This window comes from Polypterus senegalus, chromosome 15 (assembly GCF_016835505.1).
Source record: "Polypterus senegalus isolate Bchr_013 chromosome 15, ASM1683550v1, whole genome shotgun sequence".
NCBI classification, from domain to species: Eukaryota; Metazoa; Chordata; class Cladistia; order Polypteriformes; family Polypteridae; genus Polypterus; species Polypterus senegalus.
The window spans coordinates 54,850,919-54,995,097 of NC_053168.1; the positions used below are offsets into that span (position 1 = coordinate 54,850,919).

The 144,179-nt window shown below is 36.3% G+C and overlaps 1 protein-coding gene across 2 annotated transcripts; it reads right to left on the minus strand.

Annotated features, from left to right (window-relative positions):
• Positions 1-35,372: 35,372 nt before the first annotated feature.
• On the minus strand, positions 35,373-95,963 carry itgb8 (integrin, beta 8). Of its 2 annotated transcripts, XM_039736690.1 has the most exons (15): positions 95,496-95,963; positions 78,690-78,775; positions 73,253-73,424; positions 70,938-71,184; positions 70,346-70,511; positions 64,555-64,713; positions 60,123-60,218; positions 59,935-60,024; positions 57,991-58,125; positions 50,204-50,624; positions 44,246-44,468; positions 40,339-40,442; positions 40,024-40,146; positions 36,474-36,637; positions 35,373-36,380 (listed from the first exon to the last, which is right to left on the minus strand). In XM_039736690.1, the coding sequence occupies exons 1-15, from the start codon at positions 95,587-95,589 to the stop codon at positions 36,279-36,281; spliced, it is 2,382 nt and encodes a 793-aa protein (XP_039592624.1). In that variant the 5' UTR covers positions 95,590-95,963; the 3' UTR covers positions 35,373-36,278. The 2 variants fall into 2 exon arrangements, with proteins under 2 accessions (XP_039592624.1, XP_039592625.1); XM_039736691.1 differs by lacking the exon at positions 35,373-36,380 and having other exon boundaries at positions 36,491-36,637; positions 40,024-40,172.
• Positions 95,964-144,179: the final 48,216 nt, after the last annotated feature.

Below are 144,179 nucleotides of genomic sequence, written 5' to 3' on the forward strand. Positions count from 1 at the left end.
AGTTTGGAATGTAAAAAACTCGGAGAAAAACTTGGAGACAGACTGGCTGCTTTAGAAGATGGGAATAGAAGGTATAATGTCAGAATTGAAGGCTTGCCGGAGAATCGAGAAAGTTTAAACCCGGTGAAATTCGCAACTGAACTTTTTTCTAAAATAATCGGGGGCGACTTTAAAGCAGAATCTGAGATAGCAGCGCTTACAGCGTCGCTGATCAAACACCGTCAGACCCGACCAAGATCTTTTATAGTCCGTTTTGAACGATTATCATTTAAGTTATAGGTGATGGAACTCCTCAGGAAAAAAAAGGAAGATATTAAATATGAAGATTGCCAAATTCGCGTCTTCCCTGACTTCTCTCCAGCAACAGCTATCAAACGCGCCTTCTATAATATTAAACAGCGGCTACGGCAAGCCAATGTCAAATCGGCCTCCTGTATCCGCAAAACTGAAAGTGGAATGGCAGGGTCATTTCTATGTTTTCGCTAGCAAGGAGGAGGCAGAAAATGAGTTAAGAAAGCTGATCCGGACTATTCTGATACATAATTGTGAGTCATGGCGGTAAATGATAAAGCTAGGATTAATAATCTACTGTCTGATCTATTTGTTTTAAAATACGGGTTTTTATCAGCATATATTCTCATATTCTTATATTATTATTACTTACTTATTACTTATCATTACTTAGTATTACTAGGGCTAAATGTTTGTGTTTTATTGTGCTTAATTACGTTTTCCTCCTCTTTTTTTTTTTCTTTTCTAATTATTTCATGTGTACCCTAAATGAGACTGTTCAATATCATACCCTTGGTTTGCTGTTATTGCTATTACTGCATTAAGACTTGTTATGCTTGTTTTGGACACATCTTTAACACCATCACCTGGGTTTATTATCTGGGGATATCATCTTAATGCACTAAAATTGATGAAGATTATATGTATGTATGTATGTATATATATATATGTATATGTGTATATGTATATATATATATATATATATTAAGTGCAAAATTCTTTTCTTTTTTTTTTTTTTTCCTCTTTTAAAGACTATATTGGTAACAGATATCTCTATCTTTTAACCTTAAAGCGCCACTGCATGGGGGCTTGATGTGCTTTGGACGTGCTCTGTCTCTGGGTATGTCAGAGGACTGGGACTGCATGAAGTGGGTTTTAGCCTCACCTGGGGAGGCAAAAAGGGAGGGTGGGGGTTAAGGGGAAGAGAAAGAGAGCAGGCTTGATCTATATCTAATCTATCATCTCAATCTTTATAATTATAACTATCAACGTAATAATAAGCTGCATGGCAACAACTCTTGGGGGAATAGGAAATTAAGACCTAAACTATTTCACTTCCAGTTAAGACTATAATATGACACCAAAAACTCAGAATCAGTGTCTCCATGATGGGACAGTTAACTTCGTAAGCTGGAATGTTAAAGGCCTGAATCACGAATTAAAGAGAAAGAAAGTACTTTCTCACCTAACAGGTCTAAATGCTAAAATAGTATTTTTACAGGAAACCCACTTACTAAGTAAGGATCAGTTCCGCTGCAAAAGACTGGACTGGCCAAATGTTCCATTCTAGTTTTACAAAGAAAACTAGAGGGGTGGGAATTCTCATACATAGAACAGTACCATTTGTAGCATCAGATGTAGTATTGGATCCTGAAGGGAGATATGTGATGGTCATGGGAGACTTATCTAACTGTAAAATGATTTTGATAAATGTTTATGCACCTAATGTTGATGATAAGGAATTTATACAAAATTTATTTGCATCCATTCCCAATCTGAACACTCATAAACTTATAATGGCTGGGGACTTTAATTGTGTTCTAAATCCACTTTTAGATAAGACTTCCTCCACAGGGGAACGCAACTAACACCGCAAAGATAATTACAAAGTTTATAACTGATCACAACTTATCAGATCCCTGGAGGTTTTAAACCCAAATTCAAGAACATATTCTTTCTACTCACCAGTACATCATTGCTACTCAAGGATTGATTACTTCTTTATAGATAATAACTTCTTGCCTAAGATTAAATCTTGTAAATACGATGCTATTGTTATTTCAGACCATGCTCCGATGATCTTGGAGCTGAAATTACTAAGCCCCATACACTCACCCCGCAGATGGCGTCTCAATCCGCTTCTATTAGCTGACGAGAATTGTACTGAATTTATATCCAAACAAATTGAATTCTTTCTAGAGACAAATACATCCCCTGAGATCTCTGCAGGAACACTCTGGGAAACTCTTAAGGCCTTCTTAAGAGGACAGATTATCTCATATCTTTCCCACAGAAATAAATCCGCGAAGAAAGTAGCAGAGATAAAAGCGAAATTACTAAAATAGATGAAGAACATGCCAGACTACCAAGCGAGACTCTACATAAGAGGAGGCAGGCTCTACATTCAGAATTAAACCTCTTGACAACTAAAGAAACCGAACAACTAATTTACAAATCCAGACATCATTATTATGAACATGGAGAGAAAGCTAATAAGCTTTTAGCGCAACAAATTCACAAGCAAGAAGTGCGCAACGCAATCTCGGTAATTACTAACACGAATGGAGATAAAATCATCGAACACAAAAATATAATGTGCACTTTTAGAGACTACTATAAATCCCTATATACTACTGAGTTTAAAGAAGACAATATACAATCTAATGCATTTCTGGATAAATTACAGATACCACAAATTGACGCTATTAGTGTGGAGGAGCTCGATAAACCTCTGTCATTATCAGAATTACTGGATGCTATAAAGTCACTCCAAGGTGGAAAAGCAGCAGGCCCTGATGGCTACCCTGCAGAGTTTTACAAGAAATTCTCCGCTCAGCTAGCTCCCTCCTATTAGCAACATTTACAGAAGCCAGAGATAACCAATCTCTTCCACAAACCTTTCGCCAAGCACTAATCACTGTCTTTCCAAAACAAAATAAGGACTTATTACAATGTGCATCATACAGACCAATTTCACTTCTGAATAACGACGTTAAAATACTCTCTAAAATCATAGCTAGAAGGATGGAGAAAGTGCTCCCTCAATAATATCACAAGACCAAACTGGATTTATTAGGGGCCGACACTTATCTTCAAATCTTCGACGCCTGTTTAATGTAATATACTCACCAACTAAATCAAACACCCCAGAAATATTATTATCATTGGATGCAGAAAAAGCATTCGACATGATTGAATGGAAATACCTTTTACTATTTTGGAGAAGTTTGGGTTTGGCCCAACATTTGTGCATGGATTAAATTACTGTATACTAACCCAGAAGCTTCAGTTTGCATCAATAACATTTGCTCAGACTACTTTAAACTAGAACGTGGCACAAGACAAGGATGCCCTTTGTCACCACTGCTGTTTGCAATTGCCATTGAACCACTGGCAATACATTGTCGAAATACTGATCAGATAAAGGGGATTAGCAGAGAAGGACTGGAACAGAAAATCTCATTATATGCAGATGACATGGTACTGTATATATCGGACCCAGAAAATTCTGTGCCTGCAGTCTTAGCAGCACTCACAGAATTTCAAAAGCTCTCTGGTCTCAGAATTAATCTGAATAAAAGTGTACTCTTTCCGTGAATTCGCAAGCATATAATATTAGATTAGACACCCTTCCTTTTATCATTGCAGAACAGTTTAAATACCTCGGGGTAAACATCACAAGTAAACATAAAGCTCTTTATCAAAAAATTTCGTCGTCTGTATGGAAAAAATTAAACAAGACTTGCATAGATGGTCAACCCTTCATCTCACACTAGCTGGAAGAATTAACACTGTTAAGATGAATATTCTTCCTAAGCTCCTTTTTATTTCAAAACATACCAATATACATTAATAAATCGTTCTTTAAGCAATTAGATTCAACAATAACCTCATTTATTTGGAATTCTAAACATCCACGCATCAAAAGAGCGACCCTACAAAGACAAAAGGCAGAAGGCGGCATGGCTCTACCTAACTTCCAGTTTTATTACTGGGCGCAAATATACAGTCGATAAGAACCTGGACACAAATAGAAGAACATACACAGGCATGGACCGCAATAGAAGTAAAATCCTGCAGTACTTCTTTGTATTCCTTGCTTTGTGCTCCAATAAACACACGTTATCGGCAATACACTAATAACCCAATTGTGCTCCACTCACTTAGAATCTGGAACCAATGTAGAAAGCATTTTAAGACGGAGAAGCTTCTTTCTGTGGCACCCTGCAAAAGAACCACCTCTTTCAACCCTCACAAACATATGCAGTTTTAATATCTGGAAAAATTTGGAATTAACTTGCTTAGAGACCTTTATATAGACAACGTCTTTGCATCCTATGAACAATTACGTTCCAAATTTAACATTCCAGCTACAAATTTCTTTCACTATCTTCAAATCAGGAACTTTGTTAAACAGAACCTTCCAGATTTTCCTCATCTTGCACCCTCATCCACGCTGGAAAAATTATTGCTCAATTTCAAGGAGTTAGACTCCATCTCTACAATATATAAAATCCTTTTACAATCCCTTCCTTTCAAAGATCCAAGAGGACACTGGGAAAATGACCTCTCAATTAATATATCAGAAAAGGAGTGGAAAGTAGCAATGCAGAGAATTCACTCAAGCTGCATATGCAAAGCATACAATTATACAACTCAAAATTATATATCGAGCACATCTGTCTCGACTAAAACTCTCCAAAATGTTTCCAGGGCATGATCCAACCTGCGAACGTTGCAACCAAGCCCCAGCCTCACTAGGTCACATGTTCTGGGCCTGCTCCAAATTAACATTATTCTGGACAAAAATTTTTAATTACCTCTCAGACAGTCTTGGACTCACAATCCCTCCTAACCCATTAACAGCTGTGTTTGGGGTTCTTCCAGAGGGTCTTAAAGTGGAGAAAGACAAACAAACTGTGATTGCATTCACTACACTGTTGGCACAGACTTATTCTGATAAACTGGAAGAACCCAAACTCTCCTCTTTTAAGTCAGTGGGAAACTGATGTGTTATATTATTTAAAATTGGAAAAAATCAAATACTCAGTTAGAGGATCTGTGCAGACTTTTTTCAAAACATGGCAGGATCTAATCAGTAATATTTTGAAATGATTTTATAAAGCACAGAGAATTTGTTGATTTAGGTATTTTTAAAAGCCTTAAATTTTACACCGTTTGGCTTGCTCTCTCTCTCAAGGGTGGGGATCGATCTGTTCTTAGCATAATTCTTTTTTTTTTGTAAAACTTGATTGCTATGTATTGATTGTAATAAAATTAATAAATAATAAAAAAAAACGAGTTTTTCGATTCTGACATTACGACCGCGTCCACTATAGCAAACTGTTTTACATGCTACATACAGCAATTCGCATTCGTGACAAACATGCGTCTTCTTAGATACTCCTGCACTTTGTACACACCTCCCTCCCATCATGGTCGGGTGTCTTGGTGGATTATATATAGAAAGGCAGCCAAAACCGCACAGAGCAATGAAAATTCTACGTGAGTCACAGGTGCATCTGGACTGTACAAAGACGACAACGACTCGAGTGACGAGTTGGAGGTGGGCACATGAGCAGGCAGTGTATACTGAACGAGAAATCAGCAGACTAGCATGACGGAGGGAGCGGAGTGGATGTCCTTCTCTCCTCCCGTTCCACCCTAAGCGCCGCACAGACGATTGTGTGTTGGTTCGTTCCGTGCATTGGTTAAAACCCAATGAAGGAAGCAGTCTTTAAAAACCAATAAGCCCTGTGCCTCTGTTTCATTACCGTCTCACCTGCTTCACCAATGCAGGCCCCGCAACAGGCGATCAAGCCAACCGGGTAACCAAAGTCTTTGGGTTTAGGGGGGAGTATGGTTACAAAGCTGAAACTTAAAGGAATTGACGGAAGGGCACCACCAGGTGTGGAGCCTTTCGCTTCATTTGACTCAACACAGGAAACCTCACCCGGCCCGGACACGGACAGGACTGACAGATTGATAGCTCTTTCTCAATTCTGTGGGTGGTGGTGCATGGCAGTTCTTAGTTGGTGGAGTGATTTGGCTGGTTATTTCTGAAAACGAACGAGACTCCCGCCTGCTAAATAGTTACACGACCCAACAGCGGTCGGCGTCCAAATTCTTAGAGGAACAAGTGGCTTTCAGCCACGTGAGATTGAGCATTAACAGGTCTGTGATGCACTTGTATGTCCGGTACTGCATGCGCGCTACACTGAATGGATCAACGTGTGTCTACCTGGCGCGGGGAGGCGTGGGTAATCCATTGAACCCCATTCGTGATGGAGACCGTGGCTTCCAATTGTTCCCCACGAATGAGAAATTCCCAGTACGTGCGGGTCATACACTCGCACTGATTACGTCCCTGCCCTTTGTAAAGTCCCCCATGGTTGGGTGACTTGGTGGACTATATATAAAAAAAAAGCAGCCGGAACCGCAAAGAACAATGAAAAATCAACGTGGAAACCGACTGAGGCGGTGTTTGGAAAATTAACAGTCAACGTGACTTACAGGTGCGTGTGGACTGTACACAGACGAAAGCGACTCAGGTAGGGAGTTGGGGCGGCACATAAGCGGGCAGTGCGTACTGAACGGCCGTTCAACCCCGTCCTTCGCTTTGGAAGGAGAAAGCGCAACGGCGCTCCTCCGGTTTTCAGTCACGGACAATTATATGTTGGTTCGTAGCGTGCATTGTTGCAATGTTACTTTTCTTGGTGGTTTATTAAATTATAGATTTTTCAAATGTTTATTTTTTCCTCTGTGCTTAAAAATCATTTAAAAAGCGGCCTGATTATGCGGCGTATGCTACGCCGCAGGTTGGCTAGTGTGCTATAATTTTCCCTGGGCTTGTACACAATTTTTACTTTAAAGGTCAGAAGTAAAAACTGCTATGACATAGTAGGCCAAAGGCTAGTGTTATGTATTCGCCAGGGTTTATTCCCTGGCTAATGCTTATTTTTTGTTTTTGTTGTAATATTTGTAATTTATTATTATTGTTCATTTCTGTTAGAGTTGTTTACTATTTGTTATTTGTATTTTGTCCCTATAAATGGGTGTCCATTCTTTCCCCCAAAGGATGCACTGTAGGCCTCGTGTATGAACAGTGCATATGCACACAAATGTTGCATACAGCCATTTCCATGCTCCCTTCGAGATGTATAGAAACTAAACTTGGCATAAAGCTATGCACATTTTCATGGCAGCCTCACAACATACAAATGCAAGTTTCTGCTCAGTTTTGCAAATGGGCGGCACCTAGTGTTAAATCGATGCTATTGTTTTTGTGTCATTTCATTTCTACTTCTTTTTCATATTTGCATCCATTATGCAGGCTTTATCAAATACACCAAAACTAATTGCATATCATTTACAAATTTAATTCACTTGATTGCAATCAATCTGTAACAATATAATGGTGCACAGAATGCCCAAACTATTCTCAATACCATAGCTGCTTTAGTGTTTTTAGAAAAGATTGCAAATGGAAGACTTACAAGAGAGTGCATATTTAAAGATTTTGATCTCCAAGATTTATCCTCTTGGAGCTGTATTCTGAACTGGCGCCAGCTTTAAAAAGGATGAGTTTGAGAAATTGTGCTCTTCCTGCTCCTCTGCAAGTTTGTTGACTGTTGGGTTTTTGTCACAGGAGCTTTTCAAATTGAACTTACTGATCGATTGGGTATTTCACAATCATAACTGTGTCATGCCATGCCACCTGTATTGGATAGTATTATCCGCTTGTCATCCAGATATATAGGATTTCCATACACTGTGGTTGAACTGGCAAACATAAAAGCACAATTTGCAGCAACATCCAGTTTTCCAAATGTAATCAAAGCGGTCAACTGCACGCACATTGCTAATGTAATGGCACTGGACAAGTTACATCAGCCTGGGATGAATTATCAAAAGAATTAGCTGACATTACATCATATATAGCAGGACAGCCTTTAAAAATGGCAGCTCCACACAGTCGCAGGTACTTTTTGCAACTAATGAGGCAAAAGGCAAGCAGTCCTTTAAGGATAGTGAGTTACCTCAAAGAGCAGAGAATCTATCTGTTGTGGCATGCTGCGCTGACGCTACACTATAAAGGCACCTTCAAAGAATTAATTTGCTTATTTAAATAAAAGCATTTCCATTCTATTAATGAGCTGTTCTGTAGTCCACAGAAAGCGAGTCGCATTGTGCCCATACCTGAAGAGATTTGGTATGATGAACTTGACCCTGACTCTCTAAATGATCAGCCAAAACACACGGCATTACAACTTCGTTTGGATGTAATTAGCAGAGTGTAAAAAGGGGTAATCAGATGCAGCATTTATTTTTTTAACCAATTCATTTAATTTGTGGTGACTATCACATAGTACAGCTCCTATATTCCTTAATTCATGTGCCACATCTCTTACAGCATCTACTATTGCATTTTATGACTCCAGAATAGCGTCCGTCAGCACACAGCCAGATGGTCGCCCAGTGGTTTCCAAGGCAGAGGTATGTGTGAAGCCAGCATCTGAAGATGTGCTGGGCACAGCAGAACCATCACCACCTGGAGTCATGTCCTTGGTATGGTGTCCAGCTTTTGTAATATTATCTCAACCAGAATAAACAGACGGTGGGCTGTGAGTCACTTTTTCATGTTGACTTTGATATCTGACCACTTTTTTTCAGGCACTGTACAACTTTCTGAAGTTGAACTTTCGAGCATTTCTGCCACACTGTATCACTCCATCAGTATCTTTTTGTTGCTTATACCACTGCTTTGCATTAACTGAAATTCTTCTTTTTTCCACGTGCTTTTGCCATTGTCTCTTAATAAAACACTAAACAGAAAGAGCTATTTATATTGATTTGCATATTCAAATATGAGAAATTTGGGGAGGAGTCAGGGTGGGGCTGTAGGTGCGTGCATGTGTGTTAAAATTCATGCTGATTTGGGTTTATAAAGGCAAAGTGCGTGGAACTTTGCTTACACACAGTTTTATGCATCTGAATATTTTTGTGTGTACGCACATTTCCAGTTTTGTCCATATGCCATTGTTTAGTGTGAATTCTATGCATGCATTCTATACATGCGGCCCTGTGTTACTGAAATAAAATTCAAATAAAATGCATTTTTAAGGTCACATTTAATATGAATAAGTTATTAATTAACAAATTACGCTCACAGTGACATAGTGGTGGAGCCACTGTCTCAAAGTAAGGAGCATGGAGGATCGTGCCCAGGAAGTCCATATTTGAATTTTTCATGTGTTGGTTTGCTTCAGTTTCCTCCAGCAGTCCAAAGACATGCATGTTAGGTTAATTGGCAATGCTAAATTGGTTCCTAATGTATGTGTGTCTGTGTGTGTGTTCACCCATGAGATGGAGTAGTGCCCTGTTCAGGGGTCACTCCTACCTGCGTTCATTGCTTGCTAGAATCCAGCTGCCCCATGCCCTGGATAGATCAATGAATACTATAATCCATCCTGAAAAATCAACTCTCACTTGCACTTTGCATGTATTTAAAGCACTCTGAGAAATATTCTATACATTTTTAATTACAGTTTAGTTTACTGTTTCAGATTTAGCTTGAGAGAGGTCACTTCGACTTGTAGATTTTACATTCAGTATTTTCCTCTTTTACATTTCATATTGCTGCACTTATCAGCAAACAGATCCTCATTAAGCAGTACAAGCGATTAAAACGGTGTCAGGCAATAATGGTGCCTATCTGCACTAACAGCAGTGTGCTGGTCTTAGCAATTTTTATCATTTGTCACACTCACCTCTATTTAGAAAATATTTAAAAAACAAAAATATGATATGTGTCTCTTTGAGGATGCAAATAAATAACAGAAAATCCTATAACTTTCAAAATCAGTTAACTTAGTCCCCAGACACACCCAAATATTAAGCTATGTCTAGATTTTCTATCTTGTTAAAAGTAAGAAAGTGCTTATTTTGTCATAATTAAAATATGTAGAAAAGAAAACCTAAAAAACAGTGTCTTCAAATGTCAACGGCATTTGTGTGTCCTTTTTCATTCTTTTATAATAAACTTTTAAGTTTTAAATTTATTAACATGAGACTTGATATTGTGAGTTTATGTACTGAACAAGTTACCTTATTTGACATGGGAGGTGATATAAATATGTAGCAGTGCAGTTGAAAATAGTTATTTTTTACCCCAAGCCTAAATTTCAGACTTTGCTCATGCAGCTGATATGTCCCTCTTGCTATATATACTGTGTCAGAGAAGATTATCTCAGCAGAGATGCATTGAGTTTGTGGATGGTATTGTAAGTATTTACTTTTTCTTTTAAAATTCCTGGCTTTGCTGTTTTATTTTTTGGTTATGTTCTGGGATTCTGCTTGTTTGATTATATATTGTGACTCGTTTACCTTAGGATTAGCTTTTATGGCAACTACTTTTTTAACCTAGTGCTATTTTTATTGTTTTCCTTTTCCTTGAGAGACACTTTAAGATTGTTTGGAACATTTAAAGTAATTTGAACCTTTAAATCAGTTTCTCTTTATTGGGTCTACCAGTAATAACTGGAGTGAGGCTATTCTTTGACAGTCCAGTGTTGGTCCTGGCCTGCTTTTGTGGCTTATTTCTGAGACCTCACACCATTTTCGTTATGGTCTTGACTCTAAATCATAACAGTTAGTGCTGTTGCATCACAACATCAAATATGTGGGTGAGGCTCTGGCCTGGCCGTTTTCTTTGTTGAGTTTGGATACTCCTCAGATCTGTGCCGTGTTTTCTCTTGCATTTTGTTTTCCTCCTACATCCCAATAGCAAATTGGAAACTCCAAATAGCCTATGTGTAAATCTGGTGTATTCTCCTGCAACACATTTCTGTCCTTGTTTTGTCATGACCTGTGCTACAATTGTAAGGATGGGGGGCACTATATATTGTCTTTTTTTTCTTTCACTGGCAGGGGGCACCTAAATGCCCAACTTCCCTGAACTCCCCCTCCACTCTATACCCAAGAATTGACTGACTGACTATGCCACCCAGTAAGGGAAGGGAACTGAGACCCAAAATTAGCTGAACTCCAAAGTGCTGCTAACCACAGGTTCTTTTATATACAGAGATGAGCAACCACCACATTAGATAGACAATCTTTTTAAATAAAATTATAATTTTTAATTTAAAAAAATCAACACAATCATCACCAACATCTAAACAAAATAAATCAAAGTCCAATGCAACACTTGCACAGATACTTGCGAGTTCCCGTTTCTGTCAATTATCTTTGCATCTGTGTAAGACCCTGGAAGTTAATAGTTCTGCAGACTTTACTCATTCTGCTCGATACTGCATCCACCAGGGGTACTCCACATGAGCTTGTCTCAAGGGGCGGCTTTTCACACTGCTCCATTAGCCTCTAAAATGACACACAGATAGTGCCAGACAGACCTCTCCTCTCTGATCAACTTGAGTGAACACAAGTAGTCTGAATTACCCCAGATAAAGACAACATTTAAGGTACTCACATCTTGCACGCTTCGAATACGTTGAAACCTGGACAGCATGAAGTCAATTGGAAACACCAGTCAGATGGGGTTCCCCTGATCTCTTCTCACTTGCTGCGCCTCTCTCCTTCATGCTGGTCATTCCGTCCATCCTGGATTCTGTCAATTTAAGGCAATGCACCTGCTGCACGTATCTGGCGTAAAGCAATCTCTTCCAGCTGTCTGCACTCCTTTGGAGTGGCCAAAAGCAGCACTCACTCTCAGGGTACCGCACACAAAACCCCACTCGCCACGTTCAAACCAGAGTCCCAACTCCTCAAAACATTGCTGGCCGATCCTTTAAAGTAGCAGTCCTGCCTCCTAATTAGTCCCAATTCGGAACACATGACACAGGCTAGATTAAATCCCATAGTGATAGTGGTGAACGTCACTCCAAAAAAAAAAAAAACACAAGAAGCACACTAACCCCATAATTAGTAATAAAACCAAAAAACATTTGAAATAATTCCTCCTTAACATCCATAATATAGTGACAGATATTGCAAAACATTTTTAAATAATCATCACACAATGTCAATTAAAAAAACTCTAAATAAAGAAAAATACCACATAAATCCCTCTCATCTTCCCAGGGTCACACAATATTTATGTGATTCTTTTGGCAAGGTTAAAAGAGGAGGAAATCTTTTTATATTTTTTCTGCAGGACAAAGATCAGCCAAAAAGTGTTAATATTAGAGCAGGAAATTAAAATTATTAGTAAAGAATGAACTAACAACTCAGCCACTGGGGATGCGCAAACCAGTGTGTTTCTTTGTGCCAGTCCCAAGTCCAGATAAATGGGGAGGGTTTTGTCAGGAAGGGCATCCGGTGTAAAATTTTGCAAATTCAATATGCGGAAGATGATCCTATATGGCGACCCCTAATGGGAGCAGCCAGAAGAAGAAGATGAAATAAAGTAGGAACTAAGAACAGATATAAAACAAACACAAAAACCACAAAATGTTATCCAAGAACTCAAAGTTAAAAATCTTCAGTCAATATCTTTTATAGACAGAAGATTATAACACAAGCTGACACATGGCCTCCATGTCATGTGACTGCTAATGAGACTAGTGCTTGTAAAACAATATGGGTCTGGCCATGATGAAGTACCCACAAAATGGCAACAACCATCAAACGAACAGAACACAGAAGGGATTTTCAGAACTAGAACAAAATAGTTTAAATAATCACAAAAATATGTAAAATGTTACATAAAGTCCAAGGAAGTGATTCAATAACTATGTGTCATGATGAGAGTTGTATTTTAATTATTTTCAGTCATTCCTTGGCCTTTAAAAGTAACCTGGTTGTTGTTATGAGGGTTTAGGGTCAATTTATTTTTGTAAACACATTCTGAATAATGTGTAAAAGTAAATATGATATGGCCAATGCCAATGCCAATTTTGTGCACTCTGTTTGGCCTGGTTGCAAAGCAGTTGCTTGGAAATGTCAATTGGAAGTGTGTAGCACAAAGCATCACCAGGCCAAGGGTATAAAGGTTGGTGATGTGTACTTCCTGGTTTGTCCATGTTTATGGATACACCAAAGAAAAGACTAGTGATGTCATTAATGTTACAGCCTAATTGCAACAGTCTCTTTTGTTAATTGACTATGACTTCTTTCTTAAATTTTGGCTTTATTCAACAGGAAACAGGTTTTCAACTTTTATGCCACTTCTTTAATTTACAATTTATGTTTTAATAGTGTATTATCTTGGTAGTATTGACCTTTGCCTGCTAATAAAACCACATTCTGTCTCATGATTCCATTCGTTTTAAATATTGTTCATGTGCAGTGGAGTCAGTATACCATAACTGCAACATTATATTTGTTAGCTTTTCATGATTTACTCTTAAAGTCATGGCAGCACAGACAGGATTTGGAGAGGAATTTAATGTACTTGAAAAATAAGGTGTAAAGGATGAATATAAATAGTATAATAAAATTAATTTTTGACTTCCATGTAAAAAAGAGATAATGATGTTCTGCCACCTGGAATGAACATGGTGGACGTGAAAGGCTTTCCAATTATACAGTAAATCCGTGTATGCATCAAAGTATAAAAACTGCAACAATGAAACAATAACTAGAATAGCATTTAAAGAGAAGCAAAACTTCTGATTTAATATGTAAATTAAAGGTTTCTAAGGTTATGTTTTATCTAATGATATTTATTGTGTCATCTCTGCTATATCATTATTTATTGCTGTTCCAGACATGATGTTAGCTTTTGTGTATTTTGCTGGCTGGTTTATATCAGTACTGTTATGTTTATGGCTGTGACATCAAGACACATTTCTAGTGATTATATAAACATGTCAATAAACTATAACTATTCATTACAATCTCTTCTTTTAATTGTTGTATTTGTTTAAATAGTCTAACATATTCAAAAACACAGAAGTTTGAACAATAAACTACCTTGATACTCTATGTTAACACAATATTTAATCAGCTTTAATATGAAATATTAAATAATATTTAATTAAATAATAACATGTCCATTCCTTCATCCATTTCCCAAGACTGTTTACTCCAGCATGTGTCATCTTGCCAGTGTGGGCGTCAAAAATGAAACATTCCCAGATGGGAACACCAGTCCATAGAAAGGCACACTCATACACACCATGCCAATTTGGAATCACTCAAATTTCATAACAGATACATTACAGTTTGCATATATTACAAACTCAAGGGACTGTGTAATTTTTCCACGTTCAGCAGTCATATATTTTCTTGAAATCTGTGGAAAACCGACATTGTTGTGAATCACCATTTTTTACCTTCAACTGTGCACTTATTTTGTGTATAGGTATAGATATATATATATATATATATATATATATTTAATGTGTTATTATTTCTATCATTATATTTATGATTTTACCATAACATCATTTTGTACTATCACAGTTGCCACCATTTTGAGTTTTCTCATGTACCTTGTAAGCATTTTGTTGTCGGCAAACTTGCACACTGTGCGTAGACATTTCAAAAAGAGTTCAGATTTTTGCTTATTTATTTGACTTTTTTGGTTAACTTCTTTGTTTTCACAGTTTTTGGTTACATTTGGACTTTAGGCTTTTGACCCATTTTTACATGTGTTTTAGACCACGCTCTTGTCTCCTTGGCCTACCTATCTACATTTGTTTTGACCCTTCAGGCAGAACACACATATTATGACTACATACACTGTATATATTCTGGTATGTACACATTAATAAGGTATGCTGGTAGGTCTGAAAATGTTGTTATACTGAATCATATTTTGAAACTCATCTTATTTCTCATGTATTTTAATTAACTTTTGTTTCTGTTTTATTTTTACTACATTGTCAATAACCTCAAGGTTTAATTTGGCTTTTATTGATTCTTTAAACTTTGTCTTCATGTAATTTATCACATACAGGCTGATCTTTTATTATTTCATTATTAAATGTACTATTGTTTACTGTGTAGAACATCTTATGATGGTGTGCTGTATAAAATAGTGAATAATGGATTGTTTTGATATTTATAACATGTTGTCCCAAAGTACCCAAAGCAGAGATGGGGACAAGTCGCATATGATCAAGTCCAAGCAAGTTTCAAGTGTTAACCATCAAGTCTCGAGTCAAGTCTCAAGTCACAGTTAAGACAAATCAAGCAAGTCAAGTCAAGTCAAGGGTTCACCCTAAGCAAGTCAAGTCGAGTCCTGATAAGTTTCAAGCCAAGTCAAGTCAAGTTGCAGTACTAAAACAAACAGAGGTTAAATTTTCGATACGTTTATTTTTGCACAGAAAAACTTTTACAGAAAAGATGAACTTATATACATATATTATGTATCTTATTTGCATTGCTATATTTAAATTATATGCATATCTGTACTACATTAATATCTGAAAATAAAATTGTGTTGCTTACACAAAATGTTTAAAACTAAGAAATCCAGTCTAAAATGTATAATGCAATTCAATCTGAAAGGATTAGTTTACTTTGACAACAACAATGTACAGATAATGTACTCACCCCCTTGTCATCCAATATGTTCATGTCTTTCTTTCCTCAGTCATAAAGAAATTGTTTTGTTTTTTGTTTTGAGGAAAACATTTCAGGATTTCTGTCTATATATAATGGATATGTATGGCGCCCCGAAGTTTGAACTTCCAAAATGCAGTTTAAATGCAGCTTCAGAAAGCCCGAAATGATTGATTATTTTCCAAACAAATTGACAATGTATATACTTTTTAGCCTCAAATGCTGGTCTTGTCTCCTCTCTGTGCAGTCTGTGTGATTTGGGTAAATACAGTTAATAGATGTCAAAAAAACAACAATCTCTTTTATATCTTTAATGTCAAAAACATTCTGCAATGCTGTTTTACCTTTTTTGTAAAGGGCATTTGAGCTTCTATACATGTTAACTGTGTAAACACTGTGTCTGCACTTTTGCTGCAATCTAAGACTGTATTTACCCGAATCACACAGACTGCGCAGAGACAACACAAGACCAGCGTTTGAGGTTAAAAAGTATATAAATTGTCCATTTGTTTAGAAAATAACCGATTGTTTCGCTAGATAAAACTCCTCCTCCTTGGCTGGAATCGTTTAGAGTCTTCTGAAGCTGCATTTAAACTGCATTTTGGAAATTCAAACTTCGGGGTGCCATACATGTCCATTATATAGAGAGAAATCCTGAAATGTTTTCCTCAAAAAAACAATTTCTTAATGATATGTACTATATGTACTGACAGAATGTAAGACTTAAGTATTTATACAGGCTATGAACCTTATAAATTAAAGTATTGTGACTGAAGATTTATCTAGTATGTTTTATATATGATGCTTTAATACTTATGCTGTCCATTATAAGGCACAGTAGGGGATTTATCCACTCTTTTTAATGTAACGTTAGTGATGAATCTCGTTAATTAAAATGAACGGATCTTTTTCATTTCAGCAGAATATAAATATAATGTACAAAGTATGTTAATATAGCCCAGTGATGAAGTTATGAAGCTTAATCGTCATCTCTACGTGGGGCCCGCGCAATATACACGTTTCATACATAATATATAATCTGATATATTTGTTTTCTATTTGAACTGGTTTCATTGTTATACAGCACACAACATTTTGTTGTTATTGTGAGTGTACACAAAAAAATTATAGACACTTAACATAACCGATTCGAACGATGAAATTATTCTTGTCTGTATGACCAAAAAGTTTTGAACGAGTTATTGAAGGAGAAGTGATTGCACCGACGCTTTCATCTTAGATTTTCATGCAGTATAACGTTACACGAGCTGCCATTCAACTAACCACACGCAGTCAGTCCATACAAACACTTGAAAATGCGCACATTTAATATAGACATTATAGTTTACATGTAATATCGAGAAGCCCTTTCATTTCAAGTTGCACTCAACATTAAAATGTGGCTATGCCACTGGTAACATTATAGCGTTTTATTTATGAGATGATTATCACATTTCTGATAAAAAAACATGCAACCAAGGCTAAATTATGACAAACAGAAAAGATTAATTTAATTAATTAGTAATCATTTTATTAAATTGACTATAAAGAATTCGACTTTCTTACCTTTCCTTGTGGTTTTTGAAGTGCCGGATGAAATTTGATGTTGTGGTTGTCGTGTCTGATACTCTCGCGTTGCATTCTCTGCATCTGGCAAATCTTTTTTTGTTAGTACGGTCTAGTTCAAAGTCCTTATAGCCAAACGTGACTATATGAGGAGCTCGACTATTGTCTGCCATGTTTGGCGAGGTTTGAGTTGTGCAGCGTTCTTCTTCTTCTTCTTGGTAACGTTAAGAGTTGTGCAGCGTTAACCCCTTGTTGCCTGAATTGTATAATAAATTGAATTGTATAAAAAAATTAATTATTTGTGTTTTTGCTGTCAAATAGGTGCTAAATTAAGTGGAGATTGTTAATTTGAATGTAGCACATATATTAGATATAAATTTAGGTATGATACAAATTAGCGACATTAGGCATAATTGGGAATAATAGTAATTACACAAATTTTTCACTCTCAGGTATGTAGATTATTTTATTGATGCTGTTATTGATCAGTTCCTCCAGTCAACAATCCAAATTACAAAGATTTTCCAAAAATCAGTAGAATGTCATGAAATTAACAAAAAGTCACATGAGGAGGAACAGTCTTACTCATGGAATTCTCTAAAGCAGTTGTTGTTCTTGTTGAGGCACAGGCGAACATTGCACTTTGAACATTTTATTACAGTCTGGCCCTTACAATTTGGGCGTTTGCAGCATTGCCGTCCACTTTCAACCACTGGCCAGTGACCCACAGCATCTGAACGGACTTCCATTGATGGAATAGCCTTAGCTGGACCTCGATGTTTCTTCTTTTCAAAATCCCTTTCAACATCAGATGAAGGCCGCCCCCTATTCTTCCTTGACATAACCTTGCCTTGCATGCAGAGTGCCTGTGCAATTGATGTTCTAAAAGCAAGCAAATCCTTCTGCTTCTTTCTTGGAATATCTAGTGAATCACAATCACGTTGATACAACAACCAGCTGTTTACAATGGCCATATCAACAAAATGAAAAAAGAACCTATGATAGTACTTTTTTCACCTTATGTGGATGCAATAATATGCAATTAGTGCATCAAGAGCATCAACACCACCCATGAACTTGTTGTACAGGCTGATGATGTTTGGACATTCTATCGACACTTTTTCGACTTTCTATCCCATCTTTCTACATTAGAAACAGGCTGGGCACTGGCAAAAGTGCTGGCAACAATCACCCCTGTATTTTCAAACCATTTTACTGCTCTTATTTCTACATTGACTACAACAACCTTTTTCTCTTCAAATGTCCCTCTTCCCTTCTTCTTCATATCGGTGTCTACGCTGAAATTGCACCCTTGCAGGCGACTTTACTGCACAGTCCCAAGGGCTGGTATTCCCTTGTTTGCAAGGGCAACAAACAAGTCCAAGGAAGAAAACCAGTTGTCAAAATACAGTAAGTGATTGAGAGCACCACGAATAACTTGTGCAAGCTTTAGCACAATGTTTCCACTTGCACCAATGTTAGGTTCTCCAGGCACAGGATCTATTTTCCCTGCAAATATATCAAATGAATGCACCAGTCCTTTTGTGTCACAAAGCACAAAGATTTTGTATCCCCATTTGTATGGCTTCTTGGGGATATATTGCTTTAGACTAGATCTACCTTTGAATGGCACCATTTGCTCATCAATAGACAACATTTGATCTTGTGGGAGACCCTGAAATTTTGGGAGAAGTGAATCAATAATTGGCCTGATTTTGAAAAGCTTATCGTAATTTCCATCATTGTTGGCTGGCATGTTGCTGTTGTCATTGAAATGAATGATTTTTTTAAATTTGTTTCCCATCTGTCTCTGGATATCACATCGGCCACCTGTGCTACTCGACATTCACTGGACCAGTACATTCTTGACCTTGGTAAATGTACAACACTCATGTACACTACAGTACCAATAAACTGCTCCAATTCATTTCGATCCAATTCGAGGGCACTATTTGGATTTTTTTGTGTGCAATACAGATTACTTTGTTGTGCAATACTATCCAAAAGATCAGCATCAAAAAAGTCTCGGAAGTACTGAATTGGCAGTCTGATTTCATCGGCATCTGGAAGAGCAGCTTGCCAAATTGGAATGTCTTTTGCAGAATTCTGTTGTGGCACCGTCTTCCACACTACCTTTTGTTGTGTTGTCCTTGCAGTAGCAGATGGTCGCCTTCTTGCACTAGTAGCACTGGTGCTAGCAGGTGCATCATGATTGCTGTAAGAGTCTTCATTACTGCTGCTTTCTTTGTCAGTACTCTCATTACTGCTGCTTTCATCTTCAGAAACATCAAATTGTGATAATGGTGTAGGTATGTAGTCTTCATCGCTCTCCTCACTGTCACTGAGACAGCTGTCATCACTTTCAACTGGTGGAACCCTGATTTGAAGTCCACCAGCTTGCTTTCCATAGAAAGTTGATGTGTTCATTTCGTTCTGCCTCAAAATAAACGGCAGAAATCACATTTATATCTCAGTATGCTATTTTTACATTAATTCTAGAAATAAACTAGGATCAAAATGCAAAGCATTTGAAATCTATGCACAGGAATTCGAATTTCTTTGATATTGCACCTAAATACAATTATTTTTCATATGCAGCCATTATTGCCGAATGTAGCGAAAAAGCGACATAGCGAAAACGGCGTCTAACTTCCGAAATTTTCGTCACATGTAGTCTATTCTGAAATATCAGCAATAGAAGAAAACTATAAGCTTATATGTATTTTTATCTTAGCGCAATTTACCTCAGATATGGAGAATTTCGCGAAGTGAGCTGCCAAAATCCACGTGCATGGAAACGCCAACACCTCGCTTCAATCAGGTGGTTGTAGTTTCCACTAAGACCGCTAGATGGGAGCAGAAGCACTTTCAATTCAATCCTTGGAACGTATCGAATACGCAGCAACCGGCATTAGCGGGATACGCATGCCACCTCGGCTGCATTCAGCCTGCAAGCGGTTTGATGCGAATTGGCGACAATCGTCTACAAGGGGTTAAGGGCGCAGGCGCCAATTATGGTGCTGCTGAGTCATAATTATTTTATTAAATTATTTTATTTTATTAAACAAATTATATTTAATTATATTTAAAAGTTCAAGTCATTGTCGAGTCTTCCACTTTAAGTCAAGTCAAGTCTCAAGTCACTTACTCTCAAGTCAAAGTCAAGTCAAGTCATTTTCTTGCTTCAATCAAGCAAGTCTTAAGTCCTGAAAATTGTGACTCGAGTCAAGTCATGTGACTCGAGTCCCCCATCTCTGACCCAAAGTGAGAGGCATCATGGTGATTATATTGCTAAGTTAATGTCTAGTGGCTTTAGAATTGTTTAAGACCTGGGGCCTCATGTATAAACAGTGCGTACGCACAAAAATGTTGCATACTCCCATTTCCACGCTCAAATCACGATGTATAAAACCTAAACTTGGCATAAAGAATTGCACATTTTCATGCTAGCTAAAACCCTGGTGTATGCAAGTTCTCCGCTCGGTTTTGCAAACTGGCAGCACCCAGCATCAAAGCAGTGCTTTTGTTCAAGTGTGGTTTCCCTTTCTTTTTTAGATCTACATCCCTGACACAGCTTAATCATATACAATGAAATTAACTGCATATTGTTTATTAGTTAATGGCATCCATCCATCCATCCATTATCCAACCCGCTATATCCTAACTACAGGGTCACTGGGGTCTGCTGGAGCCAATCCCAGCCAACACAGGGCACAAGGCAGGAAACAAACCCCGGGCAGGGCACCAGCCTACCACAGGGTGCACACACACATCGACACACCAAGCACACACTAGGGACAATTTAGAATCACCAATGCGCCTAACCTGCATGTCTTTGGACTGTGGGAGGAAACCGGAGTACCTGGAGGAAATCCATGCAGACAAAGGGAGAACATGCAAACTCCACGCAGGGAGGACCCAGGAAGTGAACCCCCGTTTCCTAACTGCGAGGCAGCACCGCTTCCACTGAACCAAGGATATCACGTATTAGTCGAGGTATAGCTGAAATTCTTGAGAGACGATCTACCAGAAATTATTGCAGGGACCTGAGTTCGAATTCCTGCTAATGGCCCATTGCTGAAAGAAAGAATATATCTCTAAAATAAATAATAAAAAAAAAACTTTCTCTTCAACGAACGGTGCTTTGAATCCTACATTGCAGATGTAGTTGTTTATTTTTCTTTTTTGATTAAACAAAAACTGTTTAATGAATGATTTGTCAAGGAACACTCGGACGACACGCATAGTTAAAAATCACACTTAAACAAACTGCCTGCCCATTCTATTGAATCATAATTATAACAAATAATAATGCATTTCACTTTCTTAAATAGTGCCTTTACCATGGTCTGAGACGGCTGCACAGATAACCAAGAGGGATACAATAAAAAAGAAAGCACAATAAGAATGAATAAATAGTGCACAGCCTTGTGTTTGTATGTATTTATAAAATTTGGGAAGTAATATATTTTAGTTGATGCTGACATTTAATTAATTTGAAGTAGGTAAAAATAAATATTTGGAAATATTAAGGAAAATGTTTATATACTTAGCGCAAAATAACTATATGTGCTCTAGTAAACGGTATACACATCACTTAGTTAATTATATATATATATATATATATATATATATATATATATATATATATATATATATATATATATATATATATATACTGCTCAAAAGAATTAAAGGAACACTTTTTAATCAGAGTATAGCATAAAGTCAATGAAACTTATGGGATATTAATCTGGTCAGTTAAGTAGCAGAGGGGTTTGTTAATCAGTTTCAGCTGCTGTGGTGTTAATGAAATTAACAACAGATGCACTAGAGGGGCAACAATGAGATGACCCCAAAACAGGAATGGTTCAACAGGTGGAGGCCACTGACATTTTTCCCTCCTCATCTTTTCTGACTGTTTCTTCACTAGTTTTGCATTTGGCTACAGTCAGTGTCACTACTGGTAGCATGAGGCGATACCTGGACCCTACAGAGGTTGCACAGGTAGTCCAACTTCTCCAGGATGGCACATCAATACTGTACGTGTCATTGCCAGAAGGTTTGCTGTGTCTCCCTGCACAGTCTCAAGGGCATGGAGGAGATTCTAGGAGACAAGCAGTTACTCTAGGAGAGCTGGAGAGGGCCATAGAAGGTCCATAACCCATCAGCAGGACCAGTATCTGCTCCTTTGGGCAAGGAGGAACAGGATGAGCACTGCCAGAGCCCTACAAAATGACCTCCAGCAGGCCACTGGTGTGAATGTCTCTGACCAAACAACCAGAAAGACTTCATGAGGGTGACCCAAGGTCCCATGTCCTCTAATGGGCCCTGAGCTCACTGCCCAGCAGCATGCAGCTCGATTGGCATTCGCCATAGAATACCAGAATTGGCATATGCACCACTGGTGCCCTGTGCTTTTTACAAATGAGAGCAGGTTCACCCTGAGCGCGTGACAGAAGTGAAAGGGTCTGGAAAAGCCATGGAGAACATTATGCTGCCTGTAAAATCATTCAGCATGAGCAGTTTGGTGGTGGGTTAATGATTGTCTGGGGAGGCATATCCATGGAGGGTCACACAGACCGCTACAGGCTTGAGAAAGGCACCTTGGCTGCCATTAGGTATCAGGATGAAATCCTTGGACCCATTGTCAGACCCTATGCTGGTACAGTGGCTCCTGGTGCACGACAATTCCTGGCCTCATGTGGTGAGAGTATGCAGGCAGTTCCTGGAGGATGAAGGAATTGATACCATTGACTGGCCACCACACTTTCCTGACATAAATCCAGTAGAACACCTCTGGGACATTATGTTTTGGTCCATCCAATGCCACCAGGTTTCACCTCAGACTGTCCAGGAGCTCAGTGATGCCCTGGTCCAGATCTGGGAGGAGATCCCCACAACACCATCTGTCATCTCATTAGAAGCATGCACCGATGTTGTCAGGCATGTATACAAGAACACAGGGGCCATACAAAGTGCTGCGTACAATTTTGAGTTGCTGCAATTAAATTTTGTCAAAATGGACTAGCCTGCCACATATTTTTTTCACTCTGATTTTTGGGGCGTCTTTGAATTCAGGGCTCTGTAGGCTAATCATTTTCATTTCCATCAAACGATGTGGCATCCTTTCGTTCCTAACACATTACCCAGTCTATATCAGTATAGATATCCAGGAGGATTTCTTTTTCCCATTGAGATCTGATGTGTTTTCAAAGTGTTCCTTTAATTTTTTTGAGCAGTTTATATATATATATATATATATATATATATATATATATATATATATATATATATGCTATTCTACAGCATGATTAGAATCGTCTGAGTATTAAAGGTGTAGGTCTGTTTTATAAGCATATTTTATAACATCAATGTTAATATTGAGTATAGCTATAATTATTATTATTCTATATTGGCATTGATATGAACGATTTGTGAAATTAGTGTCAAGTATTAAAAAAAAAGCATACCAGTCTCTTGTTTTTACAGGTACATACTGTATATATACAGTATATTTATAATTTTTACTGCAGTAATTCATTAACAATTATTGGTCTTTATATACCTGGAAGACTTTCCTAGGGTCTTTTGTAGGAAATATGTACACATAGTTCATTTATCTTTTCAGATAAAAAGGAACTCGTCCAAACAATGAATTTAAAAAAAAAGTTTTTAAATTGGCAAAGATGAAGTCAAGAAAAAAAACTTTTCACTTTCTATGATTTGTATTTTTGTAATTATAGAGCATTTCATATTATTATTTTTAAAGCTCATTCTGTAAAATTAAACTATGATTATACAATTCAATGTTTATTATATTTATACATTATTATATCTGTCTAAAACGTGTTGCACACATATTTAATACATGTAATAAACTTAACCAAGAATGTTTAAAAAAAGCATTCAAAAAATGTGTAGGTGAAATATATCTGCACAAACCGACACTCGTGAGTAACATTTTTAGACAGTTCAAAAAGAAACGTAAATCGCAAAGTGCCTGTGTGCTGACTTGAACAAGCTTTTGCAGAATACATTAACTGACAAGAGGCTGGCCCGCCCTTTCCGAGTTTTGGTAGCCAACTCGAGCCGTGATTCGTCAGTTCTTGGTAGCCGAGTGAGTCGTCATTGTCCAATTCTTGGTAGCCGAAATGGGTTGTGATTGGTCAATTCTTGGTAGCCGATACGGGCTGCGATTGGCTCGACCTTTTAATTCTTGGTAGAATCTTGGTAGCAGAAAGCGATCTGATTGGTTTTCGCTACCAAGAATTACCTCGACTCATGGCTGCTCGGGGGCGCCACCGTGCCACCCTAGTTTAAAGCATCTGATTGTAATTAACCTGTAACAATATACTGGTCCACGGAATAGCCAAATTATTCTAAATACCATAGCTGCTTTAGCGTTGTTACTCTCACTGCACCTTCTTCTTCTTTCAGCTGCTCCCGTTAGGGGTTGCCACAGCAGATCATCTTTTTCTATATTACTCTCACTGCACTACTCGGAGTATTTATATCACTGTATCTGAGTGTGGAATCACAGATCTCCAGCAGCTGTTTGGAAAGAGAATTATCAGTATACAGCATCAAGCACATGCTGCCTATGTGAACTGCTCTCATGCGGCAAACGCTTCAAAACCTTTCCTGTACGGACCTCGCCGTTCAAAAACAGTTTCATTCCAAGAATTTTAAATGCACTCAATCAGTCCATCAAGTGCTCCTTGTAGAACTGTTTGTACTTATTAGTACAATTACCTCACTGTAAACTTGCGATACAATTATAATATTGCACAACCTGAGGCACTATATAAAGCGTGTATTTACATATAATGACAATATCATTTTTAAGATGAAATGCAGCAAAATATGTTTATTATATTATACAGATAAAACTTTAACTTCATTTAAATAATCTGTATTGTTGATAATAAAACATGTGAGGACACAGTGTCGCAGCACTAGCAAGGAGCTGACGATCCGTTCACAGATTATTCCTGCCTCACTATGTATGCTTGCTGGCAGGCGTGACACTGGAAGAATAGATGGATAGAATAATTAAACACGTACTACGAAGATGTTTCAATGTTCCTTAAAAGTTTTGAACAATCGGCGTTCTCAGCTTACAGATGGCTTAACGTCTATTACAGAGTTGATTGTGTGGCTATTGGGTATTTGGTGAAAGAAAAGGAAAGACAGGAATTGGGGGTTAGTACATTTGAAAGAGACACTGCTGCAATAAATTATTTCATTGAAGGTTGTGCACGGCATAGCAAGCATCTTGCGTGAGACATGAGCAGTCACTGCACCACCGTGTTCCCATGTTTAATACATGCTTTAATTCCTATCATCATGAAAATGATATCATGTATACTGTACATCTCAGTATTTTAATTATTCAGAGAGCTGTATTCTGTGTCCTGTCGGAGGAAGAGAAAGCCCGTTTAAGAAGCACGTAGTGATTCACACACATAGAGCACATAGAAGAACATATACAAAACAGAGCATTTAATGTGCTACTTTAGTTTCGATGGGATTTGAGAAACTAGTAAATTAAACGATTTTACAATGATGTTCATGATGTTCTACTTTAATGACAAAATAAATTACGTGATTAAAGTGGAAATTTCGAGATTAAAGTTGACATTTCGTGCTTTTTTCCCCACTGTGTCCTTATTTTTTTTTCTTTTCTCTGTACCCTAATAAGCTTACATATGACACTCAGACGGTGGGTTACGACTCGCCTTTTCACGGCAACTTTGATATCTGACAACTCCTTTTTTATTTCGGGCACTGTGCAACTTTGTGAACTTGAGCTTTCGAGTTTCTCTGACACTCTATGTCATTCGATCAACTTCCTTTTGTTGATTATACCACTTTTTAAACAGTATTTTAAAATAGTACATTTTTCCTTGCCTCCACTTGGTATTCATTGAAATTCTTCTATTTCCCCCCATGCTTTTGCCATTGTCTTTTCACAGAACACTGAGCTTAAGGGCTATTTACATTTATTTGCATATACAAAGAGGCGTAATTCTTGGAGGAGATGGGGCGGGACAGCAGGCACGTGCACATGCGTTACTTTTCACGCTCACCGGGCTTTATGGAATGGAGGAACGTGGAAATTGGGGAACGCACAGATTGGTGCATCTGGATTTTTTTGTATGTCTGCACATTTCCATTTTTGTCCTTACGCCATGTTTTAGTGTGAATTCTATGCACAGCGTTATGCATGAGGCCCCTGGTTAGTGGTGGGAATATACAGTAAATGGATTTTACAAATCAAAAAAGTTTAAAATGGGTAATGATATTTAACAGTTTCTTTCTTGAGTTGCATAGTTGCTAATTCTACAGATAAAATGCTTAATAGTGTTTTTCCTGGATCTGTGTCCCAACACTGTGGCATAGGCCTTCCCAAAGTTGCTAAGGAGTGTGATCTCTTGGTAAATAGAGCACACTTTCTTGTCACCATGTTTAATAGCCCTGAGGCACCTTCTGTATTTTCCACAAAACCTTGAAAAGGTTTATAATCCAAAACACCTGCACTATATATCTAATGCTTTCAATATTTTTGTCAGGTCCCATCCACCCCTGTGTACCTTGCCACTGTGAAGGTTTTGAATCACTGCAGGACCCAACCTCATTCAATGCTCCTCATGTTGCCTGATCCTTCAAGAGCATGTCTACCTGGCTTAGAAGTTCTTCAAATTGCTTCTATCACTTATTGAAAATATATATAGATAAGATCAACGTTTTCCCACCCATGTTGACACCCCACCTTCCCATCCTGAGTCATAAAATGGTTTGTGACAACTTCTTCGGAGCCATTTTAATGTCAATCTCAATTCTCAAAGGCCTCAACAAACTTGCTCTTACCTCTCCTTTTTGATCTGTTGATACCTCTCAGTCAAATCTGTAGACCCTCCTGTCAGTACTGCACAGGAGACTGCTTTCTTCAACTTGACTGCTTCCTTTCTGCTGATTTCCTTGATGATTCTTCTATTATTGTTGAAACTCAAAATGTAACTTTAAAGCACTGTGGCAAAGGTGCATAGCTATAGGCAGCTGTTTAAGTAAGGAATAAGAGAACCCAAGTAACCTTCTAAAAAGATCAAAATACCATTTAAAGTTATTTAGAGAGTCAAAGGCAACAACTGAAGGGCACAGGGTAACATACTTTGAGATTTTATTTCTTGGTTTAGAGAGGTCATACAAGTTTACATGTACATAATAGAAAATATGTATCTGTAGTTATGCACCTTTGCCACAGTGTTTTAAAATTATGTTTCCAGTTCATACAAGTCACAGTAGATTTACATTCTTCTGAACCTGTTCCACTGGATTAGAATGCTTGTGTTTCCTGGCTGTGCAGGGTCAAGTAGGTTTGACATTTTGTACATATGTAGGTTGTACTGTCACTAAGTTTATTTTATTATTGTTTGTACATTTTCAGTTTTTGTGCTTGTGTTGTAATAAGAGATGAGAGATAATGTCATGGTGTAGGAACTCCATTGTGGTTAATCCATTATTTAATAAGCTGCAGTTCTTTTTCAAAAAACAAGTAATCAGGAAGAAAATAAAGAAAGGAGCATCAGTCTGCCAACTGTTACTCATCTTTGCCAACTTTTAGGGGAGTTCTGTCCTCAGAGACATTAAGGTGCAGAATGAAATGAGGCTCACCAGCAATGTCTTCCTCCACTGTAAGGAGAAAAGAGGTAGCAGCGGTTAGTGGCTGCATTTCATCACCATCCTTCCCTGTTTTTCTTACCTAACCTACCTTTAAGGTTCTGCCAAGGCTTGCAAGTGAGACAATGTCTATTTGCAAAATTATCAAAATAAATTACTTACAGCATCATTATGTGAATTTCCCCTTGGGATTAATAAAGTATCTATCTATCTATCTATCTATCTATCTATCTATCTATCTATCTATCTATCTATCTATCTATCTATCTATCTATCTATCTATCTATCAATTTAAACATGTAATACAAAATTATTTTCTATGTTTCCCTAATCACTACATAAATAAATACCTGGGGCTTCATGTACAAAACCTTGTTTGGATTCCATACTAAATTTTTGCTTGTGCTTAAAAGGCAAAAATGGCATCTACACAAAAAATTGGATTTATAAAATCATACATATATCACATGTCATTCAAAGTTCCTGTATAAATCTTAATTCAACTTAAAACTATTTGCTCATGCACACGCTTATAAAAACTTCAAAACACTGTCTGCCAATAATCAAATATGATTTTAAAAAAAGCCTTTTTGAATATTCATTAACTAATCACCAAATAAATTTCATGACGTTCCTAAATGATATCTTTAGGTAGTAATGGACCACAGAGAGTAAAAACTCCCAAGTTGAAGAAGAAGAAGTGATTGTTTTACTAAAAACCATAAGAAATGCAGAAAATGAAAATTCAGTAAATGGGAACTTCAGGTACTACTGACTAAAGTAGAAATTGCAAAAGCATTCTTTTTCATGGTCTTCCAACAGCAATCTGAAATTACAGAAAAAGTGAGTGTGAGAGCAAATTACAACAGCTAAGTGGAATGAGAAAAATAATGTGCTATCACTGAGTATTGCTGCCAGCACTCATTGTAAATTGAGATAGCTGTATGCGCCAAACTGTGAGATATTAAGAACATTTGTGCTGGGAGTGCCTTTCATTACATCTCCTCTCATGTAGTGTTTCCACTATCACTATAAAGAAAGATTTACACAAATTGCACTAAACTTAATTGTGGTAAAGTGCCTAAGGGGTCCATGGTGGTGTGTGAATTTTTGAAAACAAAAAACCATTGTGGCTCAGGCTTGGTGGGTGTCTCAGAAAAGCCATGCGGCTCCAGAGCAATTATTGCAGGATGTAGCTGATTGCTAGTTAAAGTGTAAGTATGATTAGCACAGCCATTTCCCATTGATACTTCATGGGTTAGAATGAAAGAGAGAAATGAAAAAGAAAGGTAGAAAGATTGTTGGGAGTGATGGTAGAAAAATAAAAGGATAGGATAGGTCAGGATAGACTTCACCCAAAAGTATGTTTGAAAATAATCAATAATAGAGTGAAGGACTCTGTTAGCTAGAAGTTAAGGGCTACTTCTGTGCTGAAAAGGAAAAGATGTAACAGACCATGGTTTGGCTGAATCACCATCATTAGGTGTAACTGTTATGCTCCTATTTATATGTATATATTTATAGGATTAATTGATTGAAAAAATATATACTATATATATATATATATATATATATATATATATATGTATATATATATATATATATATATATATATTTGTGTGTGTGTTTTCATCGGAAAGTTTCATTAATTAAGTACAGTGTAAATATAGGATTGCAAGAGCTTAATGCTATTTTACACAGTAGGTACCATATTTCAAGAATGACATCATCTGTAAAATGATTATACACAGCTGTATGCTAAACACATATATTTTGGCAAATATATTGTTAAATAATCCACTTCTGCAAAATCTTCTACTGAACATATAAATTATGTGACAAGAATAAATGAAATTGTTTTTCATGGATATTTTGATATAATTTGTTATTTTTCAGTGTCGGTCCTCTTAGAAGCCTAATGTTTCAGGAACTTTGTTATCTCTGCTCTCCATAAAACATGATTTTTTTTTTATTCTCATTACTACAAACCACACAGGGTAAGGTACAGATAAAGATCATTTTTGGGTGTCAAATTCCTTTAAGGTTTTCTGGCCTTTTGTGTAAAAGATTAGAAGAAGGAACAAATTTATGGCATGACATTTTCAGTATATTCTTTATTGTGATGAAGTGCATTTAGGAGTCTATAGTGATGTATATTTTTAGTTTTAAAAACTGTGTGTCTCAAGTTCTTTGGGTGCGGCTGCAGGTTATTCTGGGTGGAGCCAAGCTGACTACCTGTGAACAGGAAGGTGAGGTCAGCTCAGCTGCCATAATTGGAACACCACACCCACAAAGGTATAAAGGAGCCTGGGAGATGAAGAAAACGGATTTGAGTGATGAAAGAAAAAATGGAGGTGAAACTGAATTATGGTAGGGTAGAGCTGTTGTGGCAGAGAGGGGACAATACCCTGTACAGAGTACTGGGTACGGATATCAAGTGATGGTAGTGGGAGAAGGGAACAGGGCTTACAGAGTCTCAGTGGACACTGAGGCATGGCGATGGGGACATGAGCCAGTTAAGAGTTGACTGCAGTAACTGGTGGATGCTTCTTCTTACTGAGCAGGCCTGGATTGGTTTTAAAGAACAGATCCTTACTGTGATTTTAACCATGATTTTAACCATTTGTATAATTTATTTATTTAATGGATTTTAACCTCCACAAACATTGTTTTTATCGGATTATTTATTTATTTATTGGAAATATGGCATTGTACTTTGTTTTTCAATGCTGCATTGGTTGCTGTGAATAAAAACAGTTTCTACCTTTACACTTACCATTTGTTGCCTGTGTGTCCTCAGTGCTCAGACCATCCTTGGTCTATGACTGTCAGTGACCCGGGTTCAAGGAGGCAATGTCAGACATAACAAGCCCATGCTTTACAGCTGTTAAATCTTTAGAACGTAAATCATAAGGCTGCAATTTCAACTCCCGTACCAACAGTTACATTCCTAAGAAATGACACTAGCAAGGCACCTTGAGATGACGTTTACTACCTATTAGCTCATCTTTATACATTGCAAATTAAAGTAAAATAAAAGCCAATTTTATATACTATACGGAACAACTGAAGTGTTAGCTGACCAAACAAGTTTGATGGATTAAACACAGCAGTTTGTCGTAGTAGTTTGTGAAATTTCTTATAATTTTTGTTAGAATTTTGCATCTTTACAGACTGTAAAGAAACAGAGAGAGCATTTCATAATTTGACACTAAGCTTGCATAGTGTCCGGAAAGTACTTACCTGCACAGGAACTAATTCCTGTATACATGTTAACAAGATTAGACTTCATTGTAATAGTGCTTCAAACTTAGGCAGTCCCAAGAGAAAGTTCACTTGAGTTCCTCAGAGATACACCTAAAGGTCAAAACATCATTGAATCGCACACATTTTTTAACTAGGAATACATTAATGTAAGGGATGATTTTGCATTTTTTTTGGCCAGGCAGGATGCTTTTGGCACCACCCCTTTAACATTCAAAGTTTTTTGCTATGTAATGTTTATTGTTCTGGAGCTCCATGCTGTCTCTTAGATTATCTGATAAAACAGGATTGTATTTCAATGTTATGCTAACAATGTTTTAACATGTGTAAACAAAACATGCCACTCGAGGAATCTTCAAATAAATACAATTTCTTAAAAACTGCAAAGTAGTGAAAGTCAAGCAAAATTGCACCTTTTATTGGCTAACTGAAAAGATTACAATATGCAAGCTTTCGAGGCATTCAAAAGCTTGCATATTGTAATCTTTTTAGTTAGCCAATAAAAGGTGTCATTTTGCTTGACTTTTTACTACATTCATAATGGCTAACACGGTACAACACCCTAGTACTATTAAAAACAGCAAGAAATGAATGGAGTATTGACTTAAATGTCAACAGTAAACCCATTAAAGTTAAGCTGATTAGCAATGATACAAAACGTTGGAGTACAGCTATTGGATGGCACAACGATCAAAGCTGTTCATTCACAGCACAAGAGACTTTAATTTAATTCCAGTCATGGCCACAGTGCCAATGGAGTATGCATGTTCCTTCTAGGTAGTCCTATTTTCTTGCAGTCCCATTTTATTTATAAAATACATCAAGTGATGCCCTTGGACACACCATCAGTGACAGTGCCTGGGATCATTAGGTGTTTCAAATCCTTCAACATCAGGTGACCTAATGTGAAGTAACCACAAGTTGCCCCTCGTAATCCACAGACACCTCAAGGATTTCTCAACTGCCTCTGTTGTACCTCTGATGGTCTGTCCTCTATGTGTACTGACCTAGGAGGCCCAAGGCCTTGCACAGCAACTAACCTGTAAAGCCTCTGTAGCCCACTTCTTCGGGCATACACTATGTATAGCACTCCACCAACAAATCAGAATGCTTGGCTTTCTTCCTTTTGCTGCCTTCCTCCATCCATTCTTTCCAAGGTAATGTGAACTGCAGCATGACTGATTTGATGTCTCAGAGAACAGCACACTATCTGGTCTTGGGTTCCCTCACAATGTTCTCTGGGAAGTGAAGGTGTTTCCCTAGATCCACCTGTATTTGCAAGTTGGTCACCATTCAAAGTAGTCCTGCTGCTACTCTAAACTAAGGCTTGGGCTTCTCTTCTATTCTGATGAAGGTGATGCCCTGCCATTTTAGTAGCAGGCACTTAGTCTGGGCTATGGTGCTACAGATGACCGGGAGATCTTAAAGTCTGTTGCCTGTTCCCATCTCATCCATACACCTTTCTGCCACATACACACCATCTGATTCATATTAGTGCATATTAGTTAAATTGCCATTTTGAAAAGTTGCTCAGCAGGTTTCTGTACAAGAGAGCCCTGTCTCTGACTAGAATTGTGTTAAAAGATTCAGAAACGCTGAAATTGGAAAATAAGATTTGAAAAACAGTATGATGGATGGATGGTTATAATGGCCCCAAAATAAAGATAAATTAATTTAGTGATATGTGATGTTCTAGTGATATGAATTGCTTTAAATTCTTCCTATTTACATCATTCATGCAACTTAAGCATCATTTCTCATTCTTCCAAGATATGCATAAGTACACTAATTATCGACCTTATAAAAAATTGTTCCTAATCAAAGAGTGTACATTTATCATTCCATTCATTCATTAATTCATTTATTAATTTCATTGCACACTCCAGGTCAAATTGAAATTCTAAATGGCCTGTTGGAGTAATGTGGCCTGTAGGTGGTGTCGCTAAGACTCAGAATTCCTGACACATTACATGCAGACAGTCCAGGTTCAAGTGAAGGTATTTGCACATACAGGTCTTCTTTCCCCAATCACCACAATACAATCCTTTCTTCCACCCTTCCTACCTTTTCTAATCCCTCTTTTACCCCTCCAGGTGAGTGTTACCTTCTTCCCAACTCCAACTCCCTGAGCCAAGTGGAGGGCACTCTGTTAACTCCAGGCCCAGGAGTATTTCCGCTGCCCAATAAATTGGTTCCAGGAAGTGGCCTTTGTATAATCACTATCATGTAGCTCCCCCTGGTGGCCTCCACTGAACTTGACAGAGCAGGGACCGCAGCTCTCATGCTGCTCTGCTGGTGTCCATAATGGGACTTGCTGGACGGGATGCTACCCATAACAGGCAGTAGTCCAATGTGTCCTTCCCGGTTCTTAAGTTCATAAGGGTGTCATTGATCAGTGGCTGTCAGGACGCCAACCCTGCTATATTCACTGTAACATCCTTCCATATTTGGGTCCTGGCACAAAAAGGAGATATTGCCATTTCCACTCTGGCCTTTCTTTATTAAGGCTTCCAGCCAGGTAAAGGAGCAGGGTCCACACCAGCTGGGAAACCTGTTTGTTTCTAAAAAGGAACAAACATTAAAAAAAAAAGAAAAGAAAACTTCTGGCTTTGCTGTCACAGTCACAGTGCATTATGCAGATATATTGCCAGCACCAGCAGCTTTTCTTGACATCCATTTGCTGAATAATTTGTTGCCTGAAAATACTCAATGTTAGTGTGTCAGAGAGAGGATGTGCAGAATTGTTCATAACGGCATTCAGTTTTGTTCTAATTCTCTTCTTTGCCCTTTCCTCCCGAGGGTCCAGAATGTCTCCCATAACTGATCCTGCCCTTTTAATTAGCTTGTTAATTTGATGGGCCTCTCTTGAAGTGATGATACCAGTTCAGCACACCACAGCATAGAAAATTGTGCTGGTCATCACATGCAGGCTGTGTTATTAAAAAGTGCTCTGTGTAAGGTCAGTTTTTCCTCTCCCCAATGATGCCAGATTAAGTTTCAACTTTCTGAAACTTTAAATTACATTAAATTGGAAATACATGGATGGGTTGGAAAATACCTGAACTCATGGGCATTTCTATAATTATACATGTTATGTAGAAATTAATGTTCTTTGCAATGTTCACTCTGTTTTTCTTGTTTTTTAAGAATCATATGCAACACAAGGTTGTTTTAAATCCATATCTATTACCGACCTGGCCTCACTTTTGGTGTTGTGCAGTTTACTTTGGTGTCTAAATATTACAATATTTTAAATTTCACTTCATATCCTCAAGCAACATTTGTAGTTCGTTTTATGAGCTACAAGTCAGATGTTTTTATAGACAATTAATGGCTGTAGATACAGTATTTAGTAGTCGTGTTGACATTTATCAGTAAGAGTCAATGTGACTGCACGGAATCCTAATGTGTGCTTTGTATTGAATACAAAGCATTTGGTGCCAAAACTCTATTTTTTAATAATATCCACATGTTTTATGTCTTAAAGCTGCCCAGGATGTACTGTATGTGTACGTTGCATGACATTTCTCTAGTTATTTTTCAACATAATGTTTTGTGCTTATGATTCACTTCTTTAATTTCATACTATATTTAAAATTGTTGCATAACTTGCTGGACAAGGGGAAGTGAATGTAGTAAGAACAGATTACATTGAATTGTTTCCTGGTAATAGTGAATTTAAATTCTAGTTCAGTAAGCATTTCTACAAGGGTATAAAATAAAAAAAAATAACAGTCTCAGAATCAACCCAATTTACTGTCATGGGGGCCACAGACTTTCCTGAAAGCATTTAGTGCAAATCAGGATTCAGCCCTAGAGTGAGTGCCAGTGCATGGTAGTACAAATGTATAGCTGTAACGAAATAGTTCAAAATGTAGGAAATTGCTGCTCTGGTTATTTTTCACTATACAAAAACAGTTTGACAGAAAGATGTAATAAATGTATTCCGACAATTATTTACAAATTTATTAAAATCAAACATCAAATTCCAGTTTTTATTTTGATACAACAGTGCCACCTAATGTTAACTTTCTTTTTGTAACTGCATTCATTTAAACCTTTGGAAAATCCAGTCTTTAAAAAATAATGATAAATAAAATGACACCTTTGTTTTCATTTGATGACAAAAATTAATTCAACTAATTTTACAGCAGACTACACAATAACCACATATTTACTACACAGTTAATTTAATCGCATATATTATAACTACAAACAAAACTTATATTAGCTATTTAGAAAAATAAACTCTAAAAATTTTTTAAATAAATATTAGTAACATGTAGATGACCTGTCTTTAGCAGCTATTATGTAAAAGAAAATAATAACAATCCAGTGTTTTTACAGTTCCAGTTTCAAAACAGCAGCAGTAGGTATACAAGTGGGCACAATCTCCTAATTTAGAATTGTGATATTGCAATACATGTTTGCTGTATGTATTTACAAGTGCGTGATATAATTATCCACAATGTATTTACTAAAAACACAATGACACTGCTGTATTATCTTTCAATGTACAAAAATGCCTATTGGCATGTAATAAGCCATTTCCACACTGCTTACTTCAGTTCACTTGTGAAAACTAATGACTACTTAAAGAACCTCTAAGCATCTCTAAATGGTCCAAAACAAATGAAAACATGAGAGATCAAATTGGGGAACATCTAGCAAATGTTTACAAGATACCAGAACCCCTTCTGATAATTGTGCTTGTCAGTTACTCACAGTTTCTAGCCCTGCTTGGCCTCAAATGCATTTCAAATCCTGGAAACAGTGAGTGGCCATATTGATCTACTATTTGCAAAAGACATCAGGGACAGATACATTAACAGTGTGCAGGTGGTTAAAACTATTAGAAAAATAAGAACCATTGAGGATACTTTTTCACCTTACACTTGCATATACTGTATAGTATACAGTATAATCATTTACATGAAGAGCACATTTCATCATAATTAAAATATATTAGTATTTTATGTATACAACTTGCTGTATTCCAGTACTGGTAAAAGTTCAGCTTGTTTTTATTTTAATACAGTCCAAAAATTCAACTGTATTAAAATCAGTAGGTTAAATGAGAGTGAGTAACAGTCTTCAAAAATGACATTTTCTTTGTAGTGATTTGTAAAAAAAAAAAAAAACATATTCTTGCTAGTTCACATTATAATTGCTACATATCTTAAAAGCTCTTTTCTTCTTTCCTGCAACTCTTTACGACTGTGCCTTCAAAATTCTTTCAGTGGTATCTTATGAATTGGATGCTCCACAGGATTTTCCCGCTTGTAAGTTACTGTTTTTTCATTCACAGCAGGTATGCGTGATATGTCCTATTATTGTAAATAAGAATAAAATTGTGATAAGATGTTGTATTTCAAAATTAACAACACTTAACATATATGTAGGCATTCAGAAATACTTACTTCCTTGGATGTCAAAATATGGACAACAGCTGGAGAATTATTTTTTAAATTATTCTCTCGCATTATAATACATCTCAGGATGACTATAAAAATGAATCCAAAGAGTAGCGTCACAAGGAAAACCACAATAAATGTAGGAAAGTAACGTTGTTCAGATAAACACTCTGTAAAATATAAAAGAAAATCTTTGTTTGTAGTTACTATTAGTCTGTTTTTCCTGGAGTGCTTTCTTTTATACTTACTGTATCTCAAAAATGAAAAAAATCACTTATGAGCTCCATATAATGTGTGCTTCACCTAAAACAGCTATTAGTAGTTTAAAATTCTAATATTGTTGAAAACTGTTTACAAATTAAAATGTATTCAAAAGCAGCATAAACAGGCCACTAATTAAGAAAAGGGTTAGAATAAAAACCTGAAGCCACTGGGGACCTCCAGGACTGGAGTTGGGGACCCCTGCACTAGACAGAATGCTAACTTGGAAGTACATTGAGTAGAGTTAGGAAGAGAGTGAGTGACAGGCAATCAACTACTGGTACAGGACAGAATGGCCAGAGCTAGGGAGATAAAAATTAAACTGTGCCACTGAAAATGATAACCCAATTCAGGGTGTGGGCAAGTAGACATGCCAACCTGTAGATACTGAAGGACACTGGACCTGTCTTAGGAAAACTTTGAATGGCATTTGGTGTTTGTTGTAACCCTTTTATTCTGGTTTTTAATTTGTGCTTTTAAATTCTTCTTAAACTTATCTGTGAATACAGCCTTTATGTTGTTGTTTTTACATTTTTGGCATAATACTGGGCTAAAGGGACACTATAAAAGTGTTGTTATTATTTATGATAGATAGATAGATAGATAGATAGATAGATAGATAGATAGATAGATAGATAGATAGATAGATAGATAGATAGATAGATAATGAGGAACCAAACCAGGAAGAGAAGCAGTCCATTGCATACCACATTTATGCACACTTTTCATAGTAATCTTCATTGGGCCAGTTTAGAGCCTTATTATCCTAATATGTTTTAATGTGATTAACTTTGTGAACATATAAATTCTATAAGACAATAGGAGCATGGAGCTTTGTGCTAGCATTGCTAATAATTGCACCACCATGGGGTTGTACTTATTATTAATGACATGTAAAACTATTACATTTCTTGATCTATGGGTTGCAAGATGCATAGTATTAAACCATTATTGTATATTGTAAGTATTTCATTTCAGACATTTAGGGCATCACAGGTAATGCTGCTTCCATACTGTTCTCACGTTCTGGGTTTGAATAATGCGTCCAACTGTTGTTCACTTGAACTCTGCACAATCCTTTTCCTCTAGGTGCTTTGACCTTCTCCAACATCCAAGAAACATGTATATTAGGTGAACTTTTGGTTATAAATTGGCCCTGTGTGAGTTTAGATATGTATGTGGATAGGCCTTATATTGGTTTGGTGCCCTTTCCAGGGCCATTTTCTGCCATGGTTCAGGTGCTGCCAGGGTTATCTGGGCTCCAGTCCCTGCCATGGCTCTGTATTGAACTAAGCAGGTTTTATACTGTTATGTACTTTAATCTGTGAAAGTTTTTTTCTGATACAGGAATAATTTGGTATGTTGGAAAAAGAATATGAACAGGAAAAAGAGGATGTTTCAAATATAGTAAGGGTGCTTGGTAAAAGCATCAGTTGCAACTACAAAGCTTGGCAAATTTTAGTAATATGTAAAAGCTTTTATAAATCTGGATTAAACGGATCACACAACCTTCCTATGTTTCTGTCTCTCAACAGTGCAATAAGTCTTGCTTTTTTACTCAAAAATGTTAGCAGTTTAGCTATTAATGTCTGCAGTGTGTGACACCACTGTATTTTGAAAATGTTTAATATTGCAATAGCCATTTTATGGTGTCTTTTTTGGGATGGTTGTTTTTCAAGACATGTAGGACTACTGAAAACACTACAAGTGTACAACTTATGAATTCTACATATTTTGAAAAATAAAACAAACCATCAAAACATTTAAAATGAACTAACTTGAACGATTCAGGTTCATGTGTTCTATTGACAAGTGAAAAAGAATCATTACAGTGATCCCTCTCTATATCGCGCTTCGACTTTCAACATTTTAAATGTAAACATATCTAAATATATATCATGGATTTTTCGCTGGTTCGCGGATTTCTGCGGACAATGGGTCTTTTAATTTATGGTACATGCTTCCTCAGTTTGTTTGCCCAGTTGATTTCATACAAGGGACGCTATTGGCGGATGGCTTAGAAGCTACCCAATCAGAGCATGTATTACATATTAACTAAAACTCCTCAATGATATACGATATGCTTCCCGCGCGGTGCTTGATTGTTTGCTTTTCTCTGTCTCTCTCACTCTCTCTGCGCCTGACGGAGGAGGTGTGAGCAGAGGGGCTTTTTGCGCAGAGGCTGTTTGCCTAGAGGATACGGACGCTCCTCTAAAAAATGCTGCTTTATCGCGGTGCTTCGGCATACTTAAAAGCACAAAAGCACGTATTGATTTTTTGACTGTTTGCTTTTCTTAGCGAGCGCTCTCTCTCTCTGAAATTCTCTGTTCCTCACGTGCACTCCTTTGAAAAGAAGATATACTGTATTTGCATTCTTTTAATTGTGAGAACTGTCATCTCTGTCTTGTCATGGAGCACAGTTTAAACTTTTGACTAAAGGGTGTTATTATTTCATGTCTAGAGGGCTCTAATAATGTTAACAGTGTGGTAGAGTTTATAAGGGCTTAAAATATATAAAAATAACCATACAAACATATGGTTTCTACTTCACGGAATTTCATCTATCGCGGGGGGTTATGGAACGCAACCCCCGCGATCGAGGAGGGATTACTGTACATTGTTTACCCTGACTTTCTAGTGGTCAGAATCACTGAGGCCCACAGTCTAACCAGAAAGGAATAAGCACCATCCTAGAACCAGTGTGAAAATGAATTTGAATCTACTGAAGATCACTCTCACACACTAACTCACACAACTCAAGCTGAACCAATTTCTAGATGCCAGTTATTGTCTTTAGACGTAACAAAAAAACAGGATCATTTCAGTAAATACACAATCGAATATAAAACACACAGTAAAGCAGAATTTATTTTGGTATTTAAAATAATATTACATTGTGGTGGCACGGTGATGTATTGTTTAGTGCTTTGTCTCACAGAAGTCATATGTATTTTTTTTTTGTCCAAGTGGTTTCTCTCCTGCTTCTTTGGTTTCTCCTCAAATACCAAAGACATGCTAGTTCAGTTTATTATTGATAACTACCAGCAAACTGTGAGCGAGGGTGAGTTGGATATGCTCTGCTATGGACTGGCTACCCATCCAATGTTGGTTCCTACATAAGTGGCATTAGCTCTGGTTCCTATATGACTCAGTAAATAGGCTCAGAAAATGAATTAATAAAAATCACATTAACCATTAGGTCTTGGACTACCTCTTACACAACATCTCAATATTTGTTCATTTTCATACAGCTCACTGAAAGACAGCCTGTAGGCATTCAATGGACTCAGCTTACCAGGGTGTTTGTAGATATGCAATTGCCTGATACCAAATTGGGCTTCCATATGAAATTTGTAGTGGCAGTTCCCTTCTGTTGGATAAAGGCAATATGCTGAGGTTTTGCTTTCACTCCTCGATGCTGGTAAAAATAAAAAAATGAAGTATCTGTAAAATTTAGGAATATTTATTTCAAAAGAATGAAAATGTACTATTTAAAATGTTAATACAAAGCAATCATTTACCATTTAGGTTTGGAAAAGAGGAAGAAAATGCAAATATATCATTATTGTATCATTGTAGACAAATAATTAGGCAGCAAAAAAATCCTTACCGGAGTGATGACTGACATAGTGTACCAAAGGGGAGCATGTTGTGTTACAGTGTGTAGTTTTATTATCTGAAAATTCATTTGACAAGTGGCACTGTACGCACTGCCTAAGAACAAAAACAGAAGAGATCTACTTCAGACTCATAGACACAGTATTACATTTAACACTCCTAAAATAGTAGGGAAATAACATGGTACTGATATGCAGAACCGAGTGCAGCTTATTATTTACATTATCAATAACTCACTTAAAATCATTTGGATACTGAGAGGAGCGCACTTTTCATTTTTCAAGATGATATGTTGTATCTGACTGTGTGTCAGGATGCCTCTATAGGTGATTTGTTAAATTTAATGATAAACTGTTTAGTCAATTCAGTTTATAATGAAAATTCATTATTTTTTATGAACCTTGTCACTTTTATGGGGTGATAATTCTTGATGAACATAAACATCTCTGGCAATGCTCTCATCCACCTAATTGATTAAAAGAGTGGGAACTGAATGATTAACTGAGATGATCGCCTCAACTGAGCAATTGTTAAACACATCATTTAAAACAGAGATTCCATCAACCTCCAGTGAAAAATGAGTCCCAAATTACATAAGTCACAAAACAATTCCAGCCTCTAATAATGTCAACCTCTACTGAATATTAGGATAGCATCTTATTGTCTCTCTTCTTAAAAATCATACTGTATTTCCACTAAATTGCCAGAAGTATGTGGACATCCCTCCAAATTACTGAGTTCAGGTGTCTTCACTGCACCCATTGTTAACAGGTGCATAAAATCAAGAATATAGCAATGCAATCTCCATTGACAAACATGGCAGTAGAGCTTAGTAACTTAAACGTGGCACTGTCATGTGTTATTCTGAAGTACAAGAATCTAGGAGAAACAATAGCTCGGCCACAAAGTAGTAGATCATGGAAAGTCACTGAGTATGGCTGCCGAGTGCTGAAGCATAAAAATCTACTATCTTCTGTTGCATCACTCAAAACAGATTTCCAAACTGATTTTGGAAGCAGCATCAGCACACGAACTGTGCATCTGGAGCTTCATGAAATGGTTTTCCATGGCCAATCAACTGCACTCATACCTAAGATCACTATGCACAATGGCAGTAATTGACTAGAGTGGTGCAAAGCCATACATATCTATAGGCTAGGCCTCTTGGTTACAGAGAAGTGTACTGTAATTACTAAAGCATACAAAGACATGTTACAAAAAATTATACACTTTCAACTTTATAGCAGCCAGTTTTGGAAGGCCTTTTTCCACTTTTCCACTTTTTGAAAGTGCCACTGTTTGCAAAGCCAGGTGCCTGAAGACATGGTTTGACAAATTTGGTGTGGACAAACTTGAGTGGCCTGCAGAAAACTGTGGCCATAATCCTCCTGAACACTTTTGAGACAGATTGGAAAGCTGATTGCTAGTCAGAACTTCTCATCCAACATTGGTAACTGACCTTACAAATGTTCTTTAGGCTTTAGGAGTCCCACATACACATTCCAAAATCTTTTTTAATGAATCCTATTGAATTAATTCTTGTTAAAGAGCGGAAACTGTTATAGCTGTGGAAGAGTGGACAACCCTATATTAATGTCCATAGTTTTGGAATAGGGTGTCTATCAAGCTCAAATATATGTGATAGCCAGATGATGTCAATAAACCTTTGGCCATATAATGTATAAAAAGTTGCTTTTATGTCTTACTTGAATTTCATTGATCTTTTATATATATGTTAATACAGTTATTTGTGCTGTTGTGTCATAGGTCCTGGGGACTTGATTTAAACCTAAGGAGTGCCATACTCTTTGAAGAATATACACACATTTGCCTGTTTCCACTTAACTATTTCTCTAGGAACTCGAGTATTCCACTTATACTTCAAAGATCAATTTAGGCTAATTGACATCTTTAGACTGTTCTTTTGCAGGTGTGTCTATGAGTATGTACCATGATCAAACGGAGACTGGTACAGGGCTCCACAACTATGAATTAAATGGATTTGCCAAACTGACAGAAACTTGGTTTTATATCCAGAAGGATTACCATTGTCACCATATTAATATCTTTAAAATGGAAAAGTAAGCTTACAAGTCTTGCAAATAATTCAAGAACCAACTCCAGATCAAATGCCAGCCTAGATAGCAGTGCAAGTTTGGGTTGCCACTGAAACTAATAGCATGTCTTTTTGAATAGTTTTAGGAAAAAAGAATGGAAAGGAATTCCATACAAACTCACAGAAGGCACTATACCCAATATGTCAATATCTTGTAAATTTTGATATCTTTGACACTATTCTTTTTCCCAGGGTGCCACTGCCTCTGCCTTCCTATATTTATGTAATTTATACTTTCCAAGGTTCCACAAGCATTAAAGTATAACAAAGTTATGAGAGATAAATGCTAAACTAAGTGACTTTTAGTATGTTGTGTTTTGTAAATCAATAAATAATGAAAAGATGCACTTATTTGAATACCAGTTTAATTTGCATTGTTATTCCAAGGCCACAATGAAAATATTTGTTTTACTTGTGATAACAGAATTAAATATATTTCTGTTCTTACGTTGTTGTGAGTTTTATAAGTCATTTACTTTATTTTACCAGAAAATATGTGCCTACTCGCTATAAGGGAAAGCTGGTATCTTTGAGGTAATGAAAGTATACATTTATGCATTATGTGAGCATGGACGTTTGTCACAAATTAAACTGTTACTTGGGCTATGGAGAGTCTGCCCTATTGTTATACAAGTTTGTTTCAAAAAAGTACCACATGTAGCAATATTACGTTAGACTGGGCTGACACCTTAATCCATGGCAATGTATCAGGATATGTTACAACCTTTTATTGATTTTTGTTTTTCTTTAATTGGTGTACATGCTCAGGATCACGCAGTGAGGCAGAATCTGGTCCAAACACACTGACACCTTGTTAAAAAAGGCACAACAACGTCTTTACCACCTGACAGAAATATTTTTGCATGGTTTGGGAATAGCACGCAGCAGAACCTCTAGGATCTACAGAGAGTGGTGCAGTTAGCTGAACGCATCACTGGCTGTGCATTCCCTAACTCCGAGGACATCTATACCAAGCAATGTTGGACCAGCCCAAAAAAAACTAATCATGTTACAGCCATCCCAATAACAGCCTCTTTTTATCTATTGTGGTCAGGTAAACACTACTGCTGCCTAAAGTCCGGTTCAGAGAGACTGAGGAGGAGCATTTTTCCACAGTCCTTACATGACTTTAATGAGGAAAGTGTCTAGAAATACATGATGCGTTATTGATAACTTAGATACATTAAGTTATTTAAGTTAATGAAGTTATTTATTTAGTCATTATTTATCACAAATTTTAAATTCTTTTAATGATTTTGGATATTTAAAAAGTCATGTATTATTTGTTATTTTCCTTGTATATTCTTCTAAAAGGCACATTCATTGGATTGAGCAACTAAGCATTTCGCTTCATAAGGTGCTGTATGTGTAATTTGTATTTGATTTAATTTGAAGCAGGAAACAAACTAGCAACCTTGGAGATTAATGGCAGGTGCCTTAGCCACTACATGTGTGTGTTTGCTAATATCAAATGATTTCTGATTTTGTCTTTGGCTTATCTGCTTATCTTTATTCAGCAATTTAGCAAAGATTCAGAAAAAACATGGTTTCTTCATAAAACACACACAAACATTAATATCAGAGTTGTGAATACCATTAGGCTACATTATGTCAGCCAGTATACATAAGACCACACAGTTTCCAAAAATTCCAAACCTCTGTAAACTGAGCTTAGAGTGCAAAATACACCTACTATTAATTTTACAAAGAAAATGTCTGCAAAAACTTTTTCACTCATTTGGCTTTATGAATGTTAGCATTCATAAACTACTATATTAATTACCAGTTTGTTTCACAAGCACTGTCACATGTAGGACAAATCTGACAAAGATGGCCAGAACTTCTTGAATCATCACACTGGCATTTCCCACAGATACATTTTCCTCTGCCACTGCAAATCTCCCCTTGTGAAGTCAAGCATGATTCCTGAGAAGCAGTACAATTACAGTTTTCACCTTCCCATCCAGTATTGCATTTGCATTCACCCAATACACATTGTCCATGACCTGTTAAAAACAAAATGAAAGTAATACACATGATTGTAAGAAAAACAGTACTATACAAATATTCACCCATATTCTGAAACTGATTGTTTCACATCCATGTATATGGACAAATTCAGAATCTTTAATCATCCTAATGCACATGTCTTTGAGATAAGGGAGGAAAGCAGAAAGCCTGAAGAAAATCCATAAAGACATGAAAAGAACATGCAAAAGTTACATGATGATGAAGGGGATGTCATGGGCGGTGGGGGGTGGAGCCCAACCGGGACGCCCGAGGGAACCGGAGGAGGGCTGGTGCCTCCTCCCGACCACATGGGGGCAACCGCCTTGGTTTTGTTGGTGGCCTCAGGTAAGGGGCTTGGAAGCCCAACCCTGTAGAGGCCCGTGACCACCCCCAGGCGGTGCCCCGGTGCCTGAAGAAACCTGGAACCCAGCACTTCCGCCATACCAGGAAGTGCTGGGGGGAAGAGGAGCAGGAACACCCGGAGGACTTCCGGCTACACAGTTGGTGCTTCCGCCACATGGGGGTGTGTCAGCGGAAGCTCCTCAGAAAGCACCTGGAGCCCATCCGGGCGTACATAAAAGGGGCCGTCTCCCTCCAGTCGACAGCAAGAGTCGGGTGGAAGTGGACGGAGCTCGGAGGAGAGGAGTGGAGGTGGTCTGAGGACTGAGCAAGGCATTGTCGTGTGGCCAGGACTTGAAGGGGTGATTGGTGCTGTGGCACTGGGTTAGTGCACTTATTTGTAAATAAGTAGTGTAAATAAACACGTGTGTGGTGAAACATGTCTACCTGTCTGTGTCCGGGCTGTACCCCACAGGGGCTAGGACTCAAACTCAGATTTAGGGCTGTAACAACTAATTGTCATAATCGCTAATGCTTGACCAATAACAACTTTTATAACAGATGATGGTCATCGATTAGTTGATTACATCATTTGACTGAGTATGTTGTGGCATGCCAATGCATCATTACTTATTCAAATTCTGAACTTATTTGGAATAAGGAAAGCATGTGACAGTAAAGACTTTCAGGGTTTAGGAACACTTTACTCTGAACGCAGAAAAAAAAGGTTGAGAGTTGCAAAATGAGAAGGTCTGACCTTGTAAGACATGAGAGCGCTGGTATAGGCTCTGTGAAGGAGGAAGACTCACTGTCATCTCAGTAAGTTGAATGTTACTTCATCAATATGTGATACAAATATCTGTATATGGAAGTAATGTTTGCTGGGCTAGGTAAAATGACATGACTTTCAGTTTGAAGTGAAGAATAACGTTCAGCCCTTTATAATGAGAATTTCATGATGGGTGACTTCAAAATATCTGCCATTAACCTCTAGTAGTCACTCTAGTAAATTATGGTGCTGCATTACATGCTTGCAAATACATTTAACATTAGCGTGCTTGTTTACAAAAAATGGATGCTAATAACAAAAGCCCCTGTTCAATAAGAAAAATATTTTTTATCAGTCTCCTGTACAAAGAAAACTGAAGACTCCAGCATTGTACAGATATAAAACAAAGCAGTGAGTTCAGCAGTGAATCCCACTGCTCATTGAATGTGACTGAAAGACGCAACTCAAATTCCAACTCAAAAGGTGGGAACGGGGTTAAAAAGCAAAGGTCCAGACTAGTTGGTTATCGGACTTCAACTGGCTTTTACATCATGTGATGATGTGCAACTCCTGCTGCTGCAAACCTAGTTTCTCTGGTAAAACCTATTTTGTGGGAGGATAACACAGTTTCAGACTTGTAAATCTAACAACACACTCCAAACAGCATAGACACACCAAAGAATAAGTGGTGGTAAAAGATTTCTAGACACAAAAAAAGAAACATGATGATGCATAAGGATATGAACTTTCAGGTAAAAAAACCTGACATATTACATAACAAAGAAAGAACCAAGTTTCATGCAAATTAAACCATATTTTTTGATGCAAAAGCAAAATGGTGTGGACATTTTCCCAACATATGACAACAAGGTTCATTGTGCTAAAGTCATTTCAAAGAAAAAAAAAGAAACTAGTAAAGGCATGATGGTTCAACAAACTCTTCTGTGGTGGAATATTGTGATGGTCAGATATTTAGTTGATGCTGTGCCGGTAATCTGTCTCTTCCACAGAAAAGAAAAGAAATAAAAAGTATAACTTACATCATGTTTCATTTTAAAGTGTTGGCTTATTATTATTCTGAATACATAAGCCACAGAATTTATTCAAAAACATTTTTACAGAAATTGTCTATGTGTGTGTGTGTTCCTTGCACTTCCAGAGTCAGAAGTGCTACTGTTTTATTTTTATTTATTACTGTTTATTTTCAATTTATTGTTATACAAATCTTTTTAAAAAAAAATAAATTATGTTTAAAATATCTACAGGTAGTTCAGGTAATTATAACTAGTTACTTTTATTCTATGTTATAGTATTCCCTAATTTTAATTCTTATTTATTTTGTCTTTTTTCTCTTTCTTCATCATGTAAAGCAGCATTTCTCAACCTTTAAGTATTTGCGACCCGAGTTTTCATAACAGTTTTAATCGCGCCCCCCTAACGTTCATTTGAAAAGAGCCCACTAATACCAATTTGTTCTTTTTTAATTAATGATATATATCATAGATGCATATTTTATTATATCTACTTAACTTTTTTAATGCATTTATCTAACTCTATTTTTCTAGTATCAGAATGTAGTTCAAGTTAATTTTTTTTGGTTTCAAAAGAAGTATTTTTTATGTTTTTGATTCTTGTTTTCTTTATTCACATCTTCGCGCCCCCCTTTTTGTTACTTCGCACCCTCCTAGGGTGCCCGCCAAACAGTTTGAGAACAACTGATGTAAAGCCTTTTAACCTACATTGTTTGTATGAAAATGTGCTATATAAATAAATGTTGTTGTTAATGTTGCTGAACATTTTATATAAGCCTTTTTTCTGGTTCTTTTAATTTCAAATAAAAATAATACATATTTTTTTACAATCCAACTAATCCAGTTATTTGATAAAATAATCGCCAGATTAGTCGATTAGCAAAACAATTATTAGTTGCAGCCTTATTCAGATTCCTGAGTTTGTGAGGTAGCATTCTGCCACTGCACTAGCAACTTTATAAAAAATGCACAGAAATGTTCAGTTTCTGTCGCATTACTATAGATATTACATGAGCAGATTAAAATGAAAGTTGGGAGTATCTTACTAAGATTTAATCCATTTACAGCCTCTACAAGTAGTAGTGGTTGGGTGATATACTGGTTGATATGATATACTGGATAAAAATCTTCTACTTGTATGGATTTTCAGAAAACTATTCTACTGACATGGCTAAAAATAAAACACTAAAGTCCGTGTTCAGTCCCACAGAGCAAACTGATTAGTCAGTTTTTCTTTGGTGACACAGCAAAAGAGGAAAAATGCGAGCATGCAGCACACGAGAAGAGAGTCACCTTCAAAGATGGTAAGTAGAAAACTGGACAGGAGGCAAGAAAGAGGCCTCAAAAATAATGAGTCTGAGCAGCAGGCTTTACAGGAACGTGCTCGACAAAAGAAGCACTGGTGAAAACACATTAGGTGTTAAGAGGCACACTGTGAGAGTCGCCTTCAAAGATGGATAGTATAAAACCTCAAAACTAATCTTAGCAGCAGGCTTTACGGGAATGCACTATAGAGAAGGAGCACCAGCGAAAATACGTTAGTAAAGATGTAAGAGGAATACTGACAGAGTCTCCTTCAAAAACAGAAAATTTAAAAGCAAACAAAAGGCGAGAAATGCATCTTTAAAATAATAACAGTCTTAGAAGCAGGCTTTATGGGAACACACTTATAAGCAGTAGTTCATTTTAGGGTAAGTATAAATAAAGTTTATTGATTTATTTAAAAAAAGAAAAAGCAATTAGGGAGGGGAGGTGTAAAAGTGAAGAGAAGTGTTTGGTGTAGCTCGGAATTGTTTGTTTACTGTTATGTTATTAACATAATTGGCAAATAGTCCACAAGCTGGGATGACTATTTCTGTGTGCTTTCCTACATATTGAGGACTCCTCTGCTATGCTAATGAGGTCACTTAAGAACCAAGAAGAACCAACACAGGATTCTAGTAAGGTGAAAATAGCGGACTCCATTCACCCACTCTTATACTGTAGCATCGCATCCAGAATATACAGCTTTTACACACTCAAGAGAGGGAGCAGCAGTGAAGAGATATTCAGATATGCAAATTTAGAAGAAAGACACTGAAGGTACATGTATTGCAAGAGACAGCAAATATTTTAAATTATTCAATTACCTGTCTTTTTGTCAGGCACCATGGTGAGTTTAAACACAAAACATACAATGTGCAAGTGAAAAGAAACACAAAATATGACTTTGTGTTGTTTTAGCATTGGCTCCAGCAGACCCCTGTGACCCTGTAGTTAGGATATAGCGGGTTGGATAATGAATGGATGGATAGCATCTTTAATGTATGCTTGCAAATAATGTATGGATTTGTACATGAACTGAGTAATAAGTGATCCAATCACTTTAAGAGAAATACCCAGAGTTCTGTTGTGAGTCACTGCAAATAGGAAGAGGGGACAGGAAGAAGCTGTGTCTTGTGCTATGTGTTATGAATGGAGCTTTGTTTTATTTTTTTCTGGGCTTTTTTGAGCTATAAAAATCATTTATGTGTCATTTCTGGGATTTTTGTACTCAGTGAATCCAATTTTGTGACAATTTTCTTGACTGAAGCCTTTAGATTTTAGAGTTTAGATGTTGACATTTGTTTAACATCTTTGCAGACTCCACCTTGTTTTGACAGTGAGCGGTGTTCTTGTGTGGACTCCATCATCATGATGCAGGTCCTGGTTACTAGGGGTGTAGCCTCTAGGGTTACAACATTGGGGAGTAAGTTAGTGAAGAGTTAAAAGGTCTTCTCAATGACCAATTTTTTTCAAGGTTGGGTGAAACGTAGCAACTTGTGATTCTTTTGCTATTTGGTTATTGGTTCTACAAACAAGCTCTGCTTTTTAACTTTTTTTTTGTTTACTTGGCTTTGACATCTCTCATTTTCTCATCTAGTCTTGAACCCTATTCTTTGCCCTTTGTTGGCGTTCTTTCTCCTGATCCTCATTCTAAATTTTTTAAACTGTATTATACTGTATTTGATTGGCAACAACAGCAGCAAGCAAGAGGGCGAATAACAGAGAGCAACACAGAGAGAGTGACAGAGAACAAAGCTGTACTTTTGTTAATTCACAAGAGTTAAACAACTCCAGTTGAATCTATGTGTAGTGAAAGTGTGTAGTGGAACATTAGCAAGGTTTTCAATGGATAAGAGGTGCACCTGTCTTAAATACATTATTCAGTAATACTTTTGTTATTTCTTTAAAAAATAAAGTTTCCTTCTTAAAGTATAAACGAATACAATATATTGGTATCTAGTGAAACCAACAGTACTCTCAGTTATACCATGATCCAGATCAGAGTTACAGTACGTTGACCAGATTCTGTCTTCAAAGGATGCATCACAAGACCTACTAATTCATATGGCATAATTTTGGAGTCATTAATCAGCCTAACCCAAATGTTGGAAACTTGAAGAAAGGTTCAAGTAGGCACAAGCAGAACATGCAGTCTCCAGACAGACAGAGACTAGGCTAGGATTTGAAGAAAAGACCCTAATATTTGAGGTAGCTACCATGTCAACCCACATTACATCATTTTTTTTTTTCATTGCTAAAAAATACATAATGTTATTGTGGATCTTACCAGCACAGAGTATGCCCTTATTATAGGGGCAAGAAAAATTGTCCATTTCACAATGTTTGCCGAAGATTATTCCAAGATTGCTTTGGTCACATAAACATATTCCACATGAGCAAGTGCCTCTACTGCTACAGACTGGTTGTGTGTCATCAGCTCTACAGTTTTTCAAAAGTTTATCAGTTGGCCTTTCACATGTACACAAGTCTGAATCTGGTGTGTTACATTGACAGTTCTCACACTTTTTAGTATTTTCATCTTGACACTTTCCAGGCTCCTTTTCCTCTGATGTTCTGCAATGGCATTTACAGGTGCTTATGATTTTAATTTTTGTAGTTTCATTAAATCCAACAGGTTTTATCAATACCTGTATGTCACCTTCTTCCAAAGGACAATCATTCATTTTGACTGTCACATTGAAGAGAACCTGCAATATTAAAAAGATATTGAAATGCATTCTTACTCTTTTCCCTGATGGATTGTGCTAAAAACTTACTTCATCAAACTTTAAGGTAAAATCATGATTTTTCTACCTGTAAAAACACCATTTTTCAACCTTTTTGTTTTATTACAGAGACTTAGGAAGGCAAAGTTAATCCCAGCAGCATTTAGAAGGAGATTGGAACCATTTCCAGAGGGGACATCAGTATAGTATACATTATGCCTATATAAATACCCCCTTATGTTGAGTCAATATCAATCAACCAGTACAAGTTATTGGGACGTAAGAGTAGCCTACATACCTAGAGAAAACCCAAGTCAAAATAGGCCGAACAATCACACTTCATAAAGAACCAATGTGAGGATTTGAAACAATGTTCCATATGAAGAAGGTGTCCTAAGAGAATTCTAGAAATGATTCATTATTTACTGTAAAAGATTACTTTCCACAATATACCAATTTTATTTATTTATTTATGTAATGACATTGAATAACTTTATAAGTTTGTTTTGGACATTTAAACACTACACCAAGAAGACATTAAAATGTTTGTCTGGTGTTAAAAATTGTAAGCATTGTTTTTCTTGTTGGAAGGAAGACTGTACTTGAACATCCAAATCCATTCTGATTTGGTTGAAGCAAGTTGTAAAGAGTTTTAGAGCACTGCGTGTGAGTTGCTGGGGATATCACACTACATAACTAATACTAATAGATGTGTGTTGAGACTGTGTACAACTTTTTGTTATTTAAAAATTTTTTAAATGAAGGCTATGACTGAAAATCATAGTAAAAGTTCTGTGTGTGATGCCAGCCTAATACCAAAAACAGGACAGCAGAGGGAGCTATAGTCTTCCTAGTCAGATATTAGACAAAAGCCAAGCAAAATTACACATTTTATTTGCTTAATAAAAAGATTACAATATGCAAGCTTTAGAGGCAAGTCAGGCCACTTCTTCAGGCAAGATGTAATACCATGTCAGATATACTGTAAATTAGTCTCAGCATACTACTTTTTCTGGGTAAAGATGGAACTATATTTTGCACTATTTCAGTTCATGAAATCATGTGAAATATAGATTTGCCATAACATGGTTATAACAACTTAAACTAAAAATAAGTAAAGAAGTCATATAATCCAACCACTAATGTTCTACAGCCACCTTGAATCAGTATTGTGGAGGTATTGCACTTGCTATAATACAATGATGGATTATATTATGTTATATATCTCATTATTTTTTCTTTTAAGTAATGTTTATGGTAAATATGCATCTGTGGCAAGTAAAGTTCTCAAGAACAGATCAAAATGGAATAAAACCTTCAATATCTGCAAGTGACAGAATGCCGGTTGTCTTTCATATATGTATACAAAAGATTGATGGATTAAAAAAACTTGATTCTAAAGGATTTGAGCATTTGAAGCATAATGGGGGTCAGCACTCAATGAACCATCCTCAACCTCTGTACATGACATAGCCATTTAATGTTTTAAACCAGCTTGGATGCTGACTTTTATCTTTAATCAATACTTAATAAGTGTATCTTTGAAATGGATATTACATTGAAGATTGTTTTAATATATTTTTTAATACATCGCATTTCTGTTTCCTAGTATTATCCTGATGATGGTATCATTGATCATAGATATGCAAAATACCTCTGTTTGTTTGATATGTACAGTACATTGATGATTTACTTTGTTAATGTATTTAGAATGGTTTAAATAATTATTTTCAAAATATTAGTTATAAATGGTATAACAGAATTAAGTAACAAATTGTATTCTTTATAATTTTAATAAAATGTTTACTGATAAAATCTTAATAGAAAGTATCCATTATTCATGTAATTTTAAGATTTTAAGAAAATGCAGAGTTTATTATATTCTATGTTATAAAAGGACTAAAGACTAGATTGCAGCTATTGTTCACTTCCATAGTGATGTAATGCCTGCAGAGACCATTTCCTGGCTACTCTTGAGATCCGTTGTCAGTTTATTGGTAGGTTTGACCATGTTTGAGCCAGCTTAATATTTAAGTTATATCTTTGCATTAGTACTCACAGTGCCAATGGACTGATCTTCCAGGTTTAATAAAATCTCTGCTCTTAGACTTGGGAAGTGAGATGCTCATAAAATCCTCATCTGTTGCTGTAACAGAGAAGTTACAGGCAGTTCTCTGAAGACAAGTCAATATCATTGCATCTTGAGGATTACTGATTGTATGCTGTTCTTCACCAAATATTTTGGACTGTGTTTAGACTAATTCATTCAAATACAATGTTTGTGCAGCTAAATATAAGACTTTTCTTTCTTTCTTTCTTTCTTTTTTTCTTTCTTTCTTTCTGTGACCATCACCTATAAACATTAGCTACAAATGACTATACAGTATATTTACAGATATGTATTAGGATTTCACGAGGGCACAGTCTTAGGCTTTTGTTCTGTTTTATTTCCTTTAATTTATTTCTTTTTCTGTCCTAAATGTTTTAACTAGTTCATATTTATTCCTTTTATATCTGTTGTTCTTGCATGTCTTCCCTTTGTTAATTCTTTTTTATGATTTTTCTTTTCTTTATAAATTGTCTTATCTTGTAGTATTATGTTTTCCCACAGAAAAATGAATAAAAAAATAATGTTATTAAGTGTAACAGAAATATGTAAATATCAAAATGTGAACATAAATATAGAAGGATCTAGTGCCCACTGCTGTACCGATGCAGATTTAGTGCACATGCTTCATGCAACAGGTCAACAACACACAGCAATCGGGAAAGAAATGTGTTTCTTTGCACAGTTTTTCTGTTGCTTGAGCATGAAGGGGAAGAATGACAGTGCCTTATCCAAACAGCCAATGCACAACTTGTGTTATTTTAGGCTATTGTAGTGACTTCCACATCTTCCCTAACATGAGCAACAGCTGATGCATTGGGAACATTGCTTTGGGTGTTAACGTCTTTCTTGTCTTTCTACTTGATTGCAATCATTTTGCCATGCAGCTTCTTGAAACATGGTGAATCTTCAGGCGTTTGAATTCACCAGGCATGTTATGACATTTTAGTTGTAGAGTGCCATATGCATCAGCTTTGATATCTGTTTGAATTTATATTGTCATCACTGTTACTTGATTCAACTAATGGTTTAGTTTCACTTTGTTTTGTCTAAAACTGGCTTTACAGCTTGTTATTTAGAAGCCATTGTGTTACACAATGTAATTACATAGAATTCTAAGCTTGGGTAATGCGTGGGGTTAACGCCAAGGAGGTGAACAGTTTTGATTTTTTCCTGTTGATGTACTTGGCCAGACTTCAAGATCTGGCTGCTTCTAATGAGTTTGCACAAAGTTTTTGTGAGGAATTTTCAGACTTGGGTGCATCTGTCAATCCTAATGTGATGTGGGAGATTTTCTGTGACAAGACACTAAAGGTTGCTGAGGGTTGTGCTGGTGTTACTGGTGTTCCCAGGAGGAGGTATTTCATCTCACATTACCCTGGATGTCATCAAGAGGAGTCACAGCGCATGGCTTGATTGCAACTCCTGTCTGTACCGGGAACTGAGAAGGATGGATGTGAGGGCTTTGAGGGCAGATAAGGAGGCATTTGTTAGAGGAATCTGTGAGCAAGTGACGCACCATCTAAGGTCTAGTGACCCCACAGTTCATCAGGGGTGTGTTCTTGCTCCTACTCTGTTCAGTGCTTACATGGACTAGGTGTTGGGCAGGGTTGTAGGGTTCAGAGGCTGTGGGGCATCCATTGGTGAAGAAAGATTCACTGATCTTGACTTTGCTGATGATGCTATGATCTTCGTGGAGTCAATGGAGGTCCTGATAGGGGCTCTTGAGAGACTGAATGAGGAAGGTTGAGTGTCTGGGCTTGTGAGAGTCCTAGATAAAAACCAAAATCTTGGCCTTTAATAAACTTGAGCACAGCCATCAGCAGTGTGTCTATCTTCAGAGAGAATGTTGATCTTGTCGAGAGGTGTACTTACCTTGGCAGCGATATTCATATCTCTGTTGACTATTCCTAGGCAGTCAGTAGACAGACTGGGGGAGCATGGGGATTATGAAGTTGCTGGAAAGTGTTATGTGGCACTCCTGATAGCTCCACAAAAATCAAAGGTCTAAGTCTTTAGAGTCCTGGTGCTTCCTGTCTTGCTATATGGTTGTGAGACATGGACACTATCCAGTGACCTGAGAAGAAGACTGGACTACTTCGGTACTGTTTCTCTTCAGAGAATCCTTGGGTACTGCTGGTTTGACTTTGTTTCGAATGAGTGGTTGCTCACAGAGTCCTGAATGAGGTACATTACCTGCATTGTGAGAGAGTATCGGTTATGGCACTACTGCCATGTGGTGTGATTCCCCGAGGGTGATCCGGCTCATAGGATCCTCATTGTTGAGGACCCCAGCAGCTAGATCAGGCCACGGAGATGCCCACATATCACCCGACAGATAGATGGTAATTTCTGGAGGGTGGGACTGTCTGCCTGCAGGGCTTCCAACAGGGATCCCAAGCTGTTTCGTCATGTGGTGGGTGTGGCAGCACACTGTACCTGTGCATGCTCCCAATCTTGACATATCCTGACCTGTTGATGTAGGTCAGGTGTGCTGACAGCAGGGCAGTAACCTGAGGCTATCCAAGTTAAACACTCTTTCAGCCCTTATCCAGTTGCTAAAGCATTGAGTTTCTTGTTTTGTTCTTTGTTTATTTTGTTATCTACACTCCTCCTTTTTCTCTTGCAAAAAAGTCTCTTAATGACTTTCCTCTTTATGACAATTGGTGACCCTTGTTAATTAAAGGTTGCTGAGTGTGTCTACCTTTATCGAATAACTTAAATTTACTGTTTAGGACTGCCTTCTACTTCATTTTGTGTTTTGAATGGTTATTCTTAGTTCTGTTCAGTAAGGAAATTGTTTTAGTAATCAGTTGTTAACTACCTTGGTATATTTGTTTAATAATTGGATTAATACACTTTTTTCCTTAAAAGAAATATAATCGGTCTCTAGTTTAAGAGGCTCATGCTGCTTTTGCTTGATCATGATCATTAAAATGACACCAATCTGTGTACATGTCTAGCTTTATAAAACAGACAATAAGAATCCAAAGTCAAACTAAACTTCTAAGTTCACCCTGTATTTCTATTAGTATATTATGACATAATACCTTCTTTTGAAGGCTTGTAAAAGAGGGAAAAGAGCATTTTTATCCTTGAAATAACACTGTAGAGCTTTTAAAAACAGTAAACAATGATGTAATGTATGCAGTTCTCATTGTAGCTTCTCTGTCTACTCTTATCTTTATATGATTGGAGAGGCCCTGAGAAATTCCCAAAATCATGGAATGAAATGCAGGAATCAACCTTAGTTAAAATTTCAGACCAGTAAATCATATATTGATAGCAGATTCGATGTCATTATTATTTTTAAGGTAAACAAAACAAAGTACAGTACTGTATGTAAAGTATATTACAGTTTCAGTTTCTGATAAATTTCTAAAATAAACTTTACTGCCTAGCAACGTACATTCACAAAAACATGAAACAGTTCTTAGTTTCTGCTTTAACTGAGTGTTCTACTTTTTATTAAAATACTGCAGAATGCTAATGTAAATTAAGTGCAGTTTAAACTTGATAACAAGACTATGATAGGCTGAACACTTACCAGTAAGACAATGAGGGGGACACAGGAAATTTATGTGAAAAAAGTCAGGGGCATGAAACAGAAATCAGAGTGTAAAATGTGCATAGTGAAAAGTTCAGAAGCTAGTAAAAAGTACTTAACTAAGGCTAAAATAAAAAATTGAAATTGTACTCAGGAGCAAATTTAATTGATAACCAGATGACCAGGACTTGTAATCATATGCTGAGAGAAAATCCTCAAACTTAGACAATCCAGAAAAGTGCAACGCTGACCTTTATCATGTCACACAATGAACATGTTCAGCATCCCTGCCTGGCACTAGCCTGATGGTAGCCATCATAACAAAATCAGCATGCTGTGGCAGGACAAATGCAATTCATTTTTAACACTGTCAAAAGCATATTTAAACAAAATTTGAATAGCTCCAGTTTTTTTCAATATTCAGAGCAATTTATTTGATTTTAACTTTTTCATCCTTAGTGTACTTTCAGAAGGGAGAAACAGAGTGATTACCCAGGTGATACAGTGGTTAGCACTGTTACTTCATGGTTTCAGAGATGGATTTAGATCCAGAGTTTGTGTACTGGCTATGTAGCTTGCACATTCCCCTCTGTCTGTGTGAGTTTTCTCAATTCTCTCCACTCTTCTTTCAGCATTTAAAAAATATGTGTGTTATGTTAATCTGAGTGAGTTAATCTGAATATTACAAGCAATAACTTGCAATACTTACAAAATTAGTTTCTTCATTACATGCAGCGCTTCCAGGATACACCTTGGCCCCTTCCATACTGAACTGGACTGAGTATGTATAGATAATGAATTAACTTAGTAAAAAAATGAGAAATACAAAATAATGCAAAATTAAAATATTTTGCCCTGTAGGGAGAGTTTCCGAGCATCAAACTCCAGACACAACTGCACAGATACAAGTTCTGGGTTCAAATAAAAACCTCCAAGAGCAGTTCCTCTCACAGTACTCCTCTGGCATGGTCCCAGTTTGGACATCTGTTGGGTTGCATTTGACTTGTAATTCAGGAGGCAATCCTTTTGTGATCTATGGGTGTGCTGCTGGAAGACAACTCTCCTGTTTCATGGAGGTTCAGTCTGAATTGGCAGGGCAAGGGGCCATTCTCCATTCCATATGGGATGCTAGTCCATCGATTATGTCTATCACAATTTATATATCTATTTAAATATTCAGCAATGGGTTAACAAACTGATCCTAAAAGCATAACTTAAGAAACGTCATCTTAGTAACAAAGGCAAAATTAAGCATTATGAAGGATACTGGATATTACATAGAGAATGTCATTGTTCATTGCCATTGTGTATACAGTAGTTCCATGTATGCTAAATTCTACAAAAATAAGTAATCTGTTTTCTTCACACCCTCACCCAACCTTGCGCTGTAGGATACAATTTTCTGTCACTGTTTATTGCGTATTTTGCCTCCATCTTGTTAAGTCCTTGTTCAGATTTTAAACTAGTTGTGCCTACCTCTTCTTGCTTTGCATCCATTATTGCATTGCCAGCACAATACTCTGTCAACTGGTATGAAGGATACACCAAAATGTATAATTGCATACATTACACAATACTAGGGGAGATGCAATATTAGAATCTTGCGTAGAAAACTTTTTAAAATCCATGGTGTATACAAACATAAACTTTTTCAACGCAAAAGGATACATTAAGAAAATCTTAAACAGACTTACTTTCTGATTTGGCTTCACATTCCTACACTTGCTCAGGCCTTCATATTCTGTTCCATCTGGGCACTTGGCAGTAATATTAATGATGAAACCTCTTGTGGGGCCTTCCACCAGTATTTCAACTTCAGATATTAGCTTCTATTAAAATAAAAATTGTTATATGCATATCAGTATGTAAGTCACAAAACTATTAATATAGTTTTGTAGATCTATATAGATGGGCAGGATGGTGACATAATGTTTGGCACGTCATGCGTCTGTTCCTGTGTTCTCTGTTCAAATCCCAGGTCTTGGTGATCCCCTGTATTGGGTTTACACATTTCCCATTTGTTTCTCTGCCTGTTCTAAGGATACTCAGGCTCTATTCCCATATCACCAATGATGCATGTATTAGGTTAGCTGATGATACTAAATTAGCGTGAGTTAGTTTAGCGACATATGAGTGGGTTCTGTGATGAACGAGCTATCCATCCTCGGTTAGTTCTTGTTTTGTCTGAGGCTATTAACATAACAAAACTCACTAATGCCTTGTTAATCCAATTCAGAGTCACATCAGGCCTATTGCTTTATGTAGCAGCAACTGGTATAAAAGAAAAAAATGGTGGTAGCTATTGTTTTAAGTCTAATTCATTTAAAGAGGTTAGTTTAGCTCATTGGTTGATTGCACATTGTTATTATCATAATCATCATTACCATTCATTTATATATTCATTCTCAAACTTGCTTATCCTAAGTCAGGGTCACAGGGAATATTATAATTATTATTATTATTGAGTTGCTGGCAATAAATTACTGTTTATATTTTCAATGAAATTTAAACTAGGACAGTTGTAGTGCTAAACTATAAACTACCAACACAGTAAAAAGCAGTTAGTTTGCAGTTGATAGGGTCAGAGCATGCTGAAGATATCCAGAGGAGATCAGAGTGGAAGAAAGTATAAATACAGTCCTTAGATGCTCAGCTTTAAAAGATAGGCACATAGTTATGAAGTCAAACTTATTTTTTAGAATAACTGAGATGTGAAAATAAAAAATGGAGGAGTCTCACAAAAAGAACTGACATTTCTACAAAAGTGGTATGGCTATGCACTTCAAATATTTGTTTATTCTCAAGAAATGAATCAGTCCACAGGAATTTTTTTTGCTTCAGTTTAGATGTATTCGGTATGTTTTACATTTTGTTTCCAGGTTTCTGCTGATGCCCCATCCTCACAACAGTAAGACTCTGGGCTACATATATATTTTTCTTACATTTTATAAATACTGCTTTTGTCATGGTTGAGCTTGAGCTCTGCCCTGGCTCTATCCTTTTCCCAGTCTTTGCCTCCACTTAATACATTTCTCTTAATTGTTATTTTCCTTCCTTTCCTTCGAGCATTCAGACTAAGGGATTGGGGCCTGTGGTTACTGCTAGCTTCTTAAGAGTGCTGCCAATTACGGTAGCCACTTGAAGTTACTTACAAGTGCCAGCTCAAACCTTAACTACTTCATTCCACTTTGTAGATGTATACATTTTGACCAAATTAATACTTATGGCTTCCTTAGCATCATTCTGCAAATAGGGAAAAAACACAAGAGCAGACTCTCTTGTTTCTATCTACCCATCCATTTTCTAATACACAGATATAGCATGCACATAGTTCTTAATTCTGGTATGCTGGTCCTCAGAAGCTGCTTATAAGTGTATTCTCCACACAAGATTACAGCCACTTAAAACTGTTGAAAGAACTTTATTTATGGCATGGATTATAATCAAAACAAAAGCAGGCCTTCAGTATGTCTGAACAACTGTAATATCTGAAAAGGAAAGGCTGTTACATAGATTACACAAGAATTTCTTTATTAAAAAATATATTTATTTATTTTAGAAATAAATGGGGGATTGAATATTACAATTTAAAGCAAATGGGACTTTAGTAACTTTAAAAATTATATTACAAGTCTCACCTTGTATGCGTCAACAACCAATTCTTTAAGGTTTGTTGCCTTTTCATAAAGTTTTCCAACAACCGTCCCTGGAAGTAATGGAGTAAGATCCTATTAAATAAACACATAAAAGCCAAATTTATCAAATAAAACCAAGTCAGATTCAGAAAATGTTTTTTTGTGAGCTTGATGCTGGTAAGATAAATTACCTCATACCACTTATACTGCCTTTCTCCAACAGCAAAAATGCAGTATATGTTGTTTTCTAGTAACTTTTCTGCTAGCTGTCCAACTGTTGGATACTCCTGAAAAATAAAATATAACCACCTCAACAACATTGTGAAAAATTAAAAAGCATACAGATAAAATAAGAACATACAATTGTTCAGCCTTACAAATGAGAACAAATGTACATTTGACAGTACCAGTATATCCTTCTAATACAAGGGTGGACAATGTCAGTCCAATTATTGCTGATGAAGAACGTATTGCTTAAGTAACATCTTGATGCTTCATTTTAGGGTCTTGCTTGTTATGGTTCCCCACCCTTATTTGCTTATTTCAGTCTTGAACAGCTGCATTCACTGCTTTAATGGCTGCTTATTAGCAATAAGATGTAAATTAAAATGCAGCCAGCAGTTCTCCATCTAACTTGTTTTCATTTGCATCTGTGTGTGTTCATCATGCATTGTTTAGTTTAATAAAGCACTTAATAGAAAATGTGACAGACTGAAAATTATCCATTTAAGGCTTCAAATTATTTGGATGATATCCTTGTAAAGGTAAAAAAAAATCTATGATACAAGAACCTTACATTGCAGACTAACACACCATAAAGTTAAATAAGGTCTGAAATTGGCAAGTTGGTTACTAATTAAGCAATTGGGTTGGAATGAAAACCAGTAGCCACTGCGGCTCTCCAGGACCGATATTGCCCACCCCTGCTCTAATATATATACAGTATAATCCACTGCTCCTGTATACCTTTAAATACTGAATCAAATCTTGTCCTAGCAAAAGTCCATTGCAATATGCAAATAAAAGATAGTGGTTTTCAGAGGGAAAATAAACTAATATTTTGCAGTAATGGGAAAAATCTTCCTGACTTTTTCAGATACTGTATCAGCAATGTATCTTTGTGCTCATGTGAATTTCCTCCTATAATCCAATTTTCTTTACATACTGTAAGCTAAACATGTGCATACTAGACTGATTTGTATCTAAAGAGCAAATTATGACAAAGTATATGTGAGTGCAATTGTGTGGACTGATATGAACTCTGATGGAGAGAGAACTTTTCAGACAAGACATTGTTATAGTTTAGATACCTTTATTTTGAGATCTCTTAAAGTACTGGATATTGTGAGCACAGATAGTTTAATTAAAAGTCAAGCTACATCAAATTTTAATCAAGGGGCAGCAATTTTATGGAAGTTACAGAAGATTAGTCATACATAGTAAATACACAAAAGTTCAGTGGAACATTTGTCAAGATGTCCCTGCGTCCTTAAGCTGGAATTAAAGTACTAGACGTCTAAAGCAGCTTCTAGATTGCCTGCTTCTTGGACAACAGGTTCTCAGCTGTAACAGCCAAAAGCAATTCACTAAAACCTGTTGACCTGGAGGATTTTGTTTGACTGGCATTTCATTAGCAATATATCACCTTTATTTCCTTCAGTGGGTCAGGAGACACTCTTGGTTTGTATTGGCTGGTGTTTCAGCTAATAACAATAGTAGTAGGGTGTTGGGCTGTGATAGCCATTATGGATGCAATGAGAAGTCAAGCAAAATTACACTTTTTATTGGCTAACTAAAAAGATTACAATATGCAAGCTTTTGTGGCAGCTTAGGCCTTCTTCTTGATTACATCTTGCCTGAAGAAGGGGCCTGAGTTGCCTCAAAGCTTGCATATTGTAATCTTTCTAGTTAGTGAATAAAAGGTGTTGTTTGGCTTGACTTCTCATTGCAGCTAATGTCAATGAAGACTGATATCCTAGAATACTTAAAGAGATTAGTGAGTTGATACATCATATAAGCCTATGACACTCAATTTTCAAAAATCAGTGCACACTGGGGTAAGCTCCTAATACCTGGGAGCTAAAAAAATACACTGAAAAAAATGTGATGATTCACACTTAAAATTTTCAATCTGAACCAATATAATTCTTTTTAGCTTATTGATCCCACAATTTTTAAGTTGAGGCAAATCATTTAGAGTGATTGGGTGCAATTCACTTGTTTTTTTTTTACTGAAGTAAATCTATTTTTATGTTGTTCTTCTTTTTTGGCAGTTGGAAAGCCATCAAACTGGAATGTTTGACCGAAAGAATATCCAAACGGCCCCTCAAACACAGCACATGAACAACCTAAAAAATTAAGTTAAATGAAATAGGATTTTTACGTTTATTCCCTCCACTATAACTTAATTTGGTACAAACAATTTTTTTACTTTGATTGAGATTGATACTTTTTCAGTGTATACTTTTATATAGAAAGGGTGACTAGGGCTGATTCAAATAACTATAGGCCAGTAACAGTAACACGCATCACAGATAAATAATTAAAGCCATTTCTAAGGAAAATATCAAGCATCACATAGCAAGAACTGCTGTACTAGTTTGACACAGACTGTTTTTCACTAATATGGTGGAATTCTATGAAGATGCGCCAAAAATTAAGCCAGGAAAGGTGCATGTGAAATAAACATAATGCGAATGAATTTAAGATAAAAGTCAAATGTATGGGAAAGGAGGTTGGCAGAGTTTCCCCACATCATCATGGGGCCGCAAGAGGACTACCTCGTGAAAAGTGTGGTATAATGCTGCACATTATGGAAGGTAGTAAATGCTGCAGTCACCGATGATGCCTGTCTCTTTATGTGTAAACTGGTGACTTAGGGATACAGCAGTATTTAGGATTTGTTGTAAAGTAATACTAGAGTGGGTCAGAAAGGCCACGTCTTGCCATCTGACCATTAAGCTTAGAGCAAAGTGGTGAGCCAGGACAAAGGCTTGAACAGAATAGAGAAAGAAGAGGAGATTTGGGAGGTGACAAGTGTTTAATACCTGTGGTACAGTATATATGGCATGTCATATATGGACACCATTGTTGTAGAATATTCTTAGCTGGGAATTCACAAAGAGTCAGCAGCCTTTGGTTTCAGTGAGACCTTATTACAAGGTAACAAAGCCATGCTGGTTCATGAAACAGCAATTTCATACTGAACTGACTTTACGTTATATGTTCTAACAACCCGTTCACATGCTAATGTCCAACACCTTTTGGCATTTTGCCACTATTAGCTTCTTCTGTCTCATCCATCGCCACTTCATAACTAACACTCCTTCTGCTATTAAACAATACCTCTTGGCAACTCACCACTATTTTCTCCTACCCTTTTCATCCATCCCCTCTTTCTGCCAATACTTCACCCAGTCATTTTGGGTAATATCCATCATTGTAACTATATTGCTGCTAGTCCCTAAGGACTGTTGTTATATTGGTGGGTAAATATAACAAGCGCCCAAAATTGCATAATCATATATAAAATTTATAAAAATATATGTATGTAAATAATGAGATGTGCTCATCTCTCACCTTAGACCCAACCTGATCAACCTGATTTGATCAAATACTGTCTGGCCCAGTAGGATATTTTACCTATTTGTTATTATTTCATCTCCCTTTGATCATCCCTCCTTGAAGTGTTTTAGATAATAAAAATCATGTTTTGTTTTTTTTTTTTTTACTGCAAAATTTGATTCTTAATTTCCAGTTCCATCTTGTTGATGTCATTACATTTTAATAAAAACAGCCTGAAGGCACTTTGCTTAGAACTGCTGCTTGGAAGCTACAGGAGCCTGGGTTGGATTCCTTACCAGACGGCTATCTGTGCAAACTCCTGTATGTACAGCGGTTTTCTCTGGGTGCAGTAATTTACTATAAATAAGTGGCGACTTTAAATTGAGCCACACTGGTGAGAGACAATGAATGGTTTCTTTGACAGATTTTTACCACATCCAGGTTCCTGCTGTGTCACCAAGCATACAGAATTGACTTTGTCTCCACATATCTTTATATAAGACCAAGCAAATTAAAAAGAAAAGGAAGGGCAGATGACAATTTGAATGCTGTGAGCATGCAACTTTCACAAAAGTGTTTTCCTCTAATAAAACTTTTAAAAATAATATTGTTTATATAGAATGCATTTTAATATTTTCAATTACATTATGATTCATTTGAAGTTTCTAGGCATATATGTTTGACAAACCTTTATACATGGTTAATAAATGCAGTTTCAAACGTGTGGTTTAGTCTGGCATGACTCCACATAATTTTAAATTCTCTCCAAACTATCTTAAATGTACCAAATACTTTTTGTATTATAGTTGAAATTATATCAGGTGGTGTAATGGGCAGGTTCAATGTATAGCTGGATAAGACAGTACATTTATTATTTGTGCATAAAATCTGAAAAGGAACCAGAAATTTGGATAGTAAACTTTACTATATGGCTATATGGTTATGACTAACACTAATAATAAAAATTACGCAAAATTAAGGGCACTATGTTACAAAACTATATAAATATCAAACATCATATTTGCCTAACTAACAAAAACAACAGTACATATATCATACCATCTTAGTTGACCCCGCATATGTGTTGTTTTTCAAATGACAGTTTCCATCATGAGGTATTACAATCCCTGCCAGCTTGCTGTCTAGTGCCAGGTGAGAGGGTTCATCTGTCATCACCAGAAGTAAATGCTTGGCTTCTTTTCGCCAGCCTATCTGTCTCTGTAACAGAAAGCAGCTTATCAGTGTTTCATTCATGCTGTTTAATTTTATACTAAACAGAATCAGGTAAAGAATGAAACAAATGTTTCCAGAAATAAACACAAGTTACTTATTAATATTTGAATAAAAATGTTGTAGTGCTTGACAAATATTATAATTAAGAAATTTTAATTATTTATTTATAATGTATTATACTTGTGGAAAGTACTAATACCAGAAATACTGAATTTGATAAAGAAAATTAGTTGATGGATGGATAGTTTGATTGATGGATAAATGGGTGGATGAATACTGTAGATGTATGGATGAATTGATGAAAGTAATCATTATTTATACACTCAATACCGAATGGTGGTTTACAAATGAAAAAAAAGTAGCAATATTTGTTCATGGATAGCCATACTTGTGTAATTTGATTTAAATAATACTTGCAGGTTTTTTAAACTTAAATAAATCACTTCAATAATTTAACACAGTAACAAAAAGAAGACCCTGAGATTTAATGATGTTATAAAAAGCCTGTGGTTCTGCACATGTAACTACTCTGGGGTTTAAGACATTTTTGGTATAGAAACATAAGAAACATGCAGGTCCTATAATGTAAATGTTGTAATAAAATTGTTATAATAAAAGTTGTTGAGAATACATATACAATATACCCACATGAATTTTCATTAAACCACTATAATCACTAAACCTAGACATCTCACCACCCACTGTATGAAGGAAATTAAAAATGCAAGTGAGAAGCTGAGTTATAAATGGAGTACAAGTCTTGAAAAGCTAGTCTGAAGCTATACTGCACTTGGGATCTGCATCTGGAACCCAGTACTCAGTTTTGATATGTGTCATGAAAAAGAAACAGTAGCATTAAAAAGAAGATCAAGATATTCCAGGGTCAACAGACTGCATTCAGAGTATGCAGATTGAGATTAAAGGAGGATGTGATATAAAACACAACTTTCAAAGTTAAGGACATGGTAAACCTTGTTATCCCACAATGGGAAATTCCTTGGTCATCTGTGTTCCAAAAACTGATAAAAATATCAGACAATGAGGAACACTGGGAAAATATGGTCAGAAAGCCACAGAGAAGAAATAACTCACATAAAACATGAAGGATTTGCAATTTAATGTAGTTAATTTACAGTTCTTACTTCAGATATTCTACTATTAAGTGGCCTTAATGATAATGGTACAAACTGGAATTTTTTTTATCTAACTTTTTTCATTCTGCACTGCTAAACTGTTCTTGTCAAATTATAAAAACTAAATTTACAGAGGAGAAATTAAGCAAAATCATTAAGAATTTAACAATTTTGCATTCACATTAGATTAGATTTTTTTAGAAGTCATTGCACATGTGTAATGAAATGTAGTTTAGCATCTAACCAGAAGGTTCAAATAGTAAAGTAAGGTGCAATAGACAGTGGGTGCACATAGCACATTAAAGAGCAATAAACAGTAAGGCAGCATAAAAATGAAAATATATATCTATATGATATTTGAATTTACAGGTAGTACTATATACAAGGAAGAGTATAGAGATATGAATACTGATCAGTTTGTGCAGGTATATGGTATGAATAAATATATAAAATATTTTTGTACAGAATAGATCTTTGTAAACAGGCGAAAATATACATAGAGTGAAGCCAGATATTATTGATATTTAGAAAGGTCAGCTATTGAATGGTAAGGGTTGAGAGTTCAGAATGGTGATAGTGTTATGGAAGAAACTGTTCCCGAGACTGCTGGTGTGGGACTGAAGGCTTCTGTAGCACCTCCCTGATGGAAGGAGTAAACAGTCCATGGCTAGGGTGAGAGGGATTATTGATGATGCTGTAAGCCTGTCGTAGACACCACGTGCTACAGGTCAGCAATAGTTGACAGCACCATGCCGATGATGTGCTGGGCGGTTTTCACCACCCGTTGTAAGGTCTTCCTGTCAGCTACGGAGCAGTTGCCATACTACACTGTAATGCAGTTAGTCAATACAGTCTTGACAGTACAGCGATAAATGTTCAACAGAAACTGAGGAGACAGGCAGGCTTTCTTTAGCCTCCAAAGAAAGTAAAGTCGCTGCTGCATCTTTTTAACCAGACTGGAAGTGTTTATTGTCCAAGAAAGGTCCTCAGAGATGTGGACACCCAGGAATTTAAAGCTGGAAACACACTCCACCTCAACACCATTTACATGGAAGGGAGCATGACTGCTCCCTTTAACTTTCTGGTAATCCACAATGAGCTCTTTGGTTTTCTTAGTGTTGAGGGTGAGGTTGTTGTCAGCACACCATGTTGCCAGGTGCTGGGCCTCCTCTCTGTAAGCTGACTCATCATTGTCATTGATTATTCCTATTACCAAGGTGTAGTCTGCCAACTTTAGAATGGAACTGGAGCCATATAAAGAGACTCAGTCATGGTTGAAGAGGAAGTAGAGGAATGGGTTGAGTACATAGACCTGTGGAATGCCAGTATTCAGAATTAGGGTAGAGAGTTGTTTAACCTGCCAGACTGGGGTCTGTTGGTTAGAAAGTCCAATTACAAACAGAGGTGCTGATGCCAGGGTTGCCAGAGTTCAATTACAAGATTAAAAGGGATGACAGTGTTAAATGCAGAGCTAAAATCATCAAATAATATTCTAACAAATGAGATATGGTTGTCCAGGCATGTCAGGGCAGAGTGAAGAGATGAGAATATTGCATCTTTCATTGACCTACTGGGATGATAGGTAAGCTTGTAGGGATCTAATGTGGGAGGCAGGCTAGATTTGAGGTGGCCCAGAACCAATCTCTCAAAGCACTTGGTGATGATGGGGGTGAGTACAACAGGGCGGTAGTCATTCAGGCTTCCTAGGGAGGATAGTTTAGGCACCTGTACAATCATTGTGGACTAACCCCAGTGACTTTGCTGGATAGGCTGATCAGGTTCAGCAATTTAACTTTCAAAAACACTGAACAGAACAAAGGCCAGAAGGTTCTGTAAAACAGATACATTTATAAAACACAACAGTCAACATGTAAATTATTCAGTGAAAGAAAAAAAACTGAATATTTCCTATTTGTATTATTGAGTACAAACAAAAAATCTCATTTAATCAACAGTTTAGTTTACAAATATCTGTAGGAACTAATTCTCATTTTACTGCAGTGGGGTTGATAATTGCGTTTTTTTTTTCTAAAAGCTATGTCTATTTTCTTCATGTTTCCCTTGAAAAACTTATCAGAACATCATTCAATATTATTTGATATTTCACTCTTAAAAGATTATGAAAATATGAATCAGTAATCACATGTGTATGGAATGTGGAAAGAACAAACCATTGCACCTGTGGTAATAGTGTTATTACTGACAGAGCTGAGATTAATGTTATCAGTTAACAGCATTTCAAAAGAAAATAGCAAGTTATTTATGTGCTACCCAATTTACATGTAATTTTACTGACTAAAATATCTATTCTGTTTTGTGATTTCAGCAAACTTGTACAAATTAGTGACATACATTTAAGAAACAAGAGATGTAATATTTGTGTTAAAATACAATACAAATATAAGTTCACTAAGTTACATAATAATACAGAATTTCCCCAGTCTGCGAATATTTACTGATTAAGTGTATAGACAATTTTTAAAAGTGTAATTCTATTGTTTATTAGTTATAAACTAATATTTACTTTTTAAATAATTTATTACACAGTAAGCAACAGAGTTAAATTGGAATGACTCATAATTAAATCAGGCAAACCACAAATAAGAAATATTAAACAACATTTACATTTTTGGGTTTTCAATTGAAATTAATATTAGTAAAAACTCTAAAATATTGAATTTATATTGCTTGATAAAACATAACTTTAATTTAAGCAAAATCAAAAAAGCATGTTTAAGTTATGTTTGCATTTTAAATCTTGAACTTAAACTATAAGATAATACCATAGTCAAATCTGAATAGTTCCTTTCAGACACACTGTAAATCAGATCATCAGCTTGAGAATGTGGCTTTAACCACATCCTGCAATCTGGTATGTAAATAAAGCACTTGTAACTTATCCAAATCCACATTGAAACTGATTGTTTCCGGAATAACAGATTGTTGCGCTACAGTTTTCTTACATATCCAAATGCTATTGATGTATGTCACAAATATGGACTTTTTATTCCTTTTTCTAAAGTAAATTCACATTCTTGTCATCATTCATTGGCTGTTTCATAAAACCTTAAACGTGATTTATATGAAAAATTCAAATTAAAAGATTTTTCAATATTAACAGTAATTACTATGTATATGAATTAATTAAAAACACGGGTTAAATTGATAGGTATGTTAATATTTCAAAGGAATTTTGTCAAAGAGCACACTTAATGCTTTCACACTTGTCAGAGAAAAAAAACATTTCACTACACATTAAATAGTAAATTTTGCTCTGCTTTTTTCTAATTAGGAAAAATATATAAACTATATGTGTTTAGTTCATTCATTTTCCAGTACTGTATAATTTCTTTCACTGTAATAAGAAACAAAGATTATCCTGCCAGCAAAAGGCAGAAATACCTCATGGATTGGATACCAGTCCCTCACACAATGCAAAGAAGCAGAGCCCCATAGATTCTCAATAAAGATATTTAAAAGATACCTTTCAGCGTAACATTATTTATTTGAAATGCGGAAGAAAGCTACACTACATGTAAAAATATTTATATTTTAAAATTGACAGAGAGCATAATTTTAATACAGAAGGCACCTATTGTAAGTTCTCTTTGAAAACTTGAACAACAAAAATTATGAGTTGGTAACATGCTAGGACAATGAGATAGGAGAATGACTGAAAACAAGCACCATGAGTCACGAAAATAGAGATTATTCAAAATCCTTACTTGTACTTTGAATGATTTCTGGATTTTAATCCAAAACTCTGTGAACTGTAAGGCAAAACTGTGCCACGTCAAAAAATCTAATTTCATTTTACATATTGTTATTATAAGCAGTGCACCTTAATATACAGCTTTGGAATGATAACAAATTTTAAATAACTGAAACTTTAAAATAGAATAAACTTCTAAATCTAGGTTTCAGCCTTCCTTCCTCAACGTTAATTAATATGATAATTATATGAGCCTAAATAAAATTTATTTCAAGATGGTGACAATATTGTTTCAGAACTTGCATAATGCCAGCAGTATTCATAAAATATTTGTAAAACTGTGTCATAAGCTGTCTTCATTATTTAAAAGTTATGAATCTCCTTCTGTCCTGTATGCATTTCCTACATTGTGTATTCCATCCCTCAACCTGGCTTCTACACCATTGCCTTGGACACAACTGTAGTTTATTTGAACTCCCTTATCCAGTAAAAGTTGATGGGGTGCTAAACTGGACTATTAAAACTTTTCTATTAATTCCTTTTATCTCACAGCTATTAATAATTAAATATAATGTAGAGTTCAATCATAGGAGAATTAAACAACTGGTGCTATTTAGTTAACTGAAAATAAAACGGCTTTCCATTCTTTCGACATGCTCAGCAAATATATTGAGATTCTTGGCATGAAACATAGCAGTATTTTTTACCATAAGACCACCCAGTTATAAAATTAGAATGAAAAGTTTTTGTTGTACGAGTACAGAATACTGACCTGACACACAGCTGCTTGAAGCATAGCATCTAGGCCTCCCTCGGGTGTGTCCATATTTCCAGAAATGTGCTGCTGCTGCACTACCCTTGTAAAGTCTGTGATGTTTTTAGTAAGGGAAAGTGCATGGATAAACCCATGTGCTGGACTACAGCTACTTGGAAAATCACTGTGAAATAAAAAATAAAAGTTGTCAGAAATAAAAAAAACAAAATAATGGATTCACTATTTGAACCACTGCTATAACAAATATGAAATGAAAATGACAGGAAAATAATAAGAGTATTGTAGATGCTATAAGGTCCACTAAAGCTGGACTGTTTAATGAAGGCAAAAATATATTTACTATAAATATATACTGTCAGCAATTCAAATAAATTATATGTACTCCTGTGTTTTTTAAATGTAGTTTTATATAATTGAGAGATAAATGAAACTCTTTCTGATATATTTCTGAGATACTTTAAGAATCCTTTTTAGATAAATAAATTATAAATGATAAATAAGTTGAGTAAAACATTTGGGATAACTTAGCATGTTATACCTCTTACTGTTCTGTATTTTTTTCAGTTATTCATAATAAAAGATCACTTACCTGCATGGATTGATTACTTTAGGAGGGTAGACACTTATGTATGGTGAAACAGGCTTGTCCACAAATGATCCAAAACCCATCTGAATATCTTCAGTAAACTCTTCCATTTTCTGTGACAACTTGAGTCCCACTGACTTTAACTCTGCTAAATTTTCTTGCATTGACACAGATACATCAACCAAATAGTACAGGTCTATTGGATTCTTTTCAAGTTGGTGTACTTCCAGGATAAAACTTGCTTCACTGCCTAAATACATACATTAAAGTATATTAATGTTACAATAATACATATGTTTAATAAAACATTTCTTGTTGAACTCCCATTTACCCTAGTTGTAAAGTAGAGGTCAGCAGCCAAAACAAAGCTAAATGAAGGAATATCATAATGCAAGATCATTCGTCTGGTACAGAAGACTGAATACTGTAAAATAATATTGAGTTTATTTTATATAGACAAGGCTTAAGATGTTTTCACTAATACAAAATTCTCAAAATACGAATTGAAGAGGAGATTGTGCTTTACATATTGAAGGAGTATGGTAAGGTCTTTAAGAAATGGGTTGAAAGAACAAAATAACAACTAAATCCGACAGTTGCTCATGAAATAGCATACATTTTATGTAGAGTCAAATTAAATAGTAAATACTACTGTATATTACAAAGAAGATTGGTCAGTATTCAATATCGTATTAATAAGCTTTGTACTTATATACATTACCTGTTTAGGAAATGCTATTCTTTTATATATCATGTTCGTAAGAAAAAGGCATTAAGGCTTTAAAGTCACTGCAGTTTTTATTTCTTGTCTGGTGCCTCCTGACTCACCAGTTCAAGCAAACCTCCACATATGATATAACGTTCAACTTTTGGGGAACCTCCTCCTATTTTGTCCTCCTCTAGACCCAAAAAAAAAAACCTAATTTTTTGCCCATTTTATGACAATATTTGTGCAGACAATTCCATGCTTATGTTAACCAGGAAACGGATAGGAGTTTTGAGCAAAAATGATCAGAAGGACTTTAAGTTGAGCATGATACAACAACCAACCCAAGGGGATCTTTAATGGGACACAAGCAGTCAAGGTTACGCATTTTTACAAAACTACAAAAAAATGGGGATTGGTAATATAGGCATGTGGAGTGTCATTTTATGCTATTTCAATAATATTTTTAATATTTGATTCTTTACCGGTGGGCCTAAGAGCCACTCCCAGAAGGTTAAAAATGACAAATTACAAATCTAAGCATGTGGGGTGTCAATGCTTGTGAATATGGTGTCATTTTAGATTTGTGATGCTTTACTAGGGATATAGCCCCCTATTGACCTCTATCAGATGGTAAAAAATGACAAATTTCAATTGTAAATTGAGACTATTTATACTTTAAACATTTAGATTGAACCAAAGATTTTAATATTTCAAATATCTGATGCAAATTATTTTATTATGAATTTCTTTATTATGGTTTATTATGAATTTTTACATCATGAAGTAAATTGTTACAGTTCTTATGAACACCCTGAATTAGGGAAACATTGGCTAATTCAGAATTTTAACACTTTTACTTCAACATTTTTTAAAATTTTTTTCTACTTGCTACTATTTTTTGTATTATGTTACATTTCTTGCTTTCCCTTTATATATATTGTATTTTACACATTTTTGTTTTTAGTATTATGCTATGTTAGCCTATAAGAAAGTATTTCTTGGGCTCTGCCCTGAAAATGCTGAGAAAGTTCTTTGTTTCCAGAGAAATGTTTTATAGATCCACTGTTCATCTATTTGTCCATTGATTTCCTGAACCTATTTTCCCAAATACAAGGTCATAGAACCTGTCATGACAGGATCCAGAACCAACATAAAAAGAACATGAGTTCATCAGTAGACATAATTTATACACAATCAAGTAGGATCCAATAATCATCAATTAATCTATCATGCTTATCTTATGTAGACGTATTGAGAACAGGCAAGCTTCAAGCAGACAGGCTGACTGTAAAGACTATATCTGTAGAGCTGTGAAGCAGCCACTCTAACCACAGGGCAACTACCACTTCAGATACAGCATGAGTGCATTTTAAAGGATTCATTCTTAACTTTAATTCAGCTAAAGTAAAAGTAATTACCTTAATACTGACTTCACATAATTTGAAAATATAAGGACTATTTTATTGCAAGACAAAGTTACTATGCGAGGTATACAGTTTAAAGCAGACCATTCAGTTGCATGCCTCATTTAATGGAATACACAATGTAAAAGGTAAGACAAACATATATCAAAAAACAACTACTAAAATGGTAAAAATGAATTACAAACCAGGTCTTAAATGCAATGAAATCTCTTTTGGTGTCACTTGGGTGCCTCCTGCATCACTGTTTACTACATTTTTTACTTGGGGTGATTCAATGAATTGCAACTTGCAGCCTTTCTGAATAAGGTTGGAGGTAAGATCACATCTTTGATGGATTGCTGTTCCAGGTAGAAAATCCTATTAGAATTTTAGAAAAATATGTTATTTTAAAAGAAATCAAATTTAAGAATGAAATCCTCAAAAACTGTATAAAACAGACTCCCAGACACGGTATACTAAATACATTTAAAACAAGTTTATTTTTCTAGTATACATACATAGTATGCATATATATTTCTGTTCAAACTTCTGGGAACATAGAAAAGGCAGCTGGAGCCGAAGCTAAGAAATCTAAATGTCTTGACATCATTCTATTCTTTCTCCTAGAAGGAAACTGCAGCCTCATTAATAATTTAGCCTCAAGGTCAGATGTTCAACTTATTCAGATCATTTGAGGGGTTTATGGGGGTTCCCGCTGAATTTAAGTTGCTAGAAAATGTAACTTGTTACATTATGAAATCTTCATTGATATACATTCTCTGCATTAAATGGGCTTGTAGCTAAATGCTAAGAATCTGTTCTAGGTTTAATTTGGCGAACTGTGTACTTGGTGCATCCCATTTGACTTCTTAGGTTCCTGCATGACTGATCTCTTCACTCCCTAGAAAGGTTAATGCTACTGTTTTTAGCTGTTCCGTGACCACAAAGGGGCCCAGACGGTTTGAGGTTGAGACAGCAGTGGCCAAATTATCTAAAGAAATGGATCTTATTTTCAGTTCATCTCTTGGTTATAAAATCCCTAATACAGTCCTTGACAGTTATTCTATTCATATCTAAATTATTCAAAGATGAATAATATGTAAAACAATGGACAGTGTTGCCAGGAGAATCCAAAAAAAACATATGATGCAGGATACACAGCATTCACTCTTACTCTTAGAAGAGCATAGTAAACATTAACTTTATGTTAAATGTAGAACTCAATACTCAAATGCAGAGACACTGAGAAGAAGGTATCAGTAGGCGGTAAGGCATCAGATTTTAAACCTTTTAACCAATTGATGTACAACTGATGCTGAGTGAAACTTTGACTGACTTATTGCTCCGACCTTTTTGTAGTAATGTTTTAAAGGCTTTACATGGAATTACTGTTTCTGGAAAAGGCTAATTTCAAGGCACTGGAAATTACTTGAAAACACTAAGCACTTCCTAGCCTGGAAAAGCTTTGCTAAGTTGAGGGCTTTGTTAGTGTATGCAGCATAAGTGCATGTGGGCGTCTTTGGTTTTAAATAAACAGGCAAGACTTAACTAAGAGAAGTGAAATACAATTAGTTTCAAGGTTAGGTTCTACTTGCATGAAAACAAATGGTTGCTTTGGAGATGCAAATATTTTGTTTAGCTACTTAATTAAATCAGAGCTCTAGTGCTAGTAGGCTCTCATCCCCAAGTCTGGATTAAAATACCTTGCAGAAGTAGGCCTCTCATATTCTGGATGCATAACATCTATAGCATGTTTATTTACTTTATAGCAGCATTGTAAAGCAGACACACAAGATAAAAGAGTCTATGTTGTTCCACTTCATTTAATTCATCCATGTAATAAGCAAAAATAGAAATTCAGAAAATGAAGAAATAAATAATGAAGTGTGCTTATGCATAAGCATATATCAACACACAGCTGTGTTATACTTGGAATTTGAAGGACAAACACATGTCTGGTGTTTCTTAACTAGTTCAGTCAGAGTTTTTATTACTACTCAGATCCTTAGATTGCTGGTATTCTTGTATGCTATATCTTAATTCTGGATTGCACACTTACACCTCCCTTTCTGATTTTAAGCGGTTTTCTCTTTTAGGTGATTCAAATGCAAATTTCCCTCCTTTTAGATCTGCTGGTAGCTAAAATGCAGGACAAATTTTTAAACTTTCATCTTGAGTTCACCATTGGCCAAAAATGAAAAATATATAGTTTGAGTTTTTCTCTAATGGAGAACAGACACTGACAAAAATGAGAAAAGAATAAAAAAAGGGAAAAAAGCACAATAAACGCACGGTCCTACTAGCTCAATCAAAGTGGTTTTCCATCTCCCTTGTCAGATCAGGAACATTACTCAAGAGGCCTAGGAGAATGCACTGTATTATTCTTTCCTTTTTTCTTTTCTCTTAATTTTTAATCTATGCCACTGAATCATTCTTTGACTCAAATGAAGTGCATTAACAGATGCGAGGGTAGTACTGTATATATTTTTTCAGTATTTTTGTATATACTCCCCTCACCTCCAGTCTCTCTCTCTCAGTAACTCTCTGTTACTCTCTCTCTGTCTCCCTCTAAAAGCCCTCCCTTGGGTCACTTTTACCAGCCCCAGAATCACTTCTGCAGTCAGAGCCAGCATAGGCTTGAACTCCCACTAACAGCTCCTTGTTTCCCCAAGTCTTTAGTTGGCTTTAAGTAGTGAGATCTTCTAGGCACCTCCCCATCTGCCTGATTTCCTAGAGGGACAGGACAATCCAAAAATTCTCTTGGTCAACCAAGTGGCCTGGCTAAGAGGCATTTCCTGGCTAAGAGCATTTCCTCCCTGCCCTTGTTCCTTTTTGAACTGGAGGGTCAGGCACTTCTGCTACTAAATCACTAGGATCATTAGAATTCTGAGGACATATTTCATGCTTCCAGCAAAGCTGCACCTTTTTTTGCTCTCTCACACACATGCTGGTGCCCTTGTCTAATGCATATGGAGGTCACACAGCACATATAGGGCTTAGTGGCACATAGTAACCTCAACATATATCCCAAACTGTAGGACTTTTTTTAGTAGTGCATGTATCCCTCTGGTTTGAAAAAGGAAACTTGCTGTGGGATTTTTTTATGTCCTTTGCCTTCTTAAGTGATACACTTGCTCCTTGTAATCTCTTACTATCCAGGCAGCTCCACAAACAAATTTGCAAGCAAAAAAAAAACAAACTATGTTCTTATAATATGGCATTGCTTCTATTTACCATCCAGTTGCAGTTGAGCTGGTCTTACAAACATTTTGTCACCACTATTCATCGATATATATATATTGTCACACACATGCTCATGGGGGACAGTTTACAGGTTCAAATAGTGATATTCATCAGCCACAATGGGGATTGGTGCTCACACCTTATCCTCTCGCCTCTTGTTCCTCTGCAGTTCAGCCGAAGACCCTGCCCCTCAATGATATCACCACTGTTCCACCCACTAACATCACTACCGACCAGTACTGAGTACATCCCTTCCAGTACTCAGAATTCACCTTCCTGAGACAACAGTTCCTGTTCCAGACACCTTAACTCCACCTCTTCCTCATGTCCGTCATAGTTATAGAACAGACTCGCCCTGTTAGTTCAGTTCAGTTGTGAACTCTGATCTGTAAAGATGTGCTTCTTTTATTTTGCAGATTTTTTCAGTATACAGGGTGGCCATCCCCAAACCTTTTTCTTGTCGGCTGCCTTATTTATTCTTGTGTGTTCATATTATTAAATGCAATATCCCTTAAAGAAGACCTTGTATGTTCACACAACACTACCTGTTTTGCACCTTCCACCCACAGCTTTGAGAAACCACCAGGAGAGGGCAACTTACCCAACCACAGCACCCACAGCTGGCTCCAACCTTCTGGCCGGGACTGTATAAAACCCATCAACCCCCAGATGAGGTTGTCTGCTTTTGAACATGATACTTGACCTGAAACAAGGTATTTCCAAGCCTCCCTAAAAGGAACCCATTTCTTTTGAGCCGGCCAACATGTCATCATGTTCTATTGTTGGTGCTGTCAAGCACAATTTTAATTTTTACTATTTTGTGCCAACTAAACATGGACACCTGGTCGGTACCCCAGCATTTCAAAGTGGCTCATGTTAGTCTGTCTGCGCAATCACGCTGTCTTCTATTCTCATTGGGGGAAATCTGTGGAATCTGCATATTCTCCCTAAGTTTATGTAAACTCCTTTCGATTTCATCCCATAGTTCAAAAGAATGTTAATTTACAACTCTAAAATGTTTCTGATTTGACTATTGCTGAGTCCATGAGTGTGTTTTGTGTAGAATGGATACCTTCTTTGCTACTAATTACTGGCTTCTGCTCTCCAAAAATTTTGAGTAGAAAGACATGAAAATTCATAAACTGGATAGGCGAATGGATGGGAAGAACAGAAATAAAATAAACAAAACAAGTTAACAAAAAACAGCAGTAGTTTCACTCGACTGCTTCCAAGCATGTTCACATACTCCAACAACCTTGAAAGAAGGCAGCTGTGGTCTGTGTTCTGGGTTTTATTTTTTTTTAACAAATCTTTTCAGTTGTTTTGTTTTTCATACAATTCTTATCTTTATTTCATATTGATGTTTACATTTTTTATAACCTTTCTATTAGATTTTTTACACCAGTCTAATCACATTTGTAAAGGGGTAATAATTATCCCTTGGCACACTGACAGGAGCCTGCGGTGGGTTGGCACCCTGCCCAGGATTGGTTCCTGCCTTGTGCCCTGTGTTGGCTGGGATTGGCTCCAGCAGACCCCCGTGACCCTGTGTTCGGATTCAGCGGGTTAGAAAATGGATGGATGGATGGACACTGACAGGAGCCCAACACAACTATAAGGCCTTTTGTAGTAAAAAAATATATCAGGTTTCAGTTATAGCAAGTTATTTAATACAACGAATAATCAAACATATTTATCAGCAAGATACAATTTTATACATGAGGACTTTTTCAGATGAGAACAAATTAGATTTTTAATTTCTTTAAGAAATAGTGGATTTGAAGAAGTACGTTTTAATACACTTCAAAGCCTGTTTAATAAAAAGCATGCTGCCTTAAGCTACAACTGTTTGAGATTTATTTTGTCATTTTCTTTACAGTCTGCTGAAATATTACTACAATGAGTGGGGTCCTTTTAATTGAAATCATCTTCATAATAAACGGGTTCAATTTCTACATGAAGCATCAATTTATAATTATTTTATGGTTACTTAAGAGACTACGAAGTTTCAGTGCCTACAAGGAATTAACATTTGTTAAATACTTTCAGGTTTTTCATTTACATCATTATATTCATAGATTCTTTAAATATCATAATCTTTCCAGTTTCTCCCACTTCTTTCACTATTGCTGATATCAATGCTATTCATCAGGCCTCTACCCCCACATTTCTTTCTGCCATTCAACCATGACCTTACATAATGGAAAATCCCCTAGTTTAAATCTCTGAAATGACCTGGCTTTTACAATTGCTGCCTTTGTGTGTCTAATCCAAAGATATTTCTATGCTGTGTTCCTTAGAATTATCTGCAGCAGATTTGCTAGTGCTCTTTTCAGTTCTGCTTCAGCCCATTCACTTTAATAAAAAAGTAGGAGCAAAACAATAAACAAAGTACAGTACCTCTGCAAAGCACCACCCACACTCAGGTCCTTGGTATATGCAATCTCTACAGTTTGTTATTTGAGAAGACGTACACCTGCTATCTCCTGAAAGACAAAGACAAAGTCATAATAAGTTGAAACTCATACTGTTTAAATATTAAACAAGTATTAAAATCATAATTCTGACCTTTAATAGTAGCATTAGTATAAAGTATGTATGAATTAATATTGAACTTCAACTGTTTATTACATTTATTGTTGGATGCTAAGGTGGCACTGTGGTTCAGTAATGCTTTCTCACAGATCCTTGGGGCCTGGGTTCAATTGCCACTTCAGTCTCTGCCCATCAGACTTGGTTTATCTACTGTATCTATCAGTCTTTACTCTTCCTATATTTGTGTAGGTATTCTTTGGATTGTGTTATGTTTCAGCCAGTGTTGTTGGCTTGGCTTAATTTTTGTATATTTACTCTTTTTGTTGTTTTCATATATTCTTTTCATGTTATATTATGAATTCTGTCTTTGGTTTTGCTTTGTCATTACTGTATTTATGCAATATTATATTTATTAATTATGTTGTATTTCTGTATTAATTTAATATATATAGTTTATATAGTCATCTTCTCTGTGTACTTATGTTGGGGCTATTGGTGCAGAGCCACCTGATTATAAAGCTGGGATACTGAACCCAGGTAGTATTTACCGTAACAAGAAGCTTCCATTGCCAGGGCCGACTTAACGCATGGGCACGCTGGGCAGTTGCCCCATAGGGGTCCCATGCTAATCTATGTATGTTGTGACTTGCTGAGTGGTTGAGTAAAGAGGGGCCCCAGTGCACTGCTTTGCCCGGGGGCCTATAATGCTGTTATGATGGCCCTGTCCATTGTACTCATTATTTCAAGTCCTGTTTCTTGTGATCATTATTTTTAAGATTTACTTATTTGTCTGAAATTTTTATCTAAATTGACAACACATTTGAGATATAATTGGTTACATTTCTTTTGTTTTTCCAGCTGAAGCACAGACAGGTGAAATGACTTGCTTGTGGTTACACAGTGTCAGTAGCTGGATTTGAACATACAACCTCAGGGTTTAAAGTCCAAAGCTATAGCCATAATGTCACTCTGTTTGGACTGAATTGACTCCTCTTCATGTTTGAAAGAATTGCTTTCTGGATTGAGATTTATCTGAATTTTTTTCATATAGGCTCAGCTTTTAGGGCAAAGCTGTTTTGTTTCTTTTGTGCTGTATCTTACTGTATTTTAGTTTTATTGTACCTTGATGTTGTACTCTTTTTATGCCTTCCTTAATCAATAATTAATTATTAAAGGGACTTTGTTTAGTTTTCTTGGGACTAAGTTTTTTTTAATATGTTTCCCTCTCTCTCTTTGACATTTAATATTTAAAAGCCTTTGTCTCATTTTGGGCCTGTGCGGGCCATAACTCTGCGTTCTGAGTTTGGGGCCAAACAGCCTAAGGTGGTGAGGCCAACTCTCCAGTGGTTACTCTTGGGTAAAGTGTAGAACTGGCCTTTGATTTTGAGGCCTGCACTATTTTTGAGTAGATGAGATGGAAGGAATCACAATGGGTTAATTATAATTCACAAATATAACATTAAGTGCAGGTTTACTGTAGTTGTTATTTATTAATTGTACTATTGTGTTTTAAGTGTGTGCTTTGATGGGCTGGCACACTGTTCAGGGTTGGTTCTTGTCTTGTAAAGGATAATACTGGATTAAGTTGTTTTTGTATCAATCAATTTTCAATCAAAAAATTAATGATATTAGAAATAACATAGTATATCCCTCCAACACTAAGGATCCACCTAAACCCCAGCATCCTGTTATAAACAAATTAAACTCTTTCACTAGGATAGATTTACCTGATTTACAAAAAATAATCTCTCAATTAAAATCCTCCACCTGCATCCTTGATCCAATACAATACAATACAAAACAAGGTTTTTCAAAGAAGTATCAGGCGTGCTAATTGATAATGTTCTGGACATAGTAAATTCGTCATTAGATACGGGGGTCTTCCCAGACTGTCTTAAGACTGCTGTAGTTAAACCCCTTCTTAAGAAATATAATCTTGACCCCTCGGCTCTTGAAAATTTTAGACCCATCTCTAACCTGCCTTTCTTAAGTTCTGGAGAAGGCAGTCATTATGCAGTTAAATGACCACCTCAATAAGCATGCTATTCTTCATAAATTTCAGTCGGGTTTTAGAACAAATCACAGCACAGAAACGGCACTCGTTAAAGTAGTAAATGATTTGCGAGTGAATGCAGACAGAGGCCATTTATCTGCTCTCATCCTCTTAGATCTGAGTGCTGCATTTGACACCATTGATCATAACATTCTTAGAAATCGCCTTAGTCAATGGTTGGGCCTCTCTGGCAGTGTCTTAAATTGGTTTGAATCCTACCTGACAGGGAGAAAATTTTTTGTTAGTTGTGGGAATTACAACTCGACTCTGATATCCGATGTGGTGTTCCAAAAGGCTCTATCCTGTGTCTGCTGTTATTCTCAATCTACATGCTTCTGTTAGGTCAGATTATCTCAGGGCACAACATGAGCTACCACAGCTATGCTGATGACACACAGCTGTATTTATCAATAGCACCTGATGACCCCGATTCTATTGATTCACTAACACAATGTCTGACTTGTATCTCAGAATGGATGAATAGTAACTTTCTCAAGTTAAATAAAGAGAAAACTGAAATCTTAGTGATTAGCAATAATGGATAAAATGAGGCTATTAGAAATAAACTGGATACATTAGGATTAAAAGTCAAGACGGAGGTAAAAGGCTTAGGGGTAATTGTTGACTGTAATCTGAATTTTAAATCGTATATTAATCAGATCATTAGGACAGCATTTTTTCACTTAAGAAACATAAGTAAAGTTAGACCTCTTATATCACTGAAAGATGCTGAGAAATTAGTTCACGCGTTTGTTTTCAGTTGACTAGATTACTGTAACACACTCCTCTCAGGACTACCCAAAAAAGACATAAATCATTTGCAACTAGTGCAGAATGCAGCTGCTAGAATCCTAACTAGGAAAAGAAAATCCGAACACATTTCTCCAGTTTTAATGTCACTACACTGGTTACCTGTGTCATTCAGGATTGACTTTAAAATTCTGCTTATGGTTTATAAAGCCTTAAATAATCTCACCCCATCTTATATATCGGAATGTCTGACACCTTATATTCCAAATCGTAACCTCAGATCCTCAAATGAGTGTCTCCTTAGAATTCCAAGAACAAAACTTAAAAGAAGTGGTGAGGTGGCCTTCTGCTGCTATGCACCTAAAATCTGGAATAGCCTGCCAATAGGAATTCGCCAGGCTGATACAGTAGAGCACTTTAAAACACTGCTGAAAACATATTACTTTAACATGGCCTTTCTATAACTTCAATTTAACTTAATTTAACTTAATCCTGATACTCTATATGTTCAATTCATCATAATAACTATTCATGGTGGCTCTAAAATCTGTACTGACCCCTACTCTCTTTTCTGTTTCTTTTCCGTTTCTTTGTGGTGGTGGCCTGCGCCACCTCCACCTACTCAAAGCTTCATGATGCTCCAACAATGATGGATGGATTTAAAGACAGAAGTCTACGTGACCATCATCATCATCAAGCCCTTCCGTGAGAACCCTAAATCCAAAGAGGACTGTTTCATTTATGTTAGGTAGAATGCCCAGAGGGACTGGGCGGTCTCATGGTCTGGAATCCCTACAGATTTTATTTTTCTCCAGCCGTCTGGAGTTTTTTTGTTTTTTCTGTCCCCCCTGGTCATTGAACCTTACTCTTATTCTATGTTAATTAATGTTGATTTATTTTGTTTTCTTATTGTGTCTTTTATTTTTCTATTCTTTATTATGTAAAGCAATTTGAGCTACTGTTTGTATGAAAATGTGCTATATAAATAAATGTTGTTGTTGTTGTACCTTATGATTCTGGATTAAGTTTCAAATCTAGTAAACTACAACAAATTCAAAAAACAATAGATAAAAAATATAAAAACTTCCCCAGCTACACCTTAAATTCCTATAAAGAAGATCTTAAGAAAAACATAACTAAAGACAATGCTTGGAAAGGCACATGAGAGGATCATAGCCGAACCATCACCCAAAAATAAAAGTGTAGACTGTCAGTCCTTCTGCATCACTGGTAATTGGTCACTTCATTTTGACATGATATTTAAATATTAACAATATTAACATTAACTTTGGATGCAGACACTTAAAAAAGTGTCAGGTTGTAAAAAGACATCCGGAAATTTGCAAAAATACAGAGAGGAGCCTGTAGCAATGGCAGTCAAAAAAGATCTACAGTTGCCAAAAGAATGAAAGAAGTCTAGAAGACAAACTATATGGAATAAGAACTATATGGCATATGGCAGCAGAACAAAGAGCATTACAGATTAAAGATCAGAAGGAAGAGAGAGAGAAGGGAAACAAGAACAGTTCCACAATATATGGAGGAATGTTGCCAGTGCAGAACAATGATGGTGGTATGGGTCAGTCAGTTATCTAATGTCAAACTATTTATAAGGCAAAAGATGTAGATGGCATATCAAATTTAACTGAAGAGGCTGATGATTGGGGTTATGGAAGAAAGAATGCTATATTTTTAATGGTATCCCAGAGGTGAAGGACTGAAGGTCTGTAAAACTGAGGGTAAAAGCAACAGCTCATAGACTACATTATGTAATTAAATATACTGTGTGGAGAACAGGCTTTGAATGGGAGATGAGAATGAGGAAAAACAAAAGGAGCATGGGAATGAAGAGGGTAAGACAACAAAACATCACATGCCTTAAGGGTTGGCTTCAGTTAGGGGTAAAACAGGACTAAGCAACAGGAAACTTGAATATTGGTGATCAGAACAGTTGTCAATGATATCTGCAAAGCTGATAATATCCAATTTAAACCAGAACAGAAAGAAGATGGTGCGCTCTCCAATTGTGTAACCTTTATTGTAATTGAGAATGCCAATACAGGAACATACACTGCGTCTTTCAAAATTATGCTACTTTCCTGCAAAATACAGTATGTGATAAAGGGGCAACATATAGGAAGCTGACCTTTCAGAGAAATGAAGGAAGAAATGAAAGGGAACAGAGAACAACCAATCTAAGTCCAATGAAGACCATCAGGGTGGGTTTGCAGGAGGGTCAATCCATATTCAGTTGGGAGATAATAATTAGAGAAAAGGAGGAAAGTGAGTGGCACTACAGAACTACCAAAAAACATTCCCATATACTATTAAGAGTCAAAATGTATAGATTGTTATTCCTATTATTAACTCACCAAGAAGTCCAACTTCTGCTGATGAATTGTAAGATGTTTTTAGATCACTCATACAATACCGCCACATCACTTCAACTGGCTTCTATTAATCATTGTTAATTTTATCATTATTGAATATTATTATTTATGCATCTGTACTGTATCTTAAATTAAAAATTTCCTGTAAAAGTATTTTAATTGCTGTAATACTTTATAAAATTATAATTAACATTTATAATTAACAGTTTAGGCAAAGGTTCTCAAACCTGGCCTTTGGGACCCCTTGTGGCTGCAGGTTATTTTCCCAATCCCAAACAATTTCATAATCAATAAGTCATTTTACCCCTAACTGATCTCCTATAATTAGCTCTTCTTTTTCTTTGAAATAAAAGTGGCCTTCATATAAACTTGTATAGTAACTGATGATGAACACAATATGGTTGTTTGTGAAGTCATGCACTATAGCAGGGTTAACCAAGAAAGACAATGTCAGTAATCCATCCATTTCTCATTTAATTCAGACTGTAGCACAGCATTGGATACAAGGGAGGGTCAAACCTTGCAATGGAAAAACAGCCTGCTTCCAGTTTTGCACACTGGCTTGCACTAAAAATTGTAGGTTCAGTAAGGAATGAATGGATTTCACTTTGTCAAATTCATTCTCAAACTTTATGAAACATAGAAGCCGCCAATATAACTTGCATGCTTTTTGATGAGCACATTTAACATAACTTAATGTATGTGAAATCAGATTGTTCTATTTTGCTCCCTGTATTTGCTTTCTTTTTACATTTCAATTTAGTCATTATTTTTTATTAATCAAGAAGCACAATACTTTTGAAACAATCAATTAGATTAGGAAGCATCAATCGTCATATAACAACCATTTTTAAGCACTGGAAAGGTGTCACATAAATAAAATGTATTATTACTATAAAAAGGCTATTGCTGTATTTTTTAATCAAAAAATTAATATTAGAAACAATATAGTCCATTTCCCCAACACCGATCCTATTAAGCCCCAGTACTCCATTATAAACAAATTAAATTCTTTCACCAGGATAGATTTACCTGATTTATATAAAATAATTTCTTAACTGAGACCCTCCACCTGCATCCTTGACCCAATACCAACAAGTATTTTCAAAGAAGTATCCAGAGTGCTAATTGACAGTATTCTTGACATAGTAAACTTGTCATTAGATACGGGGGTCTTCCCAGAGCAGTCTGAAGACTGCTGTAGTTAAACCCCTACTCAAGAAAAATAATTTTGATTTCTCTGCTTTTGAAAATTTTAGACCTATCTCTAACTTGCCTTTCTTAAGTAAAATTCAAGAGAAGACAGTCATTATGCAGCTAAATGACCACCTCAATAAACATGCTATTCTTGATAAGTTTCAGTCGGGTTTCAGAACAAATCACAGTACAGAAACTGAACTCGTTAAAGTAGTAAATGATTTGCGGGTAAATGTAGACAGAGGTTGTTTATCTGTTCTCATCCTTTTAGATCTGAGTGCCCCATTTGACACCATTGATCACAATATTCTTAGAAATCACCTTAGTCAATGGGTGTGCCTCTCTGGCAGTGTCTTAAATTGGATTGAACCCTACCTGGCAGGAAGAAAATTCCTTGTTAGTTGTGGTAATTATACTTCGATGACACATGATATTCTATATGGTGTGCAACAAGGCTCTATCCTGGATCCGCTGCTCTTTTCGATTTACATGCTTCCATTAGGTCAGATTATCTTGGGGCATAACGTGAGCTACCACAGCTATGCTGATGACACACAGCTGTACTTATCAATAGCACCTGATGACCCAGACTCTGTTGATTCACTGACACAATGTCTTACTTGTGTTTCTGAATGGATGAGTGTAATTTGCTCAAACTAAATAAAGAGAAAACTGAAATATTAGTGATTGGCAATAATGGATATAATGAGTTTATTAGAAATAAACTTGATGCATTAGGATTAAAAGTCAAGAAGGAGGTAAAGAATTTAGGGTAACTGTTAACTGTGACCTGAATTTTAAATCGCATATTAATCAGACCACTAGGACAGTATTTTTTCACTTAAGAAATATAGCAAAAGTTAGACCTCTTATATCATTGAAAGATGCTGAGAAATTAATTCACACTTTTGTTTTCAGTCAACTAGATTACTGTAACAAACTCCTCGCAGGATTACCCAAAAAAGACATAAATCAATTGCAACTAGTGCAGAATGCAGCTACTAGAATCTTAACTAGGAAAAACAATCCGAGCAGATTTCTCCAGTTTTGAAGTCACTACATTGGTTACCTGTGTCACTCAGAATTCACTTTAAAATACTGCTTATGGTTTATAAAGCCTTAAATAATCTTGCTCCATCTTATATTTCGGAATGTCTGACACCTTACAATCCCAATTGTAACCTTAGATCTTCAAATGAGTGTCCGCTTAGAATTCCAAGAGCAAAACTTAAAAGAAGTGGTGAGGCGGCCTTCTCCTGTTATGCACCTAAAATCTGGAGTTCACCAGGCTAATACAGTGGAGCACTTTGAAACACTGCTGAAAGCACATTACTTTAACATGGATTTCTCATAGCTTCACTTTAGTTTAATCCTGATGTTCTGTATATTCAATTAATTATCATTATTATTCATGGTGGCTCCAAAATCCTTACTAACCCTTACTCTTTCTTCTGTTCTTTTTCCGGTTTTCTGTGGTGGCGATCTGCACCACCGCCGCCTAATCAAAGCACCGTGATGTCCCTACATTGATGGATTAAAGACCAGAAGTCCAAGTGACCGTCATCAAGTCCTTCCATGAGAACCCTGAATACAATGCGGACTGTTTGATGTCATTTATGTTAGGTGGAATGCCTAGAGGGGGCTGGGCGGTTTCGTGGCCTGGAACCCCTGCAGATTTTATTTTTTCTCCAGCCGTCTGGAGTTTTTTTGTTTTTTCTGTCATCCCTGGCCATCAGACCTTACTTTTATTCTATTTTAATTAGTGTTCTCTTATTTAAATCCTTATTTTGATTTTTTTTTCTCTTTCTTCATCATGTAAAGCACTAAATAAATGTTGTTGTTGTAACTAAAACGTTTTTCTATAAAAAAAAGGTAACTTTTCTCGGCCTTGGAACGTTCTACTGGATATATTTCATTTCATGCTGTCTAAAATTCCATAAAATCGTATCAACCATTACTGTGTCTTCAATTGTCTGTGCTACAATGATATTATGCACAATATTTGATCCACCTAACCTGCCTTTAATTGCTACATCTAACTGTGGTAAGAGAGGTCCATGGCTCTGCAGTTAGTATCTGATTTTAAAATAAATAATTGTGCTCCAAGAAGGTTTGAGTGCATTTCACTCCACGGTTAATTGGGGAAGTGGCTGACTGCACCACGTGAACGTGCAGAGGCAGGTGGTTCAGTCAGACACCTCAATGATGCTGAGGAGGGAGTGGATACTTGCACCCGTAGCTAAAAAGGAACGGAAAGAAAAGAGAGAGAAAGGCAGGAGTGAGTGAGTGCGCCAGTGTAAGACAGAAGGAAGCAGGCAGATGGGAATGGAGCCCCAGGAAGAAGCTTGTGGCCAGAAAGAAGAGGAGAAAGAAACAGAAATGATAGCCTGTTGAAAGTGAATGTAAAAGCAGAGCAAAGAAATAAATAAATGGAAGTACGTCCGAGTCACATGGACAAGGGGAATGACGTGCTTCTGGGGTGAAGAAAAGGACTTTTGATCTGACCCGGAAGTGATAGCAGATCACATGGACTGGAACACTTCCGGGTCACGGATGATAAAAGGATTGTGGGAGCTCCTAGACGGTGAGCTGAGCTGGATGGAAGGGTGGCAACGCGTCTGGGAGTGGAGGATTGGTTTATTGTATTGTATTGTATATTAATGAGTATTGTGGAGAGGAGGGTGTTTGGTGCACTGTGCAGAATAAATATAGTCTACTTTTGGACTTTTATCTGGTGTCTGGTGTTTTGGACAAGGGTTCATTGGAGCAACAGCGCCTCCTATCTGTCACTATATATATATATATATATATATATATATATATATATATATATATATATATATATATATATATATATATATATATATATATATATATATATACTACACAAGGACAAAGAAGAAGAGGAAATATTTACCTTTATCTTTTGGAGATAAGATTATAATTCAAAAAGAAAAAACAATCTAACAATAAGTCAACATAAGCCCACTAAGACAACCACCTGTGTGCATATGTGTAACTCTAGTTGGATGCTATCTGGGGAGTCATGTCCCTCAATAGCCTAGAAGCAGGAAATGTATGAGTATTGGCTTACATTTTTCAAAAGCTGTTTTCATTACTGACTTTAGGCAACACATCTAATAACGGTGCAGAAAATGAATGAGGAATACCTTTGAAATTTTGTAGGAATCTAAATTTAAGGATGAATTTTTAGATATTAACTCTTTGAGGGCTGAATATGTTTTCCAAAAAACAGTTTCTGAAAAGCGATGGTTTCACACAGAAATCAACATAAAACGTATGTTGCTACATGCTATGGCTGCCAGTTTTCCAAGAATGTGCAGCAGGTTTGCTGTCTTCACGTGGCTGGGGCAGCAGCAGCAGTGGTCACGGTCGCAGTGCATTGCAATGTGGTTTCTACCTCTTATCATTGTTAAGTGGCAGTTCTACCTGGTGAACATTGTCAGCACCACGATTATCTGGGGACCAATCAGCTGAGGCTGGAACCTCACTTTCGTTTTCGATCACTTGTATCAAAATCGGAGTCTGACAAGTCATGGTCCAGTTCAGAGATAATACGTAAAATGTCGTCTGCGGAGTATTTTGCTTTACGCATTAGCTTTGATCTCTCACCAGATGTCACGTGAGCGCAAGAAATCTCGGTCAAACCAATGAATCTAACGTTCCTTCAGACAACGAGAGTCCAACTAAAACATAACAGTTGGTTTTGTCACAGTTTACAGTCGATTACTATCGTCAGCTCCTCCTTTTGACAAAAGTCGACATCAGCCCTGAAAGAGTTAAATAGCCTAATGTCCCTGTCTTTGGGCTGCAATATGAAAACTCACACAAAGCCCACATCGTCATGCACATCATTCCTTTTTTGCAGTATTTGATATTGTCAAGCACAATATTCTACTTTCCAGAATGGAGAACATTATGGGTATTTCTGGCACTGCCCTCCAGAAGCCCTGTGTGACTGATAGGCAAGAGTTTATTAGTCTTGTAAACACCAAGTATGGCTCAGTGCCAGTTACACAAGGAGTTCCTCAAGGCTCTGCCCTTGGCCCTATGATGCTATGTATCTCCATACTTCCATCTTGGCCATATAATTTGTAGGTTTGGATTGGGTTATCATGTTTATGAGGATGATACTCAGATCTGCTTCAGTGTTAAAAGTGAAAATTCATCGGTGAAATTACAACCTGGATGGAAAAAAATACTTTAAAACTAAGCTGCAGCAAAACTAAAGTCATGCTAATTGGCACTAAACCTCAGCTTGAGGAAATGAGCTCCTTCTCAATTACTGCTGACGTTATATCATCAGACCTTCTTCTGCTAGGAATCTTGTTGTCGCTTTTGATTCTTCACTTTCTTATTCTATCCACACAGAGAAACTTACTTACTTCCACCTCTGTAATATATCCCGTGTTCACTCTTTTCTCTCCTTTTCTGATTCTGAGAAACGTGTCCACACTTTTATTGCAAACTGCATTGACTACTGTAACTCCCTACTGGCAGGTGCACCTTCTAATCTTTTACTATGGATCAAGTTGGTTTGAAACTCTGCTGCAAGAGCTCTTACACACACCTACAACAGCGTGCACATCATACCTATCCTATTCCAATTTCACTAGCTCCCTGTTTCATACAGGATTGAATATAAAATTGTATTGCCATATTGCTTTAAATGGCCTTGCACCAGACTACTTCAATAACCTTCTCCATTAATATGCTCCTGTCCACCCACCAAGATCCACTGATTCTGGCAATCTCACTGAGCTTTAAAGTAATCTGTACCCAATGGGTGAGAGAGCCTTCAGCTCTATAGCACCCAAACTTATCCTATTTGTCCAAGTGCTCAAGATGATTTGAATGTGTATCACAAAGTATATTACTTGTTAAGGGTTTCTCCTATTTTATATTTTTGTCTGGACTGTTGTATTTTATTCTATTTCAAAGCCTTGTATATCCCATATTTATGTTTATTTAGCGTTTTAAGTGGGTATTATTTTTATCCATTGTTCTGTGCATTGTTACAATGTTGCTTTTCTTGATGATTTATTACATTACCGATTTTTCAAATGTTAATTTTCTCCCTGTGCTTAAAAATTATTAAAAAACCGGCCTGATTATGTGGCGTATGGTACTCTGCGGGTTGGCTAGTTATTATCATCTGTCAAAACTTCACACAGGCAGTGTGTGGGTCTTGATGTAACCACAGCTATTATGTAGCAGTGGTTGTACCACCCTGTTTACTTACTATTAAGTTTGAAAAAATTTAAATAGATTTACTAAACAAATATAATGAAATACAATAAATTCTAAAGTTTCAGTATGACACCTGTTTGCCTAGGCGATTTTGATTTTTTCTTGAATGAAGTGTTTATTGAGGTTGAGTTACAAGGGCAGGATACAGCATTATTAATGTGATGCAACACAGGCGGTGCTATGACTTATTTAGAGTAACAGAGTGGTTTGGAAGCAGACACTAAACCAACAGCCTTGTGGAGTAAAGTTCAGCATCTTTGCACTCCAGCCAACTGCCTTCCTTAGCAGTGTTAACCTTAGGTTGGTATGGATGAGCTTGGCTAAGACTCAATGTGTTTATTTTTTATCAGAGTGAGAGGTTTCGCTCTTGACATTCACATCAAAGCATTATTACTGAGGAAAGTCAAAAAAACACTTTAACAACTATAAAAGAAAATCACATTTCATCAACTGCCAAGTGTCAACATGAGTCCTTCACCTTTGTAAGGACTACGGTACTACAGTATGGCAATGGGTTTTTTATGAAGAAACTGAATTTAAAATAGATAAATAAATGTTTCATGTCCTCTCATGCTAAGTGTGATGGTAGATATATTCTTTTCTGTAATATGAGAGATAAAACAATGTCTTAAGAAGGAGAAAATAAACAGCATTTTTTTTTCTAAAGGGATGGTATTTTACATGGGTCTGACCACAAGACAAAGTTCTGATTTAATGACATTTCATTGGGGAAGTACTGAATACACTTGCCACACAATCTCAGCCATCTCAAAACTCCCACAGAGAAATAGCGTCTTGCAGAAAACTAATCAGAGATGGATAATTTTGATGTATGTTTGTTCTATTTTTTTCTTATCAAAGTGAATTCTAGAAATGTCACTTCTCATCTGTGATTAAACTTTCAGTTCAGAACAAAGAAACTGTCAGAATTAAACCATACACTTAGGGCAGTTACTGTATGGTGGTGCAGTGGTTAGTGTTGCTGTCTTTGGCTTTTAGGTATAAACCTTGTCGGTCTCTGTTTGTGTTGTCTGCATTTTCTACCTGTGCCGACTGGGTTTTCTTCAGTTTCACTAACATCCCCAAGTTATGTATAGAAGTTTAATTAACAATTCTAAATTGGCCTAATGTGTGTAAGTGAACCATATGATGAGCTGGGGCTCTGAACAGAGGTTGGATTCTGGACTAACCTGGTATATTCAGGATATGCTTCAGAGCTTCTAGTTTAAGAATCAGTTTTCTAAAATACATGAAGGAACTTTTTCTTGAGTGTATTAACCGCTAGCTTGACTCATAATCTACTGTACTAAAAGGAAAATCAGATATTCTTACCTCCTGTCACAGAAAATGTGCTCTCAATTATTTTATGAAAAGTATATTTTCATATAAGTTACATATCAAATAAAGAAAAGTCTACTGTAGTTATGTTAAACTTGTGTTAAACCGAAGAAGATAGTCATACAGAAAGATAGTAAAAAAGATTCAATCTCTGCCATACAACTCAAAGAATTACTCTAAGAATTGAAGAGTTATGTGCACTCTGTGCAGTGTAACATGAAAGATAAGGATGTCCTCCAAAATAAACGGGACATTTATTCATTTATTTTCCGGAATTGCATTACCTCAGTTGGGGGTGTTGAAGCCAAGGATTATTGCAACAAATATGTGTGTGAATCAGGAAATCCACCCTGAAAACAATGTCAAGCATAAAAGAGAAATATAAGTATTTCATCTTTTTAAATGAAACTTGACCTGAAAATGGATACTTTGTGTTAAAATGAAAAAAAGAAAGAGACACAGGAGATGAGATTACAAGCTTTTTTTTTCAATCCTATTGTCCTTAGGAAGGCATAGTGGTGAATCTCATCCTGTACAGTAGCTAATTTGGGCTTGCATATATTTCTTGTGTCTGCATGACTTTTTCTCCAAGTATTCTGGTTTTCCTCCCATATCCCAAACATGTGTTTGTTAAGTTTGTTGGCAACACTAAATTGCTTTGGTACGAGTCAGCAGCATGTGAGTGATAGATGAAGGAATTCTCTTTACTATTATTATGGCGACCACCCCAGCAAGTTACATGTCTGTAGCTTAATTGTTATTTTATAGATTACCTTTTATGAAATGAGAAGAAAAGAAGATTCCTTTGCAGGGTGTCTGGGGTACAACCTTAGAGGTAAAACATTGAGAGCAGACATTCAGGAGGAGGTCAAAGTAAAGATTCTGCTTCTCTGCATTCAGAGTTGGCAGTAGAGTCAATTCAGGCATCTGATGGCACCTGGACGCCTCCCTCAGGGGATGTTTTGTGCATGTCCAACAAGGAGGAGACCCAGGATGGACTCTGGAGAGATTATATCTCACAGCTGGTCTGAAAACACCTCGCTCTGCCCCTGGAGGAGTTTCAGGAGATGGCAGGGTAAAATGATATCAAAGAATCTTTGCTCAGATTGCTGCTCCTGCCTCCCAGACCAAGATAATCAGCAGGAAAACGGAGGGATGGACTTTTCATGAAACTCATTCACAAAGCAGTTTAATATAAAGCTGAAAATGAACAGCTGAAATCATTCACAGTATTTTTATAATCAGAGTTTAGTTGAAATATCAGACAACAAGGGATATGATGATTCATTAATAAGAATCTCAGCTTGGATTTATTACTTATTTTATTGAGATCCATATACCATGGATGTTCCAAGGGTCAAGGTTCAATCACGCTTTACATTTCAGAGGCCTTTAGGAACTGGCAACACTTGACTCTCATCATATAAACCCAGGTTGGAGAATAAAAAGAAGTATGCACTGCTGTCTGGGGCAGTTGTACACAGCTCACTATAAAAGCTGCCATATGTATATTTTTCTCTTTTCATATTATGGGTTTAGCAAGCAAAGATGATACTTTGCAGCTTGGCTTAATTTCACAGCACCAACTATCTGAGATTCTGCAGGTCATATTAGAAACTGGCAGTAATGAAATTTTATCTGTTCATCAAACGTATTTGGCCTATAGGCGGAAATACACTTTACAATAATTAATTGAATTGAATTGCACTGAATCAAATCAAAGTTAATCCTTTACAAAATGATGGGAAGTAAAACTAGAAAACCTACACAGGAGCATTAGGCACAAGGCAATACTAGATTTGGGAAATGGCACAATATTTACAATAATATAAAAATTTTAAACAGTTTGAAAACAATAATGGTCTAGTGGCTCATTTTTATTACAGTGTTTAATAAATCTTCAGTCTATAGGTATGTACAAGACTGACATTTGTAATCTCACTTCTACCTGCACTCTGAACACTTCAAAATGGCAAATAAGCAGTGTCAACTTTAGCTCTGCATCCCTGAAATGATGTAGGATTAGGTTGGGCCAGACTCCTGCTTAAATACATGCCAGTCATGTGCAAAATATTAAAAAAAAAAAAAAAACTTTGTCAGAAACTGCTATCACATGGTTGTATTCCTAACAAATAAAATCTGAACATTTTTATTAAATTTAGGTTGTCACTTTTATGCTTATTTTGAATGTCAGTTTGGTATCTTTTTTGATAGCAGTACATGAGAGACCCCTTGTATCCAAACGTTAGGGCTTATTGTACAGTAAAAGTATGAGCCATCCATTATAGCAATGAAATGGTTAACCAACTTCTTCTGTCATCATTAAAGAGACAACAAATTGATACGATACGATAAGATAAGAACTTTATTCATCCCTAGGGAAATTCTTATGTCATGATTACACATGTGGTTTTTCATTTTTATTCAGTGGTTTTATAAACATAAATTTAAGAATCATTTTAACATTGGCAATACTCTTTATAATTGCCTCCAGCATCAGACAGTTTCTTGTTAAACCAGGTACAACTTCCAGCATGTTAAGAGCATGTCATGTCTTCATTAGCTGTTTAAATTACAGCTTAAAATCGATGATTCAGAATTACATAACAAGTGCAAAAAATAAATAAAAACACTAATTATTGCATTCCATGTATTATTGCTTGATTGTCAGGTCTATCATAAGGCATGCACACACCAGGCCAATTCAGAATCACTGATTTACTTAACGTAAACGTTTTTGGGACTTAGAAGAAAACTGGAGCACCTTACCAGCAATTCTGTACCTGTGAGACAGCAAATCTTACCACTTGAAAGTAGAATAAATAAATAAATCTTCTTATTTGTATGATGTTTTCTTGAAGCTCAGATCTGGTTTTAAACCAGCTGCCAGCAATAGTGTTCACAAAATCTCCTCAGCAACTATTATAAAATTCATATTATTTAGGGAACAATATCTTAAAAATTTTTGGTGAGCATATAGGTTTAGCAGAAAAGAGTTGCCAAATGACAAAAAAGGCTATCTTAATAATGATATAAATTACACAATCATATGTCTGTCATTTTATATGTGTGTGTTATTGCAGTCAATGAAACTATTTCAATTAGGAATGAATGAAAGAAGGAATCAATCAATCCATGTTTCCTGTGAAGACGAACATAAGTGGACTGAGAAAAACATGTAACATTAGTTTGATAACATGTCAATAAGCCCCTTTGATATATTAAAAATTCAAGTAAACACGATTATCATATATTCATTTAAGTTTATTAGTTTGCTTAAAATGCTGCTATATTTTTCTGTTGTGAGAATACACTTTTTGCACCATTTTGTTCATTTTGCTAGTAGATACTGGGTATGCATCGTATGTATGTTAGAAAATGAGGTAAGGCTGTTTGAAGTAACATTGATTTTTCACCTGAACTTCACTTAATATGCTGTCTGGGAGCGTGCTAGAGATCTTCCTTTTTTATCTATACACTGACATAAACTTCCTGTGGTGGACAGCACAGATAGATAGATAGATAGATAGATAGATAGATAGATAGATAGATAGATAGATAGATAGATAGATAGATAGATAGATAGATAGATAGGTGATGCAGTCTGCTACATGCGTGAGGCATTTCCTGGCGCACTCTTGTCATTCCCGAAAAGAAACGATGCCAACTCACCAGTCTCATCCGACGATCCGGAAACACTCAAGATGCCCACAGCGCATAGCATCCTCACTGCGAACGGATGGTGTCGGCGCTGCCAGAAGATCATATCAGCTGCGGCCAGAGCGGGATTGTTTTAGACACTCTGGGTTCCGCTGACTTGCCTTCGGTTTCGGTTGGTCCTCTCCTAGACAGAGCGTTGAAGCAAACCAAGGATCCCGTGGGAACCACACACCGAAAAAAAACTGCCAGAGGATAGACATAGACTGAACCGCATTTTGTGCACGCCTCGACTTAAAAAACAGTCGGTAATCCTCATCGCGCAAAATTCCTTTGGCCAAACTATTCAATAAAATCTCCGCGCAGTTTTTCACTGCTTCGGTAAACCCCCACCTATCCCACCCTGTCGAACAACGGTGCGGAGAGTAGGTGGTGGGGGGTGAGTGTGAGGGGGGGTTGTGCACCAACTACCAAGTGAGTTTTTTGCTTTAGCAAATCTGTCAGGTGCTGTAGTTTTATTGTCTTTTAAGAAGAACAAAAAAGTGCCCATTCATGTGGCGGTAAGCGGTCTGTTGCGACAGCTCCGCTGCAGATGGAGTAAGTCCTCCGTGTTTTGATTGTGTACCTCTTTGTTATGCTGGGTTTTTTCGGCTGCTGGCGCCTCAGAGGCAATGAGTCAGAGAACCATGGCAACGCAGCCCACTGCCTTGCCGCATGAATAGACTGCGCAGCTCGTGTGGGCGGGAGAAGAAAAAAAGAAAAAAAAAAACACGAATTGTCTTTCCTCGAATCTCTCCTCTTCGCTATAAAAGTCATATTTCTGTACAACGTTTGTATAAACTGATGGTTTAATGATGACTATTTGAGAAAGCTGGAGTTTATTTTATTTTTGCAATGCCCAGGAGCTCAAACGGTTTTTATTTGCAGGTACTGTCTGCGCAGGCACTTTAGAATACTACATTACTAACAGAGGGTAGGTAGACCGAACCTTATATTGTTTAATTAAAAAAATATATTGCATGGCAAACCATTAAATCAGTATACATTGTAGTCCACTAAATGCTGTTTGCGTTTACAATATATTTTATGTGTTAATTATTTGACGTTCTTTTAAATAAAATCCGCTTGTCAGATAATTAGAAAAACTCTTCATGCTACCACCAGATGGCAGTATGTCTATATACAGTAATGTCAGAATCTTCTCGAGAGCAGATCATTTCAAAATGCGTCATTGCTCTACATTTCATGTCATACTTAGGTTTAAATATCTAAAAATCATTAAACTTGAGACAATAAAATAGATTTTTATCTCAAAATAAAGTGTAACTCAAATTTCCTGTTCCTTGTGTGGGTATTATAGAGAATCTTTAAAAAAAATATTCACCCCTTGGAAGTTTTACACCTTTAATTGTTATGCAAAATTAAATGTCAGTGGACTTAATTTGATTTTTTTTACTGTTTTAAGACTCTAATGTCAAAGTGAACATGGATCCCTAAAAGGTTGTTTAAATTAATTTCAAATATAAGCAATAGTGTAAAATAAAACAGCATTCATACTAAATCTGCACTTTGCTGACATAGGACTTTGATTAATTCAATTAATGTATTTGGGAGGGCAGGCATACTATGGTCACAATCTGCTCTGGACTGGACATGTTTCTCTATGAGTTGGTATTTGCAGACCAGCCCTGAACTTGCAAAACTGTGTTGTTTAGGAACTTCATATAACTGTCTTAAATTGGTTTGAATCCTACCTGACAGGGAGAAAATTTTTTGTTAGTTGTGGGAATTACAACTCGAAGACACATGATATCCGATATGGTGTTCCACAGGCTCTATCCTGGGTCCGCTGTTATTCTCAATCTACATGCTTCCTTTAGGTCAGATTATCTCAGGGCACAACGTGAGCTACCACAGCTATGCTGATGACACACAGCTGTACTTATCAATAGCACCTGATGACCCTGATTCTATTGATTCACTAACAGAATGTCTGACTAGTATCTCAGAATGGATGAATAGTAATTTTCTCAAGTTAAATAAAGAGAAAACTGAAATTTTAGTGATCAGCAATAATGGATACAATGAGGCTATTAGAAATAAACTGGATACATTAGGATTAAAAGTCAAGACGGAGGTAAAAAGCTTAGGGGTGATTGTTGACTGTAATCTGAATTTTAAATCACATATTAATCAGATCATTAGGACAGCATTTTTTCACTTAAGAAACATAAGTAAAGTTAGACCGCTTATATCACTGAAAGATGCTGAGAAATTAGTTCACGCGTTTGTTTTCAGTCGACTAGATTACTGTAATGCACTCCTCTCAGGACTACCCAAAAAAGATATAAATCGTTTGCAACTAGTGCAGAATGCAGCTGCTAGAATCCTAACTAGGAAAAGAAAATCCGAGCACATTTCTCCAGTTTTAATGTCACTACACTGGTTACCTGTGTCATTCAGGATTGACTTTAAAATTCTGCTTATGGTTTATAAAGCCTTAAATAATCTCGCCCCATCTTATATATCGGAATGTCTGACACCTTATATTCCTAATCGTAACCTCAGATCCTCAAATGAGTGTCTCCTTAGAATTCCAAGAACAAAACTTAAAAGAAGTGGTGAGGCGGCCTTCTGCTGCTATGCACCTAAAATCTGGAATAGCCTGCCAATAGGAATTCGCCAGGCTGATACAGTAGAGCACTTTAAAACACTGCTGAAAACACATTACTTTAACATGGCCTTTTTATAACTTCATTTTAATCGTAATTTAACTTAATCCTGATACTCTATACAGTATGTTCAATCTCCTCAAAATAACTATTCATGGTGGCTCTAAAATCGGTACTGACCCCTACTCTCTTTTTTGTTTCTTTTTCCGGTTTCTTTGTGGTGGTGGCGCAGGCCTACTCAAAGCTTCATGATGCTCAAACAATGATGGACGGATTAAAAGGCAGAAGTCTACGTGACCATCATCATCATCAAGCCCTTCCGTGAGAATCCTAAATCCAAAGAGGACTGTTTCATTTATGTTAGGTAGAATGCCCAGAGGGGACTGGGCGGTCTCAAGGTCTGGAATCCCTACAGATTTTATTTTTTTCTCCAGCCGTCTGGAGTTTTTTTGTTTTTTCTGTCCCCCCTGGCCATTGAACCTTACTCTTATTCGATGTTAATGTTGATTTATTTTGTTTTATAATTGTCTTTCATTTTTCTGTTCTTTAATATGTAAAGCACTTTGAGCTACTGTTTGTATGAAAATGTGCTATATAAATAAATGTTGTTGTTGTTTGTCTCAAACTGGGGAGTGTGCACAGTCCCCATGATAAGTGGTCACCCTCTTATAAACTATAAAGTTTTTATATTTTATTGTTACACAATATTGAGTCGCAGTGGACTTAATTTGACTTCTTTGGAGATAATTGACAGAAAAAGACAGTTTAATATCAAAGTGAAACAGATCATAGTTGCCTAATTTAATTAAAAGTATAAAACATAAAATATTTGCTTGCATAAGCATATCAGTATTTAGTAGTCATGGCAGCCTTGTATAAACCTTGCATATGTGGACACTAACATTTTCTTTTTTCCTTCTTTGCAAAAATTGCTCAAGCTCTGTTAGGTTGTATGGAGGGATTGGGCATTGATAGCCTTTTTGAAGTCCAGCCTCAAATTGTCAATTTTAATGAGATCTGGACTCTGATTTGGGCACTCCAGGAAATTAACAGTGTTGCTTTATGTGCATTCCTGTGTAACAATGACTTTATTCTTGGAGTTGTTGGCTTGCTGAAAAAAATAAACTTCTGCCAAGGCACAGGTTTCTTACAGATTGCATCAGAGTTTTCCTATCATCATCTTTGCTGCATTCATTTATATTTTACACTCACAAGCCTTCCACGGTCTGCAAAGAAGCATTTCCACACTATGACACTGTTGCCATGTTGCTTCATGCTAGGGATGGTGTGTGTTTTTGATAATGTGCAGTGTTTTAAATATGGTGTTGAGTCTGATGGCCAAAAGACTCAAATCTGGCCTCACTAGACCATAGAAACGTCTTCAAACTGACTAAGGTGTCTCCCGTGTATCCTCTGGAAAAATCTAGCTGAGTCTTTTAACAGTGGCTTGCTTTTTGTTTTGCCACTCTCCCAGAAAGCTGCCATGACAGTTGCATATGCACAGTATCTCTAGTCACAGGCACTACAGCTTGTGAGTCCTTAAAAGTTGTTATAGGACTCTTAGTGACCTCCCTCACTAGCCTTCTTCTCACACAATCACTTAGTTTTTGTGCACATCCTGCTCTAGGCAGATTTACAACTGTGCCATACGTTTTCATTTTTCTTAATGACTGATTCAACCGATCTCCAGAAATTATTCAGTGACTTGGATATTTCTTGTATTGTTCTTTGACTTGTCGTTTTCAATAACCTTTTAACGGAGAGAGATAAGTGTTCTTTTGACTTCATTTTATACGTCAGGCCACAAAACTAACTTACTACAATTTGGACTTTGCGTTTTATATTTGTAACTCATTTAGAGCACTTTACAGAAATCTTTTTTTTTTTTAATTTGACATTAAAGAGTATTTTTCTGTTTATCAGTGTCAAAAAAATTCTAAACAAATTAAATCCACTGTGACTCAATGTTGTAAAACAATAAAATGTGAAAATTTCCAACGGGGTGAATTATTTTTATTGGCACTGTATCTTAAAATTGGGAAACACATAATGCATTCCTTTAACTTCCCAATTACATAGCCCCAATGGTACTGTGCAAAAGTCTTAGGCCACCCAAGAAAATTATTTTTGAAAACTAGTTATCTCATCAGTGTTTATTTGCTCATGAAAACACTATATAAATTAGAGTGAACAAAAATAAATAATCCAATAGAAAAGTAACAAGAATGCAGTGCTGTTTCTTTATTAAGAGTCAGTGGGGCACAGCCTCACCAGATGTTGTGCAAAATAAGTAATAAACTTCCCTCAGTAATTTACCTTATTTTTAAAATGGTAATATCAACCCTCACCCTTTCTTTAATTTTCTATCATATGCTCAATGTTAATAAAATATTTCTTGTAGTAGTATGTGAAATTCTCTTTGTGCCTGGTGCTGCAAACCTGTTTCCGGCTGATAGGCTGAACCAATTGGCCCTGCAGTGTCCTGTATTGTCTTGGGTGTCTGATGTGTTTAGTGATGTCAGTTTAATGAAGGTTACTGACCATATAAAAATGACTACCTGTTGTTGTTTGTTTTTTATTCATGTATTTGCACTTTAAGTTCAAGCTTTTCCCACTTGAAGCGATGCAGCACACGCCAGCAAAAACTTGTGAAAAGGTTTAGAGCATTTTCTCTTGTCCAGGCAGACAAAATAACATCAGGAATGCATTGTTCATAACACATTATTCTGCTTCTTGACTTTCACCGTGCTGAAAAGGAATGTGGTAGATTTGGTAAAAGTGTACCTTCCACTTTGTAGAAAAGAAGCCAGCAGTGTGATGCTCCTGTTTTAAAGAAGCCAAGAATCCTAGTATGGAAAGTAAGGATATATATGTAGAAAATTGTTTTTTTTTTTTCAATTGTTTGCTGTCCTCACATTGACAAGCAAACACTTTGCCCACATGGTGGTTAGCACTTCTACTGGAAGTGCATTGTGCATTTGGAGTCATGTAATGTGTGCTTTCTATCTATCTATCTATCTATCTATCTATCTATCTATCTATCTATCTATCTATCTATCTATCTATCTATCTATCTATCTATCTATCTATCAGTCTGTGTGTTCCATCTGTGTTGTTGTGGCTCATCTTTCCTGATTCTTAAAATGATTTGTTTTCATTTCAGTTTTTCAATTTATGCAGTTCCTAGTGTGATAAGTCTACTTTCCAAATAAGAGGCTTCCACAAATACAAAGGTTTGGGGACCATCCCTGTATAATGTCCATAGGACAAAGAAACAGACGTACACTTTGTTGATGATCAAAAACATAAATCGTGTTTGAAACATGGCATTTATATATGGACAAAACAAAATGGAGACGGGAAGTGAGTTGGCAGGAGATTGCGTCAAAGCTGTGGGACAGCTACAACGTCATCAAAGGTGGACTGGAAGTGATGTGGAACTGGTAACGATGTCATCAGGAGGAGCCCGAATTGATGTCATGTGAAGAGGCCGGAAGAGATGTCATGAGTTTGACAGATGTGACTTTTCGGCGGCCATCTTTGGAATCTGTTAGCGCATATTTATTTTTCTTCCTTTTATCTGACACAGAGAAAGAGAGATACCATTGCCGTATATCAACCCTTTGTCTCGCGATATTTCACTTACCTTTGAGCTTATTGACTGCCTATATTGACAATAGTCAATATACAGTATTTTCTTGAGAAGTGAGTGGTTGCAAGACTATCCTTTTTTACCTTTTTTAATATTTTTTAAATCTTTAAGGCTGTGTTTAGTGAGGTGATAAAGATTTCAGAGAATATCACAATGATCTAATCAAGATAGACCAGGCAAGTTAAAGTTGCGTGAACATTCATGTTTCAGTAGTCTTTAGTAAAAGAGATACATGTATTATTAGCTGGGTAAGTTTATTGTTATGTTAAAGAAGTCTGCACACATATAAAGATCTTCTAGCATCGCTCCACCAGAATTTTTGTGTCAATAACTCCACTGTCTTGTGCTTTTGAAAAAAGTCAGTATTCAGTGTTGCCTCTGTTAAAATTCTAAACCAAAGCAATTCTTATTGGTTCTGAGTTTTGTTATTTTTTGAAGAATTCCGATGTTAAAGTCTTCAGAGTCATAACATCTTTTGAAATTTGCTGTTTTTCTCTTTTCTCTGTCTGAATGATCCTACACAGCTTCAGTATTTTTGAGGTCAGGGCTTGGAGTTGGCCAAACTAATACTAGTAGTATTGAATCAATGCTCTGAATACGATTTTGTATGTTTACATTGTATTTGAGGTTGTTATCATGCTGATCAATGAAGATTCTGCCAATAATCAATTCTTAAGGCACAGCCTGATAAATTAAAATCTTTTTCTATTCCTAAGCAATATTATTATGTTGATTATGGCCCCAACCGATACCGTTAATATTACCTAAAATAAAACCCAGTGCCAGGACAAAGGTGCCATCATCCTTAACAGAAGGCTGAAGACTGGCATCAATGCACTATTCAGCAACCTTTCTTCAAACGTACTAGCATCTTTGTGAACAATAAATAAAGAAATAAATTTGGACTCATCATTCTGTAAGACGTTCTGCCATCAGTTGTCGCTCAATGCTTAATGGTTTTTCACATACTCCAGTCTCTTCTGCGTGTTGTCTTTTGACAAGAATGGTTTCTTAGCTGCAACATGTCCTCCATCCAGCCTAACAGAGCTTGGGAGGAGCTGCAGGGAAGAATGGTTGAAAATATCCAACTACCGGTGTGTGAAACTTGTTGAATTAAACTCAAGAAGAATCCAGGTTGAAATCACTTTCAAAGAGGCATTGAGTAAAGAGTTTAAAAGCTTGTGTCAATGTAATATTTCAGTTTTTTTTTATTTTTAACAAATTTGCAAAACTGTATAAATTCATGTTTTTTGTGTCACTCTGGAGAAGTGAGTATTGCTTCATGTGGGAAAAAAGGAATTTATATGATTTTAAAAAAGTAAATCCACTGTCATGCTTGGGTTTCTGAATTGCACAAACGACAGGCAGTTCAGTTCTGGGCAAAGAGAACTTTATTTTTGGACTAGAAAAAACAGCATTAAGGCTTTATTCAGTAAAGAAGCTTTTATTGAGATAGATAGATAGATAGATAGATAGATAGATAGATAGATAGATAGATAGATAGATAGATAGATAGATAGATAGATAGATAGATTATTAATCCCAAGGGGAAATTCACATACTCCAGCAGTAGCATACTAATAAAGAATAATATTAAATTAAAGAGTGATAAAAATGCAGGTATAACAAACAATAACTTTGTATAATGTTAACATTTACATAGTCAACAAAAGCAGCATCTTCTTAGCCTCCCATTCTGCTCCAGCCGTTTCCTTCACTATATAAGAACCCATTTTTCAGGTGGGTCAGTTGCAGAAAAACAAAGTGTAGAGAAGGCACAAAGAGAATCTTAAAGGGTAGTTGAGTGCTCAGTTTTAAATGTTCTAAGCTTCATGTGACAAAGACGCTATCTGGTAACGTGAGGACAAGTGTCAGCATGCAAGTGGTGGTGTCAGATGGGATGATGACACAGCAGACCATCTAACGGGCTGTCTCTGTATAGTTGCTGCCACCAGAGATATATAAAGATAGACATAATTATGAAGAACGTTCAAAACGTTTCCGCACTTTTATAATTTTGTTGGAAATGGTGAAGGCGGGAGGAGTAGAAATTGGGCATTAAAAAGTTAGTATGATGCTGGGTAAATTGCATCGCAAATGAAGGTGACTATGTAGAAAATGTAATTTGTTTTTGAAATCCTTAATAAATAGAGTTAAAAAAAAATTGCGGAAATGTTTTGAACATCCCTCGTAGATAGATAGATAGATAGATAGATAGATAGATAGATAGATAGATAGATAGATAGATAGATAGATAGATAGATAGATAGATAGATAGATAGACAGATAACTGTTCTATCTGTCTGAAATGGTAGAGATGTAATTAATCAATGTAGACCTCAGTGTTAACATTTGCAGTACACCATGCAATCCAGATGTTTCTGTTATATGACTTCTGGTATGGCATTGTTAAAAGCAATGCTAATGTTTGTGATACACCATCTATTGGAATCACAACTGTAATGAATTTTATTACCAAAAATGTTTGTGATGCACCATCTGTTGGTCTTTTGAAATGACAGAGACATAGCAACTGGAAAGACACAGAGAAACTTACCCCTATTTACAGTGAATAGACTTATGTTTGCATTCACATATACACACATTGTCAAATCAAGGTAAGAAATTATTTTCAAATGACTGGTTAATACATTCCAAAACAATATAGCCATGTGACCACCTTATATAAATACATGACAATGCGAATGAAAAACCAGATCTTTTGTGAGTTGCTTTAGGTCAACGAGCCATTACATAAGGTCATTGATTCTTTTAAAAATTCTCTACATTCTTGGTTTCATTGTCAATAGTGAATGTACTCTGAGTGTACAGCTGATTCACCCGGCAAACAATGCAGTGTTTGCTCGAGTCAAGTCGGCTAGGCATGCCTGATTGATCTCTACACAAGTTCTGAGTTTGTCTTGACTCTGCTTATGTGTTTTGACCAACAGTATCTGTCTGGTATAAAAACCTTTAAATTGAAGTCATTCTTTTTATTATTTGTTTTTCTTTACAGAAACAGCTGTTGCAGTTGTTCATGTCATTTAGGATTTGTTAGGCATTGCTATCTATTATCAATGTGTTTCAGACAGAAGTACAGGCCAGATGCTAGAGTACCAGGTCAGAAATTTTCTGTATGGTTGTTTACTACAAAAGGTCTCCTCTACAACAAGGATAATCAAATAGATTTGACATTGTATGAAACTCTTGCAAAACAAACACACTTTGGACTGGGTTGACATCATCCCCAAAGACACAATCACCTCACACAATTTAACAGGAACATTCCCTCATCCAACCATCTGTTTATTCACATCACACTCAAAAGTAAATATAAACCCATTAGATTTATATTCAAGATAAAGAATCTTTAAGCAACACATGTATTTCTGTGCCACAGATTTTTTTACTTGCTTATTTGTCACAATAGCATTAAATGTACAGCAGAAGATGCAAGGCAGGAGTCAGTAATGGATGGGATGACATCCTGTGTCAGAGAGTCCTCTCATTAGACCAATGAAAAATGTGTATGTTTTATCTATGAATCAAAGCATCTGTAAAAATTCCAGGAATAAAAAAAATGCAGACTCCACTAATTTTAGAAGGTATCATAACTGAGCATATAACTGTCTCCTAAACACTGCAAGACAGCCATGACGTAGCTGAAGCACTTCATTATTGAACAAACTATGTGGAAAAATTCTACTATTGTCCATTATTTTAATTGACTTTACAAGGTTTTCTCCTAGCAGCTAAGTAATATACTGGTTGTGTTTCACACTGCATATGCTCCTTCAAAATCTCATGGCTTTTCATTGGATTTCCTGGCCTCCTTCCAAAGATGTGTCTGTGAAGATGGTTGGTGATTCAAAATTGGTGCATTATGTATAAGTGGGCCATTAACGGACTGGTGTTCTATTATTGGAAGGTTTAAAATCCTAACCTATATTTTTTAAAATAAAATAAGTTTTTAAATTATCAAATAAAAACTATTAAAACATATAATGTCACATTTATGATCTTTAAGGTAAGCTGTTTTCATCGCAATATCATAGCTTCATCCTAACAGTTACAGTAGTACATGACATGTTAGATTTTTGCAGAGTGTTTATCTCTAGCTAAAGGATAGATTTTGCTGTGTAATCTAAAAATGTCAAAGTGAATTGATGGGTCTGTTTATTGTGAATTTAAAACAAATAAAACACTTTATTAAGCAATTCAGCTAGGTAATTTGAATTCATTACACTCTGAGAATTCCAGGATTTTGTAAAGCCATCTTTCTTTAAATTGAGCATATTTCTGCTGCAGGTATTATTAACTCTCATTTTCTGCCTTAAGTATTTATGTTGTATAATGTGTATTCAATTGAAGGGCTGTTCTCATTCCAGTAACTAAATTGTAATAGCTATTGTCAAAAATATACAGTAAAATGTCTAATCAATGATTATCTCATAAGAGTTGTCCTCACAGAGTAGCATAGTCATGTAATGCTGTGTCATAATTCCAGGGTCCTATGTTTGATTTTCTGCTTGGTCACAGTAAGTCCTATAAAAGGAGTGTACTCTCTTTGCTGTCCTAACCTGGCACAAAGTCTATATTTACAGGAAAAATGATGGTTTAATTACATAAAACGCTAGGTAAGGTAAATTCCGGGGAAATTACAAGGTATTAAACCATAATAGAAGCAAGTCTCCAATGTCTAGCTGTCTGAGTGGTCGTGCCTAAGGTGGGTCTGCTTCCTAACATTCATGTGCAGTTGCTTCTCTATATTTTATTTATCCAGAGCCCACACACCTTGGTTTCTCCTCTAAGCCTTTTCTGTTCTCTTGTTGTACTGCCAGTTGAGCTTTTCAAGCAACACTCTTCTCTACTAAAAACTCATTAGGTTTTCATCATGGAGAAGGCATATATCTCAGCCTGGTGTTAATTTATGATGATACCTGGATTCACTGTTTCAGTTAGTAAGGCCTGCTGAAAATCTTTTAGCCTTTTCACCAGAGCTTCTCTGGCAGAATGTGGTGTTCTCACACTCTAGTGGCCTAATTCACAGATGAAGCACTCTTTGTCACTTCCATACTGCCCACCTTATATAACAGGCAGCAGAGCCCACTTTTTCAGTTTGGTAAATCCCTGTTGTTTTGGGGAACCATTCTAGCCCTCTTTAAACACATAAGCACATTTTTGAGTTGGACTTTAACTTGACGTTTAACAGAAGGACTGAAAGAATTATAGTAAATGGTTATCTGTCTGACGTATTGCTTCTCAACAGGGTGTCCCAAGGATTGCAATTTTTTTGGCAGCCTTGGATGTTCTATACACAAATAGATTCCTTAGGAATGATGACAATATATTAATCATAAAAATTGGTAATGACTGTGACTTTAACCTTACTTAATGAAAGCAAAATGCCTCAGAAATAGATTATCATGTCACAAAAACTAAAACAAAACTGGTAATTGATTTTAGAAGAAACAAAACAATCAAGGGACGATCATAAAAACAGATTGCAAAGTCTGTTAAAAATGTGAGGTTTCCTTGAATTATCATGGACTCAAACCTGATTTTTAATTAAAATACAGAAGAAGGTGAAAATCTTCTATCTGAGAAAACTGACTCTTTTTATATAAAATAAAATAATATTTGCAAACCTGATTAATCTAATTTAGTTTTATGGGTGGCTGGGCTGTTGCCTTTCTAAGCTGCATTGGGAATAAGGGAAGAAAACAATCCAAGACAGGGTACCAGTGTAATAGAGAGACCACCCAAATTCATAAACAGTGTCTGCAGTATCAATATGGAATCATGAATTCATTAACATGAAAGTCATTTGGAGTGTGGAAGGAAAACCAGAATACTTGAAGAAATCCACACAGACACAGGAACAATGTGCAAACTCCACATAGGCAACAACCAGTCTTTAAAGGAGTACTCCACCCAAAAATGATATATATTTTAATATTTGACTTATCCATATAGTTTGTAGTGATGGCTGAGAAAAAATTTAATCTCATGTTTTTATTCATAGTGAGGGAAAAAAGTGTATGATATAATAGGGCCCAATTACGACCAATACTGTACATTAGCAAATGATGTGATAAATTTCCATGGAAATAGAACAATTCTCACATTACTGGTGTCACCTAATCCTCATGTCCTTTATCCAGATGTATATGCATTTTTGCGAAAATATTATTAATAGTTACTTCCATAAAGATCAGTGTACATCATAAACAGGAACCACATTCCCATAATGCTGTGTTTTTGAATTGAAGATCTGCCCAGACAGCCACCTTCACCTAACCCCCCAGTTCTCTGGTTAAGAGCCCTGTCTTCAATTCAAAAAACATAGCATTATGGGAATGTGTTTCCTGTTTATGATGTACACTGATTTTTCTGGAAGGTAATTTTAACAAGATTGCAAGTAATTTTGCATGTTTTGCACATATATCTAGGACATATGAATTATGCAATACAAATAACATGAACATTTTTTCTTTTTTCCATTTTTGTTACAGTGTCTGCTGTTGTACAGTATTGATCACCATTGGGTTTTATTATATCAAAAATTGTTTCTCTGTCCATTCTGCATGAAAACGTGATTACAATTTTTTTTGGTCATCCCAACAAACTACATGGGGCAAGTAACGTATACAAAAATATATCTTTTGAATGGGGTATATAACTTGAATTCTGAAATTATGTCCATTTTTGTTCCCATGTTTTGAGTCCATTTCAACATACAGCATGTTATGCTTAGTTTCAAAATCATAATGCCTTAATAAAACAAAAAAGGATCAAACTGTATATGGAGCAATACACTAATAAGTTCCCAAGAGTCAAATGTGACAGATGTGTTTAATATGAAAAATAAGACATCATCCCCTCTGACAGAACTGAGCCATTACATTCAGAATTCCAATTATTGCTGTCAAGTCAGTGGTTCAAGATGTTAAAGATAAAAAGCAACTGTTTCAAATACTTCTAAATCCCAACTGTTATTAATCTTCCAAAAAGTTTTATTTTAATAAATATCTACAGGCCTAACTTGTATGCCCAATGTTTTTTATGTTGATGTAATTTTTACATGCTTTAAGTCTGATTTGACATTATAGTATAGGCATTACGTTCCCTATTATATTTTATTTCTTTGTACAAAGTTACTGTATGATTAATGGCTCAATACATTTCTCCTGTGGTCATAAACACTCTCGAGTGTTATTTCCATTATTATTTTTGTGTCTCCTTTTAAGTGGAGTTTTTATATTGTATTTATCATAACTTCTGTTAGCATGACTTCAATTACATTTTAACTAAATACATGTATTCCTATATTATTGTTTATTTACCTAGATATTTGTTTTGTGTATGAAGTTTATGGTTTAGTACTTTAATCCTTATGTTGTCATATTATATTTGTAAGAGTAAAGAGGTAATACCATATGGTTGATTGGAGGTGCAAATGATCCCACATCGAATAATTAGCAACATGCTGTTTTTTAAGGGTGAGGTGCACATGGAATAGTAAGAGGCTAGTTTTTTTTCTCTTGCACATTATGCAGCACACTGTCAATCATCAGGGGGAGTGGGATTGTTTATCTCTTATAAAAGCACACAGCCCTGAAGGTCAGCTGAAGGCATAGGGGGTGCAAACATCAGTGGCTACATGGGGAATGTTGGCGTGGTGTATTTGTAGTCAAAGGCATGATTTATGTTTGGTATTGTTGTATTTGTTTTTAGTAAGAAACACTGTAAGAAGTTTAAAATTATGTTGTGTGAGAAGACACCAATGTTAGTGCAGTCCTGTGTTTAGCTTACATACAGTATATGATATACCCATTAGTTTTGATATTCCTAAGTTTCCTTGCTATTATTGCAAGTGTGGAAAGACAATAGAGGGATGACTTCTTTGCTACGCAGGACTGTTCTCAATCTTTAAAGTTAAACCTACAACAAGAACACGAGGGCAAAGATGGAAACTTGTTTGTGAGAAATTTCACACAACTGTTAGAATTTTTGTTTTCTTTTACACAGAGAACCACAAACACATGGACCTTGAAAATTCAGCTTGATGTCATTTGAGCGAAATCAGTTGAAAAGGATTGGCAATTTTTTATTCTAATGTTCTATTACAATCATTCAATTAGCATTAACACCCACTTTATTAATGAAGCAAATGAGAAACACATTGACAGACATATTTACGCTTGTTGACACTTTAGGTTAGAATCAGAGAATAGAGAATGTCTTCATAAACTAAGTTGATTTAATGGGCAGTCAAGTTTTGTTAGATATCTTTTAACTTCAATGGATTTATTGTATTGCTTATTAATATTTTACTTGTATCTATTGTGACAGATAGGGGGCACTGTCATCCCCTTGAACCCTCAGACACCAGGTAAAAGTCCAAATAATTAATTTATTTGTACAATAAAGTGCACAAAGCACCTCCACCTCCACTATATTTTCAATAATAAACAATACACAATAATCACAATCAATAATCCTCCACACCTCCCAGGAGCTCAGTCACCCTTCCTCCCAACTTGGCCCACTTCTGGGATCTCTCACAGTCTTTTTAAAGTCCTTGACCCAGAAGTGTTTCTGTTCCTCAGTCCATGTGACTTTATAACACTTCCGGGTCGGGAGAAAACTCCTTCTTTGTCTTTAGCCCAGAAGTACGTCTTTTCCTCTGTCCCCGTGACTGGGGAATACTTCCAGGCTATACTGAAAATACAAGTCCTTGAGCCTCCCTGCAGAGTCCCCTGGTGGCCCCCACGGTATCCAGCAGGCTGTGAGTTAAAAATCCAAAGTCCATGATGCCCTGCTGGAATTCGGGGCACCTCCATGTTGCAGGGAGGGCTCCATATGGCGGCTTGAGGGCATTGGCCGGGATAAGCCTTCTGGCCATATTCCATACTATGATAGTTTAAACACATGAAAAAGAAGATGATTTTTTGCTGAATATTTTCTCATTTATGGATAAAAGAAGTATGGTTCACAGTACATAGCATACACATATTAAAAGATTATCACAATTAAAACACCAGACATATTTAAGAAATTTTACTTTAGTATTGGAGAGCCTCTGATTCCAATGACCCAGAACTCAGAATATGTTTAGAGGATAGTGTGGTAGATGGCCAGACTTTAAGTAAAGGACATTCCCAGCAGGAAAATAATTGTAATCTTAGCTGCTTATTACTAAATGAGTAAATGCTCATTTAACTTCAAACATTTACCCCTTGAGACAAATAAATTACTATCTCTCCAACTTATATTAGTAGATAAAAAAAAACAAAATATCTCCATAATAATAACACTAAAAGCTTTTCTAAGGTGGCTTTTCAGGATTCCCCAAGTTACACATCATATTGAAGGAGACTTTACATCATGACTAATGAATAATATACATTTATTTAATTATTGCACTCCAAATGGTATTATCTGTACCACATGTTAGGGTATATGGGCATTGTATACAGTATATTGAATATTTATACTCCCCCCTATTCATTGCTGCAGACACTGTCTTCTTAGTTAATGAATTTATTTTTCCATGAGAATGCAAGTGCAAGTACAATTGCAATATGATTAAGATAATTTGCAATAAAACAGAAACAGAACCAAAACAAAAACAAAAAAAACAAAACAGAGCCAAAGAGCAGTACCCTCAATACTGCAGCTAAACACACTGGTCTGCATGTCACACTCATGTCCTTCCTTCACTTTTCCTAAGTTGCTGTACTTAATGGCCATGTTGTTGCAACTCTGAAATTCTGTTCAGAAGAAGTGATTGAATATTGTTCATTACTTTATTATACTGTAGACTCTCTACTACTGCTTCAAGAATACACCATTGAACATTGTTACCCGGGTGTGAGCCGCTGTCTCATTTTTACCTCTCCTGCCACTGTTATTGACATTCCTGAATATTTATTTATTTACTTATAAAGCACTTTAAAAATAACATCAAGGCTTACCAAAGTGCTGTACAATAAATACCAAACATATCAGACATACAATAACCAATGGGTAAATGAAACAGAAATGCATAAACACATAAGAGCTGAAGAGATTCATAATAAAAAGTTTGCAGACAGCCAACATATCATGCTGGGTTAAAAGCCAGAGAGTAAAAGTGTATTTTTAAGTAAGATTTAAAGACAGCTAATGAAGGAGCCTGCCTAACGTGCAAATCGTTCTAGAGTTTTGGGGCTGCAACTGAAAAAGCGTGATCACCTCGGAGTTTGCATCATGCCTTAGGAACACGTAAAAGCATCTGGTCTGCTGATCTGAGAGAGTGAGACGGTACATAAGGGTGCAGGGGGTGAAATGGGGCACAACAATTAATTATGTTGTTTAAATTAAATATTGTTTCAGGGATTTTAATTGTGGTTTGTCTGTGGTCAACAGACAACTATAACATAATCAACAAAGAAATATCACATTTAAATCACTCTATTCATGCCATTATCAAGTCAAGTCAAATTGAGGAGTATGCACTGGTACAGTGTGTTGCCGCACCCACTACACAACAAAATAACTTGGGATCCTGGTTTGCAACCCCCAAGCAGACACATGGTCCAGTCCCACCCAGCAGAAATGACCCTCTATCTGCCGCAGCCAGGTGTTACGTGGGCAGCCCCTTGGCCTTGTCCAGCCACTCAAGTCCCCAACAATGAGGATATTACGAGCCGGATCACCCTCTGGGAAACACCCCACATGGCCGTAGTTCCATAACTGACACTCCCTTAGAATGTAGGTAATCTGCCTCACTTGGGACTCCATGAGCAACTGCTCATTCGACACAAAGTCAAACCAACGGTACCCAAGGACTTTCCGGAGAGACACAGTACCAAAGGTGTCCAGTCTTCATCTCAGGTCACTGGATAGTGTCCATGTTTCGCAACCATATAGCAAGACAGGAAGCACCAGGACTCTAAAGATTTGGATCTTTGACCTTTTGCATAGATATTGGGAGTGCCACACACCCCTTTCCAGCGACCTTATGACGCCCCATGCTCTACTAATTCATCTACTGACTTCATAGGAAGAGTCACCAGAGACATGAATGTCACTGCAAAGGTAAGTAAACCTTTCGACAAGGTCAACATTCTCTCCGCAAACAGACACACTGCTGATGGCTGTGCCCAAGAGGTCATTAAAGGCCTGGATTTTGGTTTTTATCCAGGACACTCGTAAGCCCAGAAACTCAGACTCTTCACTCAGTCTCTCGAGCGCCCCAATCAGAGCCTCCATTAACTCTGTGAAGATCACAGCATTGTCAGCAAAGTCAAGATCCATGAATCTTTCTTCACCAACAGATGCCCCACAGCCGCTGGACCCCATGTCACTATGCATGAAGAAAAAAACAAATTTGAAAAGTGCCAGCACTCCAGTTATTTCCATTAAGTAAAAATGACTATACATTTCCTTGAACAGACATCACAATGTTTTTCACACACCATGAAATAGAATATGAAGTACATTTCCAGCATGAGACTGACGTGGGGAAGGAAGATCATGCAAAGTGGGACATGGTGGATGGTGGCTAACTCACATAGTTTTCACAGACATGGCAGTCCTGATAATGAATGAAAATGTGAAAATAAATGATTGGCTTTCTTTGTATAAATGGAAGGAGCAAAGCAAAGTGGTACCTGAAAACAAATGAGGCACCTTTTAGAAGAAAAAAGTATGATTTGAGCACAGTTATTATGAAACGCAAACACATGAACTAAATTAAATGAACAATCACATGTATGGTTTGATGGCAGATGTGTACACATACAAAGAAAACATGATTTATTCTTGTATTTTATATATATTTCAGGTCTGCTGTGTTTATAAAAATATTTCAAGTGAACTGCATTCACTTATGGATTGCTCTGTCCACAAAGTGCCATCTCGCATGTTCTCTGTTCCTCACATAAAACAGATGCTAGCTGTGTATTTCAAATACTGACAGATTTGCTGCTATATCAGACACCTGGCACACATTATATTGAATATGAGTCGACATACCCATTGATATTCCGTTGTCCTTGATAAAAATGTCAATGCCCTTATACTCAGAGAAAGTCAAACAAATCCATCAATCCTGGTATCAAATTTTGGATAGCCCATAATGTATGTAGTAATAAAATGAATTGCATTTGTCAATACAACATTTGTATTAATAAAATGCATTTCTGCTAATGTTTGTGATGCACCATCTGTTGAAATGACAAGGACATAGGAATCGGACAAACAAACAGACAGACACACAGACACTTACCCCTTTCTTAAGGTGGAGAGTTTTTCCTAGTTGGGGAAAGATCACATTTGATTACCAGCGAATAAGAGTGTGACTGGTAATATGTCTTGTGAGCCTTGTACAGGCAAAGTGAGAAAAGTCACCACTGACAACATTTTCACTTCACTTTGCTTTGCAAATAAGCTAGTGGCCCAAAAGACTAGCCTGCTCTGTAATGAACTGTAAAGAAAATGAGACAAAGGCTGCTAGCTCACTGTAAAGGGACACAAAAGATGATCAAGGAAACAGACACTGATAAAGAGTAGAGGCAGTGAGAGAATGCACACACAGCAAAAGTGAATCCAATGCTCACATTTTTGTGCATGCACCACTCAGACTGATAGCAGACTGGTGTTGTGGACAGTATTATACTCTGTCCATCATGTTGTCCCATCTTTTACCTACATAAATCATGAAATATGGAAGTATTTCTGTAATTCTATAAACTGCTTACAGTGTATAGAAAAATATAATTTTTGACTTAATATAATATTTTATGATTCCAGCTAATTCAAAAGTTTTGTTTTGCTTTTTACAGTTAAATACAGAAATGATTTTATGCTAAGTCAGAGAGCAACTCTGGAAAGCTGCTTGTGTCATAGAATTCCTCCATGCTGCTCTGGCTCCTGTTACAAAGAAACAATGGAAAAATTGGAAAATATACACAAATGAAACAAAAAGTATAATTGTGTAATTGTATAATTGCTCCCCTGGAACATGTGTAGAAGGGGACCCGGCCGCCCGCCACATAAGAAAGGAAAATGGCTCACTGAGGCCCAATTAAAACTCTCAGCTACGTCCATCTGAAATTTTGTACAATTACTCAAAGTGCACAGACTATTAATAATAGTTCACTCACAATCTAACTGAACATTCTGTCAGGGGAAATACACATGTACTAAGAGGGTACACACATATTCCAAAGCATGTAAGCGTATATCATGCAATTGGAGTACTTCCACAAAGTACTGTAATGCAAAGATGTATACACGTTTGTCTTTTATTTTTTAATTAATTTTCACACATAGTCTTCTCTGACCTTTTTTATCTTGATTTTTTCTTTTGTAATCAATATTCATTAACTTCCTCCAGTTGTGCTATCTGTTTCAAACTCTTTAGCAAATCTGAACTGGTGGAAGATAATCAAATATTCTCTAAGAGTAGTTGGGAATAATGTTTATTTGCTTTAATGGCCTAAATGTATTAAACACATGCCAGTAACAATTTTAATTTTTTCAAAATTAAAAAGTAGACAAACAGTTTATAACAATGAACAATTTAATTTTTAATTATAAAATTGATTTGAAGGCAGTACAGTAGCTTCATATTTTACCTTAACTTGAAGAGAAAGTACTCATCTAAAATACTACAAAAGAATTAAATCCCTTCTAACAAGTCACCAATTAAAACAGGCATATGATAGATTACTAAGATAGCCAATAAAACAAAAAATTACTCAGCATTCATTAACTATTAGTCTCTGGTTAAATCCTTGGAAAGTTTGTAGCTTTTGTACTCCCTCAGAATCTAGATTTTCTTCTGCTGGTCCATGCTGAGATTGCTAGTTACATAGATAAACAGCTGCAACTCTGCATTAGCAAAACAAAGTCCTTAACAAAATAAATAAGAATGGTAAAGGCATGTTGCACTGCAACAATTAACATTGTATTTTTACCATCGATAAAGAGTTGTAAACTTTATAATAACAAAGACATTTATTTGGAGCAGCTGGCTGCAAATGTTAAAACTGGCGTTCTCGTTAATAAATATCTGAGAGTAAAATGCAAACAATATTAAGCTTTTTGTATATTCTCTTATAAATTTACAAAATTGTCAAAAAAAAATAGAATTGTCTTTAAAAGTCTAACATTTTGGGAAAGTGATCTCATTTACTGTATGCATAACAGATTAATAGATGGTTGTGCATGAATCAGTCACTGTGTATTATAGTAAGAGGGATTCTCTTTGAATACAAAGCCACATGCTGATTTGGATTAGCCTGTCTGGAGTGTGTTTAGTCAAAAGTATTTGTTTTGTTCATCGCCAAGTCCTTTCTTGTATCAGTTTAATTTAGCAGCCTAAGGCTTTGGCAAGGTGGCATTAGTTTAAACAAACAGGATGTTAATTATCTGATAACTCTGCTATAAAGAGACAGACACCAATGTCATTTTAATTAGTTCATTAATTATCTTGCCATTTTCTTAACAGTCATCTTCCAGTACAGAATAAACCACAAGGCAGGCCCAATTGCGGCACAAATGTCTGCAAGGACGGAATCTTTCCTGTGCTGGCCCCAATGAACACACCCTCACTGACTTGTACCACATTATTTTTATGTGTCATCATTCCTTTGATTATGTTTTCCTTTTTTTCTTTTAGTTTGAAATTTTTGGGTTGTTAGGAAATACCCAGTTGGCAGGAGGTTGACAGGGAATGGCACAGGGTTAAAAAAAACCCTTCAGGTAGTCCCTATGAAAAGACAGACAGCAAGAAAGGCAATAACAAAAGGAAACATGCTCCCAGGAGCTTCAGGATGGTGGCATGCCTTTTATGTGTGAGCCATAGCCCAAAAACAGGGTTTAAAGCAAGGACACCAGCACAAGTCTGAGAAGGATATGGCCTGCAATCTTCCTCCAAATATAAGAACAGCATTTTTTTTCTGTAGCATATTTTCATACATGAAAATAACTCATAATGCTTTATGAGCTAATAATAATGGCTAAACAGTGTTACAAAAGAAAGTAAAAACAATTTTTTATATTTATTTATAAGTTAAGTTATTTATACATTTGATTCCTGTTAATCGGACCACATCGGAACGCGATCATTTTGGTCCTAATGACCGGCTGGTCCGATTACACGAACATGCCCTATACATGTGCAACCAAGATGGGACGTGCTATAAGTAACATATTAAAATGTCATTATGACTTTTATTGTGCTGCACACGCGTATGACGAACATCCAAACAAGAACTACGTACATGTACATATATGGTTGCTTACAACTTTGTTTATTGAAAAAGAAATCTACAAATTCTTCTAAACGATCTACACGACACTCAGCATGCGAAGCACAATAAAAAAGGTTACATAACCAAATTCCAGTCAACGTTTGAAAAACTTGTCTAGTGTGATCTGACGCATTCTGTTGATGCACTGCACTTGTTTACGCTCGACTTCATGTCGCCAGCTACTGGCCGGTCTGTTTTAGGAAAGAAAGGGCAGGCATGTTCACCCCCACTGGTTTGCACTTGGTACAAATTTTCTAACTTCCTGACCTTTGATAAAAGTATAAATTCTCCTGGGGAGCCCAGGGATCCTCCCGATGTCGCTGACCTGCTTTACATTCGCTTTCCGCGGGCAACTTGTGGCTTCTTTTTCTTATTCTCTATCACGTTCTTTGGTCCAATTAAACAGAATTTTGGTCCAAATAAGCGAACAATATTAGGCTTATGTAATATGATCTGTTTCGGTTCTTTAGGATTCGGTCTGAATAAGCGGCTGGTCTGATTAACCGGTGGTCCAATTAACCAGAATCGACTGTATTTTTTTATGAAAGGTTGTCTAAAACAGTAATGAATCAAATTGGCTAGGGAAGAGAGGAAAATAAAAACTCTAGCCTCCAGGAGGTCCAAAACCAAAACACTGCCCAGTCCCCTTTGTGCATTCCACAGTTCATGAATTTGTCACTGTTAACAGGATACTCTTGTGGAGTTCTCTTCATCCTCTCAGCATCACATGTGGCTGCAGCATACTTAGGCCAAGGCCAGTAGTGCAGAGCACCACCACCAAGTACCAAGTAAATAAAGGAAATACAGAAAAGTGGATAAAGGACACTAGGATAAGGGCAGTGATGCATTTCTCACTCTACATAGAGTGAGGCCATGGAGGGAACAGCAGAGGTGGCAAAACCTCCTGTCACTCTAGAGGGCACCCAGTCTCAGAAAAGAACATGGGGCATACTGCTTACCCTGTGATAGACCATTTGGCATAAGTGCCCTTATGGTTTGTCTCTTTAAAGGAAGTTGAAGCCTTAGGGATGAAGGAGCAACAGGAACCACAAGAGTAATGTTCAATCCTTGTGTATGGGGAACAAACAAAAGGAAACCCCTGAAATCAGAAATGATTCCAGGGAATAGCAGGAAGTGGCATAGAAGTGGCATGGCAGAAGACCTTTGAGTTCAGAGTTGGGAGGAAAGTGTAATAAATTCTCATTTGGCAGGAGGAAGAGATTGCCAGGGTCTTGAAAGGGGAAAAAGCCAGAGTTAAAGTTAGTGACAGACATGATACTGTGTTAGGCAGGGATGCGATCAGCTTCACAGTATAGATCAAGGTCCAGACTTGTTAGGGTAGGCCCACAAGGGCTGTAAGTTTCAGTGTGTTTTGTTTGTAGTTAGTTTTGTTAATAAAATGACCTTTTTCATTTATCCTTTGCTTGAATGAAATTTTTCTGGTTGTGGAGGTGACCTCCTTTCACATAGTTTTTGATGTTTGGATTCTTATTCAACACTTATTTTTGCCATTGTTGAAGTTTGCCTAAGTGAAAACTCTTTTTAAATAATACTATAATTCTGATGCTGCCCCCTTGAGATTCTGGTACCTACTTATTCATGGCAACATGCGTAAAAGAGCAATTCAATGTGGATGGTTCAATTTATTACCAAGGACTTTTACTACTGGTGAAGAGCATTGGATTTTATAGAAATGGGTTTTAAAGTTTCTGAAATTACAGACAGAAAACTAAATGTTGGCATGTTTTTAGAGCAACTTCTGGCTCTAACAATTTTGTGTGAAAAAGGCTAACTCTTTTAAAGAATTTCCAAAAATGAAAAGACAATTACAACCATGACATTGTGTCAGAAAAAGCTAAACATGGCATGTTACTGCAGGCTCTGAACCTACCACAAATTAGAACTTCGCCTTTTATTGGGAACTCATCCTTACCCTTCATTTAGGCACCCAGACTTACAATAAGTGATAGTGACAGATACCATTAAACACAAGAAACAAAAATCGCAAGCACCACTGTTTAAAAACTGAGTTGATGTTATGAGATGGGTAGCAATAAGAATGAGAGAAAACAATTGAGCAGCCAAGATACAGTAAAGGAAGACAATATAGACAGAAGAGGAATTTAAAAATCATGTTAGGAAAGGTTTACATAAATTTAGAATTAGTAGATTTGACTCAAAGTTCAATTATCTTTGAAATTTTGTTACAAAAAGCTGACGACTTGAAACAGATCAAGGTCATGAATGGATGTTAAGCACAACATTGGATAACTTGATCCCTTACACATGGTAGGTCCTATTTCTGCTAGAAACAGAGGGATTTTTATGAATTTAATTTAGTTTGATTTTCATATGGAAAGAAAAACCTGAGTACATTTAAATATACCTTTGTTTTAAATATTATGAGTTAAGTACAATAAATTAATCACAACTAGTCACAAACACACAAAATAAACAGCACATTTGAGCTATACAGCTTCCAACACAGGCTTAACTGTGTATGATAACTTTCCAAATACATATAAACATGTAAAGGCAGATTTCCGCAGGGAACTAAATCAAAACAATACTAATTATTCCCTGTTTCATCTGATCATGATTTATTTTTCAATCAATTAACCATCTTAAGACAGTGTCACAAGAATGAACAGGAGACATCAAAGGTTTGGGGCAGCCACCCATATATTATGCCCTGGCTGCAAATGGGTAAATTTGTGGAGTTGTTTTCAGGTCAGAGTCCAAAACAGAACTGATTTAGGTATTTAAAGATGGCAGCTTTAAAGTCCAAGACCAGAAGTGATGTCATCTGGACCGGAAGTGACGTCATCGTGGGTGCCGGACCCAGAAGCGATGTCTTCATGTGCGCTGGAACTGGAAGTGACGTCATTGTGGCCACCAGAACCGGAAGTGATGTTTTCATGGACGCAAGAAGTGATGTCTTCATGGCCGCTGGAACCGTGTGGGATTTTTCTATGAATGGTCTTCAAAGGATTGAGAAAGAAAGTCAGTGCACGTCACCAACCCTTATTCTAGCGTGGAAATATCACTATTCAGGCAGTTTAGCTGCCTCCCATGCGCATGTGTGTGACAACAGTTAAAGCCGTTAATCTCAAATATATTGTTTTGTGAGTTTGTGACTAACCTGTTGTAATTTGCTAATAATATTAAAAAAAATGTTTGTTGAAATACACTAGTCTGTTTTTGTGATTGATGTTAATATTGTAGCAAGTTTCTTTAATGATATGGTTATTAATATTTATATGATGTGATTACCTAGTCATTTTAAAAGATGGTGGTGATTACACCTGAATGTCTGATGTTTTTAACTAAAAGGCAATATCAACTGGTAAAAATAAGCAAAAGAACTTCAAGAATACACATTTGCATGGGGTTTGGTCTTTGTTTCATTATGGTTTTTCGTGTTTTGAAGTTTTGGCTAGTTCTTACTCTATGTTATTTATCAGTCCAAGCTATGATTGCCCACTCTTTTGTCACATCTTTGAATCTGCCTCTCCGCTTCTCACTATCCTTTATTAACAAACAGTAATTCTTAAAGTAATAGAGGAGACACTCATGTCTATATGTTATATCTAGAAGAGGAAGTCAGAATTATTCTGTCTGATGTTTTGTTCCTGATTCTCTTGCCTTTCTTAGTGGTCTCACATTCAGACTTTTGAATCACCACCAAGGGGCAGAACTTCCAGTAAGAAAATGTAGGCAATGTCTAAGTGCTTTCCTGTAGAATGACACCTGCTATTCAAACAAGTACGTCATGGAAATACTCGTCATGCGTCCCTTATACATTGTGCTTAATTCTTTGCAGTGGTTTACCAGAGTCTATGTGAGAGGACCACAGAATATGACAAAAAAGACAAGCAAAACGTTGTAATGATGTTATAGTAAACACTTTTTGAGTTCATACTATACCGTCTAGGGTTGTGGTAAATGATGTAAAACACTTTCTAAAGAAATAAAACATGATGACATCTGTGGTTTACCATCATGGGACTGACAGAGAATTGCAGCCAATTCTTGTATGCCTGTTTGTTAGTTAGCCTTTATAATATTAAAAGAGATTTAAATTATATACATCACTGAAGACTTTTTCCTTTGTCCCCTGAATTTCCATTTTATCCTCAATGATGCGTCAGAGTTTGTTTACCAACTTATTTACGTTGAATTACAAGAAGGAAAAAAAAATAACAAACAATATTGAAACAAATATTCTTGGAAACAAATTTGATAATAACATAAAAAGCAGAGGCAAATGGATTTGTATGAAATTTACAGTGATTGCAAGGACAAGTGTGTTTATCTTGGCAAGGGTCTCTTTTCCTGAGTCAAGAGTAGTTTTCTAAAACACGTATTGTGTTGCTTAGAAGTTCCAATGAAATTGAATACAGATGGCTAAAACACACATTATGCCCGGAAACAACAAACAAAATATATTTGACTTTGTTCGCTGTTCCAATTGACCCCCACTCCTCTCAGCTGGAGCAACAAGCAAAGTCAAACATATTTCATGTACTAAATATGTACTAAAGTTGTAACTGACTCTTTTTAAAGAACTGTTTATATGCAACACAAACATCTTCTTTCCCTGTGCAGGTAAATCCTAAGACCACAACATATGATCCATTAAGGGAATAGTATCCACTGCTTTGTGGTTTTAGTGGAAAATGACAAGCTGTCCTCTAACAGCTGTTATTTGAAATTGCTAAATAATTCCTGGTTGCCTTTAACCACAAAACTACTTTGCTTATGCAATACCCAGTGTGCTTTATTTCTACATATGACTCTTTTTTGTGTTTTGTGTTATTGTAATTCCAGTAAACAAAGTGTTTCTAACTTTTTAATGGATTTGCATATTCCTAACACAACAACAGCTTAATCTTCTGTAATGCAATATATAACATTGTCAGGATTTGGAATCACTGTTTTGTGCATTTAAGGAGAAAGCTTTAATTGTGTGAAATCTCATGACTAACAAAGAATTTTTTGTTTTCGCTTTAGGTCTCTTTACAAAGGTCCTTTATGAAAAATAACTGGCAGCTGCTTTGTGTACCACTGAGTAAATGGACATCTGTGTGCATGGATTTTAACTTGCTTAGTCCCACCTATCTGCAAAAAAAAAAAATCCATCAAGAAAAAAGACAAAAAAAAAAAATTCCCATGCAGAATTGTCATACTTAGATAGATAGATAGATAGATAGATAGATAGATAGATAGATAGATAGATAGATAGATAGATAGATAGATACTTTATTAATCCCAAGGGGAAATTCACATAATCCAGCAGCAGTATACTGATACAAAGAAACAATATTAAATTAAATAGTAATAAAAAATAAAAAAATAAAAATGAAAAAGCAGACAATAACTTTGAGTAATGTTAGCATTTACTCCCCCGGGTGGAATTGAAGAGTCGCATAGTGTGGGGGAAACAATACTTGTGGATGGTTTGAATTCATAAGTATTTACAAAGCCATTACTGCAGCCCATGTCTTTTTAACAAATTATTTTTTAATTAACCGATACAGAATAAGAATTAGAAATGATAAACTTCATCAGAAACTACTACAACAACAAGAACAACATTTATTTATATAGCACATTTTCATACAAACAGTAGCTCAAAGTGATAACTACAGACAACATAGGGTAAGTAACATATAAAAAAGTATAATTTTTGGGAGGAGTATCCCTTCAATATACATTTAACACATTAAAAGAACACAATAATTATATTTTTGGGATTTGGCACTAGAAATTACACCTTATAGGAAAGTCTTGAAAGTCTTCTTAGACTAGCTGTCCGCAAAAGATCAGTAATACTTAAAACATACTGCTTTATTGGACAATGTAAGGAGTACCAATCAAGCTTATAACGCATGTGACAACACATGAATACTCTGTTTTCTGTTTGGTTCTAAATTGCAATAAATGACAGATCAGCACAGGAAAATATTCAAGAAAAGAGATGCTAGACTTTCTGCATTCCTAGAGTGTAGGATTTGTACCTTAGGGGAAAATGGAAGAGGATCAAGCTTTCCCGTTCAGTCAGAACAAGTTTAAAAGACTTGATAGAAATGTGTTGCTACTTCTCATATCCAGTGCCAAAGGCTTGAACCTAAAGCCGGGTCATTGTCTATGTAGAGTTAGTATGTTCTCCCCATGTCTGCCTGGGCTTTCCTCCCAAAGCCATGCTGTTTTAGTCTAATTGGTAGCTCCTGTGTGAGTAAGGCATAGGGTGGTATGGTCCATGTTCAGGGCTGTTTCCTGTTGGGATAGCCCCCCTATGACACTGAATTAGGTTAAGTGGGTGTGGCTGGGTACAGGAATAACAGACGATCTCAGAATAATTTTAGGCACCATCTGGGTCATCCTGTTTAATGATAAGGCAAGAAAAAAATGACACCTGTCATGGCATTACTTTGCCGTAATGTCGGGCTTGGCAAAATCAAAAGAAACAGGAAATCAGTCATTCTCTGTGAGGTCCATCTAGCACTATGTTCCTTTCGCAACTGATGCCTCCTTTTGGTTTTCTGGTAGTTTCCATCTCAGGGGGCCATGTGCCCTACCTGGGCGGACTCTAGGTACTGTGGGGTGAGAAGATGAAAATAGCTTTTGTGGCAGCACCTTGTCAGAGCCTGTGAGGAGATCCAAAGACATGCATGTATGACATGGGTTTGAAAATGTTATTATATGGTAGAGATACATTAAAGTATTTTGAAATATAGAAGTATAGACAATATAGAAACATTTTCACACAGAGTACACTGAATAAATTAGTGGTGAAAGTGAAATCTTATGGTGTTAATTTACATACATTTGGTAAACAGCTGGTGCTAAAACAGTGCAAGGCCCACTCTTATCAAAACTGCCTAAATTCAAAAAATATATATATTCGAGTTTGCTGCTAACCAATTTAAGCTGCATGCTAATATTAGCAGACAAAGGTGAAGGCTTCAGCATTTCACTGTCAGGGCTTCTAGAGGTTAACTTGTGACTTGGCAAGCACAGAAAGAAGGAATTTGTGTACTAGATGAAGACACAGCTGCTCTTCTAACAAAATTTTAAGTTATTTGTCTTGAAAACAATGTGCCAAATATAGTGACCATACCTGTTGGTTTTAATGCAACCATGTTTGGCAAATTTAAACAAAGTGCTTCAAGTGAACTCATATGGAAGTAGACATTGATTCATAAACTAATCTCCAGTTTCATTTTATTTGTTTTATTTCATATAATTTTGCTAAGCTTCGAATAAATATTGGAAGATCACATACTCCTTTGTAAACAATATGTGAATATTAGCAAAACAAACACTGAAGAATCTAAAACTGCACCATAAACATTATTTTTTGCTTGTTTATGGACAATTTCTTCTGAAAGCACACGAGTGCTTATGTCTTGATTAATCATTTTTAACCACCACAGCATTTTGCTGTTATTTTGTATAATATTAAAATGCAAGATTAACATTTTTTTAACAAATTTTAATTACATAAAGGGCTGTGACACAGTGGTTAGCACTGCTGACTCATGCTTCAGCATCTTCTGTTTGAATCCAGTGTCAGGTTTGCTGACTCTGTGCGATTTGCAAGTTCTTTCCATGTCTGGCACTCTGGTTTTCCTTCCACATCCACAGGGTAAATTAGTTTTCCAAACTGGGATTTGGTCTCATCCGTTACAAGAGATGGATGTCTGAAGCAGAATTCCGTTAGCAGCGGTGTTATTTTTTCTCTTATTTTTTTATCATCCCGAGGTATCCTGTATTTACCCAACCTGAGGAGGTTATATTACAGTATATGCAAGCATATACAAACATGAGCGGCAGGAAATGGGCTCAGAATGAAACGGAAAAGAAATCTAAATCTACATACAAGCCTAGACAGCCATCAAGTCTAAGTCCAAGTTCAAGGTATGGCCTTACAGAGACTGACCTGGAACAGACAGGCGAAAGCACAGATTTCCTATGACCTGGGGCCTCTGCATGGTCTCCAGGCAAGAGCGAAAGTGGGAGCGAATGTGCAAGTGATTCAGGTCATGATAGCTTGTCGATTCCAGAAGATTCATTTAATCTGAAAAAGGCCTTACCTTTCGTGTTCTCATCAACTCCTCGCGAGCTAGGAAAATCAACTTTAAATGGGCTTACCATGTCAATAGAAGACCGAAACGATATTTACGAACTGAAGGTAATGATCGCTGCAATAGCCACAGCTCAAGACATAAAAGAGCTCAAGAAAGATATAAAGAAGGAAATAAATGATATAAGGAAGGAAATAAATTATATAAGGAAAACACAAACAAGACAAACAAGAAGCTGCTGCAGAATATTAAAGACCAGGAGAAACGTATAAATAATCGCTTTGAGGCAGCCTTTAAAGGTATGCTAGACAAAATTGAGGTACAAATTCAGGAAAATGTGTCTTAAGTTTGAAAATAAACTGCGAGTGCTGAGTTGGAAGACGTTAAGCAAACATTCACGACTCAAATTGAAACAGCTGAACATCTGGCATCTACTGCTGATGGAAAAGCAATGGCTGCAAATTCCAAATGCAAAATACTCAGAGTTAGTTTTCCAAATTGGCTCTCTGTGGGTGGGTGCATAAGTCAGCACTGGAATCAAATGAAGGAAGTCATTACATTTAAACTGAAGACATCTACTTTTTTTTAATCTTTTCTTTTGAAGTGTGTGTCATCCCCATGCTTAGATCAGAAAAGACCTGAAGCCTTCAAAAAGAAAACTATAGACACCTCTGAATCTGGAGGGATTTAAAAGATCTACCAATAGTTGGAAATCAACACTCCACTGCCTGGAAGATCATCTACAAGTGGAGCTGGTTTCAAACAAATGCCAAATTGTCCTGGTCAGGCTACCCCAGCAAGTTCAGTCTGAGAGCAGTACACAAGATGCCGAATGAAGTCTCTAAGAACCCCAGAATTATATAATGGGTCCTAGAGGTAGCCTCTTGATACTGCTGACGTCAAACTGCATGAAGACTTGTAAAGCATGGTTGTGGAAATGTTATAGTTTCAGGCTATTTTGCTGCACCAGGCCCGTGGCAGTTCACATCATAGAATTCACTATCAGTTCTTCTAAGTTCTTCTAAGGGTACTTGAGGACAGTGTGAGACCATCAGTCAGAAGACTAAAGCTCAACCAAAAGTGAACCTGGCAACAGGACAACAACCCTAAACAAAGCAATAAATCCAACAAGGTATGGCTGAAAAGAAAGAAATGGAAGGTTCTGGAATGGCCAGGATCTGAATTCCACCGAGAGAATATGGGGGCCTATGGAGTGGGTGTTTTTGAAATGGGCTTTGCCCAAAAATGTTGTATGTCTGAAATAATTCTACATAGTGGAGTGGGAAAAACCTTCTTCCACATACAGTATGTTCAAAAATAAGTAACATTTCATGGGGTATACTTACTTTTTTATACTGACTGTATCTTTTTATTCTTTTTTTAAGTGTGAATGAACAGAACTTTAGGTAATTTAGAAAACAGTCACTGTGTACGAATATACTGTAGTAAATACCAATACTTTAAGAAGACATTACACAATTTTATTTTTCTCTTTGTTTTTACATGATAAACAGCATATTGCTATAAGAAAGAAAAATAAACTGGTGACCATCTACACAATTTATTTAAGAAAAAAACAATATCAGTCAGCTTTTGGAAAGTACCTTTGAAATGAAAAAAGCAATATAAAGATGAAAAGATTATGATGTCAGCATTTTTTAATTTAATATTGCTTTGTAATACTTCTGGAAATGGCTAATAATTACGTGACTAAAGAGTTTTACTGGCACAGCTTGAAAGACTTAAAAAGTGACTCATGACAAGTATACTTCAGTTGTAGCAAATACTGCTTCTGCAAATGTAATTAATTCTGTCCCACTTGCATTTCAGTTATTTCTGCCAATGGTCACATGAATTCAATATTATAATTGTCTCAGTAAAGAGCAAATTCATCTGATGCTCTTCTTTTCAGGCTTCATAAGACAAGTTTGCAAGGTGATGCATAAAGATTATTTTATTCCCATCATATATTATTTTATTATTATTATTGCTAACCTAGAATTTATACTTACTGTAATTGTAACTTTGGTGTTCAGAATTTCATACTGATGTTTGTTAACTATTGTTTAATTATTTGGCATTAGGGGGCAATAAACCAATAAAATATATTTATTTTTATTGCTCTTAATTTTATCAAGAAAAATATCCCCCCAAAAAAAGAAAATTAATTAATTGTAAACATTTAAATTGACCGTAACTATCATTTTTTTTACCTGCTTATCCTAGTCAAGGTCACAGCGTGTCAGTGCCTCTCTGTAGATTGCAAGTAGCCTTCTAAACAGTTCTCTTCCCACACAGAGTCACAGAGATTCTGATCCTATCCAAACCAAAGGGCAAAGCTCATCTCCAGTGTATTTTTCACACATTTTAGAAGTGTGTTTTAAATACATTTTCACCCACAAAAGTGGTTACTGGATTGTTCCCAACACTGATGATATTCTCAAACACACAAAATGTAGAGGAAGAGTCTAGTGGTCCAAAAATGTAAACATGTAAGCAATTTTACAATAATGAGAATACAAAAGTTCACTGGTATGGTGTTTACTGGAGAAAAGTACTGTAAAAATATTTAATTATTTAACAAAGTGGACTGAAAATACATATCTTCATCTCAATTAACTTTCATATCTTCAGTTGTGCTAGAAAATACTAATAAAGTATCCACATATAGAAGGTAAAGGAGGATTTCTGAATTAGCACTGGGGAGATATTAAAAAACTTACCATCCTGCATTATTCATTTAATTGTAGGAATAAACCAAACTTAATTCAAGACATTTGTTTCTGTTTTACTGTTTTTATAAGCCTTAGGGCATTATATTTTATGGCTGTCTCTGCACTTTTGTGGTACAGAAAAGATATTGCTGGATATTGTAGCAGAATGTCACAAAAGCTGAGAAAGAAGCAGATATGATTATAAAAGCCACATTACATTTAGAGAGAACACTTGTAAATACATTAAGGAACTTGTAAATAAGAGGGTTTTGAGTAGATGTGCTGGGAATTTTTGAAAGAATGTTGTTTACTTGTGGTTCATTATCCTGTCTCTTGCTTTGCTTATTCATGTCTTCCTTCTCAATTTCTTTTCCAGAAATAAATTTTATTTACGCCATTTATTTGCAGTGTGGAACATATCTATACATGCTTGGTTAAAAAGTCAATCATCCAATTTCCAATTCTAGAGTTACAGGATTGCAAGGAACAAGTGCTTATTCTCAGATGGAAAACAGCCCTGGATTGGGTGCCAATCCATCACAGAAAAACACTCTTACACACACCAACTCCAGGCAAGTTTATAGGCATATATTAACCTAGCAAGCACACATTTGAGAAGAAAACTGCTGTACTTAGAGGAAAACTCTTACACACCTAGAGAAAATATGTAAACTCCACACCGGCTGAGATTAAAACTCAAGATAGTGATGCAAAAGTACTAACCACTTTACCACCATGCCACCCATTACTAAATACATTAGTCTAACTAAAGTCCAATGATGGCCTAGTATGACTGAATGTGGAAATTAGCCCTACGATTCACTTGCCGCTTTTTCAAAACAAGCTCTGAATACCTTGCAACCAACCTGACAGCAAAAACGTAATTTCAGAAAATGGCTAAATATCATTTATTATTTCAGTTCTATCTTAATTCTATCCTGCCATTGAATAACTTTGTTTGGCATTAACCCCGAGCATGATTTATTTGTAATAATGTTTAAACACTCTTTGATCTGCTTTACAGTGCTCAGCCTGAATAACTCTCAAGACACTATTCTGCTACCATCAAGTGGATAAAATAACATTATGCTGTAAAAAATAATGAATGTTTCTATGCATTTTCTATGAGCATCTCTATGAGGGGGCAGAGTCTTTAACCAAAACAAAATGGTGTGTAAAGGAGAAGCTGAAAGCCAGTTTCGATAGTGAAACTGACGTACATTAAAATGTAGGACTGAAATGCCATAATATGCCTAGTGAATCCTGTCACTTGAAAGTTCAAGCAGATGTGTGGCAAAAAGGAAAAATCATTGTGTCTGAGCAGAAAGACATTAGCCCATTAACCTTTTCACAATGCAGCAAAAAATGTGGAAATCAAGACTTGCGCTGTGATAGCCTACAAAAACACCAGCAGTCTGTCATGCTCAAGCAACATGAAAAATATAAGAAAAGTGTACAAAGAAATGGCCTTCTACTGTCCAAATTGCAACATTGAGCTGTGTGTTGGTGACAGTTAAAAAACATATCTCACAAAGAGCCTATACTAAATCTGCTTCAGTACAGCAGTAAACACTAGACATAGGTTTTTTATTGTACATGTTGTGATGCATGAGTCCCTATTTTACACCCCAAAACACAAGGCTGAGTCTCAGTACTTTAGCAAAACCAGCTTTATTCAGTTTTGAAACAGGAACAGCACGGTTATTTATTGTAGCGGGATCTACCACTCTCCTATACTCAGACACAGCAATCAGGCAGTGTTATGACCAAGTAATCCTGTTCCTTGCATTTATGATGTGCCTTGCATCACCCATTGATGACAAGCGCTGATAGCGCGACCGCGGTTGGTTCGGATTTGCTTTTGTGGTGAGATGCTGCAGCGCTGGGAACCTCTGGTTGCCCTGGCAACAGATAAACTGTCCTCCACAGACATGGCGATTGAACTTCGGGACACTCTTGTGCATTGTCCTATTGGGGGGAGTCCCAAAAGAGTTTAGAAAACTTACAAAGTACATGTGATAACATCTTTCCTTGTTGAATAAAATTCAACATTTTTGATGATTTTCATTCCGGCTTACTATAAGATTTCAAACATTAGTTTCTTTACACTTTTAGGTTTTTTGTTTTCGTAACAATTACTTATGAATGCTTTGAAATCACTTCAGTCTTTTTTGTCAGATCCCTCCTGCCTAAACAGTATGAGAAAACTCCCACATAGATAGATATTCCTTCTTAATGTCTAGTTATGCAGGATGTCAAACTATTGCAGATCCTTTCTATTTTTGGTCCTCTAGACCTGAAAAAAACCCTAATTTTGAAGTCATGTTTGGACTGTATTTTATAGAGGAAATTACATACAGTATTTATGATAAAGAGTAAAGCAATAGGCGTCTTCAGCAAAAATGATGAGAAGGACTTGAAGTTTTGCATGCCACATCAGTTGACCCCAGGATTCACACCTTAATGAGATATAATGGGTTACAGTTACTCCTTTTCACAAAACTTCAGATTAACAAGGATTGATAATATAAGCATGTGGAGTGCTCTTTTATGCTATTTTGAGGTAGTATAAAAAATGTATCAAAGAAAATCTTGTGAACACCCGAATTAGGAAGTAATGAAGTAAATCTTGAGAACACTTCACATTTTTTTTATTTGATATTATATATGAATGGTGTGACTTTTTAATACAATTATACAGATATAACCAGAAGTCAACAGAGAATGTTTTACTGGAAATGCATTAGGTTCTTCATTGACTTATCTGTTCTACTATTATAAGAAATTCAAATAAGGTTGTTAATTCTAACATTTCTGCGGCAGTACTGTTACTTGTACCTTTGTTGCTCTGGGAATGAAATTTGCTTTGACTTACTGTAATTATGTTGACATGCAAATTTGACTGCATATATAATGTTTTTAGTTAGTTTGATATCAGTTGGCCTTTTTATCGAAAACACACTGAAAGGAGATCAGAAAAGCTCACTGAGCTTTTTCTTTGCTTTTATTCATGTTGCGCCTTTCTGAATATCTTCAAAGTACTTTAAGAGGTGCTAAATAAATAAAATGCATTATTAGTATTATTATCATTCCTATTGACCAGGCTTTTAAGAAAAGCAAGAGCAAACACGTGTAATGCAGAAGATGATTTTAGTGCATTACCTACAGATTAACAGAGACAAAACATAAGAGAGAAATTTTCTCATATACAACATACTTTACATCATTTAATATGTAGATAACTATCCACATAGCTGTAGTATGCTTTGTGCTAGAAATGTTTTACACAGCATTGTTTTGTTTAACTTTTCTTTAACTTTGACATACAAAATGTTCAGACTCGTATGCAATAAAAAGTGTAAATTCAGCTGATCTTAAAATATTAGGCAGGGCAGGAATTCCAAACCACATCTGACTTGCTGGAGTGTGCACTCCATGTGTTTGCCAGGCTGTTTTCTGGATGTGTTGCTTTCTCAACTGATTCCAAGTATTTGGTTTGTTTATTATAACCTTTACTGAAAACTGAAGAGTAGCAGCTTAATGTTTAATATTATACAGTTTATTAAACTAAATATCATGACCAATGTCCACCTAATTGATTTGGCAGTAATTAATACTTTTATAAATGACAACATATTATCATTAAAATTAAGGAAATTAAAATTGTTAACATAATATTCTCATAACAGTATAATCCAATTCAGAGTGGTGGGAAACTGGAGCCTATGCCAATAATATGAGATGTAGGGAAGAAACACAGGTCTCTAGTCTCAGAGAAATCACACTTGTCAGTATTATACAGAGTCATAACAGTTTACAGAGTATTTACTGGGGCATAATATTACAGGGTCAGTGTAACATAACACACATCTTTCGACTGTGGGAGGAAATTGGTTTATTTTGAGTAAACCCACATAAACATGGAGAGAATGTGTACATGCCACACAGTTACAGGCTGAACTGGGAATTCCTGGAAATGCGAGTAGTAGTATTAACCACTGTACTGCCAATATATAATCCGTCCATCCATTCATTTTCTAAACCACTTACCAAGAGCCTGTGAATCACATATAACTATGTATTTACCCACCCAGGGGACTGTATATCTGTTTCATTATCATATGTTTCATTCATTCATTTTGCACTAATTATCTAAGATCTGGTTGCGGGGGCAGCAGTCTTAGCAATGAGGCCCATATGCTGTTTCCACGTTTCCAACTCATACTGTGAGATACTAAGATGTCGCTAGGTCATCTGGTAGGTATAATCCTCCCAGCAAGCTGTGCGTAAAATTCACACAACATGGTGTGTGGAGAAAACTAGAAATGTGTGAATGCACAAAAAAATCAAATGCATCAAACTGTGTGTAAGCAAAGTTCTACACTTCAATGAACGTGAATTTTAATGCACATGCACGAGTCAACAGCCCCACCCCAAATCCTTGCCTATTTGAATATAGAAATCAATATAAATGTCCCCTTTTGTTCAGTGTTTTGTTAAATGACAATGGCAAAAGCATGTGTGGAAAAAAGAGGAAAGTGGAGGCAAGGAGAAACATACTATTTTGTGGCTAAAACAGTGGACCAAGCAACAAAAGGAAACTGATGGAGTGGTACAGTTCAGAAAGTTGCACAGTGCACAAAATAAAAAGAAGTGGTCAGATATCAAAACTGATGTGAAAAGGAAAGTCACAGCCCACTGTCTGAGTGTCAACACCACAGGAGGAAGTAGGTGAAATTTCAGGGCCCACCTCATTTGTGCAGTGTGCTTCTGCAACTACAGGCGAGACACTTATAACCAGCATCTGCAAATTACTGTCAAATGAAGTTGTCCGATTACAACAGCATTAGTGAGATTAATTCTCTGAAGGCGCCTTTACAGCAATGTGCAAGCAGTCAACTGCTCCAATTACATTTGGAAAACTGGATGCTGCTGCAAATTATGCTTTGATCCTTTCCTGTATTTGCATGTTCAGCCAAAGTGTAAGGAAATTGTACGTATCTGGATGACAAGCAGATAATGCCATCCCATAAAGCTGGCATAGCGCAACTCAGTGATGACTGAGAAGTACCTGATCGATCAGCCAGTTCATGTTGAAAAGCTCCTGTGGCTAAATACCTGAGGGTGGATAGTACCTGCAAAGGAACAAGTAGAGCACAATTCTTCAAAGTCTGCCTTTGTAAAGCTGGTCCCAGCTCAGCACACATCTTCAAGAGGACAGCTCTTGGAAATCTAAATTCGACTTAGAAGCCAGTCATCATCATGGGACAAAAAATCAGTATGATCTCTAAATACACGCTCTCTTTTAATTCTTCCATTTACGATATCTTCTAACAACTCTAAAGCAGCCATGGTAGTTGGAACAGTTTGGTCATTCCATGCACCATTATATTGTTACAGATTGATGACAAGTGTCAAGTGGCTTAAATTTGTAAATGATATGCAATTAATTTCGGTGTATTTGACAAAGCTTGTGTCATTGATGTGAATCTCAAAAACAAATGGAAACCGATACAGAAACAGTAGAACTGGTTTTACGTTGGGTGCCAACCGTTTACAAAACCAAGCAGAAATGGCCAAACTCATGGTCTGAGGCTACTGTGAAAATGTGAGTGGCTTTACGCTAAGATTAGTTTTATACATCTCGACATGAGTTTGGAAACAGGCATATGCAACAGGTCTTCCCCAAGATCTCCTCCCAACTAGTCATGCCAGTAAAATCTCCGCAGGGAGGTCTCCAGGACGTATCCATATTAAAGGGCACCTCAGTTGGCTCCTCTTGATGTGGAGGGTCAGCGAATCTACTCCAAGCCTCTCCCAGATTTCTGTGCTTCTCACCCTATCTCTAAGGATCAGCCCAGCCTACCTGTGATCTCGTTCTTTTGGTCATTAACTTAAGCACATGACCCTAAGTGAAAGCCTCAGAGAGACTGGCTTTTAACTTGTCCCATTGATTATGTGTAGAAGCCTGACCACAAAATAGCGGTAGCTGTTACAAAAAAATGGAGATCAGTAAATTATAAAAATGTATATAAAAGATGTTAAAAATTTCTAACTTCACTAAACAGTCTTACAGACACAAACTGTGTTTATGAAAATGTTCTCTGGTGTAAAAACAGTTGGACAGTGAAGTGGATGCAAATAAAAATGTATTTCATCCAGGCAAAAATATAAATACAACAAATTCATATTCTTTTTTTGGAGAACACCATTACCAGCACTCTGAAGTGGGACTATTACAACACCTCAATTATTGGGAAATAGCACCAGAGACTGTTTTTCTTATGCCACATAATGAAACTCAGCATTTTGTGGTCAATCTTACTAAAGTTTCTGTTTCTGTCTGGGTCTCTTCCACCTGTTCAAGACCAGGGTGCAGTGAGTAGTTCAATCTGCTGAGAACATCAATGGCTGTCAGATTCCTACAATTATTTACTTGTTCATTGCCAGGACAAGATTGTTCCAGATTCCACTCATCCCAGCAGCCTTTTATTCACCACACTACCACCCCAGAGACAGTACAGATCCACTGCCACTTGGTCTATGCGCCATTTTCATAGCTTCTTTCCTGTAGCCATTCAGCCCCTTAATAAAGTCACTCAGGTGTAACCTTCTTCCTTTTCTACTACACCCTAGTTGTTATTGATACTTCTTGTTACTTTGCACTCTGATGAGGACTTGATCCTCTTGTCATAATACTACTGGTGCTTATTGTGTTTGTTGTCTGGTGTTTACATCGTCCAATGCCAAACCAGCTCCTGGATGGATGACATACAGACAATAAAGTGAGTCTGATTATGAAATGAAATTATTTGAAGAGTATGTTTTCATTTTTATCTCTGAATCATGATTAAATTGCTGTCTCTGAAAATGTATACAATTAATTTCAATTTTTGTTGTATTGATACTGTAAGCTGTGTACCACACAAATAAACAATTATAATAAGACTATGAAAACAGAAAACAAGAAGCACAATGGAAATATGAAATGAAATGGTTTGTCATTCATCTAAGCAAATAGCCCGCTTTCTTTTAAGATGTAAAACTGACTTAATTTAATTGACATAATTATTAATAATTAACTAAAGAAATGTCCTTCTGTATATTATATAGCTGTTGTTTATTTAAATCTGGCAGTAAAACATTAATACGATATATCTATTTGTAAGACAGGATAAGCAAATTCTGGCAGTGTTCTATACAGTGACAGTATAGAAACAAATAAACCATTAGGAGTAATATTTTTTTTCTGACTCCTGCTGAGTTGCTTTTGGCTTTTCTATTAAGCAGTTGAGTCATCAAAGATTTAGGGACGAAAAAACATTTTTATTTGGTGTTATAGAGGTAGTAGTACACCCCCTGCCCCCCAAAAAAATTAAGTAAATAATCTAGATGGTTAATAAAAAGTAAATGACAAGAAGAACAAAGAAACAGAGAAGTGAGTAGGAATTAGAAATTAAACACATTCAACTGTTTTTTAAACATCAAACAAGCATATATGTTTTATTTACCTGTAATATAACCCTCAGTGAAGGAAACAATTTGCTCTTTCTTCTATGCTTATTGTACATAAAATCTATGTTTATTTCTGGTAATCCAGTAATCCTTTGCAAATTAGAATGTTGCAAAATACTGCAGATTATATTTATGAGAAAACTGTTGACACTTTGGTCCTATGCCATATATTATAAGTCATTTCTATCTGTGCCACAAATTAATAATACAACCAATGAAAATGACAATTATAGTTAACCTCTCACAATATAAAATGAATTGTATATTTTGAAATTGAAATCATAAATTTCCAGTTTGTTATTTACTAAAGGGAATAATCCAAGGGTTTTTCCATAGTGTGCCTAAACTAATTCTAAATCCCTAATAAAATAAACCGTTAATGTGGAATTACTGGTACTAAACCCATCAACAAGGTCAAAACATTGTGAATCACTTCTGATAAATGTGTGAGTAAAAAGGGAATCCAAATACAATATATTCTACTGTTTCTTCCCAGGCTTTGTGAAAAGAAAGAGAGCACAGTGAAAGCAAAACTAAATGCTCCACAGCAAGTCACACTCATGCATCACTTAGGTCTAAGGGGATTTCTTCTGTTTTTAATTAATGGTCAAATCCAAGGCTAAAGCATAAAAGCCTCTATAAATAATGTCGCATGTGTCAGATATTACAAACTTGTTTTTTTTTTGAGGAAATTCTTTTCTAAACACATTGTATCTAAAATATCCAAACTTTCTTTGTACACGTTTGTATACTTTCCAGTTTTCTCAAGAGAAACAGTTGTTATGCATGTGAGGCAGATGGTCACCTACCAGGGTCTTCCCAGGTATGTAATTCCACCCCAGACTTAGAGGGGACGTTGCCACTAACTGTGTTGTCCTCCTTTTCCTCAGTACTCAGAGACCTCTCAGTGTGGGCAATGGACTCCGCCCCTCCTAGTCCCTTGGCCATGAAAGCACAACCACCCAGAAGGAGGCACCACTACACGACCAAGCAGCCAGAGAGAAGAAGCTCCTCTATACCTTAAAAAAGGCAGAGAATCAGTCAGCTTCACGTTACGTGGAGGCTATTATTCAATTCCATTTGGACACCATCGAGCATTGTTTTTTTGTTTTTCTTTAACAAAAACGAGGATGGCCAGGTAATTTTATCAAGTCTGTCATTCCCTTGGATCACCACACAGTTTTATAGTAGTTTCTATCATATTTTGTAAGTAGGATTTTGTTGTTGATGGTTTGAATTGTGGGCTTAAAACAAAACAAAGGCAAAACAATGGTTTAACATAAGGGTGACTAAGGCTGTAAGAATGCAGCAGTGTGTAAGAGCAATTAAAATTTGCTCGCTTGGTTTCAAAGTTGTCAGACAAATGGAAAGTAATAATAATAAAAATGTAATTAGGAGACATTAGATGTTAATATACATTATTCAAGGTCAAAACCTGGGAGGTTGGGAGTTGAAAGAAGCAAATTTAGAAAAATGTTAAGCAGCTTAGCAATAGAGTCAAAAACCAGTAAAATACATCATGAACAGGGCCAAGGTATAAACCTAAGGACAAAGTCGAAAGAAAGAAAAAGTTTGTAACTGGAATCTATACTAATAAAAGGCAAAGCCCTCACTCACTCACTCACTCACTCACTCACTCACTCACTGACTCACTCACTCACTGACTCATCACTAATTCTCCAACTTCCCGTGTGGGTGGAAGGCTGAAATTTGGCAGGTTCATTCCTTACAGCTTCCTTACAAAAGTTGGGCAGGTTTTATATCGAAATTCTACGCGTAATGGTCATAACTGGAAGCAGTTTTCTCCATTTACTGTAATGGAGATGAGCTTCAACGCCGGGGGGAGTTTCGTGTGACATCATCACGCCTCCCACGTAATCACGCAGTACATAGAAAACCAGGAAGACCTCAAAAAAGCGCTCAAGAAAACATGCATTATATAATTGAGAAGGCAGCGAAACAATAAGAAGCGAGCGAGTGACATATACAACCATATTCATGAGTTCTGCTACTGAAACAAAGCACGATGTAAACCTACACTTTAAATTAAGTTCATAGACAGGCTGCGCTGGCGTTGTAATTTAGTGCCTGCCCATATAAGGCCGTCCGTCAGCGGCAATCCAATAGCAAACTGCCACGGGTAAATATTCACGGGTGAAGGACTGTGCTTATGGAGAGGAAGATGAGATGGTCAGGGTGGTGTTTGACACAAACTCAGCGAAACTGTGAGAGAAAGTTTTAAGTGCCAGGACTAAGGTAACATTAAATAAAGCTATGGACATAGCACGAGATGGCACCAGCATAGCTGGGAACCTTCGATGCAAGTACACCGAGTGGCTCACGTGAACTGATGCAGTGCACAGATAAAAAGCAACAGTTCCAAAGAGCGCTAAACAAAACCGAATTACACAATTGAAAAGGCAGCAAAAAATATGAAGCGTCTGATAAGCATATTCATAAATGCAGCTACTGTGGAAACACAGCACACGGTGGAAAAAGTCAATGTCCCGCTAAAGGAAGACAGTGTAAAAAAAAACCCGTGCATGCAGTGTGTCAGGTCTCAGATAAAGAAGAAGACGAGCTGTTTATTGATGCAGTAAGAAACGAATCGATGAATGAAACCTGTCATCTTTACAACGATTGACAAACACGGAATGTAACTTGAACACAACACATCCTACAAATACGAACCTGATTGAAAGAAATAATGATAATCAAATCCTTGATGACAGCAACACTCAGTAACACTCACAAAACAAATACTGTATATTGACAGTCATGTTACGTTATTTTTAAAATGTTCCCTTTTCTTTTTCTACCTTTTTTAACACACTACTTCTCCGCTGCGATACGCGGGTATATACATATGTATATATATATATCCCGCTCTACATACTCGAATAATGGATACTTTATTCGCCATCAATGATTGTTTTGGTAAAGCCATACTCAGTGTATTCATTAGATGAGCGGTAAAAAAGTAAGAGCGAGGAGGATGACTCATTGAGGCATGCAGGCTGTAGTCTCGCGTCAACTCTATCTGAATTGCGCGATCACATTTGAAAAATATATCTTTTCAAGTTCTATTTAGTCCATATGTGTCAAACTCAAGGGCAGGGCCACATCCGCCCGGCGTGTAATTATATCCGCCCGAGATCATTTTATATACTGTATTATTGTTATTAAAGCCCGGGTATATGAAGCGCTGGTAACACAATAAACTACAGATCCCATAATGCAGCGCTTCAGCTGCCTTGCCGAACACTTACCGCTTACTACAGTTATTGCGCACTGAGTTTGCACGGCGCTTTGGTGACTTTGAAGAACAAAAAAAGTCCGTCTACATGCGGCTCGAACCTTGTGCATGTTTGGTAGCACATATCTGTGTGAGAAGCTCTTCTCAGTGATAAAGACTAACAAAACAGCACACAGGAGTCGCCTCACTGATGAGCACCTGCAATCCATCCTGAGAATCTCCACAACACAGAACCTCACACCAAACAGAAACGAACTTGTGGCCAAAAAAAGATGCCAGGCGTCCAGCTCTAAAATGACATTTGAGCAAAGACAACTGAATGATTTGATTTGTTATTGCACGTAAGAGCGGAGTCAACGTTTTAACAAACAGCGTATTGCACTGATACGAAATAGCTGTGTGTGTATATATGTAGATATGTATGTATATGTATATATATGTTTATATATGTGTGTGTGTATGTATGTATATATATATGTATTTGTGTGTATATGTGTGTGTGTATATATATATATATATATATATATATATATATATATATATATATATATATATATATACAACACTCATGACAATGACAAATCAATTACATTGTCAATCATGTTACGTTATTATTAAAATGTTTCCTTTTCTTTTTACTTCTCGCTGCCAAGCACAGGTATTTTGATATATATATATATATATATATATATATATATATATATATATATATATATATATATATATATATATATATATATATGAGAGCAACACTCATATCAATGACAAAACAATTACATTAACAATCATGTTATGTTATTTTTAAAATTTTTCCTTTTATTTTTCATAACTTCTTTAACACACTACTTCTCCGCTGCGAAGCGCGGGTATTCTGCTAGTTCAATATAAAACTCAAAGAAAATCAAGCAAAGATTTTAAATTGCACCCAGAAACTTGGACACCCTGAAAGCTGACCATCTTACAGGTGCCTTTGACTTGCTGAAGTTACGAGCAGCATACTTCCAGCTGACCATCAACAAAAAGGTCTAAAAATGGTGGCGACCATGAGAAAATCATGCTTGTGCCATAGGATAACACATTTTATTTTTAACATTTTTAAAAGATGTTGAAAGAAGACATTTACTTCATAACTGGACTCCTTGGTCTCCAAAACCACCAAAATCATGTTTCAAATATTTTTAGAAACAATAAAGTCATTTAGAAAAACTAAACACGAAAGACAGATCATCAAACTGACCACATCAATAATTTTGAATGGCTTCTGTTCAAAAATGAACTACTTAACGTAATTTACTTAGTTTAAGGAGTGTCAGAATAAAAGGACGAGAAAGATGCAAAAAGATTTGGGGCAGCCATCCCGTATATTGTAGTTGCTCATTAGCAAGGCAAAGGAAACAAGTTTAGCTGAGATCAAAACAGAACTGATGGATATGAGACAAAATGGAAGTTTTAAAGTCTGGCAGAGAAAATGAGGTAATCGGTGCTGCAACCAAAAGTGATGTTATTGGGACCGGAACAGGAAGTGACATCCTCTGGCCTGGACTTTTCCTGTAACTGTTCTGCAGGAGAAAAAGAGAAAGGGTTAATGCACTCTGCCCTCCTCTGGTCCAGCATGGAATTACCCTCATTTGAGCCCTTTAGCTGCCTCCCATGTGTATGTGTGTGACAGCAGCTTAAAGCTGATAATTAGAAATACACTTGGGAATTGAACACAGTCCACTTTATGTTATTACATGTAGGGGACAAACTGGAATTAGGAAAATATCCAAAATGATCGCTGAACCCTCCATTACCCAGGTAAGGATGTTAATACCACGTTATCACAGCTGTTGCTAAATGTTATGATTCTGAGTTTGTTAGCAGTTATTTTATTTAACATGTGGTATATCACAGTGCTGCTATTTAAGATGGCAGCTCATTCATTTTTTAGATTTATATGCAAAACCTCATAGTACATTTTGGTAGTAATAAATAATTTTAGACTAAGTTTTTTGAGTATGTTATTTTTAATGTATGAAGTTCTGATATTCTTGGTGTATATATTTTTGTTTTAAATCCTGCTTGTTTCCAATGTTTTCTTTTCTAATTTCCTGGTAAATTTCTGGTTCATTTTTTTTATTAGTGACCATCTTTTTTCTACACCTGGCAAAACATTGGGAAAGATTCCCAACTAGTGTTGATAGGAAAAACAATTTTCACATAAAATGTGTTGGATTCACCAATGACCTTGTCTGACAAATATTTTTCTGAAAATTCACCATGCATTGGGCTTAAACAAACTTTTTTTTCTCAGTGTCCCATGATGATTTGCAAGGCTAGTGTGACATCATACAGCTTTAGCATCCAATTTTGGATGGGACAGCCACCTGAATATATAATGCTGATTCTAGTGGTGGGCCAAAAAGTTAGCGGAAAACTTTTAGTTAGTGAATACTTTTAAACATTCAACATGCACACAGAAGGAAATTGGAAATGCCTGGATATGTTTGTGTTTTAAAGGTAATGCCTTTTTGTACAGACTTGTATGTTACCTGTGTAATATACTGTATATGTGTACCCCTTTAATATTATTACTCAGGGTGCTGTGCACTAGATGCAAACAGGAAGGAGTGAAGAATCCCCATGCTTTAGTGTTGAACTTATTTGGTAGCACTGGCAAGAAAAAACAAAATTAAGTCTGAGAGAGGTTAGTACCTGCTATTGAATCTATGAGGTCCAATCCTAAAAGAATTGATGCTCCCTGCTCCTGTTGCCACTGTTTGGACTGTTCTGAAATTTAATTTGATTAATTTTATCTCAGGGAGACAGAGACTTTTAAAAATTCATTGCACCATTATAATCCACCTAAAGCTAGCTCAGTTTCTCCTTCCCCATTGACTTTGGTTAAATTCTTGAACAGTTCAGTGATTTCACCAGGGCTAATGGAATTCTGTGGGGATCACTCAACACAATTTCCAAATAATGACAGTAAGATTATGCAAAGCCTAATAATGAGAGGTAGAGGTTTGGAGTCACTAAACTAATAATTAAACATGTGCAGTAAATAAGCAAGATTCACCACAATTGATGAAACAGATTCAATATCATCTTAGGAACAAACAAATTTGAAACTCAGAAATCCTTGAATTAAATTATTTTCTTTAAAAATAAAAAGATTATTGGAAATTGTAGGTCCTTTTTCTAAAATGAGATGGCATCTAATATATCATGAATTTACAGTATGTCACTACAGAAGCTACAAAATGTTTGAGTGTCCCTAACAACCATGGTAACACATGGAAATATAAAAATATTCTAAACAAATTCTAAACAAATATTAAACATCATTACTGAAACATTTAAAAAATAAATTCTTAAGAAGAAGTAGAAATCTGAATGTACGATTTCTAAAATGAACTTGACTTTGACTTCTGTTGTGTCATGTGTCCCAATTCCATTTTAACTCATGGCCAAAAGGGTTAAATTGTACTCATGCAAAAAACTTACTTGCTCATTACAAAAACAACAAATTCTTAGTATCCAGTTAAGCCTTTGCCATTAAGTAACAACCTGGACTTACGTATATAGTTACATATTAGCAAACTTCCATCTTATACTGTAGTAAAAGTAGTAGCATAGGTAGGATATTTAAATGCAACAACAAATCCAAGAAGTGAAATCAAAATGAAAGGTGCAACTTCAGATTACTAGAAATGAAGCAGAAGAAGTAACTACTCAGAGTAAATAAGGGAAATAAACTCTTGGCTCAATACAAATATTACTTTCACGTGTAAGGTTTATGGAAGTAGTAAATAATTGACCTGTACACGAAATAAGGGCAGAATTGCATGATGACATTGATTATGTAGCTGTGCTTTCTTTTTTTGCAATCTTTTAAAATTGAGAATTATATGAAATATTGGCAGTTACTAAAATGTTTTTAATGTTATAATTTAGCACCAATAACAATCTGTTTCACTTTAAAAAATAACAAAGTGATTATTCTTCACTAAATCTCACTGAAGGTTGTCACACTGGACTTTCTAACTTTGATAGCTTGGAAAGTGAAACCTAAGCTTCAAGGGAAAGTAAAGGACATTTAAACTGAAATTTTGGAGTACTGTGTACTGCTGCCAATTTTTGCATTTGGGCAGAAGTACACATAATTTGCCTTTTGTTTTGTACAGATGTCATATTATTGAATGTTTTCCACAAAATCTACCCATTTTAATGATATACAGTAAATAGGAAACTAAGCACATGTACCAAGCTTCCTTTTAGTAGCTGAAATATAAACAGTTGTTTTCTTAGCATTTTGTTGTTTATTAATTGCATTTTTGAGTAAAATGTACATAGTAATATAACATAATCTTTTCAAGCCCTTTTAATCCAGTTTAAGGTGGCAGAATGAGCTAGAGTTTATTCTGCCAACATTCGGCTAAAGGCAGAAACCCACCCTGGATGGACCACCACAGTTCAATGTAGGACCCATTTGCTCACCAACCCACAGTTACTCTCACACAGGGCCAAATTAGAATTGTGAATTAGCCTAACATTCAGTTGTTTGGGAAGTGAGATGAAAGCAAGAGCATCGAGAGAAAAAGACCTGCAGACACAGGAAGAAAGTATAAGCTGCACAAAGATGTAGTTCAGTTGAAGGGTTTAAACCCAAGATGCTCAATCCATGAACCAGCAGCACCATTGTGCCACCCCATCTATTAATGCTATATGCTTGAATAAAAAGACCTCCTGCTCTAGTGATTTTAACAGCTATGCTTATGTTATTATGTTACCTTTGCACTTGCAGTTTTTGCATTATTATATATACCGTATCATTAATAAGTGATTTGGTCCTCCCTGTGTGGAGTTTGCATGTTCTCCCCGTGTCTGTGTGGGTTTCCTCCGGGTACTCCGGTTTCCTCCCACAGTCCAAAGACATGCAGGTTGGGTGCATTGGCGATTCTAAATTGGCCCTAGTGTGTGCTTTGTGTGTGTGTGCGTATGTGTGTGTGCGTGCCCTGTGGTGGTGCTGGGATTGGCTCCAGCACACCCCCGTGACCCTGTAGTTGGGATATAGTGGGTTTGATAATGGATGGATGAATAATAAGTGATTTTGATAAAAAAAAAAACACTCCTGATTGCGTTTGGCTAATTTAATAAAGCAGATTGAAAATACAGTTGTCTCTGTGATAGGTGTAGATTAAGGTTATAAGGAATTCTGAATTGATCTGATAGGAGTGAGTGTGTCCAAGAATGGACTGGTGTGTCCTTTAGGGTTGGTACCCTGCTATGTGCCAAGCACTACCAAGGAACTCTCTAGCTAAGTATTCGCCTGGAAAGGGAAGAAAAACACATTCAGAAGATGAATGGGTAAATTTAGTTTATTATTATACTAATAAGTATTCATTTTTCCTGTGGCATTTTGAGATAAGTTTAGAAAAGTGATATTCCCAGTGGTTGTATATAAACATGACATATTTTAGTCCAGAAAAAATTGTTAAAATATTAAAAAA

Bases quoted from the DNA above. Each gene is read 5' to 3' on its own strand.
- itgb8 (XM_039736690.1), bottom strand. From the start codon at position 95,589: ATGATCTTCTGGCAGCGCCGACACCATCCGTTCGCAGTGAGGATGCTA. The intron at 58,126-59,934 runs GTGAGACTTGTA...TTATTTTAATAG, and splicing joins TGGTTGTTGACGCATACAAG to AAGCTAATATCTGAAGTTGA. The intron at 40,147-40,338 runs GTAAGGATTTTT...TATTTTTACCAG, and splicing joins CTATGTCAGTCATCACTCCG to CATCGAGGAGTGAAAGCAAA.